Source organism: Myotis yumanensis, unplaced genomic scaffold (assembly GCF_028538775.1).
Source record: "Myotis yumanensis isolate MYYU_CA2020_CCGP unplaced genomic scaffold, mMyoYum1.0.hap1 SCAF_10, whole genome shotgun sequence".
In the NCBI taxonomy this organism is placed as follows: domain Eukaryota; kingdom Metazoa; phylum Chordata; class Mammalia; order Chiroptera; family Vespertilionidae; genus Myotis; species Myotis yumanensis.
The window spans coordinates 18,698,686-18,842,864 of NW_027223761.1; the positions used below are offsets into that span (position 1 = coordinate 18,698,686).

Consider the following 144,179-nt stretch of genomic DNA (forward strand, 5'->3'; position numbering starts at 1 on the left):
AACTCACACAGGCTAATTGGCTGTGAGGACCAGCTGGGTCTACACTGGAAGAGCTGCTGTGCAGGAGACACCCTTATGGGGCAGGACTTGCTTCAGTGGGGCTTTGGTGCTCACTGAGTCTGCCCCTTGAGTGTGTAGCTTATGGATGTGAAGAGTTGTAATCTGGTATGATCTCGCACTGACCACTGGGTACCCTGTCTCTTGGGTCTCCAGGGAGGTACAAAGTTAGCCACTGCCTGGGGCTATCCAGAAGGAGCTACAGAGAGATCTGCAGATTCCTCCTCTTTGTATCGGGTTTGGAAGTGCCCAGCTAATGATGTGCCGAGATGATGCCCAGCTGTGAAGCAAGGCAGGCTGGTGCTGGTGCCTGGCCTTGGGCCTTTTATTGATAGGTTTGGGGCTCCCTGACCAGCTGCAGCTTGTTTGACAGTTTTAGCCTGAGTAAGGACAGACCATTCAAAAGCTGCTGCACACAGCTTGGGTGGGGCAGGGTCTCAGGGAATCACCAGGGCAGAGCAAACAGAAATGGCTGCCAGTTAGCCCTACACCAGGGAGGTCCCAGCACAGGAACAATGACCACTGTGAGTACCTCTGTCTGGAAGAAAGCCACCCTGAGTTCCTGCCCCAATGCCAGACAGTTCAGTTTTTCCCCATATGTGTCTGGGTCTCCCAGAGCCTCGCCTGGCACTGGAGCTCAGAGGAAGTGGGAGCTTGTAAATTTAGTTCATGGTGCTGGCCTTTTAAGAGGAGCAGCTGGGTCTCCCAGCAGCCTGTGTCACCCAGCCCCAATCTGCACTGGTTTTTATAGTCCATAGTTCTTACTGCCCATAGGGACTTCTCTCCCCAACTCTGAAACCCTGGGCTGGGGTTCTGGTGTGGGCCTGGGACTCCTTGTTCCTCTAGGTGGCCTCTGCAGAGGCAATCTCCCTCCAGATTAAAAAAGCAGCACACCTGGGTGCTGGACCAGCCCATTCCGTGCCTCCGCATCTCCTACCAGTCTCAGTGTGCTTTCTTCTTTATTTCCCTTGTTGTAGTACTTCCACTCAGCCAGCTTTCTGGCAGTTCTGGATGATGGTTGTTCTTTGATGGTTGTGGGAGGCAGAAAGTAAAGGAATTTACCTATGCCACCATCTTGGTTCTCTTTGATTTCTAGTTCCCAGGCCAGGAATTTTAATCAATTATAATTAAAATTCTTAAGATCAAAAATATAAATAAAATGGAAAATGCCTTTGACGGGCTTATTAGTAGACTGGACATGACTGGGGAATACAATCAGTGTGCTTGAGGATATATCATAGAAACTTCAATAAATGAAAAATATAGAGAACAAAGAATGGAAACAAAACAGATCAGAATAACCTCCTTTATAATAAAAACCCAACGACCGAATGGTGGAACAACCAGAATGACCGGTCGACCAGTCGCTATAATGCGCACTGACCACCAGAGGCCAGAAGCTCAACGCAGGAGCTTCCCCCTGGTGGTCAGTGTGCTCCCACAGTGGGAGTGCCACTTGGCTGACCAGGATGAGCGGTGCTCTCACAGCCAGCTGATCCCTGCTGGCCACATCCACCACCAGTGCACAAATCCTGTGCTCTGAGCCTCTAGTCTAAGTATAAAAGGCAAAAGCAGACCCCAGTACTTGAGTTCTGACTAAGAAAAAATTCAGAGCCAAGACTCAAACTTGCAAGGAAAAGTTTATTCAGCAAGCAAAGCAAAAGTACACTCAAAAGAAAGTTTTGAGCAGTGGCTCAAAACACTGCCCCATGGTATGGGCTAGGGCTCCTTTCAAACCCTTGGATGAGGGTTTCTTCTTGGAGCTGACCTATTGGGGACTGTCTGGTCTTCTCCTGTCCTTGTATGAAAGTCAGATAGGGCTTTTATCTAACCCCCTTGTTCTTCTCTAATGGAGGACAGAGTACAGGGTCTACTACATAGCTAGCTACATGCCACCGGATAAAGGTCAAACGGAGGATCAAACCCTAGAGACCTGAGATGATCTATGGGATGAAATGGTACCTTAGGGGTGAAGTCCTGATTAACAATACTTATTTCTAGTACCCACTCTCCCATTTCTGCCCATTGCTAGGTAACCATTGCTAGGTGCCCAGGACTTTTTGCCCTGGTGACATTCCATATTTGGCCTATTGTCCTGCTCTGCTCATGCCTATCTGACTGCCTACCATATAAGTTCTGTGGGACAGCTGCAAATGGTGTAACATGTGCAAAATGGAGCTATAAAAAGAAAGGGGAACGAAAGAAACAGAAGAAATATTTGAAACAATAATTACTGAGGATTTCCCAAATGAATCTTAGATATCAAACTACAGATCCAGGAAGCTCACAGAATACCAAGTAGGATACATACTGACAAAAATTATACCTAGGCATACAATTTTCCAACTATATAAAATCAAAGAAAAAATTCTGAAAGAAGCCAGAGACAAAATACACTTCACAAATATAAGAATTATAAATGACTTCTTCTCAGGAATCATGCATCATGAAAATTGATTACCTTCTCCCAGGAACCAATATTACCAATCAGATCTCAGCATGTGAAGACCTTAATTGATAGAAGATTGTCCTACTGGTATTAGGACTTACTCACACTTTATAAAATAAGGAGAACCACTTAAAGTTGTATAGGGTAAATGAAAAAAATGCATCTTCCATTGAATTTTGGTGACTGCCTAATATGAAAAATCAGCTGGGAACATTTCTCACTATTAAAAGCAAAACAAGAATTTATCCTATTGTGCATTGTGTTGCACTTAAAAAGTCGAATAAAAATAATATGATCTGATAACAGAAAAATAACTAGAGGGGCTCTAATTTAGGTTGGAAAATAAGGGTCATTCTCTGAGTAGAAGAGACATTTAATCAGTATATGGAAAACAAGTAGCGTTATCCATGTAAATATGGAAAAGAATTCTCCTAAAGGAAAATATATTAGAATATCAGAACAATAACTAAAGCAGGAGGAAGAGAGTCTGATTGAATGTATTTGCATATATTTAGAGGAAAGCAATTAAGGGCTTTCTGCTGTTCTCTCCCCAATCTCCTTCCACTAGATTTTGCATCATAAATGTTTAAGAAATAATTAAAAAGACAGAAAATACTTCAGGTCTTCTACTAGGAAATGATTATCTCAAACTTGTGGCTTGAGACAAGTTATATAATGGAAATACAGAATGAAATAATTTTAAGGCAAAATCTGAGTAGGAGAGACAATTTTTACCTTTCTAGATAAAAGTAGAAAAAAACATATTACCCTTTGTCACACCTAAGGCAGAGTTTTAACAATTAGTAAAATGGTGCTGGAAAATTACACAAGGCTGACAGTTAACAATGTTAATTGCATATAACCTCTGACCTATCTATCTTACATTTGGAAATCTATGATTTGAAATGTTACAACATCAACTTTAGGGGGGATAAAAGAAAACACACTGAATTTGTAACATTAGGAGAAATGGACATTTTTTCTATGAAATGTTGTGCTACAGAAACTATAAAATGTACTTTCATATGGCTATATATAAGATAATATTTAGTACACTTTCATATTTCATCATATTTGCATTGTGTCATTTTTAAGAGCATTTTGTTATCATTTCAAAATCTTTAATAAAGATAAAACTTACCACTATGTATAAAATTATAGACTCCAGGAAGTGGAGGAAAATTCAAATCCTTAGAGAAAAAAATGAGAGATTTAATTCACCAATGTTAAAAAGTGCTTCATGAAATCAGAAAATGTTGGAGTGTAGAGTAGCCTTAAGAGAAGACATTGAGCCCAACCCCTCAATTTATTTATTTACTAATATATTCATTAATTCATTCATCCTATCACTCATTCAGTTTTGACATAGATGGAAGCTTTTGAAAAGTGAATTTTAATTATAAAATTAAACATATTTGTTGTAAAACAACTTAGATGAGAATGATCCCTTTCCTACTCCATTGTCACACGACTGAACTAACCAATTGTTAACAGCTTGGCCTGTAGCCATTCACACTTCTCTCTCTGATCATGTACATACCTACATACCAACATAATTTACACATCAGGTGGATTTTACCCTCACCTCCTCACCTTTTTTTTCTTTCCCTTTTTTTTTTAATAAATTATGGTCAGTTCTACAAATTAAGCTTTGATTTGATTCTTTCACATCTATCAGTGATTTTGTCAGAGAGTTTCTTCCAAATCAAAGCATGAACTTATTCTTTTTATAATCAGCTGCAAAACACTTCAAAAAAAGAATATGTTTCTCCTAATAATGCAGATACAGGTTGTTGTTTTTTATTTCCTCTACAAAAGATGCTGTAATATTTGTTTCTGTGTTCCTATTTCTAAAGCATAGACTTCCAAATGTAAGACAGCTAAGTCAAAGATTATGTACATTGCATTTTAATAGCAACCATAAAATAACAATTACTGTATGGCAATGTAGCTATTTACACATAGCTACTAGTACATTAGCTATGTATAAAATTGTTGCTCATATTGAATGGTAACCTTACTAGCCTTGCAAATAATCATTTTAATGTTTGCTAATCTAATAGATGAAAAAAAAAATTTGCCTTGTCATTTTGATTTAATTTACTCAAGCAATTGTGGAGTTGAGCAATTAATATATATAATATATAATATATCCTATCTAATAATAGACAAACATGGTAATTAACCATACCTCTGCTACACTTCCCACTGGCTAATCAGCAGGATATGCAAATTAACTGCCAACAAAGATGGAGGCCGGCAGCCACGCAGCTGAAGCAAACATGAGGCTTGCTTGCTCCAGCGAATGAGGAAGCCAAGGTTCCCCGCCTGCCCTGGCCCAGCTCTGAGCTCTGGAAGCAATAATGTTTCAATTATAGAAGTTAAACAAACCCCAAATACCTGCTTTCAGCTGGCCACCGCCTCAGAGCTGAGAGCACCAGTGATGGCAACAGAGTTTCAATTATAGAAGCTAAACAAACCCAGGTACCTGCTTTCAGCCGGCCACGGCCTCAGAGCTGGAGCCCAGCCTCAGAGCAGGAGCCGGCTCTCAGCTCCAGTGACAGCTATAGAAGGTAAATAAATCCCAGAATAAAAAAAAAATAAAATAAAAAAAAAGAGGCTGGGAGCTTCAGTCACCCGCCAGCCTGAAAACGGCCCTCAGCCCCTCACCCAGGCTGGCCAGGCACCCCAGTGGGGACCCCCACCCTGAAGGGGGTGTGACCAGCTGCAAACAGCCATCAGCCCCTCACCCAGATTGGCCAGGCAACCAAGCAGGACCCCCACCCTGATCCGGGACACCCTTCAGGGCAAACCAGCCGGCCCCCACCCATGCATCAGGCCTCTACCCTATATAGTAAAAGGGTAATATGTAAACTGACCCTAACAAGAGAAAGACTGGGAATGACTGGTCACTATGACACACACTGACCACCAGGGGGCAGATGCTCAATGCAGGAGCTTCCCTCTGGTGGTCAGTGCGCTCCCACATGGGGGAGCTCTGCTCAGCCACAAGCCAGGCTGATGGCTGCCATACAGCGGTGGTGGTGGGAGCCTCTCCTGCCTCCTCAGCAGTGCTAAGAATGTCTGAATGCAGCTTAGGTCTGCTCCCTGCTGGCAAGTGGACATCCCCCCAGAGGGCTGCCGGGCTGCCAGAGGGATGTCTGATTGCCATCTTAGGCCCAATCCCCTGGTGAGCCAGCAAGTGGTCACCCCCGAGGGGTCTCAGACTGCAAGAAGGCACAGGCCGGGCTGAGAGACCCCTTACCCTCAAGTGCACAAATGTTTGTGCACCGGGCCTCTAGTTTAATCATAATTATATATATATATATATATAATTTAGGACTATTTCCAATTGTGTCAATTAGACATTCATTTCTTGGTTTATTCCTCAGCTGTGTTTCATTTTCCTACTGTGTTTTATATATGTATTCCAAAACTTTCCTATTTGGACATTAACTCATTGTGAGTCACTTGTTTTGCCATTTTTCTCTCACTTTCCATTGTTCAACATTTAACAAGGTCTATGAAACCTTTCTTGATGAACTATGTTGATTTTCCCTTATAACATAACATAAAATATCTTCCCACATATAAGAATATATAAAAGTTCTCCTGGATTTTCTTCTGGCACAAATTACATTTTCTTTTTTATTCTGCATCATTCCACAAAGGACAAGCCTGATGTAAAGAAACATAAACAGTATACAAGTAACCTGATAATAGATAGACTCATGAATTTTCTAACTCTCTAATTACCACCTATTACTGCATTTTTCTTTCAAACTTGCTCCTGATTGCACTTTTCACCTCCTTGTTCCTCACACTGTAGATGAGGGGGTTCAGCATGGGGATGACCACAGTATAAAATAGAGAAATCACTTTATTGATATCTAGGGAGGAACCTGACTCAGGAAGAACATAGATATAGAAAAGAGTCCCATACAGGATGCAGATGGCTGTCAGGTGAGAAGAACATGTGGAGAAAGCTTTCTGCCTCCCGTCAGCAGTCTGGATCTTCAGGATAGCCACCAGGATGCACACATAGGAGATGGCGATGATCATGCCACTGAACAACACAATAGCTCCAGCCATGATGAAAAGAAGCAACCTATTGTTCTGGGTGTCAGCACATGCCAGGGAGAGGACAGGGAGAATGTCACAGAAAAAGTGGTTGACCACATTTGGACCACAGAAAGGTAAGCAAAAAGTGAAGGTCTCTTGAATAATGGCATTTAGAATGCCCATGGCATAAGGCCCTGCCACCAGCTGCACACAAACCCGCTGGGACATGATGACCGGGTACAATAAAGGGTTGCAGATGGCTATGTACCGATCATATGCCATGGCGGCTAGGAGGAAACACTCAGTAACTGCAAATTGACCAATAAACCACATCTGTACAGCACAACCCATGAAGGAGATGACTTTTCTCTCCAGAAATATGTCCCACAACAACTTCGGAGCAATGGAAGAAGAGGAGCCAATATCCACAAGGGACAAGTGGCTGAGAAAAAAGTACATGGGTGTGTGGAGTCGAGAATCTGTCCAGATAAGGGCAACCATCCCCAAGTTCGCTCCCAATGTGACAAGATAAACAAAGAGAAATATCAAGAAGAGAATCATCTCGTCTGGAAAATGGCTTGTCAAGCCCACAAAATAAAATTCAGTCACTCCTGTTTGATTCTTATCCATTGTTGGGTGGCAATCTGTAATGAGAGCAAAACAACCCTTTTTTATAGATCAATAATTTAAAAAGCCATATAGCCTTTTAATCCATTAGTTGTCAATATCTATGTTCTTCCGATAGTGTAAATATTTAATTTTACAGCTCAATTGTACTTTTCTTCTGATACCAAACAGTTCAAACATGTTAAATATTATGGAGATGTATATATATATGCCACCTTTGTATTTGCTACTCACCTTTATCAAATCATAACATGCTATAAATAATGTTTTCAAAACTCAACAAGCATTCGTGGAATTAGTCAAACTTCTGGGTTCTATGTATGGCTATTGTGCTAGTTATCTGTGCAGTCTGGGCAATTTATATTAATGTGTATGGATTTTACTTATTTAATATATATGGATGATCTACTGTTGCCTTTTAATTCTTTAATGTCATGATTTTAAACATGGATATTAGTTTCCATTTCCTTTCAGTTGAGTGGAAGAATGTTGATTAGCTCAGAATCCACATTTCAAGAAAAGTGTGAAAATGAATAAAACCCATCAGTCTTTCATGCATTCAGCTTAATCTGGTAACTCACATAACTAAAATAGAAAAATCCTTCTACTTCAATCCTATTATCAGTTACTTCTCCATCCTAACAACATTCTAGATCCGCTATTTATCATTGTATGCAACATACACAGAGGGATACAGACCTTAATAGAGAAGAAAAATCTGACGTATTAAAAATATGGAGTTTCTTGCAGATCCAGAAGTGGCTATGAAATCTCAATGATCATGCTGGCCTTCCTGGTGTCATTCTTTCTGGTTTAAACCTGAGAGTATCAGTCCACATTCCTACATACATGAAGCCTAAGGGTCACTATGGGCATTAAAATTTCTGTAGAGTTTATGGTCACCTATGAGAGGAGAGAGCGCATGAAGACAGGAGAGAAAAAACTCACAGCTTGGTCTCCGTGTGGAAGCTCATTGTTACCGACTCTCCTGTAACAAAGGACAGGAGAGGGTGGCCCTTTCAGCATTTCCAAGTCCTTCTGCCTGTGAGTGTGATGGAAGCAGATGAATGGGTTGTGCTGATGCCTTTGAAGACATGTTCTCATGATGCAGAAATAACTCCTCAACATCACACTACCTGAGAAAACAACCAAAAATAGGAGCAGGACCAGGAACAGAATGACATGGCTGCTTCTCAGGGACTGTTGACCCTCAGGGATGTGTCTATGGATTTCTTTTAGGAGGAGTAGGAATGCCTGGACCCAGCTCAGTGAAAATTGTACTTGGGTGTGATTTTGAAGAATTACAGGAACCTGATCTCCTGAGTCTTGCTGTCTTTAAGCCGGTTGTGGTAACCTTTTCGGAGCCGATGAAGGAGCCCTGGGATGTAAAGCTGAAAAATACCATATCCATCCACCCAGCTATGTCCTCTGAGAACAACCAGGTCTTGTTGCAAAAACCAGGAATAGAAGATTCATTCCATAAAATAATACTGAGTGCATATAATTGAGACAGAAGTTATCAATACAATGAACATTGGGAAAACTTTAACCAACAGCTAAATCCTAATAAACATCAGAGAACTCAGCATCCAGAGAACTATTATAATGTGGAAAATTCTTAGACCAAAAAGTCAAATTACAATATACATCAAATTATTCATATTTTGGAGTAGACACACAAATGAAGTAAATGTGATAAAAAAAACTTTTCATCAATCATCAAGTCATACTGAACAAAAGAATATTCATACTGGGAAGGAAGCTTACAAGTGTAATCCATGTGGGAGAGTCTAAAATCTAATATTCAATCTAAATAGAAATAAGAAAATCCATACTGAGAAAAACCTTACAAATGTAAAAAATGTGGTAAAACATTTAACTGGCCTCAGATTTTACTACTACATTAGATAATGCATACTGAAGAGAAACCTTACAAATGCAAAGCCTGTGGCCAAGCCTTTAAATAACATTCATGTCTTATTCTACATTCATACTATTCATACTAGAAAGAAACCTTACAAGTATGGTGTGGCAAAGCCTTAAATGAGTACTCAACGCTTACTCACCTTCAGGGAACTCACAGTGGGCAGAAGTCTTACAAATGTAGACAATGTGACAAAGCCTTTAAGCAGCATTAATATCTTGCTCAACATCTGAAAATTCATACTGATGACTAACCTTACAGATGTGAGGAATGTAATAAAGCCTATAATTGGTGTTCAAGCCTTACTGAACATCTGAGAAATCATACTGGAGTGGAGCTTTTTCAAAAGTAGAGTATGTGGCAAAGCCTTCAACCTGTTCTCAAAGCTTCTTCAATATCTGGGAATTCATGCTAGAGAGAAACAGTAAAAATATAAAGGATGTGCAAAACTTTTAACTATTGTACAAGCTTCATTCAACATTAGAGAGTTTATATTGAAGAGAATCTTTACAGATGTATCATATGTGGCAAAGTCTTTATTCTGCATTCATATCTTACACAACATCTGATAATTCATACTGGATCAGAGCTTAACAAACATAAAGAATGTGGTAAAGCCTTGCCCAGTACACAAAACTTGCTCAATATCAGAGAATTCATACCAGACAGAAACAATGCAAATGTAACTAGTGTGGCAAAGCCTTTATTCCGCTTTCACAGCTTAAACAACACATGAGAATTCAGAGTAGGAAAAACCTTGAAACTAAAGCGTGTTGGAAACCGTATAGATGGACCTGCAGCCCCACTCAAGGTCAGGGAATGTGCACTGGGAAGAAATACTACATTTGTAATATAGAAGAAAAGACTTTTGTTCAAAATATACACTTCACTAAAGCCCAAGAATTTATGCTCGAAAGTGACTTTAAAGATGTAAAAAAAAAAATTTGCAATGTAACTGAAAATAAGTTTAAAGTATCATAGAATTCATAGTGGAAATGTAATCAATAATAGTTTTCAGATACTACTCAAAATCAGAATACTTATTACAGAGAAGAATCCAAAGTTTAAAAACTGAGAAAATTACGTTTTTTGTTTGTTGATTTTGGAGAAAGAGAAACATCATTTTGTTGTTCCACTAATTGATGCATTCATTGGTTGATTCTTGTATGTGCCTTGACCTGAGACTGAGCCCACAACCTTGGCATGTCAGGACAATATTCTAAGCAACTGAGCTACTCAGTAATGGCCAGATAATTTCTTTTTAGTGTGCTTCAAAATATCAAGAGGATTGAGGTTTGGATGTGTATAATTACTTACAGTGTATTCTATTTTATATTGATAGAATTTGAGATATTTTGAGGAGAAAATACTAATGTGATTCAACTCTCATATCTCATAGTTGATGTTACTATGTTTTTATTCCTAGTATATATGTAAAATTTATGGGGGTGATTGTTGCTGCCTTAAAATCTGGAGCTCTGTAGATTAAGCAGGTTAACACCTATCTACTTTTTCATGGAAGATTAAGGACATTGTAAGAACAATGTATGAAGAAAATCTCAATGGAGATGCAGTTTGTGGTTGACTTAAAACATTGTTCTATGTCACCATGAAGGGCATCTTTTTGTTAACTAATGTAAGACAGAGGAACATTATAAATTTTAACTATTTTTTCCAATTACTCTTAAAAAATATGGTAGAAATTCATTAAAATCCTAATGTATCTTCATAGGATTCTTGAGTATCTGTGATGTGTGATTTCACCCTAATTCAATATGGCCTTATCTCAACTAGAACTTCAAAAAGTATATTTCCAAATAAGGTCATATTCTGAGGATCTTGGTGGACATGAATATTTGGGGGACACTATTCAAGGTGTAAACATATAGAGATCAAGAAGAGCTATGAAGATAAAGAATTTCAGCTCAAATGCCACTGTATGTGAGAGCACAGTAGACAAAAATCAGCATAAGCTGGAACCAAGTGAACCTAGAATCAAACACTGGCTCTGCGTCTTTCTGCATAAATGGCTTTGTCTTATTAGTGTATGTTTAAAAGAAATGAAGACTACTTAGGTCAGAGGGCTACTTGAAAGAGTGGACTAAATAAAGCTTACCAAACACCTGTAACATAATACGTGCTCATAAAACTTTCAATAATTAGTTTTGAAAACCTAATTCCATGCTCTTTTTTTCTCTCTTTTATTAAATTTTTCTAGAACCTCACTGTTAGTTTCTCCCTCATCATGATTCTGTATCACCACGACATCCCTTCAAATAACACTTATCAAATATATTACATTATTTCCCAACTAGAGCAACTTGAGCAAAGAAAATCTGCTTTATTAATATTTATATTCCCTGTGCTTATCAGAGTACATGGAGGGAATTAGGTAATTGAATAAACAAATGCCAGAGAAAGAAAATTATCACCATAATTTCAACCATATTTTCTTCAATTGCACATTATCCTGGGGCAGTATCATATTACAGTTATGAAGATAACACATATATCAGTCTGAGTCTCAGCAAAGAAACATGGGGAAAGCAGCTATAATAACAAACACAAACAAAAACAGTGACCATCTTGGGTGATGTTGTCCTCTTATGTGGAAATATGAGCTTAGGTTGGAGATAAAAAAGTAAACTGCCTTCTTATCTTCAAATACTGAAATAGCTATTCTGACCAAGGGCTATTATGAACAGTGACAGCTTCACTTTGTTCTCTGAGTAGCCCCAGAAGACAAATGCTATCCTGAGGGATTTCAATTATAAAATCACAAATGTAAGCTCAAAAGAGTAAGAAATTTTTCAAAATTTAGAAAATTCCAAGAGCGAATGATTGATTTTGGAGACACAGCCATCCATTTAGGGAACACCCTCGGACAGCGATCAGACAGAAGCTTGTTAAGAAGATTGCAAAACAAATGAAGTTAAGAAGTTGAGCAATTCATCAGTAAAACATTTGTATATCTGCATCCTGTCAGCGTATTAAGTACACTGTCCTAATTCAGAGTAATGAAATTATATTTTCTTTCTTATGTTCCACATGAACACAATTCAGGATATTATACTGAAGGCATAGGCCTAATATTGATAAGTTCCTGATCACTATTACTGATGAATTAATATTGCTCATAAAATATAAATAGGAAGGGGGGAGCAGACCATTTTAATTGACCCACAAAAAGTCATGGTGTAGGACACTGTGGGACCGTCATCTTAAGACTCTATTCAATGTGTGGTCCATGAATCAACAGCAACAGCATCATCCAGGAGCTTATCACAAATGCAGACTCTGAAGCCCCACTCTAGTTCCACACAATCAAAATCTGCATTTTCACAAACCCCAGATGATACACACACATTAAAGCTTCTAAGGACTATCAGAGTCATGTACATTTCTATACATATGAACCTTCCAGTAAATCACCTGTTGTAAACAAGGATAAGATTGTCCTATGACACCTAATAATATTAAATATAAAATTGAATTGCCATTATGGCACAACTGTAGTTGGCAAACGTGGTCACATATTTATTTTATCTCCCCAATAAGTTATTTATGTAATGTCCCTGTTGATTGTGTTTGCTTTAGTCATATGAGTGGATATTACTTAATGGTATTTCTTATACAAATCTAAGCTTTCAACAAAAGCATAACCTATTTCAGGCAATATTATTTTATTTATGAGTGGGCTCATATTATTAGAGAAAAAATAATGTAATAAAATTCATAAATAATTAGTTCTTAAAACATAAATGTCAAAAACCACTAGCAGTGGAATACTGGGCATGCTATATCACTGGATTCTGATAAAAATAGAGAGATTGAATAAACATTTTGTTAACCCATATAGGCCTAAAGACCTGTTATTTAGGTGTAAAAATCATGTAAATTTTCTGTTTACTCTGAAGCATGCACAAGAATATTTGAGCCAAGATATTCTATTTGAAATGTTTAAAAAAGTAAATTTGGCCATGTAATAATAACTATCTAATTTTATGAGTTTGGCTAATCCAAAGTTGAGCACAGTCACTACTTTGATAAAATCCCTGACTTACCTCTTTTAATTACTTCAAATTTTGTGGACTTCTGGCCTCAGACAAGAAGAAATGGTCTCTCCAATGTGGTGTTCTTAAAGAATCGTGAATTATGTTTTTATTCTGATAAAGATGAGTGATCTTAGTCCTGATTTCCTTAGAGTCTATCAACACATATTAAATAATTTCTTGCCTTTTTCTGACTCTTATATCTGCACAATATGAAATACATATATTTCGTACACATTTGCGTCAATTGGCACCTCATCCCTGAAGAATTCTGAACCTCAGAGTCTACATCCATAGAGAATAAATTAAAATAAAATAGATAGTATAGAATCTGAACCAATATTACTTCACAATGGAATTTTTTCTCAAAGGAGGGCTTCTGAAAAAAAAAAAAATACATCTTGACGCCGTCTTGAAAAATGGAACAAAGTTTCTTTGAACAAGAAGCACTTGATGCAATGAGACAGAAATCACAATTCAAATACTACATCTGAGAGTTAATACAAGTAGTTTTGGGAGATTGGACATAAGTATAAAAAATAAAATATAAAACAAAAAACTACACATAGACTTGGAAATACCTTGTTTTAGGTTTATTCAGAATGACTAAGGAAAGTCCTCTATTGGGTTAAAAACTCCCCAAGTCCATTTGCAGATTCACTTCTATACAAATGACATACGCTTAGGGGTCAAAAATCCCATACAATCATTTCTGGGATCAGTAAAATATACAATATTCTGAACCTTTAAATCAATCACATTAAGTTATGTTCAAGAACAGGGCTATACCAACTAAATTCCATATAAGTTCTAATCCAAATGTAATTAGAATTCATAAACCTGGAAAATTCTAGGTTTTATAGAACAGTTTTGATGAGACTTTAAGAAGAGCTCATTTTGGTTTGGAATGATTGGCTTTAGGTCATAGATTGTTTAATAAAAGAAAAAAGCACCTTGTGTTTATTGGCCTATTGTCCTGCTTTGCTCATGCCTATCTGACTGGCTACCACATAAAGGCTGTGGGATAGCTGCAAAACTGTACACAATGGAAACATAAGAAGAAAGAAGAAAGAAATGATAGAAGAAATATATGAACCATTAATTATTGAGAATTTTCCCAAATGAATCTTGGACACCAAGCCACAGGTTCAGGAAGCTGAGAGAACACCAAGCAGGACATCCCAGCAAAAACTATACCTAGGCATATAATTTTCAAAATACAGAAAATCAAAGATAAAGAAGAAAAAAAAAGAAGCTAGAGACAAAAAGCACCTTGGCCTGTAGCTTTCCATACTTCTATGGAAAATCATGTACATATGCACATACCAACCTATTTTATATATTAGGTAAGTTTTACTCCCACCGTTATATTTTTACAAATTATGATCAGTTCTACATATTAAACTTTGACTTGATTCCTTTCCATCTATCAGTGATTATGTCAGACAGTTTCCTCCAAACCAAAGCATGAACATAACTTATTCTTTTTATAATCAGCTGCACAACATTTCAAAGAAATAATGTATATTTCTACTAATAATACAGATCCTCTACAAAAGATGCTGCAATAAATATTTCTGATATTCATATTTCTACAGCATATATTTCCAAATTTAAGACAGCTAATTCAAAGATAATGTACTCTTTAATAGAAATCACCAAATTACAAATTACTTTATGGAAAAGTAGCTATTCATACTTAGCTACTTTAGCTATGGATAAAATTGCTGTTCATACCCAAATGGTAACCTTACTAACCTTGCACATAATAATGTTTGCCAATCTAATAGATAAAAAAAATTGCCTTGTCATTTTGATTTCATTTACTTGAGCAATTGTGAAGTTGAATATTATAACTATACATATACATATACTAGTACTAGTATATAATATATTTACTATATAATATAATTTATATATATATATTTAATTTGTGGCCACTTGCATTTCTAATTGTGTTAATTAGCCATTCATTTATGAGTTTGTTTCTGTGATGTGTTTCATTTTTCTACTGTGTTTCATTTACTATTCCAACACTTTCCTATTGGGACATTAAATCATTGTGAGTCACTTGTTTTTGCCATTGTTCTCTCACTTTCCATTGTTCAGCATCTAACAAGGTCTATGAAACCTTTGTTAATAAGCTCTTTTGATCTTTTCCTTATAACAATTCCTTTCCTGCTCTGGAATAAAATATCTTGCCACATATAAGAATATATAAAAGTTCTCCTGGATTTCTTCTGGCATAAATTACATTTTCTTTTCTATTCTCCATCATTTTACAAAGGACAAGACCGATGTAAAGAAACATAAACAGTACTTTAGTATTGTTATGGGTTGGCTCAACGAGATAGACCACCGACTCAGAATTTAAATTTAAAAGCCTTTTCTTAAGCTGGCCAGCTGACCACACCTTCCCCCTCTGGGAGGTTTGCAGCATGTGGCAGAGATCAAGGGTGCAGTATGATCCTTTATAGCAAAACAGTGTTAAAAAAAAATACAAAGCATTTCATTAGCTGTCCCTTAGAAGTTCACAGAAGGTTCATAAGCACAAAGGGGGGTAAACAGAGTCACACCTGGCTGGAGCATATCATAACACATTGTTTTTCTAAGACAATCTAGCAATTTTTCTTCCATGGTTCCTAACCCTAATACAATCCTTCTCCATATCCAGACACAATCCCTCTCCATACGTCAGTTCCCCCTCCCAGCACATTCAATTTCTCATGTCTCATTTCCTTCCCTTAGCACATTCTGTAACATTCTGTAACCCTTCCATGGCGCAGTCCCTCACCCTAGCACAGTATACAAGTAACCTGGTAATGGGCAGACTCAGGGATTTTCTAATTCTCTAATTTACCATCCATCACTGAATCCTATTACTGCATTTTTCTTTCAAACTTGTTCCAGAGTGCACTTTTTACCTCCTTGTTCCTCACACTGTAGATGAGGGGGTTCAGCATGGGGATGACCACAGTATAAAACAGAGAAATCACTTTATTGATATCTAGGGAGAAGCCGGAGTCAAGAAGAACATAGCTAAAGAAAAGAGCTCCATACAGGATGCAGATGGCTGTCAGGTGAGAAGAACACGTGGAGAAAGCTTTCTGCCTCCCGTCAGCAGTCTGGATCTTCAGGATGGCCACCAGGATGCACACATAGGAGATGGCGATGATCATGCCACTGAAGAACACAATAGCTCCAGCCAAGATGAAAAGCACTAACCTATTGTTCTGGGTGTCTGCACATGCTAGGGACAGCAGTGGTGAAATGTCACAGAAGTGACTGATAACATTTGAACCACAGAAAGGTAAGCAAAAAGTGAGAACTGTATGGGTCATTGTACTTATAAGCGCCATGGCATAGGGCCCTGCCACCAGCTGCACACAGACCCTCTGGGACATAATGAGATTATATGAAGTTAAAAGGAAAGGCATTCCAGGTTGAAGTGAGGAGATAAACAGAGGCAGGGAGGCAGGAACATACAAGTTGGTAGCATCTGAGGAGGTGGCGTGGAAAGCACGATAATGGTCTCCAAAGATGTCCATCTCCTAATGTTAGGAGCCTATGAAGATGTTACCTTACATGGCAAAGGGGATTGTGCATATGTAATTAAATTAAGGGCTTTGTTAAGCATTTGATATTTTACATGTATTATTAATAAAGTAGATAATACATATCAAAATATGAACTTGCAAATCTTTGATAAACAGTCATCATTTTTGTACATACTTCCCTTATCTGCTTGGGAGAGACAGTTTCTGATAAGGGGCTATTTTGGTAAAACTCAAGCCCCAACCAGAATTCTTCTAATGATTAGCTTATCTATATGCAAAACTAAGCAGAAGCTATTAACCTGTGCCATAGCAACAAAGCAGGCTTGAACAAGATGGAGTCAGAGAGGCCAAGCATTTCATTCTGTTACCAAACCTCTAGAAACGAACCACGTCCTTTCCTGCCATATACACCTCTGATATGAAGACAGAAATAAAAACAGCACTATTTTGTTTCTCACTGTAACAGGGTAAGTCTAAAAATTTGTAGTCTTGTCCCTTGACACCAAGTTTTGTAGTGTTAATACAGGACTTCTGAGTTTTTGAGAAAATGCTCAAATTCAGAGAGTGGATTCATTTTTAAAGTGAAACAGTGTGTGAAACTCAACACTACGAAAACACCAACATTGCCTTGAGGTTACAGACACATTGGCACTTGTTCAGGGTCCTGTCCTCTCTCCAGGAGAAGACCAACCTTGGAAAATAAGAAATCAGCGGTCATTACTTTTTCGTGTTTGTCAAAGCATTTCCCTCTGAATTTATCCCTAACCCAACCCACTTGAAATCCAGATTTCTTAAGTAAATTGACCTTTAGTCTTGTAGCCAGTCTTTTAACAAAACTGTATAAATTAGTTCATGTTTTAGAGAGGTTGAGCATGTTCTTAGTGAAGTTCTAGCCTGACTTTGAAAGGTAAATGACAGTTAAAATTTCCTACAGCAAGCAGTTTCTAAGGGATATCTTTTTGTAATTTGATTGTCCAAATGTTATTGGAAATTTTTTCCAATATTTCCATATCTTTTTGTATTATAAATTTATTGAACTACATTTGTAAGTGGGTTGCATTAATTCAGATTATTAAAATTATTCAGATAAAGTGGTTGCAAATTAGCTATAATACAGCCAGGCTTGTACTAGTGAGTTGGAATGGGGTACAAGTAAAAAAACAGGCATTGGCTTATGCAGTTATCTCTAGCATGTGAGAGATATGGGGAGCAATGGTAGCTATAGTACTAGAAGGCTGTTGTTGTTAAATACCATTAATATTCTAAAGGATGAAAATAACAGACTCAGCCCACACAAATTCCAATTCAGGATATGATGGCAAAGTCAGATAAGCAGCATTCAAAAAGATCCTCAGTTCCTAGAATTAGATACCAGATTATATGAAAACTCAACATAAGAACCTGACAGTGAGAAATAGGATGATAAAGAAGCCGAATTGCCAAGTCTCCCTACAAAAGTCAGCACTCTAACAGGGAAGGAGTTAGACACTGAGAATTGAGATTTAAAAAATCTATCTGGTTATGTCTGAGATAGTCTAGTTCCCCTAAAGCTACTGAGCCTGCAGAAGTGGCCCTCTCCCCACTGCTGGAAGAGAGGAGCCTTCCTTTGCCTAGAGAATGTAAAGAGGACTCACTGACTCAGATGTTACATAAGAAAAAAAAAGTGTTTTTTCTCAAGATCTAGCTCACCTCCCTTCATGGCCTTTAGATTTAATAACCAGAGGCAATGCTCAGAATGGTATGGCCTGAAGACTAAGGAGAACTGGCCCTATTAGTCACCAGAATTATTATAGGACTTGACTGATAAGTACCAGTCAGAAGTGGGAAAGCTTGTGGGGTTATACATTTTGAGGGTAATGTGCTTAGGATGGAAGAAACATAAAGCTGGATAAAGAAGAACTCACTGATGTGGAAGAACTCCAGTGACTCAGAAATTACCTTGTAGGCAAGGTACCAGGAGCTGATTCTAATGCACTGTTGGGATGTCTCCTTGAATCCCTGGAAACACCGGCAGCCTACAGTAGGTGGGCAGAACTACCATTATTGCCATGGTTGAATGTTGAAGAAGAGGTCTAAATGCTTACAGACATAGGGATATTTGAAAGGACTTATGATGTAAGACTAGACAAGATAACAGATGACTATGTTCCTTCCACTAAAGCAATATAGAAAAGGACTATGGGAGGGACTTCAGCTTGGTGAGAAGCTCAGTGATATGAGTTGTAGTTATGAATCTAGGCTTCCTAAAGTCAATGGGGATTATAAAGTTCTAGAACACATGAATCTAGAAATGAATGCCACCACCAAAGACATAAAGGATACAGTGGCGGTAGTAACCATTATCTATTTCATTCAGCAGTATCGTTCCTCCAGAAACCAGATGGCTCTTAGAGAATGGCTGTGAACTGCTTCAAGTTCAACCAAGTACTAGCCCAACAGCAGTGCCATGTACATGGGATCATCTATAAGGCCTCCAGTACACGATGTGCAGTGGATTGTTCGGGGCATGTATTATTTTCTATTCTGATTAGAAAAGAGCATCAGAAACCATTTACATTAATGTGAGATGAACAACAATATTCATTTACAATATTTCCTCAAGGCTTCATTAACTCTCCTGCCCTCCTTAATATATTCTACAGATATCTGGGCCCCTAGGAGAGCTGGCCCCCACCCATTACTCTGAGTGTAGCATCCACTACACCGATAACATCATACTGATAGAGCAGGTTACACAGGGAGTTGCTAGAACATTAGAGGTGTTATGCCAGAGGGTGAGAGATAAACCCTAATAAGATTCAAGAACTTTACCCTTTCGGTAAGTTTTCACAGGTCCTGTGAGTGTGGGCATGCTAGAACACTCCCCCCCGCCCCCAAACACACACACACAAGGTACAATTCATGGAGAAAGAATCAGAATGTCCTAAATTTGTTTTTGGAGGAATATTTCTCCAGCCCATATACCCAATGGCACGGAAGGCTGCCAGCATTTATGGATGCAGAGCAGGAAGGGCTCTACAGCAGGTCCCAGATGATGTACAAGTAGTCCTGCCACTAGGCCACATGAAGCAACAGACTCTATGATGCAAGTTGTAGTAGCAGGAAAACAAGCAGTATGGAGCTTCTTACAAGCCTCCGTGAGAGAATGATGCAGGTCCTGGGTTACAGGAGCAATTCTATGCCATCTGAAGTAAAGAATGTCCTGGCTTTTGAGAAAAACCTCCTGGTCTGATTCTGGGTCCTTGCACAGAGGGCATTGTGTGAGTAGGTAGCCAGGCCTGCCATATGAGCTGGGTCCTGGCTGATCCTCCAATAATAAAGTCAGAGGGAAATGGTACATCTAAATCGAGCCCCAGTGGGACCAGAGGGCTTGATTAAGCTACAACTCAAATATGTAGGAATAAAACCTCTTCTTTTCTACCTCCAATACCACTCTTAATGAAGTAATCAAAGTCAGGATGTTGTTGATCATCCTTTATATTTCTCCCTATGCTCATTTACATGTGCATTTACATGTATATTTCATTCATCACATAGATTTTCCTTTTTTCTTAAATATTAGTACTGCACATTGATCTTCAACTTGGTCTTTTTTCACCAGCAGTGACAGTATACAATAGCTCTCTCCAGGTCAGTCCATGATTACCTAATTCAGTGTTTTTATTTACTGCACAACATTTCACAGAAAAAAACAGTACTTTTCTTCGAATGATAGATCTTCAAGTCATTTCTGTTCTTTTTCTTTGCCACTATACATTATGCTGAAATATCTGTTATCTTATGCATTGGCATTTATATTTCTGTAGTCTAGATTTCTAAAGGAGGGATTTCTAGGTCAAATGCCATATACATTTTAAATAGAAACTACCAAGATATTTTGTAGAAATGGGGCAATTCATCCTATCATCAGGAAAAACAACAGTGTACATCATCAAACAGGAACTTCGCCATCATTGAAAACTTTTAACTTTTTATCTGCTATGAAAGGCACTGCATTGCATTTTCATTTAATTTTATTTACTTGACCAATAATGATGTTGAACATTTTTCCATACATTTTTTGGCAATTTGCATTCCCATTTCTGTGAACTGCCTATTCATTTGTCCATTTATTTACTGTTTTTATTTTTATTGTAAATTTTGGAATATTCTTTGAATAGGAAATAAGGAATATTATCATATTGTTTGGCACATCTGAACAAATTTTTTCTCTCATTTTATTGCTTGTCTTTTAATACTGTTCCTGGTGCTTTGATTTTTCCATAATAACTTTTAGTTTTATAGTTTTAATTAAATAGTATTCATATACCCATGATGGTACATTTACCTAAGTTTTCTTCCAGTATATTTGCACATTTATATTCTCAATTCATCTTAATATTTTGAAACCACATGATGTCACAGTGAACAAGGCTAAGGCAGGAAAATATTTAAGAACTACTCCTTTTTTTTTTTTTTTTAAATAACCTAGCAGAGCCAGGACTTACCTGCAGTTTCTGATTTCCATTCCAGTATTCTGTGCATTCTGTACCAACATCGGTGGTGCAGCACACATAGAATTCTATTCTAACTACTTACTAGAAATTTTTTCTTTCAAACTTCCTCTTGAATGCATCTTTCACCTCCTTGTTTCTCAAGCTGTAGATAGGAGGGTTCAGCATGGGGATGACCACAGTATAAAATAGAGAAATCACTTTATTGATATCTAAGAAAGAACCTGAGTCAGGCACAACATAGATATAGAAAAGAGTCCCGTATAGGATGGAGACAGCTGCCAGGTGAGAAGAACAAGTGGAGAAAGCTTTCCTCCTCCCATCAGCAGTCTGGATCTTCATGATGGCCACGAGGATGCACACATAGGAGATAGTAATGATTAGGCCACTGAGGACTCCTATAGCTCCAGCCAAGATGAAAAGCACTAACCTATTGTTCTGGGTGTCTGCACATGCTAGGGACAGCAGTGGTGAAATGTCACAGAAGAAGTGGTTGATAACATTTGGTCCACAGAAAGGTAAGCAAAAAGTGAGAACTGTATGGGTCATTGTACTTATAAGAGCCACGGCATAGGGCCCTGCCACCAGCTGCACACAGACCCTCTGGGACATAATGAGGGTATACAACAAAGGCTTACAGATGGCCATATACCGGTCATAGGCCATGGAAGCCAGGAGGAAGCATTCCGTTGCCACAAAAAGACCAAAGAACCACATCTGTGCAGCACAACCCATGAAAGAGATGCTTCTTTTCTCTGCAAAGATATCACACAGTGTCTTGGGGGCAATGGAGGAAGAGGAACAAATATCTACAAAGGACAACTGGCTGAGGAAAAAGTACATGGGTGTGTGGAGCCTGGGATCAATCCATATGAGAGTGATCATCCCCAAGTTACCCCCCAGTGTGACAAGATAGATGAAGAGAAGCATGACAAAGAGGCCAGTCTGCTGATGGAGATGATCTGTGAGGCCCACAAAAAGAAACTCAGTCACTGCAGTCTGATTCTTGTCTGCCATTGGTCATTAATAATCTGCTACAAAAAAGAAAAACATTTTCATTATAAAAAATATATCATTCACAGTCACAAATGATATTTTAACCTAATGATAGATTAGCTAATCAGATCTATAATATACAATTATTGAAATGTTGTTGAACTGGAAGACAATATTTCTAGAAACTAGGTCTGGACAGTGGTGCAAAAATCTTGCACATTCTTGGGCTGTTTACCCTTGATCTCTTTGGATTTCATACTCTCTCTCATAAAAAAAAAGTCCAACTATCTAAAACTCCTTCAAGTTATAAAATTGTATTTAAAATGAGAATTATTCTTGATGATTCACCTTAGATGGAATAGTAAAATCCACTCACGAATACCCTCACTGGGACTACTGTAAGAGCCAATGAACTATTCAGATCCTAACATCAGCCATTGGGAAAGACTAAGCAGGGAAGTTCTTGTTCTTACTGAGTAATCAGTGCCATTCTAACATTATCAACACACAATTTATAGATGTGTGCATCAACCTATTTCCTTCTACTATTTATAAAAGGATGTGGAGATGATGGCACACAAATGACAAAAGGGTTACTCATATAAGGGACTGTGATGTGTGAAGAAACTAAGAGGTTCTACCTTTGAGATCAAGTGATAAATGTTGGACAGCAGGTTGTCATGGAAACTGCATAGAAAATAAAGCATCTGTTGCACCAAAATAATGTAAGATTATTTTATGTGATTTCTCATCTTTCTATAAACAGCTTTTAAGGCACTTATCCTGAAATCTGGCAGGCAATGTCAATTATAGTAATAAAATATGTAAAATATCAAATGCATAATATTTTATGCAGGGAACATTCTCAAGAAAGTATTATTTTCTGACTAATTAGTCAAAGAGAAAACTGTTGAAAAATTATAGAAAAAGAACACTATGTAGGATAATTTATATGAAAAAAAAGTCTGTTTTTAAGTAACATTGATTATCACTTTAATTAATGTCCTCTTTGGATAAAATGGAACAATATAGTACTCTTGAATTATACAATAATTACATGTGGAACTTGACATAGTGATGATATCCTATTTATGATTATTTCCTTATTATCATGATCATTTGCTTAGTGCTATGTGGAGTATATACTCAGCAGTCACAAAGACACTTCCCGGTTTATATTAGGAGCAACACCTATGGCATGAATTTTTTGTTTATGCCCGTCCAACTATGTCTATGTAGGTGTGTGAGGATAGGGGGTGTACAGACTGCTTCTGGTTTGTTTCTTTCTCTTCCTCCCTTTCTTTTTTTCTTTCCATCTTCTTTTCTTCTTTCCATCCCTCATTCCATCCTTTCTTCCTTTCTGATTTATATATTTATTTATTTGAATGTAAGTCATTTTGAATCTCCTTTATATCAAAGAGGAGGATCTCTCTAGCCCTTTCATACCTAACATTCTGTGACCTCACAGACATTACAGTATCTCTATATTATAAAGAAATAAACAGGAAGTTCAGTTCAGAAAAAGTCACACAAACCAGTTCTTTAGTCTCATCAGGTTGTGAACAAAATGCCAAGGTCTCCTCTCTTTCGAGAGCCTGGGGCGGGGCGGTTACATTCCCAGGATTCATCTCATGCTTCTCCACCATATTTCAAAAATATCACATTATCCAAAAACAGTGTACTCACTTCTTTTTTTTAAAGTTAAATGTATTGGATTGACATTGTTTAGTAAAATTACAAAATGTTTCAAGTGTATATTTTTATGCTGCATCATCAATATATTGCATGTGTGCCCACCAGCCAAAGTCAAATCATCTTCCATCACCATGTGTTTGACCCCCTTTACTACCACCTGACTCCTCTTCCCTCTGGTAACCACCAGACTGTTGTCTGTATCTATGCATTTCAGTTTTATATCCCACATATGTACTCACTTCTTTAAGGATATCCTTTATGTGTCTTCATGAACTGCTTTAAAGGAAAGGATCATCTTCTGGAAGTAAGAGTGGAACAGTCAACTCCCCTCATGATGGTAGCCTTTGCAAGGTCATGACTTTCTAGGTACTTGGTGAAGGAGGCAAATGCCCCATCTTAAAGGGGCTGGGAGTTAAGAGACCTGCGCATTGACTCACCAACTTCCCAGAATAAGGGACATTTTCTTAGGAGTTTTCAATAATTTAAAGCCAGGTCCCCAAAGAACGAAAACCTCAAGAGTGTACACCTGAAGGGACAAAATTAAAATGATCTAGGTGGCATCTGGACCAAGTATTATTTCTAAACTGTACTTTTTCTTAAAGAGAGAATTGTTTAAAAACAACAACATTGTAGGGTTTCTTTTACCCTGTGGGATCCTTCTTTGCCAAAAGAGAACCCTCTTTTCTATCAGTGGGGAATGACTCTTTGAGCAGCCAGAACCAGCTGGGATGAAATAATTTGCTGCCTGGATTCTGGAGCTACTTTTCCTTGGTGTAAAATGTCAATCCATAGTTTACTAACTGTGTCACTTTGAGCAAGCTTCTACAGCTCTCTGTGCCTCATTTTCTTAATCTCTAAAATACAGAAAGCAATGGTTTCTAGCTTACAGAGATGTTGGGAGAGTTTAATGAAATAACACATTTAAAGTTACTTACAACAAAATGTCCAGCACAGAATCAGTGCTGATTGTTGTAATTTATTGTTGTTAAAGATCTATAGGGCAGCTGGGGAGATATCTAGACACAAAAATAAAATGGCAGCTTAAAGTGGCATCTGCTTATTTCTAGGCAAACATAATAACCAGTCACTGGACTCCAAAGCTGGAATAGCTGAGAAAATTTTCAACAAAGGAATTGGTCTGGAAAGACAAACTTTAGATAACTAAAGGTAAGAGGAAAGGTATTTCAGGCAATGCTAATGAAATGAACAGAAGCAGGGGGCCAGAAAGAGAAGCTAGGAAGTTGTTTGGGATGGAATGATCACACAAGAGAAAAGAAGGTGTATAGTCTGATGACATAGGTTGAACTATCTCAATCACTACCTTCTTAAGAACCTGATTGCTTATTCCATCAAGGAGAGCAGATATCTCATCTATCAACTTCCATAATATTTCAGAGGACCTCATTTTTAACTCCCATTAAGTATCCATCTTAGAAGATTGTCAATAACTGGTGTTGTATTAGTATTTGTTGAATTAATGGAAGATAACCACCAAATATATAATTGATATGGTTCATAATTTAGCAATTAGAATCATGTTATATACAAGGGGAAAGTATGTCTATGTGTTATTCTTTTTAAAAAATCAATAAGAAAAACATTTTTTAAAAAAGGAAATGACTTTTTTTAAACCTAAAAAGAAAAGGTAATGTGGAAAATAACAGAAAAAAGTACCCTATTAACAGAAAATTACAGGAAAGTATTTTTATTACTTTTTTTTAAAATAAAAGCATCCAGCCTGTGGAATAGCCAGGTTGGGAAAAAAAGTAACAAAAGCATATCAGGTGGTGGGAAGTAAGCTGGTTGAACCCAGGAAAGAAAATGAGAATTGTTAGTCACATGACACAAAACAAAAACAAGAGCATAGACCAGTGATGGTGAACCTATGACACGCGAACTCATTTTTTTGGCTGATTTTTCTTTGTTAAATGGCATTTAAATATGTAAAGTAAATATCAAAAATATAAATATTTGTTTTACTATGGTTGCAAATATCAAAAAATTTCTGTATGTGACACAGCACCAGAGTTAAGTTAGGGTTTTTCAAAATGCTGACACGTCAAGCTCAAAAGGTTTGCCATCACTGGATAGACACTACTTAAAATAACCATGGACATTAAAGAAATCTTTGAGAAAATTTTAAAAATAAACTACAATTTCAAAATGTTCAGAAAGAAAATATAAATAAGGCAGAAAGGAAGATCAAACATACAAATAATAGGCAAATTTAAAGAAGAGAGATGGTAACATGTACGTTCTTTCAAATTATAACAAGATGTTTGCCTATGTAATAAAAGTAAACAATATTTCTTAAGAAAAATATAGAATAAGTAACTCATCGCATAGTCTAGTAAAGGGAATACCTCTTCTTAATTGAAGAGGAAAAAATTCAAACTGTTCTCAGAATTCTTCACAATGTCAATCCATACTACTTTGATTACAGTGAATGCTCAGATAGAACCAAGATCAGAAAACTGTAGGGATTATAGGAAATGGTGATATTACAATAGTGATATAATCAATAATGATACTACAACTAATATAGTAATATCATCAACACAAATAAAATTAAAGAAGAGGAAAATTTATAGGTACTATTTGTCCACTAATCTCCTCTCACTGTAGAGAGTTAGTACTATATAAATGTAACACAGTTTTTTATATGTAAATATATCTTAAGAATTCGAAAATTTTCCATTAGGAGCACTAAAGATAATAATATAATCTGCCAAGAGCAGGCTATGGAAGAAAAATAAGAATAAATATCCTAATGGTTAACTCTTTTATACTGATTCTAGAGGCCTGGTGCACGAATTCGTACACCGGTGGGGTCCCTTGGCCTGGCCTACGGGGATCAGGCCAAAACTGGCTCTCTGACAACCCCTGAGGGGTCCCAGATTGCAAGAGGGTGGTTCTTGGGTGATGCAACCTGGAATCAGCCTCCCTTCTCTCTGGTTCCGGTGCGTCACCCAAGAACCACTGCTGCCAAGTCACCGCAGCTCGGCAGCTCCTGTGTTGAGCATCTGCCCCCTGGTGGTCAGTGCACATCATAGCTATTGGCCAGTCAGCCCATCACCAGTCGCTTAGGCTATATAGATAATTCTAAGGTAATAATTTAAAAAATAGAAGTTTATTATATATAATTCTAAAGATTAACATCAGAAAAGATAAAAATGAATTATAAAAATTTTAAATTATCAGAATAAATTCACCTACTTTACATATGCCCAAAACATTTTTAAAAATCACACCATGAAATAAAATATTTTTAAAACAAACATTAAAGGTAGAAAACTTTAAAAAAATAGAATGGCACAGCTAAGACCAAATTTATTCATTGTTGCAAAAAATTAGAAATATTCTTTTTTCAATAAGAAACATGTTAAATAAACATTTTTCTAAATGAGTTAGAGTAGTGTGTGTTGACATCACACAATATCCTGTAAAATATTTGACTTAAAAAAAAAAACAAGAACAGAGATGCATACAGGTGAGCTTTCATTTATGTTATATGTGTGTACATGTACGTTTGTGTATACTTTTATTCCCAGAGAAAAGTCTCTTGATACTAAACTAAATCTCTTCCTAAGGAAACATTTGGAGTGAATGTAAAACTTACATTTCTTTGTATTTCCTCCTATGCAATTTAGATTTTGTCCTCTGTGCAAACATACTTTATATGTGAAAAAGAATAAACACTAAAAATCATGTTGGAAGAAATTTCTAATCAGATGAGAAGATGTTCGTATATTCATTAATGTTAAAAACAAAATATGAAATAGTACGTACAGCATGCATGATCTGACTAAGGAATTACATCCAGATCAACTATTTTACACATCCTCACCGCTAGACTGTATATTTTTTACTTTCTTCCTATAGTTTTGCCAAAAAGAAATGTAACAGGTACGCCACTAACCATAAAGCAAGAAATGGACTTCTTTAGAAAATGCACATTTATTTCAACAGGAGTAATCCAGGTGTTGGTGGAGATGGTCCCAGCAGGCAGTGGCTTCTGGATGTTGACGTCCCACCTTACACCACCACCTCACATTCATTGCCGTGTCTCCTCCTTGGTGTCTAGTATCTCATCCCTGGCATGCAGCCAAGTACTGGAATTATAAAGTTGGTGCTGCTGATGTGATAAATGAAACCATAAGGCCATATCTTAATATCCTAAGTTGTTTATTTGAGTCATATTTGTAGTTTCTCCTGAACTAGAAACTACTTTAGTAGTTAAGGTAAGCTTTCGCCACTTACTCCTAGGGCATCCCTGCATAATCATGAGATTGCTTCTCAAATAACTGTCCAGCAAAAAGGATCGTGGCTAAATTTCAGGAAGGACAGAACATGTGCACACCCTGCTTCCCTTTGTTATATCTGTCAGAGTGCAAGCTCTGCTGCTCCTTCACTGCAGCCACCTGCAAGGATCTGACCATTTCTCTTCCCACTACTTCTCCAAGAGATGCCAAAAACGAGGTTACACTCCCCAGGAGCAATTTTCAATCAAAGACGAATTCAAAGAAATGGGGAAATGAGGCAAAAGTGGAGAAAGAACAGATGAAATAAAAAGCAAGAAGGTAGATTTGAGCCCAAGCATGTCAATAATCACTCTAAATGTAAATGTGCCATATACAAATTTAAAAGTAAAATTTGTATTATTGTTTAAAAACCAAGATCAGTAATATGCCTCTAAGAGAAACCCACTTTAAATATGAAGACACAAACTGGTTAGCATTAAATGGCTGGAGAATGATAAGCCTTGTTAATATTAACCTAAAGAGAGCTGATGCAGCTATATTAGACAAAGTATATGTTAAAGCAGAGAAAATGACTAGGGATAAAAAAAAGGTAATTCCACAATGATAAAGGGGTCACTATATCAAGAAGACATAATCCTAAACATTTATAAACCTAATAACAGAGCTTCAAAATATATGATGCAAACACTGATGTGACTGTAAGAAAAAAAATTAGAATTCTGGACCGATAACTGAATATATATGTATTAATATATATATTACATATATTTAAGTACTAAATATATATTATTATATATACATTAGTGTATATCCTATATAATAAAAGCCTAGGTGGTGTCACCTCCTCATGCAACGCCTTCGTGCGATGCCCTCACATGACGTCACCGTAATAAGGCTGCCACAAGATGTCTGTTACAAGATGGTTGCCAGAAGATGACCATCACAAGATGGCAAGCAGGGGAGGGAAGTTGTGGGAGATCAGGCCGGCAGGGAAGGGTAGTTAGGAGCAAGATCTTGCTGGCAGGGGAGGGCAGTTGGGGGTGATCAGGCCAGCAGGGGAGCAGTTAGGGTGCAATCAGGCAGGCAGGCAGATGAGTGATTAGGAGCCAGCAGTCCCAGATTGTGAGAGGGATATCAAACATCCCCTGAGAGATCCCAGATTGGAGAGGGTGCAGGCCAGGCTGAGGGGCACCCCCCCTCCCCATGCACAAATTTTGTGCACCAGGCCTCTAGTACTGTATATATTCAAGTACCACCTTTAACAGCCTTAAGGTATGTTAATGTCAGTTGTAGCAGAAAGAAAATGGGCACTGTAAACAATTAAGGAGATCAGAAATCAACTAACTTAAGTTTTTGTGTCCTGGTCCATAAAATGGGAATAATCACAGTATTAGCTTCATAGGATTATAACAATGATTGAATAAAAAACGTATGTCACAATCTTAGCACATCGTCAAGTTGCAAATTGTCAATAAACATTACCTATTATTACAATCAGTTCACTAAGAAAAAAGATTTTAAAAGAACCAGAGCTGGAAGAAATCTTTTTAAAAGCATTTAGCATTATGGTTAAGGGTATATTTTCTTAAATCAGAACTTCCTCAAATGTTAACCCCAACTCTGCCATTTACCAAACAGATTACTCGCTCTCTCTTTGCCAGTTTCCTCATTTGTAAATGGATATAATTTTTTTTTACCTAAGTGACATAATACATCTAAAGTAGTTAGTAAATGTCATTTTGCAAGCACAATAAATACTTAGTAAGCATGACCCATGTTTGGCTATTTTGCAAAGAAGAAAATCTCCACCCAAAGCATTTGGAACTTGTCCGAGTTCACAGAGCAAGTTCATGTCCTTGTTGGAACTATAATCCATGTATCTTGACTTTCAGCCCAGTGCAAAAAAATAACAAAAAATATCAAAAAGCCTGCTAAGATCTCAAGACAAGAAATCATTACTAGAATGAGTCTAGATCTGGCCATATTAAAAATCCGCTGAAGCAGCCTTCAAAACCTGGCCAATGACAATACAAGGCCAGCAGGTGGCAGTACATCCACATACAAAGAAGTCGCTGCAGTGCCATCCAGTCTCCTCAAGTTCTGTCCTCTCTACTCAAAACTACAACAGAAAATCTAAACTCAACCATCAATATCCTGACCACATCATAAGATCTCCTTTGCCTGTTGAGTTTCACATATCCCTAAATATGAACTCTACTGCCACGTCAGAACCGAATTTCTCACAAAGTTTACTCTGGAAGTCCTTATTATTAATTAATTGATTTGCTGAAGCAAGAACTCATCACATATAAGATTCACCCAGTAAGTCATTCTAGTGTTTATCAAGTAGAAAATATTACCTTACGTCTTATAGGCAGTCCATGGGGGGTAACATTAAATGCCTCACTTCCACCCCCACAGTCTCTCCCCTCCAAAATAAATAAATATTCGAAAGAAAAAGGAGTAAAACTCTAAGTGAGTGAAAAATAACTGAGACCAAAAATATGCAAAGTCACTTTTGAAAGATTTCTTCTATTGCATTGGACAGAAATGTGAATAATTACCTTATATAAAGACTAGAGGCCCGGTGCACAAAAATTTGTGCACTCGGGGGGAAAGGGGGTCCCTCAGACCATCCTGTGCCCTCTCGCAGTCTGGGACCCCTCGGGAGATAATGACCTGCTGGCTTAGGCCTGCTCCTGGGTGGCAGAGGGCAGGCCCAATCCCTGGATGCAGCCCCTGGTAGGGCTCAGAGCAGGGCCGATTGGGGAGTTGGGGCGCCGCCCCCTGACACACACAGAGCAGGGCCCATCAGGGGGGTTGGGGCTCCATACCCTGTCACACACAGAGCAGGGCCCAACAGGGGGTTGAGGAGCTCCCACCTCTCACTCACAGAGTAGGGCCAATAGGGGAGTTGGGGCACCGCCCCCTGTCACACACAGAGCAGAGTGGATCAGAGGGTTGGGGCGCTGCCCCCTGTCATGCACAGAGCAGGGCCCATCAGGGGGGTTGGGGCTCCATACCCTATCACCCACAGAGCAGGGCCCATCAGGGGGTTGGGGAGCTCCCCGCTGTCACACACAGAGCAGGGACCATCAGGGGGTTGAGGAGCTCCCCTCTGTCACTAACAGAGTAGGGCCGATAGGGGAGTTGGGGCACCGCCCCCTGTCACACACACAGCAGGGCGGATCAGGGGGTTGGGATGCCGCCCTCTATCACCCACAGAGCAGGGCCGATCAGGGGGTTGGGGCGCTGCCACTGTCACATTCAGGGCAGGGCCAATGGGGAGGTTATGGTTCTACCCTGTCACACACAGAGCAGGGCCCGTGGGGGCGGGGGGTTGGGGGGAGTTGGGGCGCCGCACCCTGTCACACACGGAGCAGGGCCCGTGGGGGGATGGGAGTTGGGGCGCCGCACCCTGTCACACACAGAGCAGGGCCGATCAGGGGGTTGGGGCACAGCCACTGTCACACTCAGGGCAGGGCCGATGGGGAGGTTATAGCTCTACCCTGTCACACACAGAGCAGGGCCCGTCGGGGGGAGGGGGGGGGGTTGGGGCATCACACCCTGTCACACACAGAGCAGGGCCTATCAGGGGGTTTGGGTGCTGCCCCCTGTCACGCTGATCCGGTGCCAGGGGGCCTCGAGGCTCCGCTGATCCCGGTGCTGGGAGGCATATTACCCTTTTACTATATAGGACCGAGGCCTGGGGGCCGGCTGGTTTTCCCTGAAGGGTGTCCTGGATCAGGGTGGGGGTCCCCACTGGGGTGCCTGGCCAGCCTGGATGAGGGGCTGAAGGCTGCTTTCAGGCTGGCGGTTGTTGATTGAAGCTCCCAACGGCTCCTTTTTTTAAATTTTATTCTGGGCCAGCTTTAGCTCTGGCTCTAGCTCTGAGAGCAGGTATCTGGTTTGTTTCGGTTCTATAATCGAAACAATGTATAACCTCAGCTCTGAGATCCCGGCCTATATTTGTTAGAATGTTTCAAACTGCCAGCTCAGAGGCCAGCAAGTCAGGCGGGGAACGTTGGAGTCCGCAGTCACTGCAGCAAGCAAGCCTCATGTTCTCTTCCAGCTGCCTGGCTGCCGGCCGCCATCTTGGCTGACAGTTAATTTGCATAAGGATATGCTGATTAGCCAATGGGAAGGGTAGCGGTCGTATGCCAATTACCATGTTTCTCTTTTATTAGTGTAGATAGAATATAACCAAGCCCTGGCCCAGTGCTCAGCTGGTGAGAGCATTCTCCCAACACACTCAGGTTGCGGGTTTGATTGCCAGTCAGAACACATACAAGAATAAACCAATGAATGCACAGATAAGTGGAACAACAAATTGATGTTTTCCTCTCTCTCTGTCTAAAAATCAATAAATAATTTTTTTAAAAAATAAATAAAGACAGTAAATTACCATTAGAAGAGCTTGATAGTAATGGAACCACCAAAACACATAAACAAAAAAGTCTAAAAACAGAGGCTAAGGATGGAAGTTTCTATGCAAGTACATTACATGGGGTAAGGAACTCTAGTATCATTCTTATGGCAGCTGAGCCAGATGCCACTAAATATTGAAATTTAAGCCACGTCTCCCTTACCCATTTCCATATCCACCAAGCAAGCTTCAAGATAGTATAACACACCTCAAACACACATAGTAGATATTCTCCAGATAGCCAAATGAATGAGGCCTATGCAAGTTCACTGTCTTGCATGGAAACTAAATACCTAATGATAAAATCATAAACTGGTACTCTACTTTTATGCATCATTTTTATGAGATGGGGGGGCGGGGGGCTTGTTGGTATCATTCTCCTGTGATATTCCTTGGCTCAAATCAAAAGCTATCGATCCAATTACCTTTGAGACCAATAATTTGTACTTGAAAACCAAACTAGATTCTTCACTAGAAATGTCCAAAGTAAATATTTTTTTAAGATCTTTGGGAAGCCACTCAGCTTCTTCTCCTGACACTTCAAATCCATGGGCTTCACTTTCACACATCAACAAATCTTATTTGGTGACGACTCAACTTACTTATATATACTCTTATTTTTGTCCTCTGCAGAGATGGGGATACATGGTCACCTGCTTACTTTGGAGACTTCATGATGGCTGTTAACTTGCATGTAGTCCTTCTCTCCTGGACATATGGGCAACTGGGTGATTAGATAATTCCAAAAAGAATTCTAAGGTCAATTTGAATTGTGTTCCAAAAAGAAGCAAAGTTGGTGTCATATTGTTGTAGGCCAGATAAATTGACAACGAAAAACCTGTCATCGTCACTTTTATTTTGCCAGTTCAAAGGTGACTTGTTAATCCTCCTTCCTTCCATTTACCATCACAGTGGAAAGTGGTTATCTCACTGATTTCACACAAAGCACTTGGCTTTCTAGTCAAGTACATTTGGTTGACTGATTTAATCGCGGCCGTATATGAAACATTTAGCTGAAAGGCACTCCAGAGAAAATAGAATCCAACTTCTAACTTTACAAATAAGGAAATATAAAAAAGTAAAATAAATAAATAAAAAACAAATAAGGAAATAAAGGTCTCACACAAGCAGTGTGACTCATGGTCATGCAACGTTTTGGTGGCAGAGGTCCTGGCTGACCATGGAAGTCACTGGTGCCAGACTAGGAATGACCTCAATAAAGATAATATTGAGATTTTATTGAAGGTGGAATTAACTCCAACTTAAACAGGTAAATGTCCATGGACCTTTCCAGGTACCAAAGTGGTACCTGGAAATAACCTACTTAGCATCACTAGAAGTTTCTGCAAAAGTCCCCACCTAAGAATACAGGCAGCCCTGGTGGTGTGGCTCAGTTGGTCTGGTGTCCTCCTAATGCACTGAGAGGTCACCCATTCAATTCTGATCAGGGTACATGCCCGGGTTGTGGGCTTGATCCCCGGTGTGGGGTATACAGGAGGAAGCTGATCTATGGTTCTCTCTCATATCGATGTTTCTCTCTCTCTTCTGTCCATTCCTCTCTTCTAAAAACCAATGAAAATGTATTTTTAAAAAAGAATTTATGCAAACACCTGATCACTTGACTCATCTGCAGTCTGGCAATGCCATGATTAAAATAGCATTACTTGAGCTTAAGGTTTTATCCACCTGTTACTTTTGGAATGCAAATGCTCTAGGGAGATACATTACTGGTCAGTCAGCCCTTCAAAGTGAAAGAACTTCTTTTTCTCTAAAGAGCTATTTGCTAATTCATTGATTCCTTTGACCTATTCATTTAGTGATACCTACTCTAATAAGGCACTATGATAAGGGTTGGTGGAATTCATGGAAATGAATAAGACAGATTTTAGTCTATCAGGAGAGAAATGGATTTAATGTGCTAAGATGTGTCATAGCAGTTTTGTGAAAACATGCTCTTGTGCCACTGAGGACTGCGGACTAATTTTATTTTGTGGGGATGAGATAGAGAATTGGGAGGTTTCTGGGAGCTATCCCCAAAAAGTAATTTTAATTAAAAATTTTTAATATTAACATTACAACAGGTGCCCATCTTTCTCCCCCCACCCCCTTTGATCACCTCCACCCACTCAAACCTCCCCTTCCCTTGGCCTTCACCCCACTATTGTTCATGTTCATCAGGTATGCATATATGTTCTTTAAGATAATCCCTCCACCTTCTTTATCCAGTCAACCCCACTTCTCTCCCCTCAGGTGCCAGCCAGTCTGTTCCATATATCCATGTTTTTGGTTCCATTTTGTTTGTCAGTTTATTTTGTTCATTGGATTCCACATTAGTGAGATTATATGGTATTTGTTTTTCTCTGACTGGCTTATTTCACTTAGCACAATGCTCTCTAGATCCATCCATGCTGTTGCAAGGGTAAGAGTTTCTTCTTTTTTATAGCCATGTAGTATTCCATTGTGTAGATGTACCACAGCTTCTTTATCCACTCATCTGCTGATGGGCACTTGGGCTGAATTCCAAAATACCAATCAGAAGGAATACATGCACCCCTATGTCCATAGCAGCATTGTTCATAATAGCCAAGATCTGGAAACAGCCCAAGTGTCCACAGGAAGTTTTGATGGAAGAATGTTAGAAAAAAATAGGAGAGCATTCTATATCTAAGGTCAGTGGGGAGAAGGGGGTGTGAAGGGAAGAGTAGTGATCAGGTATTGGGATTTCTTAGAGGCTGATTTTATCAATTGCCATCTGACCTTGTTCAGCTAGACTGAAGATATGCTTGAGGCATGAACTGGAAATATGTATAGACTTTATATTGCATCATATTCCAAAGAACTGTCTGCTACCCTTTGGAAGCAGACAGTATAAACATGCAAGGTCCTCTGTCTGTCAAGATTTGCAAGGTTCTCTCTGAAGGATTGTTGATGGACTCAAATCCATTAAACTTGTTGCTCCTCTGGAAAGACTGACTCACTATCCCTGAAGCCGTGTTTACCAGGATGGACTGGTTTAGATGACAAGGTAGCAATCCAGGTCCTAACTTGAAAAACCACTATAGCATGCTATTCCCCAGCCACAAGTGGAATAATGCTTGGAAGCTCATAAAGAAGCAAGCTAAGTTTGGATTGAGCAATATACAGTAAGGACTTATTAAATAGTGTTGGAGATTAACCCTAGGCCAAGAGCCAACTGTTAATTGAATCTAAATATGACTTGGCAAGAGAGGAAGCAAATCTCATATACAATATGATGCGGAACTAGGAATAAAACTCAAGGCAGGCCCCAGGAAATGGCGATGAGTAAATATTGTCTGCTCCCCACAGCCAGCCTGGGTGCAGGTTAGTGACTGCATGTCCCTGGTTCCCTCCCATGCAGCACAGGAGGCCACAGGAGGATGGTCAGTCACACGGTGATTTATACCCACCCTCTGACAAATGGAGGACCCACATGGCATGAACTAAATCCAATAGTGTATGGTTAGAGGTGGACATCTAGTGTCTGCCTTCTTTTCCCTTTTCCTCCCACATCAAAGAGCCTGGTCTTGGAGCTAAATTCTAACTCTAATGAGTTGCTCCAGACTCGAGGTTTTCTCGGAGGGACTGTGATGCCTGCAGCCAGGCTCTAACCTAAAGCAAGTCCAGAATATTGAGGATGAATTTACACTTCAGTAAAAGGCTAGAGAAGCAAGATAGGTGTTGGACATCACACCACAGGAACACATAGGCTTGATCTCTGTGAGAGTGTAATAGACATGAACAGTCATGTTTCTAGATTTACAACTTCTCTCCCAAGCTTTTTTTTTTTAATTCTTTTTAATTCTTCTCAAGTATAAAACTGAGCGGTGCCTGGAAGTTGTAAGTGCCAGAAAATGAGAGGACAGATGAATTTGGTAGGTTTATGGTAAGTAAATGTAAAACATATTCTTTCCTTTGAAGAGCTAAAAAAAAAAATATTGTTAAAGGAAGATATTCACAAACAACATATGAACACCTGAAAAAAATATGTTAAAACAGAGACATCACCTTTAACCTATCCAAATGGCAAATGGCTGCTGGAGACTCAGAAAGGCCACAGACGCTAGGGCTCTCCGTCCAGCCCCAAGAGGTTCATTCCTCTAACTGAGCTCTTCTGTGTGTCCATTTGTGGTTAATTTGCAGCTCCTACCCTCCAGCTGGGAATGTAAAGACGGGAAGGCTTCTAGTAAAGATTACCATGAAATTCATCTTTACATCAGTAGGGGAGTAATGGAAGTTTATGGAAATAAAGCACTCGTTGTCATGGGGCGGGGTGTGTATCATATTTTAAAGTTTATAGCCTTTGGACACATACAGTGAAAGCATATGGAGATCCTCAGGCAATCTTACCAGCCTTCATATACGCAGCCACCTTCCACTGCTTTACGTCACACTTTTTGTCACACTCTTTGTCTACAGAAGGGGATCATTTGGTTAGTGAGGGAACCTGGCCATCTGCCCATAATTTATGAACCGTTATTTTATATTCATTGTGACTATTGTAAGTCACACAAAGGGATGAACCCCTTTTGGGGAGGGAGGTAGTTTAAAAAAAAATGTGATTTTTAAAAAATGGCCCAATCATGGAAGCATGGAACAGATTGACAAATTTCAGAGGGAAGTTGGGGGTGGGGTTGGGGGGGGGGGGTGGAGAGATTAACTGGGGAATTTATATGCATATATGCATAACCCATGGATACAGGCAATAGTGTGGTGAAGGCCTGAGAGAGGTGTGTGCGGTGTAGGGGGGGTGGTGTTCATGTCGAAACAAAAGGGGACCTGTAATACTTTCAAAAATACAGATACATTTTCTTAAATGGCCCAATAAAGAAAGCCGACTTGTGGTATTGGAGATGGAAATGAAGAATCTGAGAACGTAATGGCTCTCGGACTGAGAATAAAAGGTTTGCTTGACTGTAGAAGTGCAATATCTCATTCAGTAATAGCTTCCATCTCCCAGGTGAATGAATCCAAGTGATCTCCACACAGAAATGAGAGAAGAATTTAACAGAACTATTTCAGTAAGTGTTCCGAACAGTGAAAAAATTACTCACCAAGTGAGAGACAACAGTTGTGAAAGCTGAAAATGAGGTTTATTTGTCATGTGAATTATAAACACAGGAAACAAATATATCTTGGCAGAAATGTCCTTCAGGGCAAAGTCAGGAACTTGCAAATATACATTCTTCAATTATAAATGGTAAAGGTACTTACTAGTGAGCCTGTCCAAACAAGGTTTACCATTGAGTAAATATTGGTGGGAGAGTTTTAAAAACTGTTTTTCCTTGCTAACCGTAAATTTAATTAAAGAAAGAACATTACTGGCTTCCTTGACTTACTACTTTTGTGTTTGGGGTTTTTGTTTCTAAATTGAAAAACTAAAGAGGCTCATTGTGGAGAAAGTCATGAACCAGGATAAATTATCAACACAGAAAAAATATATATTATGTGGAAATGCTTTGGCACACAGAGATACTCAAGGAAAAATGAGCTTCTGAGTTTCAAACAGGTAAGGGTTGACTATCTCATCTTCTTTGGGGCAATGGTGCAGGCTTCATTATCAAGCTAGATTTGTTCTGCCAATAAGAAAACCTCATGTCATTGAGAAATAACAATGAGAACTTACTGTAGGCATATTAGCTGTACAAAAGAAAGAGATAGTAAGAGAGATAGAAGCTTGGATAATGCCATGTAGAATACAGTTTAGTAATGTTTATTTCAGTAACTGTATTACTTAAGTCATATATTTAGAGAATTACTAATGTCCAAAGGAACCAAATCCAATTGAAAAATGAAAACCAGAAAGTTCTCAGAAAATGAAATGTAAATGCAAACCTAAACATGTGAGAAGGCACTCTTCCCTCTCCTAAAATGAAAAGTGCAAATTAAAACTCTACTGGAATAACATTTCTCACCTATTCAATTGGCAAAAATTCAAAAGTTTAACACTATGCCGGCTGTGGGAAAGCTGGAAAGAAACAGGAACTTGCTTACATTGCTGGTGAGTATGCAGAATGTTTCTGTCTCTCAGAGAGCAACTTTGTAATCGCTATCAAAATTGTAAATGCATTTACTCTTTGGCTCTGCTAGTCTACATCTGGAACTTTATCTGATACTATTTCTGTATGTGTACAAAATGATCTTTGTCAGTTATTTACTGAGTATTGCTTGTAACAGAAAATAGAAACTACCCAAATATCCATAACTCTGGGACTGATGGAATATATTGTAATGAAAAAGCTCTCTAAGTATTAATCTTGAAAGATGCCCAGTATGTCTCAATAAAAGTAAAGAATTGAACATATTACATTACCTTAAAAAATAATAATAAAGACAGCTTAGAATTTTTTAAAAAAAGGAATAGGTGAGCAGAGAACTAACAAATACACTTATGTTTACATTTACATTAAAGAGACACTGGATAGAGACTCTGGAAGTGATACAACGCTTTGGCAGGTGAGGAGGAGTAGATAGGACTAGGTAGGAAGGAGGCTCCTCGAGATGTGTGGTATTAATTTATTATCTACATGAATATATACTTTGTAAAATAAATAAAACAGTCACTTAAATTTTTCAGTGTTTTTTGTAGTTGGTGTGGAAAAAATGTAAGAGACTCAATGCAGAAACTCTTTTGTGACGATCTTAGATCTTTAAGTGGCCAGGGTCCATGATTAGATTTTAAAGGAGCCCGTGAAATTGAATGCAAAATGTTGTATCTCTTTGCATATGTACATATTTCTAGGAGAACTGTCCAGAGCTTGCATTACATTATTGAAAGAACTCCATGATCCAAAACAATGTGAGAGGTCACAAATGTGAGCATTCATACAAGTCTCTAAACTTATACGTCCTAGATATGAAGATACTGTATGTCTTGGTAGTTATAAATATGGGTACTGGAATCCAGAGACTAGGGTCGAAGTTCACCACTTATGAGTTGCATATCTCTGGGCAGTTTATTCAAGCTTTCTAATCTCATGTCTCTTACCTGCAATAGAAAGAAAATAGCAACATCTCTTTCAGATGGTATTGTAAGGATGGAATTAAATAGTATATGTAAAGTGTTTAGCAAAAAGCCAGGCACACAATAAGAGCTCCAAAAATAGTGCCCAGTGTAATCATTGAACTGAATATTGGTCCTGTGGTTACATAGAAAATTTTGGAAGGGGTCAGAATATGCACTGAGTTTTGGCCATGTTGAATTTGAGGTGCCTATGGGATACCTAAGTGGATATATCTGGCAGAAAATGAGTTTAAAGGTCTTGAGTGCTGGAAAAGTTAGGCTATGTTATGTTTTTATGTTAAGTTTTTTTTTTATCTCTATCTACATTCTCTTCCTTGGTGATCTCATCTTGTTTCATGATCATATACTGATAACTCCCATATATATATATATATATATATATATATATATATATATATATATATAATCTCAGAGCTCTCCCTTAAACTCACATCCCAAATACCTACTCAACAAATATTCTTGAATGTTTATAGGCATCTCAGAATTAACATGTTTTTTTTGTGTGTGTTTTTTATTGTTGTTGTTGTTAATCCTCATCTGAGGACATTTTTCCATTGATTTTTAAAGAGAATGGAAGGGAGAGGGAGAGACAGAGAGAAACATTGATGTGTGAGAGACACATTGATTTGTTGCCTCCTGCCCGCACCCTGACCAGGGCCAGGGAACCTGCAACCAAGGTACATGCCCTTGACCAGAATCAAACCCAGGGCCCTTCAGTTCACAGGCCAACACTCTATCCATTGAGCCAAACCAGCAAGGGTGAGAATTAACATGTTTTAAAATGAATTCCCTACTGTCCCCTACTAATTGACCCAACTATAGCTTTTCATGTCTCAATTAAGAGTATTTCCATTTTTCTACTTACTCAAGCAAAAATTTTGAAGTCATTCTGATTTCCCCCCTCCTATCCCACCCAATATCCAATCCATTCATTCATGCTATTGGCTCTACTACAAAATATATCTATATCCAATTATTTCATGCTCCCTTTCTTGTTACCACTCTGATCCAAACTACTAACATCCCTCCCACCAGATTTATTGTGACAGTTTCCTAACTGGTTTTTCTGCTTCCACCCTTCTCCCTAGGTGGAATCTCAGGGAGAATCCCAGGACAGCAACCAACCAATTCTTGAAACCAGCACTCCTCTGCTCAAGACCTCAGGGGCTGCCAGCTCACCTGGAATTCAACCACAGTCCTTTCCACAACCAGAGCCTACCCCTTTATTTCTCTCACTCATTTGCAATTTTTCTTCTCTTGTCTCTACTTTCCAGCCCCACTGACATCCTTCCTGTTTTTCCAATGTATACCAGAAACAGTCCTACCTTCTATCTGGAATTTTCTTCTTCCAGATTCCATATGGCTCACTTCTCCACCTCCTTCAAGTTTTTGCTCAAATGTCATCTTCTCAGTGAGATGTTTCCTGACCAAACCAACCTAAATTGCACCCCCATACTCCCTCTACCCTCCCTCACTGCTTTATTTTACTGCAGCATTCATCATCAGTTCAGGTATGTATTTCATTTAGTTATTTTATTTATAAATTATTTATAAGTTATTTTATTTACAAGACCAGAGTGAGGCCATGAAACAGAAAAGACCACAGTGCCCCTCCTGTGCTAAGAGAGAAGGGACCACCAGCTGAGGATGCCAGCAGGGTTAGAAACAACTAGGTTGGCAGAAAAGTTCCATAGAGACCAGGGAACAAGACGGCAATACAAGCTCCCACACATAAATCCAAGAGACTCAGTCTTCCACTCCATTCACCATAAACTCTAAAGCCACTTCCCCATACCTCAAGAGGCCAACCTGAAGAGGAGCAGCGAGAAGAGGCATCTGAAAGGCAGGAATTACAAGGATTATTAGTTCAGTTGTGTTTAACAGATTTGAACTCAATATAGTGGCCTGTTGGGAACTCAGTAACTTCATCCTGCTCCACTATGCCAACTGTCAGGGACTGGACCTCCTCGATGGAGAAGACATAAGAATTTGTGGGTATATAAGAGAGTCTTTATTGTAGAAACCAGTGGCCATGTAGCCATTGCTAACAAGGAGCCACCAGACAAAACAGTTCTTCAAAGCAAAGTCCCATACAGCTGGTAGCCCGCACACCGGTTAGGTAACAATACATAGTCTCCATAACTCAGGCCCACATAATAGCAGCCTGCCTTACATAGGAGCATCCCCACCAGTGGCAGCACTGGCTGGTCAGTAACGACTTTATACTACTTAGATGAAAGAGGCTTCTTTCCAAATAGTGACCTCAGTCTTTTGGGTTATAGAAGGGCACACTTGTGCAGTGTACATACAGATTACTGTGGCCTTGCTCTTGCACCTGTGTATAGTTCTTGGACACCCTGATTAAGAGTCACATGCTCAGAGTGGCCTTGAACATCTGGCATACTCTGAACAGGGCCTCTATACTCCAATTGGCCTTGAGCATCCAGTGTACTTTGAATAGGGTCCCCACATGGCCCCTGCTAAATCAGGAGCATGAAGGCTCCTAAGATAAAAACACGTGAATGGATTTTCCCCTGCTGCATTTTAAGTTGCAATTCAACACCATCAGCCTGGATTTCTCTAGGGGGTCCTGATGGATCTTGTGTCTGGGTCTTCTCTGTCAGGCTAGCCTTTCCAACCCTGACCATCATTCATTCATTCAGTCGGTCATTTTTATTTCAACTGTAAATGAGGGCATCTGAGGCTGAGCAAGAAGAGTCCATTTAGAGATAGAAGACCTGGTGCCAGCCCTCAGAGCCACTAACTGTGCTCTGGCTTTTCTGAGTCTCTTTCCTTGCCTATAAAATAAGGCTGATATACTCAGCATTGAACTAGCATCTGTGTTGAACAAAATAATAAATATGAAAGATATTGGTATATTTCAAAGTGCTCTGTAAATTTAACGCATTGTTATGTGGAAACTAAAAAGTCCTGTCAGTTGACTGCCCACTTACACTACTGGAGCAAGACACCTTCCCTACCTAGAGCTTTTGATAATCTCATGCAGCGATGCCTCTGGTTCACCTGGTTTACCCTCTGGGTCCTGCTCTGCTTATCAGAGTTAGTTTGCTTTATGCTGGGAAGGAAGGCTGAGATGAGGAAAATTACAAGGTTGGATTTCAGTCTCTGACACTGAAATGAGTCATTTGATCATCCACAATTCCCTGATTCATGAAAGCAGCCCCTGCACAAAATGCTATGTCCTCGCACACCAGGGAGACAAAAAATACACACACACACACACACACACACACACGACTGAAAGGAAGCTCTGGAGAGCCCGTGCCTTCCAAACTCACATTGGACATCTCTGTCATTCTGTTAAGTGCAAAGCAGAATCTTTAAAGATTCCCTTGCGTGACGTTTGTAATATTGCATATCAATCTCCCAGCTTGTTTACCTCGTTAATTCAGTCTGTATCCTGTAGTGGGAAACTGAAGTAATCAACCACATAATGAGCTCCTGAAAATTTGCTATTGAAGGGCCTGGAATTAGCCAGATAAGCTGGTGACATTAAGTAAAGTGGTTAGAAAATAACTTATCCCCCCTCCTCCCTGTTAAAACCACACACACACAAACACACACACACACACACACACACAATGGTGTGTTAATGTTATATATTCACATTGTATATACATTTTAAGTTGAGCATGAAGATAAGCCTTTCATTGCACGTGGTGAAAGAGGGCCCAAAGGAAGCAATATGTGAAGTAGAGAAAACTTAACTTATACCACAGCACACACATTGTGTTTAAGGGTCTAACTCCCTATGGTATTCTGAACATTTCTCTATGAAACCAGGAACCAGGGTTATAAAAATATATATTTGCACACAAAAACAAAATATGTTTTTTTCTCTTCTGTTTTCATCCTCAAGGTGAAATCAAGTTCAAACATATTACTTTTCTTAATGAGGTGGGGGAAGAAAACACACACTGGTTTCTCTCCAGAGATTTCCCAGAGGGAGGAGATAATTAGGCTCCTTCTCTCTGATTAGATATGCAAACTAAGTATGAGCAATTACCTGACACCAAGGTACCAGCAGCTGAGGAACTGCTTTCACTCTGAGTTTGCACTGCACAGGCTCCTGGTTGCACAGGCTTCTTGGTTCCTGTCTATTTGGGAACAAAATGAGAATGAGATTACAATGATCCTGTGAGAACACAAAGAGTCTAATTAAATATAAAAGGTCAATCCAGGGAGCAGGAGAATGGAATTGTCTTAAATTTACTCCAAATGCTAGCTATCCGTTTAAGTTAAGTCTTACTACTATAGTTAAATAAATATAGTCTTACAAAGTGCTATTTGAATAACAGGTGGGGAGGTAGTGTCCCACACAGCCTAATCCCTGATATATAGTCCATGCTAGAAATAGCTAAACTCCACTGAGCCTCTTCTATGCATCTTGCATTGGGTTAAATACTCATTCATTCATTTGTTTAAAAAAAATACATCTCAGACATGAGGCATGGTTCTGGGTACTTGGATCTCAACTGTGATCGAATCAAACAATGCCCTCTTCTTGTGGTTCAAAACCAACAGACTAAATAAAGGAGATGCAAAATATCAAAGAGAGAGAGAGGAGAGAGAGAGAGAGAGAGGAAGTTCAGCTCCCTATTGAGAAGTTATGAGAAAATCAAAATAGAGAAATAGGACAGTAGAGTGGGAACTATAATACAGTATATAGAGTGGCCACAGAAGACTTCTGAGGAGAAAATTGGTGTGAGAGTTGGAGTTCTCCAAAACCTCCTGGTAGCACATTCTACACAGAAGGCACAGAGTGTGAATGACTTGAGTCAAGAATGAGCTTGATTTTGCAAAGTCCTGAAAGAAATCTTTGGGCAGATTCTGATTTCCCTCATTTTGTAGATGAAAAAGTTGAGACTCATGAAGTTTAAACAACTTGTCCAAACTCACTTTACACATATTTGCCACTGCTGGGAATTCTTTTACATCTACTTTTACTTCTTGGATAGGCAAATTGTTTCTATTTCATCAAAGCAGTATAAAAAGACATTCATTGGTTTAAAAAAAAAATGGGCAGAGGACCTGAACAGACACTTTTCCCAAGAAGACATACAAATGGCCAAGAGATATAGGAAAAGATGCTCAACTTCACTAGATATTAGGAACATGCAAATCAAAACTACAATGAGATACCACCTCACACCTAGTTCAATAAGAACAAGGGTTGAGAGGCTGTGGGAAAGAAGGAACCAGCATTCACTGCTGGTGGGAATGTAAACTAGTACAGCCACTATGGAAAACAGTATGTAGGATCCTCAAAAAATTCAAAATACAATTACTACATAACCCAGCAAACCTTCTTCAGGGTATCTATCCAAAAAATTAAAAGACATTTATTAGCAAAGATATATGCACCCCTGTGTTTATTGCAGTGTTATTCACAGTGGCCAAGACATGGAAATAAATAGTGTCCTTTGATAGATGATTGGATAAATAAGATGTGGTACATATATATAGTGGAATAACTACTTAGCCATAAAAAAGATAAAATACTGCCATTTGTGACAACATGGATGGATCTTTAGAATATCTTGCTAAGTGAAATAAATCAGACAGAAAATAGTCAAGAACCATATGATTTCACCCATATATATATAATATAAAACTGAAGTCAACAAGTGAACAAATAAGACAAACAAAAACTCATAGACACAGACAACAGTATAGTGGTTACCAAAGGGAAGGGGGCAGTGGATAATAAATAGTAGAGGAGGTCAAATATATGGTGACAAAAGAAGAATTAACTCTGGGTGGTGGGCACACAATGCAATATATAGATAATGTATCATAAAATTGTACACCTGAAACCTATATGACCTTATTAACCAATGTCACATCAATAAATTTAATTTAAAAGAAGGCATTCATTGGAAATCCTCTTGCTTTTATTTCCTGTCCATACCATTCCATCCCCCATCCCACTCCCTAGCACTAACTAAAAGTGGTTTAGTTTTGCTTTCTTGGATTTCATTTATAATTTATGCAAATGCAAGTAAATACAATTCCATATTTTGACCCTGCTTTCTATTAAAATATAATATACTAGAGGCCCAGTGCACAAAAATTTGTGCACTGGGGGGGGGGCGGGGTGAGGAGGGGGGTCCCCCAGCCCTGCCTGTGCCCTCTCACAGTCTGGGACCCCTCGGGAGATAACGACCTGCTGGCTTAGGCCTGCTCCCGGGTGGCAGAGGGCAGGCCCAATCCCTAAGTGCAGCCCCTGGTCAGGCTCAGAGCAGGGCTGATTGGGGAGTTGGGGCGCCGCCCCGTCATGCACAGAGCAGGGCGGATCGGGAGGTTGCGATGCCTCCCTCAGTCATGCTCAGGGTAGGGCTGATTGGGGGGTTGGGGCACCGCCCCCTGTTACACTCAAGGCAGGGTCAACGGGGAGGTTGCGGCGCCACCCCCTGTCACGCACAGAGCAGGGCCTATCAGGGGGTTGGGGCGCTGCCCCCTGTCACTCAAAGAGCAGGGCCGATCAGGGGGTTGGGGCGCTGCCCCCTGTCACTCACAGAGCAGGGCCCATCAGGGGAGTTGGGGCTCCGTACCCTGTCACGCACAGAGCAGGGCCTATCAGGGGGTTGGGGCACCGCCCCCTGTCACACACAGAGCAGGGCGGATCAGGGGGTTGGGGCGCTGCACACTGTCATACTCAGGGCAGGGCCGATGGAGAAGTTATGGCTCTATCCTGTCACACACAGAGCAGGGCCCGTGGGGGGGGGTGGGGGGGTTGGGGTGCCGCACCCTGTCACATACAGAGCAGGGCCGATCAGGGGGTTGGTGCGCCACACCCTGTCAAACACAGAGCCGCAGGGCAATCAGGGGATTGGGGAGCTCCCCCCTATCAGGCACAGAGCAGGGCTGATCAGGGTTTGGGGAGCCTTCCCCTGTCACGAACAGAACAGGGCGGATAGGGAGGTTGTGGCCCCGCCCCCGTCACACACAGAGCCGCAGGGTGATCAGGGGGTTTGGGTGCTGCCCCCTGTCACGCTGATCCCAGTGCCGGGAGCCTCGCTGCTCCGCTGGAGCCTCGCTGCTCTGCTGATCCCGGTGCCGGGAGGCATATTACCCTTTTACTATATAGAATAGAGGCCTGGTGCATGGGTAGGGGCTGGCTGGTTTGCCCTGAAGGGTGTCTTGGATCAGGGTGGGGGTCCCCACTGGGGTGCCTGGCCAGTCTGGGTGAGGGGCTGAGGGCTGTTTTCCGGTTGGCGAGTGACTGAAGCTCCCAACCACTCCTTGTTTTCTTTTTTTTTCTTTTTTTATTCTGGGCCAGCTTTAGCTCTGAGGCCTCGCTGCTGAAAACATCGATATAATGTTGCGGTCCGGCTGTCTTTCAGTCCGGCTGGTTTCTGGGGTTTTGTTTAGCTTCTTATTTGCAACATAGTACATAGTTGCTTAGAGTTGCAGCTGAGAGGCCAGCAAATTAGGCGGGGAATGTTGGAGTCCGCAGTCACTGAAGCAAGCAAGCCTCCCTGTTCGCTTCAGTGCATGGCTGCCGGCTGCCATCTTGGCTGACAGTTAATTTGCATAAGGATATGCTGATTAGCCAATGGGAAGGGTAGCGGTCGTACGCTAATTACCATGTTTCTCTTTTATTAGTGTAGATTACTTAAACTATACTGTGTTTTCCTATTTCACTTTAAAATATATATCCTGGAGCCCTGGCTGGTGTGACTTAGTTGAGTGTCATTCTTGCACCAAGAGGTCACTAGTTCAATTCCCAGTGAGGACACATGCCCAGGTTGTGGGGTTGCAGGCTCAATCCCCAGTAAGGGGCATGCAGGAGACAGCTAATCAACATCAGGTTCCCTCTCACTGATGTTTTTCTATCTCCATCTCCCTTCCTCTCTCTCTCTAAAATCAATAAAAATATATCATTTATTTATATACTAGAGGCCCAGTGCACAAATTTGTGCATGGATGGGAGGTTGGCTGGCCAGCCCTGCCCCTGATCAGGGTGGGGTTGGCAATCGGGGCCCTGATCAGGCTGGTTGGCTACTGCAGTGCGCATCATAGCAACTGGTCATTCCAGTCGTTTCAGTCATTCCATTGTTCTAGTCACTGGGCTTTTATATATATAGATATATTTCCTGAAGACCTTTCCATGACAGTACCTAAAAAGCTTCTCATTTTTCTATATAATCCTCCCCTGTAGAGATGAAAAATGATTTATGTGATCATTCCTTTGATGATAACCTAGATTGCTTCTAGATTTTTGCTATACAAACAATAAAAAAACTTGTGCATATTACATTTTGTGTAGGTGAAATCACTGGGTCAAAGTAATTGATAAAAGTTGCTGTAGTGCCTTCCAATGAGGTAATAGATTCTACTCCCACCAGTAATTCCGTTATGTTTCCCTAAAAGCTCATCAAAGGGGAGTTTTGTAAACTTTTGGACTTTTGCCCATCTGATAGGTAAGGAATGTTATCTCTGTATTGTTAATGTCTGGCAGCTCTCTTTATTTAAAGAAATCATTAACCTTTCATTTTGGACATGAGTTGCATTTTTTTCTTAATTTGTCATTTGTTTTTCAATTTTACTTATGGTTTTTTTGTGTGTTGTTGTTTATTTTTTGTTTTGTTTTGTGTTGGTTGTTTTTTTTTTTTGCCATGCAGAGATTTAATTTTTTTATTTATTATATTTTTGTTCTTTAAGGTGATCAAATTTTTCAATCCTTTTGTTATGGCATATAGACATTTGTGTCATAGTTACAAAGACTCTCTCCAACTTGAGATTATAAAAAAATTCACCCATGTATTCTTCAACCAATATTTTTGTTTTGTTTTACATTTATATAATCCAATATATCCAAAGTTTATCCTTGCATATGGTAACAAGATATGGCTCTAACTTTCAAGAACTGGGATTTAAATTCAGATTAGCCTTTGCTCTTTGGCCATACCTTAAAGCCAGGGAATAGCCTCAAAGAGAAATCTAAATTCTAATACAACCCATTCAAAATTAGTTTTTTGGCCCTAGGCTTCACAGGTTTCTGCAGGGTTCTTGGAAGGCTGTTGGGGACATCCTGTTCTTCTCCAGTCTGTTCTCTGGGGTTGAGCCCAAATGACTAGGGTGTGTAAAAGTCACTAAAGAAGGGAGTGATCAACTGCTCTAGGCAGCCTAGGCATGTGATTCATGCTCAAGAGCCACTTCACTTACTATCAGAAAATCTAGGTCTTAGTCCTACCTTGGACCCCTCCTAGCTATAAGATTTGGAGAAACCACTTAATTTCCTTTGGCCTTATTTATTTCAACTACAGGAGAAGGAGTTTGGACCTTTTCTGCTTGATGTTCTTAGAATTAGTAAGTTACTTAAGGTCTACAATGGTTTGGCCAGACCTTGAATCTGGTGCTATGTCTACTATGTTGTCAATTTCTAGATATAGTGATAAGAATAAAATAAGAGGCACTTACTGCATACCAGGCACTCACTGTTCTAAGCACTTTTTCTGTGTGAACATATTCAACTTTCACAACACTAAGAGGTAGATACTGTCATTATTTTCACTATGTAGATGAAGACAGTGAGGCAGAAAGTTTCAAAAGTCGCCAACCCAAGAAAAAGTGTGACAGAGGGGAAAATGGAGAAGAAAGATTGTGGTCATAATCCACTATAATTTAAATATCTTACATTTGTAAATTATGCATATACAATGATCATGTGAGCATACTGCTAGAATCTCTCCCAGAGCCTTGAAAGGGACCAATCCAAGTGATAGGTTTTCAGGCAAAAGAAGTAAATCATGCAAATGTATGGAGAAAGGGTATCTTTTAAAGAGAGAACCACTAGTGCCGAAACTTGAAGCAAGAACAAATTTGAAATGTATGAGTCATTGAAAGAAAACCCCCATGTACAGAATGTAGCTGCACCAGCTGCTCCCACTTTCTAACAACTCAGGAGCACAAAGGTAGTAAGGCGCTCAGTATGAAACTTCTGCCTAGAAACTCATGTCACTATGAGGAGCTTAAAGGATCATCTGGGATCATCTAACAATCTGCAATGCCTATTGGGTTTCTGACCATGTCTCATGGAGCTCCAAAGACTTAAGCTCCTCACTCCAGCCTCAGCCTCATTGCTACATGTTTCATGCATCTGATTCATACCTTAGATTCTAGAGAAGGAATATCAGAACCAAGGACTCTATCTCTGGGAAAGGTTGGAAACTCCATAAACCCAAACCCTGTCATTTGATCTGGGAGGACATGGAAGCTCAGAAAGAGGAAATGGTTATCCCAAAGCCACATTTAGATAGGGACAGAGCCACTGCAGGAACTCCAACTTCCTGATTCCCACTCTAGGGATCATCCAGTACTCCATGTCATGCTCACTCCTAATCTCCAATAAATTTTCCTTCAGATATTCTTTTAAAACATAGAGAAGTTGAAAGAAGACTATCATCAATTTATATTCTCTACCCATCTTATGAGACAAAGATAGAGAGCCGTAGAACTTGCTCAGGGTAATTAATTCCCCATTTGCCAAAACAGAAGCTTGGAAGGGAAAAATGAATCTTTTGCAGCTATGATTCTACTAATTGAAGTTTTCACTAGGAATTGACTTCCGGTATCTCAATAAAAGTGTTAAGGGATGATGCCTGTGTTTTCAATGAAAAAGCTAGGAGATGGCAGCCACCTCTCCCCTCCATCCCCACGCCCCCCCCCCCCCCATCTGTTTTCAAGTCCTCATTACCTCTCACTTTAAGCCATTTCACAAATCTTCTGATGTTTTATTTGCCTCCAGTCTTTCCTCCATGGTCTTGCCCAATTCATAAATCTTTTAATTAAGTTCTTAAAAATACTCCCCCTTGAGGCTCTTCTACGAAATAAAATTGTAGAAATCCACAGACTTTCCAAGAGTGTTAAGATCCAATCACCTAAACTTTGCATTCAAACCCTTTCAGAATCCAACACTAACATTATAATTCCCATTTGACTCCAAATTCTGGCTCTCCTTCATGCTGTGATCCAGAAACTTTGAGTATTCTCATTCCCATTCTATATTTTTGCAAGTGTAGACTTTTGTTCACATTATGACCTATGCCCACATGTTCTCCTCTGGCCCCTGCCATTGGAAAGCTTCTTCATCTCTCACGGTCTAATTCTCTATCACCACCTTTATGAAGCCTCCTTGGTCATGTCAAGCAAACCATTATCATTCCAATTTTGATTCCCCATACTAGGCAGTTTATACCACTTTCATGACAGTATTAAGATGCTGCCTTCTGTTATCATTCTTTGTGAAATTATTTGTTCCCATTAGAGATTTCGAGCTCTCTGAGGGCGGAACTAACCTATTGATCTTTACATCTCCTAAAGGGCCTAATATACTGCCTGGAGCACAATGAGTGCCAGTTCTATATTTGGTGAAAGCACAGGACTGAGAGTTCCTCAGCACCAACTTCTCCTGATTAGAATCAACCCATGTGAACTGGTCAGAAACTGAAGAGAATTTCTTCATGAAATATCCAAAGGCTCTTTCCAAACAGAGGGGAAAAGATGGAGGGTTATTAACATGCAAATTGACAATAAATAGGCATTCAATAATTAGCTGAATAACACTGAAACTGTGTGACTTTGAGCAGGTTCCTGTTTATTCTGACTTTCTCCTGCCAAATGAGGGTAAGAGTTAGGTGTGAAGACTGCTTGAGAAATTGCAGTTCACATTTTGGGACATAGTAGTTATGCAGTAAAAAGTAAAATAGCAACTACAAGAATCAGAAAATCAATCACAGAGCTGAGTATTTATTACTGATCATCAGCCTCCAGAGGCATGAAACTGCCACATGCAGTAGCAAACATCTCTCAGAAGATGAAGGTTTGGGTCTTCATCTTGTCACCTCAAGAGTTCATTAGCCCTTCAGAAAGCATCTTTTCTTGAGAATTAGTTTTTCAGGCTTTGCAATTATCATCAGATCTAAAGATGATGCCAATGACATGAGTGTAAATAGCACTTCCAAAAAAAAAGAGTGCACCTGGAATGAAAGACCTGAAGATAATTCCAATTAGGGTGTAAGGGAACAATCAGGGATAACACTAAAATAAGTCCCAAAGCCTAGCACTGCAAAGATGAGAAGAGAGCTGGAGATTTATTTTAACTGAGACATGCACCCATCCACCTTGCCTCTTCATCGCAGGGAATAAATGATAAAGTAGAATGTGAACATCTCTGGATCTTAGTTAACCATTGACCCATTCATCTACTCTGTAATCAAGTACTGAGCATGAGTCAGTTCCATGTTTGAGAAATGCAGGCATCATAGATCTAGACATAAAAGCATGGAACAGACTGACGAATCTCAGAGCGAAGGGGGGTAGGAAGAGATTAATCAAAGAACTTATATGCAAATATGCATAACCCATGGCTACAGACAATAATGTAGTGAAGGCCTGAGGGTGGGGGAAGGGTGGATGAGGTCAATGGGGGAAAAAGAGGACATCAGTAATACTTTCAATAATAAAGATAAAATTTGAAAAAGAATAATAAAATTATGTTAAGGCCCCACCAATAAGTAAATAAATAAAGATCATTTTCAACCCACCCACCCCCCAAAAATATAGAAATGCAGAAGTCAAAAGGCATGATCCTGTCCTGGCCAGTGTGGCTCCATTGCTTGGGCATCCCTCTGTGCACCAAAGAGTTGCTGGTTCATTACTCGGTCAGGTCACATGCCCAGGTTCTGAGTTAATTCTCAGTAGGGGACGTGTGCAAGGCAGCCCACCTATGTTGTGCTCTCATATCGATCTTTTTCTTTTCTCCCTTCCTCTCTCTCTAAAAATCAATAAAATATCTTTAAAAGGCATGATTCCTGTCCTCAAACAATTCATAGTCTACTAAGAGAAAGATGACCATGCAAGCGAGATATGACAAGACCTAGAATCACATATGCCCAAGGGACAGGGAGAACACAAAGGAAGAGTTTCCGTTTTATCAAGGTTGATCATGAAAAAATAAAAGTGTTGCTTAAACTGAGTTTTGAAGAATAAACATGAGTCCCCTGCCAAGTCAGCATGGTGTGACATGCAAAGGCACCGTGTCCTCTTTGTGACTTTACACATAGTCTAGTGCAGGAGCAGAGAAAATGCAGGAGAGTAACAGATGATGAACTTCTGAGGCATAGTTACCGCACATTCTCCCTTTCTGTGTAACTCCAAGAGTGCCTAAGATGATGTTTGGCACGTATATTCTCAGGAGATAAATGGTTGTTATCAAATCTCATATTATCTGTAGATTTAATCTTCTTGTGTGACACAGCAGAATCAGAAGTATACTTTGTGTGTGGTCAGATAAGAGAGCTGAAGAACTCTCAGACATGGCTTCTTTTTATCTTCCACTGGATATTATCTAATGCAGTGTTCCTTAACTTGGCATCCTCAACTACTCTATTAAAAGTTTTTTGTTTTCATTCAAATTGTAAAAGTAATGCATATATGAGAGTGATGAGCCAGCTATCAAGTTTTGCCATGCCTTTTGGCATTCAAGTTTTGTGTTTGTGGTTTTGAACATCTTAACACCACATGATCAGCCAAAGTGACAACTTTTTCTTCTAATTCAGCGTTCTTTGGAATTCAGGCCCTCAAATTTGATAACAACTTGACCTGCAATTCCTGAAGATAAGGATATGAAGACCCAGAGAGGAGAAATGGCTTTATAATGCATTCAGCTAGTCGGTAATGGGGACTAGAACCCCAGATGCCTGAATCAATGTTTTCCCTGTCATAGTTAAGCCACCACCCTTCTGAATAGGCATCCACTAGTCCCATGACTTTCAGGATCTTTAAGTTCAGATCCAAGTTCATAATTCACAATGGTGCAGATTACTTTATGGTCAGAGTTTCAGCTTCCTGTTTAGCTTGGACAAGGTCTGTGCCTCACCTCTCTGAGAAGCAAGCAGAAAGGATAAGGATAAATTACTCCAGTTTAGGATAGTAAAGATTCGCTTTTTTAAAAATCCATACTCTCTGACCCTCTCCTATGTCAGAATTTGTGACTTCATACATATAAGAAGGATTTCTCTTACATTCTAATGAGATGGTACCATGAAACTTCTGACCCTAAAGTAAGTATTGTTTTTTTTAAGCATTATTTTTCGATTAGAGTTTACATTCAATGTTATTTTGTTACTAGTTTTAGGTGTAAGTATTACTTTTTTATTCATTTAAAGGAGGTATAAATTGCTTTCCTAGTAGGAATTTTAAAAGCAGAGCAATCAATCAATTTATGCTGTGCCTTACACACATTTGATAATTAATAAGTAGTTGTTGAATGAATGATAAATTGATATTACCTAAAACACCTATCTAATGCAATAAATAGCCTAGCTTGGAACTGGAAGGTGAGTAAACCACAGGGTGTGGGGATTCTGCAGAATCACCTGGGGAGCTTTTGGAAAATGCAGGCTCTGGAACCCCACCCAGACTAATTAAATAGGAATTTCCACAAGCTGACACCCAGAATTCAACATTTACAAAAGTTCTTTCCAAATGAACTCTTGATGTATTTTTCAGAGCAAAAGATTCTAAGTTGAAATGATGGAATCAGCTATGCTAATCAATTAAAATCCTACATGAGATGCAAGAACTTCTGGCACCATAGTAACTGACACCAGCTGTCCCTTTCCTTCTTTCAGATATTTTCTCTGCTCAGGACCCTACTTATTCATTCTCTGAAAAAAAAAAAACTTATTATTAAATGCTTATCATGCTAGACCAGGGAATAGAGTATTGAACACAATATAAATGGCCATTTTCTCATGGAACCCATATATCTCAGTCAGGTGAGTACTACTAGAGTTCTATCCAGGATATTTTTCTGAATGTATGCTCTTGACTTTCATTCCTTGGTATCTCCTTACAACAAAGAACATTTTTGGCTTCCTGGTCCCAATGGTGGAAAACTATTGACAACAGCTCTCTAAATGTACATCTCCTCTATTCAAGAAAGTAGTCAATCCCAAAAAAAGCTCACTGGCTCAACCTGGGCTGGGTAGGTCTCCTGGACTAGCCACTGTGGCCTAGAAAAGAGGTGTCTCATTACAAGGGCATGGTTGCTCCAATGGAGCTATATCATCAGAGAGAGATTAGGGAAAGTCCATTAGAAAGAGATAATGGACATACAATTTGATACATTTCAACCACAGCTCTCTGAGGCCATCCATGCACTTCAGTGCTTGAATGCTATACCATTCATTTGGGTAGCCTAGAGTTTTATTCTGCTTACTGTCCAAATTTTGGCTCTATTCAGATAAGTAGGTTATTTTAGTCATTCTTTCATTATTCTATATAATAAAAGGATAATATGCAAACTGACCCTAACAGCAGAACGACTGGGAATGACTGGTCACTATGACACACACTGACCACCAGGGGGCAGATGCTCAATGTAGGAGCTGTCCCCTGGTGGTCAGTGCTCTCCCACAGGGGGAGCTCTGCTCAGCCACAAGCCAGGTGGTGGTGGCGGGACCCTCTCCGGCCTCCTCAGCAGCACTAAGGATGTCCGACTGCAGCTTAGGTCTGCTCCCTGCTGGTAAGTGGACATCCCCCGAGGGCTGCCAGGCTGCCAGAGGGATGTCTGACTGCCAGCTTGGGCCTGATCCCCCAGGGAGTGGGCCTAAACCAGCAGGTGGACATCCTCCGAGGGGTCCCAGACTGCAAGAGGGCATAGGCCAAGCTGAGGGACCCCCCCCTCCCCCAGTGCACAAATTTTTGTGCACCGGGCCTCTAGTTCACTCATAAAACATTCATTAGGCAGTGATCTGGTCCTGGTCCTGAGGATAAGAAGAAGAAATACGCATAAATTTGCTTCACTTAGTGCTTACACTTTACTAAAAAAGACAAACATGTAGACACAAAATGATAATTTATAGTGGTGGAGTCATGTACCAAGTACAAACGCAAGAGGGTCATAGAAATCTTCACATATTTCCTTAAATGAGTCTTAATGGATACAAAGGAGTTCTCCAGCTTAGACTGACTAGGGAGGCTCCCAAACAAAACATACTGTGAAAACAAAGTTAAGGTCTGTGGAGCAGAAGGAAGTTTCATGGGTGAGAGGTGAAGTAGTAACTGTAGCTAAAAGATTAGTCACTTTATAAGTGACTTCCCAGCCCTACCACTTGTGAGGTGGGTGCACTTGGGCATGTTGTCAGATTTTCTGTACATGTCTCATAGGATTGTTGTGCGAGTTAACATTTGTAATGCACGTGAAGTGTTTGAAGTAGTACTGACATATCTTGAGTGCTTAATAAATGTTTTAATGTTGTCCTCATCATTATTATTTCAAACAGATGTGCTGTTCCTGGGTGAGTTCATTTTACTTGTGAGAGAAGACCCCATATTATTTATCATCATGCCATAGTCATTGTGATTTGGACTTGGCCCAGGGTACAAAGTAGTCAATTGAAAGATCACATGCATTATGTTGCTGACAATGTTATGGTGGATCTTACAGAATTAGCAGAGGAAATTCCAGTGTAATCTCACTCACCACAAAACCACATGCTGCTTTTGCATAGTTGTACACACTAATCATAAGGTGCCAATTCTACTATGTTTGGTTAAAGACTCTTGCTGACTACACCTGTCATTCAGCCCAGACCCCTACCATGGAGATTGTGAACCAGAACCCAACCACATTTTTCCAGAGAAATGTTCCGAAGCATGAACTAGTCTTGAAAACATAGCACCACATCACGTGGACAGTTAAATTTCAACTTTGGAACAATTTCTTACATATTCTTGGGACTTTGGTTCAAGGGATGTGATCGGTGCCACCCCACCCCCCTTAGAGTTGGGTAGGAATTAAAGGATTCTTTCTATTTCCTCCTCTCATTTCTCTATCTCTTCAATCAAATACCAACAATGGAGACAGTAACATTTGAACTGAACACTCACCCCAGAACCATATCCTTTGCTAATTCTATTTACATTTTTTCCTGGCTTGGCCTTTTCAGGCTTGCTTCTTCTGTACAAATAATGCTCCTCCTGCTAAATCCGCCAGTCACTGTTCAGGTGTTATGGATGGAGAACCATAGTGGATTGCTACCTTCACAGGGACCTGTTTAGATTTTACTTGCAGAGCAGCTTACTCTGGCGGGTTAAATCTTCTTTCTTCAATGTGAAAGAAAGACAAAGACAGAGACCGAGACTCACAAACATGACTTAGAGAAAGAACCATTGAGACCTTGAAAAACACAATGCTATCTATCTTTTCTCTCAAAGAGACATGGTGAAGAGACATACTTTATTAATCTCTGAGAGGTCTAAGAAAGAAAGAAAAATATAGGGAATAAAAAAAGAGGAGGAAAAGAAGAGGATATGGCAAAGTGAAGAAGAGAAGGAAAAGGAGAGAAGAAAGATTAAGACATCAGTTGTGGGAGGGAGTCTGTTTCAATATATCAACATGTTACAGTGATATTTGCCCAAACACTTGACCCCATGCATCTATAGGGTATGTAGAAAGGGTATATAAACACCTCTAAATGTGGCTTCCATGTCCCAGAGGCCAAATGGCATTCCTTAAGGTTCACCAAATCTGGGTTTCATGGGCCAATGGTCTCATGAAATCACATGGTAAACTTACAGGATTTTCCAAAATTGAGATGAGATACTGGACATAACTGAACAAAAAGCAAAGTTTCCATGAAGTTTTAAAATAAATCTTTTTTAACCAGTCACTTGAAGCCACTTGAAGCATGACCACCAGGGCATTTATTTGTTTTCCTTGAATATTAGAGAGTCTTTAGGAGAAAAAAGTTTAAGGAGTGATTTTCAACCTCACCATTTTTGAGCTATCTAATCCCTCTGAGCTATTTAATCTCTCTGAACTAATTTCCCCTGCCTGAGAAATGGCACTAAAAAACAAACTAATAATAACAATAAAAAGAAAAACATTGTTTTACTATATTAATAATAATAACAACAACAACAATAACAAAGTCACTGGCAAACCTGAAACTCAGTCCCATTCCTCTGCTCATTCATTCATGCACTTATTCACTTGTTTATAACAAATATTTAGTGAGGAGCTGATCCTAGGTCAGACTCTATAAATAGAGTGATGAACCAAACAATCAAAAACCCTGCGCTCCTGGACCTTGCAGTGTAATTTCCTACTCTGTCGTCTAGCCTTCCTCATCTCTTCTTTGACTAGGTGAACACAAAGTCTTGGGTATCCATGCTTATTTTTCAGAAATAGGTCTTCATTTCTTTTATCTCTCTATGAAATAAGGCAGTAGCTGACACCACAAGAATGTGGTTGTGTTGAGTGTGTGAGAATATAAGGCTATGCTGCCCCACCTGGATCCTGCCCATGGCAGGGCCTGGGCCAGCCAGTTGACAGTTGACAGGGGACCAGGTGAGTGCTGGGAGCGTCTGTGACTCAAGCAGTCCTGCCTGAATGTCCACATTGAGATAATGAGACTCTTCAAGCCAAAGCATCCGGAGGTAATTGGGGTGTTTTTTAAACAAACTTTGTTGAATGATAAAGCAGCACCCAGAGCAGTTGCCCTGGGAAAACTGGGCGTGTAGTTCATGCAGTCGTTCTATTCGCACAGAGCCAGGGTGTGTCCCAAGCCAAAGGAACCCTCTGGAAAGCCGATCAGCCAGTGATAAGAATGGGTATGTTCACAGGCACTTGTATGAATAATGTCAGTCCTCACGGAGCTCAGAGCACTTTATTATAGGTAGGTAGAGAGCGACTAATCATACCGAGTCAACAGAAGAATCGAACCCCCTTACACTCAGTCCCTCATTCTGCATGATTCTGTTATTAAGGAGAGCAATTATATTTTTCTATCTGGGGCAAAATGGATCCAGTTGGAAGAGTTCTCATGGAGACCTTGGGAAATCTTGCACTTCCTGTAAAATCACAATTATTGTAACAAATTTCTGCTTTATAACTGTATTTCCATCTCTATTATCTCTTTGGAGCCTCACAACACTTTAAAATATAGGCAGAATATGTATCATTATACCCAATTTAATGGAGAAGGAAACGGAGGTTCAGAGAGAATAAGTGCCTTCAATAAATGTTCTCAGCTTTTAAGAAGAAAAGCATAATTAGTCCTGCTGATGCCAAAATCAGGGCTTTCTCAGTCTCTGTGCTGTTTTCAAAGTTTTTCTTTATTAGTAGAATTTGAATCCTCAGGACCAAAAAGTGGCATAGACTGTTGTAGAATTTCTTTTTAAATGTTTTCATTTTTTACCTAAAAGAGAATGCTCTGATTTTGAGGACGTGACTATAGGATTGTGCATAACATGGACCTTTTGTGTTGGTTTATGACATCGCAGAGTTGGAGAATGTTCATGTATTGATTTGAAAGGAGACAAGGAGCCTGGAGACGAGACTCCAAGAGGTAGGAGATGATTCAGAGAACCAAGCCCATAACACTGTGAGGAGGAAAACTCAACCTGCTTCTTCAGTCTGTGGTTTGTACTTGGATACCTTTTTTTTCTGCTACTTCAGTTACCAAACTGATACACACTTGTCTCTTTTTCTTCCCCACTTGACTGTCTTCCTACTTCCTTTAAGAAAACAGAGGATACTATGCTAAGTGAAATGAACCAGTCAGAGAAATGCAAGTACCATATGATTTTCCTTCTATGTGGAATCTAATGGACAAAATAAACAAACAAGCAAAAAAGAAACAAACCCATAGATACAGAAAACAGACCGACAGCTGTCAGAGGGGAGGGAGGTTGGGGGACTGGGTGAGAAGGCGAATAGATTAAGCAATACAAATTATTAGTTGCAAAATAGCCACAGACATGTAGATTATAGCATATGGGATACAGTCAACAATATCGAGATAACTATGTAGTGGGTACTTAAAGCCAGGGGGGACCACTCCGTAAAGTACTTGATTTTCTAACCACTTTGCTGTACATCTGAAACTAATACAGAATAATATTGAATGTCAACTGTAATTGAAAATAATAATAATAATAATAATAAAAAGAAAACAGAATTATTGTAAAGATGCCCTACATAGCCATAGCAAGTGCTCATCAGATATTTACTACAGTTCAATAATATGCTGACTCAGAGATTAGAGAGTAATACCACATTGTATGCGGGAAATGTATTTATACATTTTACATATTTATACGTTCTACCAGTGTAGTAGAGCTTGGGATAAAAACTACCCGCAAACAATGTGATACCAGTAGCTAGCACTTATAGAGAACTTAATACATGCTAAGCCCTTTACATGAATTAACACATTTAATCTTCACAAAAAAAATTCCATGAGGTATTCAGTATTATGAGCATCATCCCTATTTTATAAAAATCTGAGGTTGAGACACTTGTCTAAGTTCACAGAGCTAGAAGCAATAGTCCTGGATGTGAACTCTGGAAGTCTGCCTCTCTAAAAGAAACTAAATGCTCTCCAGAGAAAAGGAAGTTTTATTCACCTCTCATCTCCAGGCTATTTAGCATGGCTACTAGAAAATGCTAAATTCTTTGTAAAGCTTTGATAAATTCTGTAAAGGTCCTTAATGTCAGGAGAAACTGCTATATGCGTCTGAAAAGCTTCAGGCTAAGAGGTAGGGTGCTGAGATTCCGAAGGCCCTGGTCTAACCTGTCTGGCCCAAGGATACTACCTCAAATCTCCTGAGTAAGTGAATACATATATTCAAGTCGTGGTTAACCCCTACTCTGACTTCCTATGAAGAAAAAAATGAGGTCAGAAACACTCACCTTGTTTTTTAAAAGCCAATGAAGCCCTAGAGCACTATGCCAGCCCTCTGGAAGCTACTCAATAACAGGCTCAGACTGATCTGTAAATAAACGAATGACTCTACTGGTGAAAGATGCTAGCTTCTCAAAAAGCTACATGTGGGATTGATATTCCAGAATCCTATCCTTATAGAAAATCTTCAGCATTACCTCTGAGCCGAGGCACTTACCTCATTTCCCCCAGAGTTAGAACATCATTGGGAAGATGAGTTACTTGGGGGGAATCAGATCTCCAGAAGGCTGATCTGGGAACGATTTGCACACAACCAACATCTATTGTGACGAACTTGCATCTATTCTGAAAAGGAATGTTTATTGGGAGCCCAGTGTGCTGAGGACTTTTGCTAAGAAAACCTCCAGTACCAATACTTTCTGAGCCTTGCATGAGAAGGGAGAGACTGGCCCTCAGCAAGCCAGAGGTCGTGTGCTCTCCGTCTCTGACAAGGCCAGTGTAGGAACTAGCTCTAGGCTGCTCCAAAACCACAAGAGATCCCTCTGGGAAGGGCAGGTTCATTCCTGTTGGCCAGCAACACTTTACAGCTATTTACTAGTACACAAAACCTACACAGAAGCCCATTGTTACACTTCCCTATAAAATGAGGTTAGGAAGGTTCGCTCATCTTTCCATAGACTATTAAACTCAAAGCATCGTTGGAGCCCTGTCAATTTCAACTTCCCATGTTACATATAAGGAAACTCAGTCTCAGTGAAGGCACAAGGCAAGCAGTTAGTTGGGGATCACCCTGTAACCAGCATCCTCATCACCTAGTCAGTTTTTACCACTGTAATAGGCACTTCCTTTCTTTACTCCATACCACTAACTTCTTTCTTATCTTCTCCCTTTTTTTAAATCTCATTTTGTTATTGACTGGAATGGGGTCCAGCCACTTGGTAGAGGTCAGCCAAAAACACATTCCAAGAAAGTTTATTGCTGGCCAGCAAACAAGGAGTGCACTGGGGGTCATTCCCTGAGCAGTTTCTCGCCAAGAACAAAAGACCAGATGGTTTTATAGGGCTGTTGCTTACATCATAGTATGTTGAGGTATGTTTTGGGTGAGCATGCACAGTAAATGGACATGGCTAGATATGCATCACGTGCACAGAAAACAGCAGGTAAGCCTTCACCTGGGGGAGATTTTAGTATTACTATGAGGGTGTAATGAAGGAAATTCCAATTGAGCCCATCGAAGTGTTCTCTGATCCATTTCAACTGATCTCTGGAGGTTTTCTAGCAGCTTTTCTTGTTTCTTTTTTTAGAATTTGTTTTAATATATTGATGTCAGAGAAGAAGGGAGAGGGAGAGATAGAAATATTAATGATGAAAGAGAATCATTGATCGGCTGCCTCCTGCATGCCCCCTACTGGGGATCAAGCCCGCAACTCAGACATGTGCTCTGACTGGGAATCAAACCATGACCTCCTGGTTCACAGGCTGACTGAGCCACACCAGCTGGGCTAACAGCTTTTCTTATCTTGAAGGAAAACATCTCAGGCATGCACCTTTAGGAATCAATCAATCAAACAAGCATAGCTAAATATTTAGGTAACTACATAGGCTTTCTCCTAGTTCTTAACCCCTCTGCACCAGCTGGGTAGGCTATAATTTCATTCACATGTATCCATTTCTCTTCCACTACCCTGTTTCTCTCTTTATTCCACAGAATTGAGTAAAATAAGAATGAAATTATGGGGAGTCAGTTCCTCCTGAGAGAAGATAGAACAGAACTCCTAGCCTAAAAAGTCCCAGATGTCCCCTTTATTTTGGGTTGGACAAAAGGCAGAATCAAAAGAGTTTCACCTTCCATAATCAAACACCTGTGGTCTCTTTTCCTGGGCCTTAATAATGAAGGTGTTTTCTATAATATTTCTTTTAAAACAAATACAATTATGTGAAGCTTGAGAGTCTGAAAGAATATCAAACACAGGTGACTACCTTCCAAAGCAAAAATAAAAATATCTACAATAACAATAATAACAGCTGCTTCATCTATTGCAACCTCTAGGTATTAGGTACTATGCCAACCTCTTCCCTTCCTAATAATAAAACCCTAATATGCAAATCGACTGAACGACAGAAGGACTGGTTGCTATGACATGCACTGACCACCAGAGAGCAGATGCTCAATGCAAGAGCTGCCCCCTGGTGATCAGTGCACTCCCACAGGGGGAGCACCACTCAGCCAGAAGCTGGGCTCACAACCTCTCCCACCTCCGCTGCAGGTGGGTGGTAAGGAGTGATGGGTCCCGGAATGCGAGAGGGAGCAGGCCTAAGCCAGCAAGCAGACATCCCCCGAGGTCTCCCGGACTGCAAGCCTCTAGTACATAATAGAATTTAATCTCTCTTGCAAACTTATGAGTATAGTTTCTGTTCACCCCATTTTATAAACTAACAAAACTGAGGCACAGAGATAATAAGAATCTTGTGTAAGAATATTCAGCTGAGATATTTCTGGCTCCAAAGTTTGTTATTTCCAGGATTGTAAACAGTCTCCTGGCCTTCAGAGAGACTGTACAAAACAAGTACAAATTTTTTAAAGAAAGGAGGAGCTTTCTTTATAAGTCTATTTGATATCGAAGCAGGCTCCCACAAACTTCCAACCAGGTTGTTGTCTTCAAACTTCACTTATACTGAAATTCCAGAGCTATCCTGGACTTATATATGTAGCTTCTGAATACCAAATGTATTTATGTTGGATTTATAAAACTCCCATACAGAAATTATGGAAATTACTGAGGGTTTCTGTAAATACCATAACACTTATGTTAATTTAATGTAGTTCTGAGAATTGTGTTTATTTTTTCACTTTACAGATGGAAAAATGAAAAACCAAAGAAGTAAAGTAATTCACATCATGTTGTACAGCTAATAAGTAGAAGAGCTCAAATATGGTCCCAGATTCTTCTAGCTCCAAAATCTATGCATTTTCTTTCTTTCTTGGGTTCCCTATTTAAGAAAAAAAAATCCTGCTTTATCTAAATTATAAAAGTAACATGTCTTCATTTGCAAAAAAAAAAAATTTTTTTAAAGGACCGCACAGAATAAAAAAAGAAAAAAAAACTTTAATAACAGGGAGAACTAATGCCAATATTTTAGCATTTTTTCTCCAATCATGAGCAGAATATTATTTACTAATTTTTTACTTCTTATTTTGCAAACATTAGTCCATGTAATTAAATATTATATATATAATTAAATATCATATATATATATTCCATTTATACATAAAAAACAGCCTTGTTTATAGTTGGACATTTAAGCCATTGCTGATTTTTAACATCTATAAATCATAAATCATACTGGAATAAATCCCTGAGTACATAAATCTTGGGCTGAAACACTGGTGATTTACTCAGTATCAATTTCTAAATATGAAAATGGTCTTTTTCTATTATTTCTTTTTAACATTAAGACACCACCACCACCATCACCCTGTAATCTCTTCTTCACCTCATTTCTAAACCACCGAGTCAAGTTATGTCTAGACCCTAGATTCAGAGAACGGAATGGAAAGAGTTCGGGACTTGGAATCAGAAAATCTGGATTTACTTCTCACTGATAAGGTGATTGTGGCTCATCTTACCTGAGGTCTTCAGCCAGTGTTTTCTCACCTGGAACATGAGACACTAACAGCACCTCCCTCAAAAGGTTAATGTGAGGATTCAACCAGATAAAGCACATGACCAGGGTTTTGTAAATAAATCATGTGTTCTAGCAAACTGCTGTGGCTGTTACTTTCAGGTATGTTGACAGATTTGGACAGCTTTCAAAGGGAAATAAAAGAGAGAAACTGGTTTACTGTTGACATGCTCTTTTGGTAAATATAAACCTTTACAAAAAAAGTATTTTTAAAAAGTTTAAAAGCCCTGGGAAGAAATAGCTGTCAAGTCCATGAAGCATTCATGTCATCCTGGAGATTTTGAAAGCTTCTGCTCACATGTTGAATTAAGAAATCTAAATGTTTTCATTCAGAGAGCTAGGAACCCAACCCACCTTGATGCAGAGCAGAAAGTTACTTGACAGAGCCTAGCCCCTCCTCCTGGGGGTGGGGGTGGGGGGCGGGCAACAACATTGTGCCGGACTACCATTGGTCACAACTCTTTACTTAAGGACTTAATGGTGACAGATGCTGCTAAGAGACCAGCCAGCAGGGAGAGAAGTGAGGAGAGAAAGGTGGTTCAGCCTCCATCTGGGGAGAAAAGATTCAGGACAGACAGAAGTGAGAGGCTGGGGATATGTTCACCATCAAGTTTGGGAAGAGAAAATTAAGCTAAAAAGAAGTGTTCTGTGCAGGCATCATACTACAAATGGAATAAAAGGGAAAGAGGGATTAGTTTATGATCCAATCAGAGGTGAGGATTAGAAGTTTCAGGAGTCAACCCAGAAATCTCAGGGTTTCTGTGATGATGAAGATTGAAGAAAAGCTTGCAGGCAATGGGAGCCTTGTAGGAAAGAGTCAGCTGCCCCTGGAGGAGAAGCATCAGGCAAACGACAAACCAGAAGCAAACGGGAAAGCAAAGGTCTCCCCAAAGCAGGAGGCAGATGAGAAAGGTGACACATCTAGAAAGAGCCTCAACTTGTACAGTTGGCAGGAGATCCAGAGACACAATCAGGAGACCGACCAGTGGCTGGTGATCAATCGCAAGGTCTACGATGTTACTAGCTGGGCAGACCGACATCCAGGTGGCCGGCGGGTTCTCAACCACTATGCGGGGGAAGATGCCACGGTAAGGAACGCCAAGTTCTATCCTCTCTCTGTTCCAGCTGCTGGCTGGGTGGGACCTTGACTCTCTTCCCAAAAGCATGTCAAGTAGGTGCTCACGCTCCACAACAGCTCATCTCCTCCCAAACTAATTTTTCAGGATTCCTATCCGGCAAGGATTCGGAAGCAATATAAGCCTCAAGGTCTAGCTATTATCTGAATCAGGTTTGGGATGAGCTCAGATGTTGACAGTGGGTACTATATTTGTGCCTTCTGGTTTTCGTTTTGTTCTTGGTGTTTTGCTTTGAAATGGAGTTGCTGTTTTGTAAGAAGAAAGTTACAAATAGGTGAGTAAAATCTCGGGGGAAAAATGTACCCGAGTATAAATTTCTCAGGCTCTTTAATTTGGAGTGTTTAAAAGAAAGTCAGTGATTCATCTGTTAAGCATACTAGTAAAAATGTTGTTAATAACAATGGTGAAAGCCTACAATTACATAGGCTTTTAGGCTTTGCAGAGCTCTTTTGTGTCCTGCAGCTCATTCAGTGTCAAAGAGGTAATACAACTCACTTTTATGGAAGAAGAAATTAAAATCAGAGAGGATAACTGATTGGCCCAAGGTCACCCAACAACAGAGCTCAGATTCAAAAACTTATCTTTCTTAGCTTCCAATCTTCCACTTTTCTTCACTACTTCTCCTCCTCACCCTCCCCCACCAAAGCAGCAAAGGAAATAAAATAGTGTACCATTTATTGGATGCCTAGAATACCTTAGACACATTCAAATGCATCACCTCACTTAAACCTCACCATGGGGAAGGTGGATACCATCTCCATATTACAGATGAGAAAGTTAATGTTCAAAGAGGCAAATAATGCACACAGCCACCAAGTAATATTGCCAAATTTTGAAATCAGGGAGGTGTTTTACCATAAAAACCTTTGTAGCTGAGTCCTTACAAATAAAATTTCCATGTAACATTTAATAGGAAGGTCTTTTGAATCCTTAGATGCATTTAGGAAGCCCTTTTAAAATATTCTATAAGGAAGATTACTTTTTGCCAATTAGAAATTTTATTGCCCACATTACACAGTTGAAGAAATGAGAGTAAAAAGATGTAACTAACCTTGTCCAGCCGGAATGTCTCAGCAGTTGAGTGTCTGCGGAGGAACCAAGAGGTTACCGTTCAATTCCCAATCAGGATACATGCCCAGGTTGTGGGCTCAATCCCCACTAGAGGGAGTGCAGGAGGCAGATGTTCGATATTTCTCATTCATGTTTCTATCTCTCTATCCCTCTCTCTTCCTCTCTCTCTCTCTCTCTCTAGAAATCAATAAAAACATATTAGAAAAAGTTCTAACTAACCCAAAATCAGAAAATTAATATGTGGAGCAGATTCTTCTTCTTCCACCATCTTCATATCTTGATTCTACAGTCAGGAAAATACATTTCTGAACGTACCCAACACTTCCATCAGACATATTTTTTAAACAAAGTTCAACCTTTTATTGAGAAAATGAGCATGTGCTTGTAGCAAGGGATGGGAGTACCTTTGTATCAGGAAGATAGATGGTGGGTAGGAATCCAGAGAGCTGAGGATAGAAGTGAGGTAGAAAGAATGTGTGCAAGGATAGAAAGAGAAAGTAACAAAAACAAAATGGAATAAAAAATACTACAGATTCCTAAGTATCCCTTCCCGCATTCCCACAACTCAGAGAAAATATGGTTGTTGCTTTCCTAACTCAAGTCATAGAATGAACTCAGAGGATGTGTTGGCAAAGATGTGGGTCTCAGCCACCGTGAAAATCATGGATAAATTCTAAGCTAGAGGCAGCTCAGATGATAAATCTCTAATTTGCTGATCATTTTTACCTCCCAGAAGTTAGGAAAAGACGTGATTCTGATCTAATTCTAGCCAACAAGGAAAATTGATTAATAAAATAGAAACTATCAGAACCCCAGGGGAAAATACTCATGCCACCTTAGGATTCATATCCTGAGAATGAAAATCCTGAGCATGTTCAGTCATGGACCTCAGACATTAGGAAGTGAATCCATAAATGTTCAGAGAAAAGATTCTCCAAGGGAAGGTAGCTCAAGAAGATTGGGAGGGTGCTGGGGAAATTCTGACAACCACAACATGCTGTGACTACTCAGTGAATGGAGAGCCTGGGATTTGGGGTCCTTCAATGAACCCGGGAAAGTTATTGGAATGCCCTGCACCTCAGCTTCACCATCGGCATTACCCATGTAACTGGTTTATGGTAAATGGAACTGATGCTTGTAAAATGTTCAGAACAATGTCAGACACTTTAATAAAGTTCCATTCCATTGTAGCTACAACTATTCATATCTCCGACATCCATAGCCTCTGGGGTGTGATTATTACTTTCTGTTTACTACCAGCTTAGAAATCCTGATTCTATTGGGTGCCATCTATTGGAAACAGAGGGTACAAGGTGGAGGGCACCATGCTTTCTAGGGAAGGAGGGCAGAACAAAGCCAGAGGCCTTGATGTCCAATACTCTCTCTATGACTTGAGAGGTCTTTGTAGGTTATTCCCTGAAAGGAAAACGTGGACCCAAAAATAGTCTCTTTGTGTTGGCCCTGGACTCATGACTACACGTGTCCAGAGTGCGCACCTTTTTTTAAAATTTATTTACACAGTAACTCTTCCCCAAGCCTTCATCCTCCTCATAAAAGGTCATTCATTCACTTATGAGTGACTGCATAAGTAAATAGGATGAAGGACTCTAAACTGACTTGTGGATATCTGGCTTAGGTAACTAGGTGGTGATATCTATTATGGGACAGGGGAGCCGGTTTGTAGGGAGAGTGGAAAGAGAGGGAGAGTTTGGGCTGCAGCTCAGCTGAAAGTATCATAGAAAAAAATATCTTAGTATAAGGAAGAGTTTTCAAATATTGAAAGTTCTCAAGAAATAGAATGAGTTGCAGTGAGAAAAATAACTCTCTGCTTATCCCTGAGGACGAAAAGAAATCTGGGTGAGTTCATGTGACATTCTCTACTCCAAATTGGTTCTCTCCCAAGAAAATAGTAAAAAATGCATTCTCCTCACAAATCGGCCTCCTCACAACTCATGCTCTACCCAAAATATGAGGCAAACTTGTTCTAGCCATTGCTTTGGAGCAGATGAAATCTGAAAAGGGTGAACAGAGAAGAAATTACTCGATGAGGTGGTAATGGGTATCTGTGGTTGGGCATTGAATATTCCGATGAGCTTTTCTGAAGGGAGTAAATCAAGGCTCTAGTGATTTTGTTTTGCGATTCATGCATACATTTGTCATCAGTTTTTTCTTTCCTGAATTTTGGGAAATTTAAACCCACCTCAGATGAATTAAATAATACAAAAATGCAGTCATTTAATGATGTCTGATTCCAAAACTTAACCACCTATCTAGATTCTCAATCGGTTTTGGAATGACTGAATAAATGAACATAGGAATTAATGAAACTATGGGGCAGACAGTTTCTGAGTAGTAGTATTATTCACATTTAGAAAAAAAGATGAAGGTTTAAAAAACTAAGTAATCATCCCAATATAAACCAGCCTGTTCCCCTACTAGCCTGCACTGTGACTGTGGGTGGTTGCAGCTGAAGAATTGGCAAGCAGAGTGCTGGCTGAATTTCAGCCCAGACATTCCCTCCTGGCTGGGTGCCTTCATGCAGGGCACAACCTGGATACAGTACTTGAATTGTAAAGGCAAGATTTTGTCTCTGGCATTACATACTTTTCTCTTCCACTAGGAATTATACTGCTTTTACAGTAAAGCACATCTTGTTGTCCCCCATTAAAAAGCAGCAAAAAATTATCAGGATTTCCAAGCCTGTTGTGAAAATCACATTTTTCCTGTGTGTATACTGTTTTGAAAATAATAAATTTTGATATAAATTTATGAATAGGTTTAGGAGTACAGATGATGGTTGAGAAGAAATTCAAAAGGCTAACAGATGAAAATGGAGAGGCTAAAGCAGCAGAAAGGTCAGAAAATGAGAGATACAGTGGATAGGAAGGAGACAGTAATGCTTAAGAACTATATCCTCTGAGTTCGACACTTTGATGATCCCAACTTTCTACTTGTTATAAAAACTCTATATTCAGCCCTAGCTGGTTTGGTTCAGTGAATAGAGTATGGGCCTGTGGACCAAGGGGTCCTGGGTTTGACCTCCAAAGGCTTGTACCTCTGTTGCAGGCTCCTCCTCAGCCAGGGCCCTGGTCGGGACATGTGCAGGAGGCAACCAATCAATGTGTTTCCTTCACATCGATGTTTTTCTCTTTCTCTTCCATGCTCTCTAAAAATCAATGGAAAAATATCCTCGGGTGAGGATTAAAAAGAAAAAAAGAAAAACCCTATATTCATTTATTCATTCATTCATTTCCCTTATCCATTAGACATACATGATCACATGCCATACTCCAGGCATACTGATAGATGGTACGTATAATGTAATCAATAGTACATGGTCCCAATCTTCAAAAAACTCAAAGATCACTGGAGAAGGGGCGGAGACACAGGTTGTTTACAATATAACCTGAAAAGTTCTAGGAACAAAGTGTCATGATGTTGCTCCTCTCTTGAGAGGTCTTTCAAAAATATATGTACATGTTAAGGCTGGAATGGAGGTTTACAGCTTCGTGGCTTTAAAGTCACAAAGCCCTGAATTCAAATCCTGACTCTACTATTCACTCTGGCATTTGGGGCCAGACATTTCTCCCCTCTGAGACATGGTTTCTTTACCTTTACAACAGAATCAATGAAACCCCACAGCACTAAGATGATGATTGTGAATTGGCCCATTGAGTACCTTGTACATAGGACACATTCAATAAATATTGGCAGTATCTCTTTTCCCCTTCATTTTATCCCCTCTCCTTCCTTCAGCAGGAACATACTTGCCCAAGAATGTTGGTAACAGAACTCGTTTTTGCAGGTCTTTCAAGAAGGGATTTCACAACTGACTCAACATTCAGTCTCTATTAGGAAATTCTTCTAAATCAAGTATTCTAAGACTAGCGAAACCTTTTTATTGTACTGCCCATCAATACAATAAAAAGAATTTTACAGAGTAGGGCAATGCCTACTGTTCTGGAACACTGTGTAGGTCTTCAGTACCTGCTATCAGAGTACTGAACCTTGCAGGGCGTCAGAAGAAATACTGAACCCAGAGGAATGTGATTGTCAGCACACTGTTCCAGGACTTTGGATGACTGCTCAGACTAAGATGAAATTTCAATAGCTTACCTCTCCTTTACACTCTGATCTATATCAATCAGAATGCTTTGCATTCTAATCTGCTCCCAAACAGCAAGCAGACCATGATTTCTCAGTATGGATCATCAGGAAATACTTTAATCACTTTCTTAATCATTAAATGATTCTCTTCATGGTTAGGGGAACTAAGTTTCAGAATCATTGAATGTGACAATAAAAAACACCTTTCAAATCATATAGTTTGGCATTTTCCAAGGGGGTTAGAGGAGGTGTGCAGAAGCAGAATGGACAGTCGAGCTTGGACTGCTTTTATCAGATACAAATCTCTTTTCACATCAGCGAATCTAGGCGAAATAAGTCCAAAGAGTTGATATTGCAGCTTTCCAATTAATCTTATTCATTATATAAGCACCTTTTTATAAGTAGGGTATGTACTTCTTGGCTATGTCTAAAGTTGCTCTATGATTTAAAGATGGTGAATTTATCATGTTTACCAAAATAATTCAGAGCTCACAACACATTAGAAATTGGAGTATAGGAATAAAATATCTGAATTGCTGCATGCAGAGAAGATAAGTAGTAAGTTCTTATCACTAGAGATATACAAGAAAGATAACTAACATATATTGAGAATTGTCTATCTGCCAACCATATTCTAATTAATTCACTTAATACATATAATTCTTTTCTGACTTGATCAGCTATTATCGTCACTTTCATGTTAGAGAAAAGAGAAGTACAACTAGGTCAAGAGACTTATCCACAACTACACAGCTAGTAGGTGGCAAAGCTAGGATTTATATATAGGAAGATTGCTCCTGTGTCTACTTAATTAGTACTATGCAACAACATAACTCAGAGTAATGTGTATGGTTTCCATGTATTCAAGTTACAACCTTGTTTATATTTCTTCATTTTTAATCACCCTCATCCCCAAAGCCATAATAGCAGAAAGTCCAGCATCTTCCTCTTAGAAAATCTCCCTCCCTCCACAACTTTAAATCCCCAAAGGAAGAGGATGTCTCTCACTTCCAGATATAAGCATGATATAGGAACCACTGCTGCTTCTCATAGCCATTTGAAATCTTTACTTAGCAAGGGACCTGAGATGGAAAAGTAGAATTGATCAACTCGATTCTGTGTCTGGCAGCCACAAGCCCCTGCAGATACTGCCTCATGTTTTTAGGACCAGTGACAAACTTAGCCAAGAGTGTGCTACTCCAGATAATCCAGAGCTCAAGGGCTATACTCCCACACTTTCTTCCATATTTTTCTTAAACAACCATTATCAACTTTGTGGTTTTTGTTTTTGTTTTTAAATAACTTAATTCAAGAACTCCATTCCTCTGGTCCTTGGCTAAGAACCCAGCGGCAGACTTGGATGGAAGACATGATCTGCATAGCCAGTCTTGATTGCTGCATGCCTTAGCTAGCATAAGCAACTTCAACCCCAAGCGTGATGTTGGACTTGAAAGATTTATCATGGCCCATAAACTCAAGCCACTATTTCTTCTGGTTCTCAATCAAATAAATAGAGGTCTCTTCCAATTCTTGGGGAAAATCTGGCTGCATTGGACTTGCCTAGTGAATCAGTGCATTCAGTAGGTGGATCTCCAGCTTTCATAGAGTATTTCCAAGGGTAATTTTGTTCAGTCCACTTGAAGCATCAGCCAGGAATTGTATGCAAATTCTCTACAACAGAGTCTGTCTGGTTCTCAAGATGGGCACAGGGTGAGGTCAGGAAGGGGACTAATCTGTAGATAAGCATGTCTCTTCTAGCCTCTAACAATTCCCTCTGGTCTCCAGGATGTCTTCAGAGCCATGCACCTGGAGCTTGACATTGCACGATTGTACCTTAAGCCACTGCTCATTGGAGAGCTTGCCCCAGGAGAGCCCAGCCAGGAGAGAAACAAAAACGTGAGTGATGTCTCAGGCCTCAAGAGTATGTGGAGGGATGGGGCCAAGGTATATTTCAGGTTCAACTTATCATTTTCTGTGAGCACCCAGCCATCATGCCTGGGTGGACCTACAGTAGTGTGAATAAGTGGATGCCACATATTTCCAAACAATGTTCTCCTCCCACTCAGAACTCTGAAACCTCTGTGAAACAAAGGAATAGAATTTTTGGTCCTGTGCCAAACAGTAATTCCATGTCTCTAAACACCTACTCCATGCCAGGTAATTTATACATATAATTTTTGCCAGTGACTGCTTGTAATTATTAGTTTAATGTCTATGTCTATGCTCCCTGATACACTGTGTTCCATGAGAGAAGAGATTGTGTCTATGTGGCTTATGTCCTCAGGACTCATCTGCACAGGATCAGACATATAATAGAAACTGCATAAATAGCTGTTGCATCAAAGATGTGACTATATTCTGACTACTGCCCTTTTGAGGTTTGGGGAAATTATAGTCCAGGAAAAATGAATTCCTTTCTGAATGTCCCACAACTGGTGTGTTGAAGTACTGAGACTCTAAGTCACTCTTTTCTGACATCTATCCATTAGGGTTTCCCAAGGAAGGACATCACTCTTTCTTCCTCCAACACTTTGGCTACCTGAGCATTGTCTTCCAAAGGACAGGGTCTCTATAAGATTAAAAATCACCAGGATGATTTTACATAAAGCTTAAAGGGATTTCAGCTAATAAACAGCTTGCACTTTATAATTCTTTGGAAATAATTTGTACAAAGTGCTAACCCCATCTATCCCTGTGAGGCAGGTAGAATAAGGATTATATTTCCACTTTAAGAAATGAGGAATCAAACTCACAGAGGTCCAGGGAGAATCTGAGGATATAGAACTGGTTATGTGTAGACCTGAGACAAACACTTAAGCTCACCCAGTGGTTCTCAACCTGTGGGTCTCGACCCCTTTGGGGGTTGAATGACCCTTTCACAGGGGTCGCTTAAATACATCCTGCATATCAGATATTTACATTACGATTCATAACAGTAGCAAAATTGCAGTTATGGAGTAGCAACGAAAATAATTTTATGGATGGGGGTCACCACAACATGAGGAACTATATTAAAGGGTCGTGGTATTAGGAAGGTTAAGAACCACTGCTTAGATCCATGTGCATCCCACAAGTCTGTGTGTGTCAAGAAGCATGGCTCTGCGTTCAGAAGGGTGAGCTCTGAGGGCAGACAGCTTGGACTCACAACCTAGCCCTGCCATAATTTGTATGAGTTTAGGCCAGTTACCAAAACTCTCTGCAGCTCATCTTCTCTCTCTGTAAAATGGCAACAATGAAACCAACATCATCAGCGTTATTGGGATATTATGGAAATTTTTAAAGGCATTTAAATGCTCAGACCAGTGTCGGGAACACAGTAAATGCTCAATAAATTTTATATGCTATCATTATCATGAACTCAATATCACTTGGGGCAGGAGGCCCTGAGTTAAAAGAGGAAGATAATGCAAAGCTTGTTTATCCCAAAAATATTCTCTAGGGAAAAGAAACTCCCACTAATGGCTAAGAGCTATAAGTGTTCATTTTTTAAAAGAGTGTTGGTCTCTGGAGGTAACGATCTACCATAAATTTTCTTTAGTGCATCTATGCGAAGATACATATGTAAGTACAGATAGATATAAAACTAAAGAAAATTTAGGGTTACCCCCAGAGATCAACACTCTTTTAGACAATGAATGATTATCTTGTATTTACCCAGATATATATGTAGACAATTAGTGTTTAAGCACAAAACTGGGTGTCAGGAAGCATAAGTTTAAATCCAGCATCTGTCACTGACTTGCTGATGGTTTCAGACCAATCACTCTTCTGGGCTTTGGCAACCCTGTCTCTGTAAATAAATAGGTTGGAAAACATGACCAAGCTCTGAGGCACTCTAGAGATGACCTATTAAAATTATGTATGGCCTCCAGATTCCAGGGTTGATGAGGGCCTCATTGATGAGCCCATCCAGACTTTTCCCAGGCAAGTGAATTTTTAAATGAAATTGTTTGACATCTAAAATTATGTTCCTAGCTCTTTTTTATTTCAAATTTCTTTCTTACATCGGAACAATCCTGTTCTTTCTTATACTCTGGTCACTTTCCCAACAGGCCTGGTTTCAACCCCATAATAGTCATTAAGCTAAAAGATATTTCTGCCCAGTCTTTGCACTGGCTCTCTAGTATGATGTGACAATGGAGGCTAGCATTGTACATACACACACATGCACGTATGCCCAGTGCATGTGCACAGAACCAGGACCTTTCCAACAAGCAGACACTCTAATGCCACTAGAGATCTGTCTTGTTTCTGGGGATCTATTGAGCAGCTCACAAGGAATTTATCCATTGAGCTAATCTAAGTGACCTATATCTGTTTATCTTCATCATCGTCTATGAACCAGCCCTTTGATAATATAAACAATTGACAGTGTAACAGACTGACAGATCTCAGAGGGAAGGAGGGTGGGAGGGCAGGGAGAGATTAACCAAAGAATTTATATGCATAACCTATGGACAGACAACAGTGAAGTGAGGCCTGAGGTGGGGCAGGGGGCAGGTGGAGGGGACAAAGGGGCAGAAATGGGGGATAACTGTAACACTGTCAACAATAAAAATACTTTTTTAAAACTGTAAAATATCACTTGTAAACTGTTCCAGTATCTATGGTAACATAGATCCATACAGACAACAAAGTTCTCCAAAGCATAACCAGAAGTCAGTCAACACCTGAAATAATACTGATTGTTTCAAAAACAACTGTTAGACTTTTGTATATATTTTTTTAAATATATTTTTATTGATTTCAGAGAGGAAGGGAGAGGGAGAGAGAGATAGAAGCATGATGAGAGAGAATCATTGATCGGCTGCCTCCTGCACGCCCCCCACTAGGGATCGAGCCCACCTGTGCCCTGACGGAGAATTGAACTGTGACTTCCTGGTTTATAGGTCGACATTCAACCACTGAGCCATGCTGACCAGGCTGACTTTTGTATATCTTCACTGACCACCACCACCCCTCAAAAAAAACATTAATTCTAAGTTCCATGCAGCTTAAGGACAGTTGACAAACCACTACTCATCTTTCTCCTTTCTAAAGAAAAAAAAAATTATCATAACATTTTTCAAAGGATTTTTTTTTGCTCATTGTTTTTTATTTTTAATTCTGCCCTATTAAATATATTAATACTGTTATGCCCAGATTTCAGGATCCCCAAGAAACCACATCAGGGAGCCAGCCAGGTCCGATGCAAAAGCATAAGAGTCTTTATTCGAGCTAGCTCGGCTCTCCCACCTCACCGACACAGCAGCAGGAAGCAGAGAGAGAGAGAACTCTGTGTGGAGAGAGGTTTTATAGGGGATTGGAGTAAGGGGAGGAGAAAGGGCTGTGGCCTTGCCGATTGGCCAGGTGCAAGTCGGTGTCTTGTTCCTGGGTGTGGCTAGCAGAGGCTTAGACTTCCGGGAACAAGCTCCTTGCCAAGCACATGGCCAAGGTAAGATGGAGGGCGTAGCACTTACCCTGGGGCAAGATGGAGGGCGTAGCCCTTACCCTGGGGCAAGATGGAGGGCGTAGCCCTCGCCCTTTCAAATACTAATAAATTTGTATTTATAAAATTAAGATATTAATAACTTAATAAATATATATTAGTAATTATGATCATTTGAGCTTTCTTTCTCCTGAAAGAACTAATTTCCTCCTTGAATATTTCACAGGCCCAGTTGGTGGAAGACTTCCAAGAACTGCGGAGGACATTAGAGGCTATGAACATGTTCAGTGCCAACCTGGGGTTCTTTTCCCTTCACCTCATCCAGATCTTGATTTTGGAAGTGCTGGCTTGGCTAATGCTGTGGCATTTTGGCAATGGCTGGCCAATTACAATATGTATTTCCTTTCTTCTCACAATTTCTCAGGTAAGCAGGTATCCTAAGCCCAGACAATGGCTTTGGGGGAAGGTTCAGAATTTCTTCTTCTTTCTTTAGATTGGTGTCAGCTGCTGCTGGATACTTCTTGGCAAACTAATCATTGGTGTCTGACCCAGCAGATTATCAAACCTTGCTGGGCCCAAGTTCTCTTGACTGTAAAATGGGGGGATAACAATTTTTTTTATAAAAATTTTCTGAGGAGGACTAATCAAGTTAATGTGAACAACACCTAGCACAATCACTGGCATAATGCAAATATTTAATTTATGACAATTGCTACTCCTTACCCAATTTTGTCCACAGAAGTTCAGTTTTCACTCACGTAACATTCATCTTTATTTTTCATTCATTAACCAACCAACATTTATCAATGCATAGACCATGAATTCTTCAAGAGCAGAGAATACATCTTATCTATATATATGAAAGCCTAAGTGACCGGCCGACCATTCGACCATCTGACTGGTAGCTATGACATGCACTGAACACCAGGTGGCAGACACTCAATTCAGGAGCTGCCAAGCTGCTGTGACTTGGCAGCTGCAGTTCTCGGGTGACGCACCCAGAACCAGAGAGGAGGGAGCCTGATTCTGGGGTGCATCACCCGAGAACTGCCCTCTCTCAATCCGGGACCCTTTGGGGGATTTCGGAGAGCCAGTTTTGACTGGATCCCCACAGGCCAAGCTGAGGGGCCCCGCCGGTGCAGAAATCCATGCACCGGGCCTCTAGTCTGAGAATAAGAACATATAGATTCTGCCATAAATGACAACCAACACCTGGCATGTAGACTCGATAAATCTTTGCTGACTAAAGTATGAATATCTGAACATAGCCTTCTATGAGCACAACACTGTGTTTTGGACACAAAGGGAAATGCACCTGGTCCCTGCCTTGGAAATGAACCATCCAGTGAGGAAGATTGCCATTGAAGTATCTAAACATATTACATGACAGAATGACATTGATGCCAAGGAGAGGGACAAGCATGTGTTGTTGGAGCAGAAAGAGGCATTTAATTCGGAATGAGACAAATGGGGAAGGTTTTATGAGGAATTAACATCAATGTTAATTCCAGAATATTTTATGTTAACTTTTTTCTTAAAAGCCACATTGCACGATTCCTTAAAAAGCAACTTTAGAAGAAAAGAAGCAAACTTTGGCCAGGAACTTTACATGTATTTATGTTTCACAACAGCCCAAAGAATAAAGTGCTATTATCCCTGCTTATCAGATGAAGGACGAGTTTCAGAGCTATTGATAACTTGCCAAGAATCCTGCAGCTCAAAAGTGGTGAAGAACGGTTTAGAACCCAAATCTTCCTGACTCCAAAGGCCATGCTCTTTCCACTCCACACTGGAAGATTTTGATGGTGGTGGCAAAGAGAGCATTCTAGGCTGAGGAAACCACCTGCACAAAGGCACAGAGGTGGGAAAGAATGTGTTATGTGTGGGAAACAGAAAGTGCATTTGCCTTGAGGTCAGACGAAATCTCCTACTGTTCTTCCCAAAAGGGCTCCTGAATCAACTAGTGGACTCATTTGTTAATTTTTCTTCCCTTCTCAGCTCCTCTAACAACTTTATCTCTTCTAGGCCCAGAGTTCATTTTTGCAGCATGATACAGGTCATCTTTCCATATTTAAGAAGTCCAAGTGGAACCACCTGATGCACAGATTTGTGATGTGTCATCTCAAGGTACAGGATGTTCAGGGAGTAGGAGGAAATTATCAAAGGTTATTTCCTAAGGCAGTGGTTTCCAAATTTGCTTGTGCACTCAGATAGTTAAAAAATGTTTGTGCACACCCTGAAAATAAATATAAATATACTAGCAGTGTAGATACTATGCATATATGCAAATATGTAAGATTACATTATAATATATATGCTGAAAATAGAATTTTAAATTTTTATAAGGATTTATTTTTATTTAAGAAGCTCTAACATTTTTTCTTACCCAAGTAAGCTTTTTGACCCAATCCCTGGCACCCGGTTAAGGAACTCCTCACAGAAGAAGGGTTGTGCCTTTAAAAATGAAGATATGTTCTATAAATTCACAAATAGGAATATTTTTAGGAGGGCTCTGAAAATTTACTGCTGGGAAGCTAGGGAAAGCCAGCAAACCTGAATAGTCCCAAAAGGGTGTGGCTGTGAAGAAATAAAGGAAACGGTGCAGAAGAATAGATAAAAATGAAGAGAAAGAGGAAGAGTGGGCAAGGAAGCTCAGATGGCTTTGGTCAAGAGTTGAAGGTTGCAAAACCCAGTCTGCTGGAAAAAGCAGGTGTCCATAGCAGTTGGTCTTATCCTCACTAACATAAGCTCCAGAAGGGCAGGCACAGTGTCCTGTGCACCATTGCAATGCAGCACCCAGCAAAGTGTCCAGCACATAGTAGTTCTACAATGAGCATTTGTTGAATGAGTGGATGAATGGATGGATGGATGAATTATTTATTTATTAATTAATGATTGAATGAATGAATGAAGCCAACCAAGGACTGCTAAGAATGGCTCTTAGTCCTGACTCTGATAAAGTTCACTGTGTGACCTTGAGGGCGTCACTTTCTATAGCTGGCCCTCAAGTGTTGTCATCTGTAATATTAGGAGATAAATTTGAATTTGCTTTTCTATGACATTCTAGGATTTGATGACTATGTGCTCTGGCTCAGGAAGATAGGAAATGCCTCTGAGCCTTTCACTAAGCCAAATCCTTCCATTCAAGCCAGACCCTCATAGGAGAAACTCATAAGCCCTGCTTCAGAGCCTCTTTGTTTTTTCTTATTGAAGTGACTTCATATTGAATTGGAAGATACTTGGTTAGAATCACCATCTAATCCTACCCTGTTTTCAGTTGAGCAAAATGAGGCTTAAGTACCTTAAAATAACAGAGAATTGAGTCAGGATTAAGGTAAAAAATATCTGTTCCCCCACATGGTTAGAAGGAATAATACATTGTCATTTTATGTAACAAGTTTAATGGGAAAATTCCTGTAAGTATACTATTCGGCCCTTTATCCACTAGTGTTAGATGAAGTGTTTTGGGATTCACTCAGAAATCTTTAAAACAGAAATAAAGCAGAGGTGGTTCTTTCTGGCATTGTGGAATTCAGGTAGTGTACCCTCTCAGCCTCCGTCCCCTACTCTGAGGTAGTCAGAGGAAAAATGAGACTCATCTGCTCTGGAGATAATTGACAATTGATTTGATGCCAGTGAATGGAATATTTTAATCAACTCCACCCTTGCTGGTACTTTTTAAAAAACTACTGCTTTCCCATTGATCCAAATTTGTACACAGCTCTCTTGTTATAAATTGTGTCTCCAGAAACAATTTTGAATATAATCTTGATGACTCATAACCAGAGTAAATAAATGGTAAATGGCTCTAAAAGCAAATCAAGAGTGGTCTATAATGGATCAATGGGGGAAAAGGGAGACATCTATAATACTTTCAACAATAAAGATTTTAAAAGTAAATAAAAGCAAATCAAGTGCACTCAGGCAAAACTAGTGATTTCTGGGCAAAACTAATATAGGCTTCAACTATGCACAGGAGAGAGTTACCTGTGGGGAAGAAAGGTGGGCTGGCGGGGGCGGAGGTGTTGAGGGGGGACAAAGAAAATTATCCCATAAACAGCAAATATCTCCGCTTTGTACATGTATGACAATTTTAAATTTCAAAGCTTGATTTCACATTAATTTACCCTCCTCCCACCTGGAAAAGGCACAGATATTGAAATTCTTTGGAATTCTCATCCACCAGCTGTGCAAAAATAAATACATTTTGGTCTTTGCCATGCTCGCATAAGAAAATAGTGTTTCTGAAAATAAACCACGAAATGTCTGCATACATTTTGGACTTCTGTGCAATGTGAAAATCAAAATGGACTCCCTGTAGCATATTTTCACCCCTCACTCCCATATGCATATTTTGCAAACTATAAGAATCAAGTGTTATTATAGAGTTAAAGAAGCAGAATAGTTGAAATTAAAATCTTCCTTAAAAATCTGGCTTATGTTGTTTCCATGACTACATTCTAAAACATTTTGGGAGGAAGAGTGTCAAGCATGGTATTTCCTGTAATCCTTCCGGTAACCTCATGCATTTTACAGATGATGAAATTGGTCAAGGGCACACACCTAGTAGCAGGACTTTAGATTCAGGATGGTTTCAGTCCAAACCCTGGCTACTGCCCTAAGAAAGGACATAATGTGAAAATGAAGAATGACTTAGGGTGGTTCCTGTATGGAACTAGGTGCCCAGTAGCCTGCTTTGCACGAAGCTGATAATCTTTACTTCCCCAGGGATCACTCTCTCCCTTATCTCCAGAAATTCTAGCTTCCAGACAGAGGAGCCAGGGAGGAGCCAGCTGCTTTAGATCACACCCACACCACTCTGACCACTGTTCTAAGTTCCACAACCTTGAGCATACACTCTCTGACCTTCGTGAATCAAACCCTGTCTCTCATATTACCAATTTCCATAGATAGTTTGTTGGCTGAAGGGTATAGTAAGCTGGTAGAAGAGGCCAAGATATTGGCTACCAGAGGATTTAATTGAAAGAGAGAACCATTGCTGATCACAGTGTCCTTGTTTAGTTGTCTCCTGCACTTATTAAATTATATGTTTCATGAATGTGGGAATCCCATCTTATCATGTCTATCTTTATATTCTAAATATTGCCTACTTCAGTATCTGATACATGGGACAAACTTCAAAGTACATAATGAGTGGGTGAATAAATGAGTGAATACACAATTGTAAGAGTGAGTGGGTGGTGTACAATTTGATAGGAGAAATGCAGAGTCCATTGGAGCCCCAAAAGGGGGAACAGAAACTGATGACTCCATGTTGAGTTTGAGATGTCATGCGACATCCAAAGGAAATGTTTTGAAAGTGATCTCCCATTCAAGCATGAGATTCAGGAGAGAGCGATGGACTGGAGAGAGATTCCTCTGGAAGGACATTAGGGAATGTTAGAAGTGAGAAGAGAATACTGCTCCTGATGATTGAGGGCTTGGATTGCTAAGAGAAAACTGCAGTGAAGACTATGGGAAGGCAATGCTAACAGATTTTTCAAACAAAGCCATCTCTTGTATCATAGTTGTATAGTGTGTTCCCGGTAAGTCACTTTAAATTTTCTGATAGCCACATTTTAAATTGTAATTTTATTACTCCATGTATTCGAATATCATCATTTCAATAGGTAATCAGTATAAAAATTATTAAGATATTTGTATTTTTTTATCTTGAATCTTCAAAATTCAGTATGAACTATACACTTACAATCCATCTTAATTTGGTCACATTTCAAATATTCAATAGCCACATATGGCTATGGCTACTGTATTGGCTAGTGAAGATCTAAAACATGTATTGACCAGTTATTAAGAGATGTCAAATTCAATCTAATAAAGAGGGAATATGCAAATTGACTATCACTCCATCACAAAGATGGCAGCACCTATAGCCACAAGATGGCGGCACCCAGTCCCTTCAGCCCCACCAAAGTCCCACAGTCCTTTCAGCCCAGCTGGGAGGGCAGCAGGAGCACAGTGCATCTGGACCCGCCCTCAGACCCCCAGCCACCCAGGGCTGGCCCAAGGCGCAAGCAAGCCAACATCAGAGGCTTGCCTGCACCTCGGACCGGCCCTGGGAAGCTGGGGGTCTGAGGGTGGGTCCGGCTACACTGTGCACCTGCCGCTCCACCCCTCCCCCTCGCCCTGCTGGGCTGAAAGGACTGAGGGACTCTGGCGGGGCTGAGGGGACTGGGCACTGCCATCGTGTGACTATAGGCGCTTCCCTCTTTGTGGCAGAGTGATGGTCAATTTGCATATTCCCTCTTTATTAGATAGGATGAGAGCATTGAAGCCTGGACATGCAATGATCTGAGCCAAGCTCCCCTAGGAGATCACTTCAAATCCATATTCTTTGAAATATTCATTGAAGTAGAATTCCTGGGGCCATTTTTTTCTACACAACTAATTAAAGTCTTAGAGCTGAGGTTTCCTTTTAAATTTTTAAATAGAAAAACTACTCTCTGCCACACCTACATCCAGAATTTTTTTATAAGAATATTTTTTTTAATACTCACCCTAGGATATTTTTTTCTTGAGAGAAAGAGAGAGAGAGAGAGAGAGAGAGAGAGAGAGAGAGGAAGAGAGAGGGAAAGACAGAGAGAAATAGCGATATGAGAGAAACACATTGATTGGTTGCCTCCTGCACAAGCCCCAACCAGGGCCCGGGCCAGGGAGGACCCTGCAACCAAGGTAACTGCTTTTGACCAGAATCAAACCTAGGACCCTTCAGTCTTCAGGCCAATGTTCTATCCACTGAGCCAAACTACCTAAGGCCAGAATTTTTTTAATGAGAATCAAAATAGGAAGATAGGAAATTGTTTCATTTCATCAGAGTCTTATAATTTTTCACCATCAGGTGTTGTTTGAGCCTGAATTTATGTTCCTGACTCAGATGAGTATTTGTCTGTAGGCTTTGAGAGTGCCTGTCCAGTGAATCATTCTGTGACCCAGCAGTGGGAGCAAGTTTGAGAAGCTCAAATATCTTGTTTTGACTTTGGCGATGTATGTAAAAAATTCTAATCTGAAGGGCATTTCAAAAGAGAAATCTTGCCACCACTAATGAATCCTCTCTTCTCCTCAGGGCCTGTCAGTGAAATGGTGGAATCACCGACATTTCCAACATCACACAAAACCAAACATTTATCCAAAAGACCCAGATATTGATGTGGGTCCACTTTTCCTGGTTGGAGATTTGCAACCTATCAAGGTACGTTTAGAAGTCCTGGCTAACAGAAGTTCCCAGAAGTGGTTTCTAGAAGTTTCTAGATGATGTTCTTAGAAAGGCCTATTGCCTTGTTTTGGAAAGATCAAGCTAGAGCTTCCAACTTCACACGTGTTCTGAAAAATCTCTCTTTTTAAGCCCAGGATGTGGATTTGAAATAACTGAACCTGGGATTGTAAAATTAGGAGGTGTGGAGTGCATGACTCTTATGTCCTTAAAAGTCATTCAGTACAACCTCCTAGTGTAAGAAATATAGCTCATATCACTCTGCTTGAGCAATCCTGATGACAAGCAGATACCTGCCCACTTCCTGTTACTAACTTTGAAGCAACATATGCTAATGTTAGGTAGTAAAACCAGGTGATGTGAGGTCAGCAATGACTCTCCAAGAATATAGAGACATTCACTCAGGGAAACAGGTCAGTACATTCAATAAGCACTAAAGTACAAACATCTAAATCTCTAATTATTTCAACTAATTCTATCTCAGTTAGAAGAAACAATGCTATTCTTTTTAGTTTGTGTTTATTTTGGTACATTTACACATGAACCACAGCCCAAATGCTTCTTAAGATACTTAGAGACCACACCTGTAATTTATATCTTTTAAAATATAGAAAAAGGAAGGAAAAAGTCAACTCCAGAATTTCTCAATGGTTGATATTTTTAAAAACCTCACTTAATGTCATCATGTAAAGGACAATCAACAAGTTTCTTTGAAGTCTTCATTCAGTAGAGGAGGTCTGAGGACAGGGATCCTGGGAGTTGGGTACTGAGGAAGAATCTGCTATGTTCCCAGGACTATGACTATTCTGGAGTTTTATAAAAATAAGAATCTAGCTTAGTTGCTGTCTGGGTCTTGTAGTACTCTCTTTTCCATCTGAATTAGGAAATAAATTCTCTTGCCTATATTTTGAAAAACAAAAGCCATGGCTGTGGTTGTGAATCAGTTGCTTTTGACCATGACTCCACAAACAAATTGGACCTCTCTGATGTTTGTGACCTTCATGCTCATCACTAAAATTGCGACATTTGATTTATCATCCCCCCTGACAAAGAGGGATTTGTCTCACTGAAGTCCATGAAGCAGCTTGACCTTCTTCAGAAGGGGCTTCTCTAGGGCCTCACAAATTATTGGGGCCACCTCCCCAAGTTTTACAGTTGCTCTTGGGACATATCCCTAGCATCTTAGGGATCTATGTAACATAGTTTCAAAGCTACTGCACAAAACATTACTTAAAATTATTTATACTCTAAAATTCAGTTGTTTCACATCAAAAAATAGTTCTGATGAGTCTAGAATATTTGCATTCTCGCATTTTATTGTCAATATTTCTATCACTTTCTTCAAACATTGATTCTTTCAACAAGCATTAATTGAATATTCTATGTGCCAGTTCCTATGCTCCTGGAAGACAGCATCCTCCTTTGGAATGACACTCAAAACCAGCCTTTCTCCTAGCTTTGCTAACTCCCAAGCTTTCTTCATGTATTTCCTTTTCCATTTCCCTACCACTTAAATATTTGGAAGTTTGAGAGTAACTGAAAATAACTATTATTATGTCATCACCATGATATTTCTTTTTATTTATAACAATATGAGAAGAAAGGATCAGACCTACTTTCCAAATAAGAGAAGAAATCTATATGTAGGTGGGAAAGTATTAAAAGAATGGGGAAAGCAAGAGTCAAACCTTGCCCATAGTGTAACTGAGTGAATATACAGATAAAATATACAGCAGGATGTGACTTACCATTCATTCATTCAATTAAATATTTATTGAGTGCCTGCTAGTTATTGAAGATATAACCATTACTTTTATTCCTCCTCTCGAGGTATTTTCTGTCTTCATGCACTGAGAACAGATTAAATGAATGAAGGAGACCCATAGAAAATAAATCAAATTTCCAGTACTGATATATATAATATCACTGTGCTTTACAAATAGTAAATTACAGCATGAGATCCATGATCAGAACACAAATGAGGAAAGATGGAACAGATAGGAGAGGCCATGCCTGTATCTTTTATCACAAGGTATCTATTGAATGAATGTAGATAGAGACTGAACTTCAAGCAGAATTGTAAACACCACTGTCAAAGAAGAGCTAGAAAAATTCATCAGAAATGTACCTTTTCAATCACCACTCCACAGAAGGACCAAAAAAGTCTCAAAATGGCTTCTATGGTAATAAAATTTTTTTTAAAATGATCATAATCCACATAGTCAAATGGAATAAACCATCTATACAATTGTTCATATTTAATTAAGGCAAAAAGATGCCACAATATTTCTCCCCACTCCACCTCTGCTTCTTCTAGTGCCTTAAGTTCAACAACCAATGAACTCTGATCAGATGGCTCTTTCTGTAGAGATTTAGACACTCACAAACACACAGATGTCCTTGAGTGTAATGGCCAGAAGTATTGTCACTTATTTAAGTTTTATTCTCTCTCCATTCAGTATGGCAAGAAGAAAATCAAATACATTGACTATGAAAAGCAGCACCTTTACTTCTACATGGGTGAGTCTCCTTGGAGCCAAATTCCTTATCATTCCACTTCCTTAAAGCAAACAGTAGTCAAGCTAGAAGACATGACTGGTGTGCTCTCACAGAGAGACCAGCCCATGTTATCTTATAACTGAGAAAAGCAGAATGCCTTCTTTTAGACTTACTGGTGTGGAAAACTGAAAAGGAAATATGGAGAAGCAAATAGGAATCTTTAATAGGCTTTTCATCACTCTGGATATTGGGTAGGGAAAGAAATGCTCTGATAAGGATGGAAGACAGGATGCCAATCAAAGAGTCTTGAATCTAGGACTCTAATTGTGGAAAGACTAAACACCTACAAGAAGAAAAGAATAAAGTCCTTAAGGAAGCCATTTCTGGGTCATAGGAGATACATCTCAGAAGGACAGAGAAAGCATTTATAATTGTAAGATTTCTAACATAAATGCTCTAAGAAAAGAAAGGCATCCCAGGGATGTGGCCCTGAGCTGTTAGAAACTATGCTAGTATTTCTTCAAGTTTCTTAGTATGTGGGATGGAAGAAATCATTTGTGCTGAGAGGTTACATAGTTTGAGAGTTTGCAGGTGGACACAGCCTAGTCTAGAAGAGGACTCAGAGGACCTGACTAAAGTGTGGTCAAGGAGAGAGTCTGTCAAAACCCAAAGGTTCTCCATAAGACTTGTTTGTGCTCTGGCCTCACTGATCCTGGGGGAAAGGCAGGCAAATGATTCTTAAGCCAAGAAAGGAGTAATGCTTCTTTATTTCTACCTTGACATATTGTGACCAGGCCCTATCCTGAGGATTGTGAAGGATGGAAGCTTTCCATAGACCTTGAGATAACTTGAAAGCTCACAGCAAGAGCTCTTTTAGGATGCCTCCATCAAGAATGACTCAAATCTTGAAAGCTTCCCTAGTCTTCTTGAGGGAGCTTGAACCAAATTCCTGGTTCAGCCTCGTAGAATCAAAAAATCCCATTTTGGATCTCAAGCTTGCTGTCTTTCTCAGAGGCAACATTGCAGGGTGGCATGTTAAGGAGATAGAGCCCTGCTGACTTGCACTGAGGACACATTCTACTCATGTGTTCAACACATTTTTTGTTATTATTGTTGTTTTCAGTTGGGCTTCCCCTCCTCATGCCAGTATATTTCAACCTGCAATCCATGCAAGTGATGTACCTCGGAAGATATTGGAGGGTGAGTAACAACTCATTCTCTGAAGCTAAATCAAGTAGAAAATGGGAAATGAAAATGCTCAGTCTCTTCCAGATAGAACTTTTTGAATAGCGAGACGTAAGATTTAGCCAGTACATGAAGGGACCCTAGCCCAGTGAAGGGGAAATGAGATTGTGTTCAGAGCATCTAACTTTCAGACACTTCTCTCCGCAGGACATTGTCTGGGTCAGCAGTTTTTACATCCGCTATTTCATCACATTTGGCCCTTTCTATGGGATCTTCGGAACAGTATTGCTCATATATTTGGTCAAGTAAGAAAGCAAGAATATCCACTTATTCCCTAGATAATTCTCTTATCTTCCTTATCTAATCCATTTGTGATTAGCATAAGATTATGACATCATGCCCCATTCTCTGTAACTGTGAAGAAAAAAAAAAAGTTGAAATATTTGAGGAAGAAGTGCTCCTTAGAAAAAAATATTGGCCCGATCTTCTCTTTTTGTTCCCATTTGCTTAATTCCCAATTAAGTATTTCACCTGACCCCAAAATCTTTTAAAACTGTAATCCAGTTGGACATCATAATCCTTCCAAAGACAATGGAAGAGAAGAAAATTTTTTTAAAAGACACATTTATTCAGTGTCATGATCAGACCATTACATTTAGCAATCAACAGCATGGGTGCAAAAACAAACAAACAAAAAAAAAACTTACATTAAAACGCTTTGTTGGAATGCTTTGCACTTTCCACAGAACAGAAATTAAAATAACCTGTTATACAATTAGTCACAAATACAGTCCTCGAGTTTTGTTTTGTTTTTGGCCCATTCACATGAGTATTGTCTAACACATGTCTTTATGACTAAGAATTTTCCCAAAAACAAAATGACTTCCCACTGAATAGCCCTCTTCAACTTCCCAATTTACCCCCCTCATTATTTTACTTTATTATTCTAAATCCTACATAATAAATAAAGATAATAATAGCTACTCTACTTTAGGCACTTTGCTAAAGACTTAATAGGCATTCTCTCATTTGCTGCAATCCTCGCACGACCCTGTATTGTGGATAGTATTATTTTATTTTCTGCTAAGGAAGCTGAAGCTCAGAAAGATTTAATCACTTGCCCAAGGCTACAGAGCTAGTAAGGTCCAATGCAGTACCAAACCAGACCTTGAACCCAGCTCTATCTGATGACAAAGTGTAAGCTGTGTATGCCCTTAAGTTAGGTATTTTTTTTATCCTTGCACCAATGCTACAGCAAACTTTGGGGCACTGTTTCTGCACATTAGGCAGCAAGGTAGGTCTTGTGACCAAATGCCTACTGTGTCATTTCTAGATTTAAAGAGGAAAATAAATGACCACTATTTTACTGGAACCTTGGAGTCACTTTTACTTCCTCCAATACTCAGCCAACTCTGTCAGCAATTATGTAAGCCCAGTGATTGGAACTGTAACACCTCAAGGAGTCATCAATTCCTCCTTTTATTCTCCAAAGGTTTCTTGAAAGTCCTTGGATTGCATGTGTTACGCAGATGAGCCACATACCAATGAAAATGAGCAGAGAGGAGAACAGAGACTGGCTCAGTACTCAGGTAGTAATGAAGTTCCTGGGAGAGGATCCTTCAAAGCATAATGATTTAGAGGGCTGTGACAACTTCCCTCCAATAATATGAATTCATTCTTATCCAATGCTTGCCAGAGACCAAGCACTGTCAACTACTTTGCATCGAACTACATGAGATAGGTGCTATGATTACTCCCACATTGCAAATGATAAAACTGAGGCATGAAGAAGTTGGGTAACTTGCATAAGATCACATAGTTAATAGATGTTACAAACAGGTTTTAAACACAGGAAGTTTGATTTCAGAGCCTTTGCTCTAAACCAAGGGTCAGTAAACTACAGTTCAAGGGCCAAATCTGACCCACTTTCTATTTCTGTAAATAAAGTTTTCTCAGAACACAACCATGTTCATACATTTTTATATTATCTATGAATGCTTTCATGCTACAACAGCAGAATTAAGTAGCTCTGACAGAGAATTAAAATATCTGCAGTTCGATACTTTATAGAAAAGATTTGCTGACCACGTGACACAGCCTTTCAATTTACAGAATGAATTTAACGTCCAAAAGGACGCTGGAATGTACCTCATTTCTTTGTACAGGTAGAGAGGCTCAGTGAGGAGACATGACATGCTCTCCAAGCATCTGTGAATGATTCAGAGTTTTAACCAGTGCAGAGCAGCCCTACCATCTCAGCCTTCCACCTGCTGTGCCACGATTGACTGGAGAATCCAGTCATAATTCTACTTACTTCTTCAAACTCACTTCCAAGTTCAGTGGATCCTTCCATAGGGCATCAAGTAGTGGTTCTCATATTTTTTGGCTACAGAACCATTTGACACTCTTAAAAGTCACTGCGGACCTGAAAGAGCTCGTGTTTATATCAGTTATTTGTATTCATGGATATTTACTATAGTTGAAATTAAAACACTTTCAAACATTTATGAATTCATTATTAATTAATATAAGAATCAAAGCAATACCTCAGAGTGATGGTGCCATCCTATATTAGTAGCCTCTGGGAAAATCTACTGTACAAGCATGAGAATGAAAATGAAAAAAAAAAAGTCTTAGAAGTATTACAGAAGTAATTTTGACCCTGCAGATCCCCTGAAAAAAGTCCTAGGGAACCCCAAGGTTTTCTGAAGAATGCTTTGAGAAATGCTGACATAGAACAACCACAAAAATAATATTCAAAATGTCAACTCAACTGGAATTAAACCTTAGAAAGGTATTGAGTAAAATAATATTCACAAAGGATCTTAATCTTTGCAGTCTGAAGAAGCCTACAAACTCCTCATGATAATACTTTTCAATGCATAAAATAAAATACATTAGATTACAAAGGAAAATCTTTACATTGAATGTACTTCTAAGCACAGAACCCTTGGTTAAAATCCTTTACTGCCTTATTCCCCATTGAGAAGCCCTTCAATTCCATTCTATGGAAATGGATTCTAACCCCTACAATCTCTCCCCAAATCCTCTATTCTCACTTTCATCTGCCAAGGTCCTCACTGGTGACACCTTAGTCTTTTGTATCCAAGAGCTGATGGTGACTTAGCCCCCTCAAATTCTATGCACTTTTTTATATCTATTGCCTTATATATACTTCTTAGCAAAATGTCTTATTTGTTTTAAGTTGAAAGCTATTTACCTGGAACCACCTATCTTTTTTATTCTTCATAGTTTCTTACACAAAAGCGGTAATCAATGAGCACTTATTGAATGATTGCCTGGCGGGGCGGGGGGGGGGGGGGGCGGGGGGGGGGGTCGGGGACGGCAGGGGAGGGAACTAAACATTTTCTCTGTTTGACACTTGAGCTTATTTATATCTAATGTAAACTTTTTCTTTGCAGGTCTTGGCCACCTGTAATGTTGAACAGTCCTTTTTCAATGACTGGTTCACTGGGCACCTGAACTTCCAAATTGAGCACCAGTAAGTGATAGAAACAGCTCATGATAGGGGGATGGGCTCTGACTTATAATAGCCTCCATACAGTCCAGAGCAGAGCCGTAGGGTTGGGATCACAGAGGAAAAAAATGAACCAGAATTCGTTAAAGACTGCTATCTTTCGACTAACATTAAGGGTAAAAAAGAAAAGAAGGAAGTAGAACAAGAGTGAGTAAATAGAGTGAAATCTTAGAAACTACCAGTGATTTGGTTTCCAGATTCCCATGGATTTAGAAATTGTTGATTGTTTTCTTTGCATTCGGTTTGTTGGCCAAACCCAAGAAAAAACATGACACCTGGGTAACCAAGTTGTGTTGAAACTTAATTGCAATTTAATTTAAATGCCTATCTCTCTATATCTTTAGACTGAGGTTACAAAATAATCAACAATGAAATCCAGTCTCTGCTGCAATTTCCAAATGGTATCTGGAAATACTTTACCAATGGGTCAGTTAGGCAAACATGCCCTAAAGAAAGAGTAAATGATAATCCTTTGAGTTAATCTCCCCAGAATATTCAGAGGAGAGACTTTCCATAACCTCTTTATCTAAGCCATTTCTGTGATAGTGAAGGAAGAGATCTTATACCTATTCATAGGATGTTTTTTATCCTTTCTTTCATATTAAAATCCCAGCAAAACAAGAAATTATTATTATTTATATTTTATCAAAGAGGAGATAAAAACCCAAGAAAGTCATCTGGCTGATTGGTTAAAGCCTTGGATGAAAGCCCGTCTTTCCTCACTTCTTACTCCTATCCTAGAACTTTTCCCCATATGCCATTACTAGAACTTATCTATTCATGATGCAGGAGTTAGATGGATAGAGAAACAGACAGACAGACAGAGATGGAAGGTGAATATTTCCAGCTCTCTAGATAATTTAGAATGGTAAAAAAAAAAAATCCATACTTTCATTTGAGCTGCCAAATATAAATATTTTTTATGGTGCTAATATTTATTTTCTTAGCTCTTCCCAAACATTGCCAACCACAGGGCTCACAGAAGTTTAAGAGATAAGATAAGAGTGTTTGGCAAGAGTTTTTTTTAACTTCCTGCAGCAGTATTGTGCAAAGTCAAGGTTGGGTCTGCATTGCTGACATAATTTTATTTAGTAATGGGGGAAAGAACCTCTTTCCGGTTGCTCTGTAGGTCTAAGTTTTGTATCTCCTGTTTCTGTTTCCCTAGTCTGTTTCCCACTATGCCCCGCCATAATTATCAGAAGGTGGCACCTCTGGTGAGGTCCCTGTGTGCCAAGCATGGATTGCAGTATGTGAATAAGCCCATATTGAAGGCATTTGGAGATATTGTCAGGTAATAACAGAGTCTCCTCAATTCAGCTCTCATTTTTCTTCATGTTCCCAGACTATTCACTCGGTTGTGATTCATTCACCCAAGAATCATTTATTAAGAGGCTCCTGTATGCCTGCCATGGACATGGACAGCATCAACTGCAGATTTGATAATAATAATAATAATAATTTTACCATGTACCTTCTGCCTTCTAGGTACTTCTTAGTGGAAATGCCTTTCTGCTCCACTTAAGTTCAAGCTTCTTAAAACCAGGGCTGTGTACTATTTGCCTTTGTGTCCCCTATAGAGCCTTTGCATGCTTGACAACTTAAGTGGTGGGAGGGACTCTCAAAGATTCTGCTCCAGGGTTGCAAACGAAGATGCTTGCAGGGTCCAGCAGGACATAAATGTGTGAATCGGGCAGGGATGGCTGATCCTTTATAGACTGACCCCAGGGGTAACTGACCAAGAATGGCAAGCCCTGAGGGAACTGAAAATTCATATCCATCCTGAAGCATTCAGTTCCCTAGAAAGCATTGTGCTGGTCAGACTAACAGCCAGTGATCTGGGTTCAATAACTTCCTTTTAGGATTGGGGGAAAAACAAGCAAATAAAACCACAATATCTTGAAAGAAGCCAACCAGGCCAGTCCTATTCTGATCCGATCCTGCCTAGTGCTCCAGTGTCAGACTCTACCCCTCTCCTCCTCCTTCTCTGCCCTCCAGATACTGGCCTCCCTTCCTCTGTTACATAACCCCCTGCCCTCGCCATTTCACTTCCTTTGTCACCTTTTCTTCTGCCTAGAATGTTCTTCCAATCTGTCCTTATCACCTTGTCAATTTTCACTCACTCTTCAAGGCTCATCTCAAATGCCTTTTCCTCCTCAGTCTTCCCTGGAGCCTATGACTAAGTCACATGCTCTTGCAGCACCTGGCTCTCTTCACTCGTGACTTGTGTCATAATCATGACTAAACAACAAATTAGGTAACAAATTGTTTAATATGTGTCTCCCACTAGACCAGAAACTCCACATGGACAGGACCTACCTCTCTCCTATGCACTGTTGCATCCCCAGAGCCTAGAAAAGTATCTTTCACGTTATAAAATAAGATGGGTAGATGTATATTGGATGGATTGTTATACAGTTGCATGCTTTATCTTAAAGAATCTCAAAAGAGTTTTAAAAAAACGAGAGAAAAGGGTAGGTGATGGTTTGGGACACAGAAGAGAGTAATTGAAAGAAGAACAATCTCTTCCATAAAGGAAAGGTGACCTCACCTGCTAAAAACACAAGTCAGTGTATTTGACTCCCTCCACTGGGCAACAGGAGAAGATATTTTTCACATATAACTGAAAATGACAACATGGCCCTGAACCAAGTAAAAGAGCATATGTTCCGTGGAGTAGCAGCTTTTATCTTAGAGTCTCACCTCCTGATAATCTCATTCACTCCTCCCACAGGTCCTTGAAGAAATCCGCAGCCCTCTGGATGGATGCATACTATGAAACATGATGCAGATGTCAGCCTTGATGTGCACGTAATTGCATCTCTCAAGGAGGCTGGTGAATGTGTAAGAGCTTCCTGCTTACCTGTCAGTGCCATTGGCATACCGGAGTGTGCCAGGAGTGTGAACTCTAAGGATACATGATAACTTTCCCTGAAGGTTTCCTCTGCAAATAAGAAGCAGAGGGAACACAAGGTGGCTTTGACCAGAGTGCCAAATGGGAAGTGGAGTCCAATGTTATTATTTTTTCCAAAAGATCTTTAACTTAGTCTTACCAACAGGCCTTATTCAAATCATCTCGGTTCCTGGGCATAAGTACAAGAGCCATGTAAAAGTCTCACTGAAAATGTCAAGGGTCAATGAGAAGAGGGTCAAGGAGAGACTTCAGATAGAGCACTTTTTGAAAAACGGGGCAATTGCTCTGTTGAAGAGAATCATACATTTAAGAAGTTCCTGGTAAAGCACAAATTTTTTGCTTTTTCCTTTTTTAAACACTTGAACTTCTTTTTCTTTAAATGTTGAGTATAATTAACATTAAAATCTCTAAATGTTTAAATATTCATTTCATATTTTCATTATTGTACTGCACATGTGTAATTGGCATATAATATATATATATTTGTTTCCAAGTTGTAACGTTTCTTAAAATGCTTCCTACATTTAGTCCCAACATCAACTGGTAAAGTAAGAATAGACTCTCCCTGACTATAAGATTTTTTTGCCTAATCCCTACCCACCAAAACAGAACTGCCAAACCTCATGATTAGGTGACCCTACTGCAAGAGAGGGATATGTTTTCTGTAAACTAGACCATAGGCTGTGTCAAGGCATTTTCATCTGTTACAAAACCCTCTGCTGAAGCATGTCTTAGGACGAAAGAGTTTCAATATTAGAAGGATGAGTCAACACTCTCAGTAGCTAGTATAGTGATGTTTAATACGCCTGTGCTTTTGCTCATCTAGTCACGGGGTGGGGGGTGGGATGGGAGGGGGAAGTTTACACATGACCTTGTCTGCAGGGAAAGAAAACAAATGGCACATCTTCCATCCCCAGCGTTAGGGGTTTATCTGTTGTCTGACATTCTACCAGGAAGCATTTCATCCCCTCCTTCCAAACTCTGCAAAATATTTGGGGGTTTTTTGTTTGTTTGTTTGTTTGTTTGTTTCTTAATCTAATCCCTGGGTTGTGAAGCAAAGACCCTGTGGCGGGAAAAAAAAAGAGTGTGGAGACTTGAAAGAAGCCATTGGGGTTGAAGCAGAGGGAGCAGGGGCCATAGAGGGGCAATGAAGGAAAATACATTAAATTACTCACATGTCCTAAGGGTAAGCCATGCATGCCAAAGCTAAGAAAGTGACAACAGGTAGTTTGGGAGGACTGGGCATTTAAATACTAGTAATATTCAATTGGGAAGTTGGGTAGGGAATGAAAAGGGAGAAAAGTTTTGCTGACTTCATAATTCTTCATAATGTAAGCCCTGGGTGGAAGAGCTGAGAATCCTCCTGCCAGTGGATCTACAGATTACTCCTGCCTGAAATCAGGGTTGCAAGTAGGAGTGGAGCACAGTGGTTGCTTTCTCTATCCAACTCCCAGAAATGTTCAAGCATGATTTGTCCTCCTAGTCACTAGAAATAGCAACCAGACCTCTCCCTGGACACACTTACTACCTCAAGACCTTCCTTCCTCAAGGTGGAAACTAGCCCATGTTGCAGTTCCCCAAATGGAGTTGGTTACTGTGAAACAGAACAAATCTGGGAGATTTAGACAGATGATGTATGGGAAACGTGAAAACTAAATGGAGGTCATGCCCTTTGCTTTCTCTCCCTGCAGCCAAGGTCATCTGTAAGCTGCTCCCCCTCCCCGACCCCCCTTCCCGCATGAATATATGAGCAAGAGCACAGACATACTATACTAGTTACTGAACCTCTCTGTCACTCTCCTTGATCTCACTTACAGTTAAAAACAGGTGCTAGGTAAGAACAAAAGTTTATAATGGAATACATTTTAACTTACTAGGGCAAGTCAATAAAATAGTCCTTTTCCTGAATTCAATCTCTCAATTGATTTCTCTATCTCACCCTGCAGTGACTGGTATTTGCATCTGGGGAGACACGTGACTATATTTATATTACTTGTTCAATAAATTTCCCAGAGGAGGAGAACCAAAGCCTGTTACTTTGACGGTTTCCCAGATCTCTGAGCACTGATTTGGAATTTAGATGATCCAGCCTGCAGGGCATTCCATTTCTGCCCTTCATAATGTAGGTTTCTAATGACTCCTGATTGTTAAAATACAGTCCTACCTGAAACACTTCAATGGATTCCCATGGCTCTTTGAATAAAGAACAACCTGGAAAAATGCCTACAGACTTTGCCTGCACTGTCCCTTCCCCGTGTACCTTGCCCCACCTTATAACACTCTGGCACATGCTCTCTCTGCTGCAGCCCCAATGGCTTCTTTTGAGTCCTCACAATTTCTTCTGCAACAGGGTCTTTGTTCCTGAACCCAGTGTCTGAACCTCTCTGTCACTCTCCCTGCTCTCACGCCTTCTCATTTGGTTAGCTGTCACTCACCTGCACATCCCAGGGAAGCTTCTCCACTGTGATATGCTCTATAGCAATTACTACAGGTATAATTTTACAATCATTTGTGTGATTCCTTAATTAATTTTTATTCCACCCTAGCTTGCAGAATCAGTAAAGATGTATGGAGGGAAGGAAGGAAGGAAGGAAGGAAGGAAGGAAGGAAGGAAGGAAGGAAGGAAGGAAGGAAAGGGAAGAAAGAAGGAAGGGGGAAGGAAGGGAGAAAGGAAAAAAAGAGGGAGGAAGGAAAGAAGGGATGTATGTAAATGTAATTCTTTCTAACTACAAAGGAAGGTAAATTTTTTCTAATATAGGAAAAGCACTTCCATATTCTAACTCTGAATTATTAAAATTATTACCAATACTTAAGAGTATCTACCAGCCACTTAGTACTGAACTGTACCTCTCCTTGGCATTATTTTATTTAACCCTCCTAATGGTCCCATGACACAGCCCTATGATTAATCTTATTTTATAAAAGAAAAAGTTGGGGCCTAGGGAGGCCAAGCAACTTGCCTAATGTCACAAGGTAGAAAGTGGTGGAGTAGAGTTTCAGACTCAGAGATGTCTGACTCCATAGTCAATGCTCATTAACTTCCATGCCAGAAAATTCAAAGTAATGGGGAATTAAGTGGCATTAGAAGACATGGCAGCTGGTGTTCCTGGAATGTCTCTAATAGCTTCCCAGAAGCTAATGAAATAAGCATTTCTACCTCAGCAAGAGCACGTACCTGGGAAGGGGAAGGCGGGAGGGGCACATGAAAGGCTCGGAGGCCACTTGGGAAGAGTTCCTGTTGACCAACTTCTACTCACCAATCCTAAAAGAGTACTCAGCTCAGACAAGTTTCACCTGGACGTAGTCAAGCTGAGATTTAACCTTTAACTGCATTAAACACGGAAGAACAGGATAAAGACATGGATTTGGGATTTTGTGATGACTTAGCATGATTTCAACCCAAGGAAAATTCACCTTCTCTGTGGCTGTCTTTATGTGGCCTTACCTGAATCCTATTTCCTTTAAAACTGTATTCCTCCTGGAAAAATTCACCTCTGAGAAATTGCATGTGTTTTCAGTTAGGCATTAAGTAAGAGTGACTGCATTAGAGGTCAGGGACCTAGATTCTTATTTCATCTCTTTAATGCTCTACAATGAAATTGGTCAGGTCATGCATACACTCCATGCTTCAATGTGTAAAATAGGTGTGGTGCATAATATTACCTGGCCTACATGTATCACAGCATAGTCAGAACAATCAAATGAAGCAAGGCAAATGGGATCATTTCACAAGCCAGGAACACCCATCCCATCTGATACTGGTTATTGTTATTATAGTGAGGGTTCCTCCCATCCTAGACCCACCCAATGCAAGAGAAGCCTTAGAGTCACACAGAAACACAAGATGGAGAGGTAGTGAATCATTTTTAAAATGAAAGGATGACAGACTTTCCCCAGATGAGAGGCTCATTAGTCACAGTCGAGAAAATGATTCCTCTGGTTGCAACAACTAAGACTCAGGAGTCACCCTCAAGGTCTGACTGTATCCACTCCCCTGGGCCCAGCTTTGAGGGCGCAGGCTGGAGGAAGAGGAGAGAGCCAAAGGTTCTAGTTGCCAAACTTTTGATTAACCAAGTGAGTACACAATTATCCTGGTTGGAAATTATGCCAAGTATAAGTATACAAATGAAGCAATAAGTATTGCATAATCAGTATATTATAAAAAACTTTCTTGACTATCTCCCTGCTAATCACCTAATCATCAACTCTAAAGATGCAGAAAATATAGGAGATTGAACCTAAACTCTATTGAGGGCATGAATATGCTCAGGTATTTTTCCTTTCTCAACATTATTTATGAAAGTTTGCAATGCTAGATTGGAAAGTATATGCTTGGTTAGTAGACTAGATGGGTTCACAGAGAATTTCAAGCTGGAGAGAGGGGGGGATTGGAATTGGGCTCTGGAAAGAACCATCTTGAAATCATACAAAAGAAAGTTTTGAAAAGTGGGTGGCATGGAGGTGGGAGACCAGCAAGGTGACTGTTGCAACAACCTGGGTAAGAGATCATGAGAACCTAAGAGATCATGGTACAAACATGAAACAGAGAGAAATAGATGGAGACAGGTGTGGAGCCTGGATCTATGGAACATGGTAAGTAACTCAAGGTAAGTGTTTTTCTTTTCTTTATGGTAAGAAACCTAAAGATAATGCAAAGTTTACATATTATAGGTGGTGACATTAACTAAGGACAGAAAAGTAGAAGATGGAACAAAAGGGAAGAGTTGCTTTTAAACATCTTGAGTTTATAGTATTGAAAGAAAACCTAAGTGGAGATGCCAAACAAGTAATTGGAGAAAATCCCTTCTGGACCTTGTAAAGGAAATAAAGGAAAAATTATACTAACTTGGACATACTCTCCAGAGAGATAACAAAGAAAGAGAGTAGAGGGAGAGACTTGATTTGACAGAGAATTTTAAAAATGTTCCCAATGTAGAGTGGGGGGAGAAAATGAGCCAGAAAAAATAATGATTAGCTGAGTCCTAGCAAAAAATAGAAGAGAAGATATGAGGCAGAAGGTGGGAGAGGAGAAGGTTTAGAAAAGTGGATAATGAGCAAAGTCAAGTATGGAGAGAAAGCATTATGGAACAAAGTCTATTTAATTTTGCTTTGTTTGGTTAGCAAAAGTTGAGTTGGGTTCATCTCAAGAAGGAACTAAACATCCAGGCTGGAGTATATGTACTGGACATGTCATCACCATCTTCTAAAAGCATTCTATTGCTAATGTTTGAAAATTTGTCATCATTTTAATAAACAGTGAGAAAGACTTCATATTTCAATTCCATGAAAAAATTTCCGTAATGACACAAACATAAATGAGAATGTTTATATGAAATATAAGGGTAAGGGTAAATGGAACAGGATGCTCATCCCACAAGATGACCCACCCAGAACTATGGCTGCCCAAGCCCCATCCAGCTAAACTGAAAAATGAGGGAATCAATATTCAGCATGGCAGGATGTCCCAGAAGACAGGTTGGAAAGTTCTGGTCTACCCCACCTCAAGGGACATGTCTGGAGACTAGTCCTACAGCCAGAGATAGTAACCAACCACCTCAGCTGTATCATTTACTAAAAGACGGAATCCACCATATCAGTTAGTAAATAACCACTACCTTCTTCCTTAGGTTCCTGTCCCCCTGATGCCCAGCCCCTCTGCCAGGACACACCCCTTCACTGCCTCAGAATGGGGATAATTGGGTTGGTAGGTAGGGGGTACTTTTTCATACCTTTTTTAAAAAAATTGTTTCTTATTGATTTCAGAGAGGAAGGGAGAGGGAGCGAGAGATAGAAACATCAACGATGAGAGAGAATCATTGATCGGCTACCTCCTGCATGCCCCCTACTGGGGAACAAGTCCACAACCCGGCATCTGGCCTGACCAGGAATTGAACCGTGACCTCCTGCTTCATAGATCGACACTCAACCACTGAGCCACATTGGCTGGACTTTTTTATATCTTTTAAGTCCTGTTCAGTGTAATGATAAAGCAGCTTATTTACAAAAGACAAAATAATATTTAACCTCTAGACCTCGGCTGATTTTAGTTTGATGATTTCAATGTGGCCTACAAAATCTCCCAATTAAGAGCAACAACAGAAATCACAAAATGTCACTACCTAGTAATGAAAACAGTAAATAATCTTTCTCCTCATGACAAGCATTCCAAAAATTTTCGGTAAGTGCTGCCCAGAAGCCAAGTGTCATTCCGATGCTCTCTGTTCAGGATGGGGACCAAAAAAATGCCTAAGTGGATGGAATTGTTAAAGCCTGTAACTTGAAACCCTTTGCTCAGGCAATTGAAAAAGGTTGCCCAAGAGCAATTTGGATCCCCTTCTCTTTGGGACAGACCCAAACATTGACTCACACCAAGAGAATTCTAGTACGTGCATTCTGATACATGATTTATTGGGGAAAGAACTGGGCAGAGCTGAAGAGACAAGAAAGTGAGGCTTCCCTAAGCCACAGTGGGGTGTTTCTAGAGCCCTGAACTTGGGTTTTAATAGTTACACATCTACTTCCAACTAACCATGTGATCATGAGATTGTCCTTTCCTCTCTAGAAATTAACCCCTTTATTCATTGATGATGAATGAAATACAAGGAATGTGAGCTCTGGTGGTTTGGTTTCCATTTGCCTTTGCAGCAAGCTCCCTGCATTACCATGTGCCCCATGCTGCTGAGGGGGCTCAATGGGATTGTTTACTGTGTTATCAGCTATTGAAAAGTTCTCTAAAGAGGCCCAAGAAATCCAGTCTTTGTCTCCTTAGGCCCCTCTGTACCCCTGTCAGCAGCTTTTCAGCATTTTCAGATTTGACAAGGTTCTTTAACGCTTTTGAAACTCGTTTTATGTTTATGATTCAATTACACCGAGGATTGTTTCTGTTGGTTTTGGGTAATGTCTTGTCTGATTTATCTGCACTTCATTTTAACCTATTCAGTCTTCTCTATCACAATTAAATGGCACCACCATTCACACAATTGATCACATCCAAAATTTAGGGAGTCAGACTTCATTTCTCTCTTTCTTTTACTTCCTAAATTCAAACCAAAATCAATTCCTTTAAAGGCTGCCTTCTCAAAGTAGCATAATTAAAGTACCATTGTCTCCATTTCCCTTATATTACTCTAGTCAAGCCACTATTATCCCTCAATCAAAAAACCACAGAGTCTCATATATGGGCTCTCGATTTTCATTCTTGCTCTTTTAATCTATACTCCAGGCAGCAGCAAGAGCAATCTGTCCAGTGCAATGATCTAATGTCACTTCCTCTGCTTAAGCTACAATGACTTCCTATCATACCCCGAGGCCTTATATGACAAGATCCTTGCTGGGTCTCTGATCCAATGTGTATGTAACATGTTCCCCTTCAGTCCCTCCAGGCTGCTTTCTTGTCCTTGGCACACACAAGCAAGCTCAAGCTAATTTCCATCTTTACCCTCAGTTGGGTTTGCTTTCCCCATTGTATCATCCCTTAAGGAGGCTTTTCCTGGCTGAGGTGGTCTCCTCTCAGGCACCTTCACTTCACAGTATTGTATTTTCTTTATAGCAGAAATTGTCTGGCTTATTAGTGAATTTCTTTGTTTGCAGTGTGTTCTCCACACACACAAAGATGCAAATTCCATGAGTCATGTCCGTATGTTCTTGATTCCTATGTGTCTCAAGTGCCTAGAACAGTGCCTGGCACATCGTAGGTGCTAATAATATCTATTGCCTTGACATAAAACATTTAACATAGAATCGCTGAATTTATGTGTTTTCTTAAGAAGACAGAAGATTCTGGTTCTTTTTAAACTTTGGGTCTGGCTCAGCCTAATGAATGAGATCTCCAATTCTGTATTCAAATTGAGTTATTTGAATTCCATGTTGTACTATGCATGTAGTCATGCCTGACTCACTTCACATCTCTGAGCCTCAGCTCCTTTCTCTATAAAATTCACACACTGACAGTACTTACTCCATAGGGTTGTGTGTAGATTAAACAAGACAATCAATACATGTAAAACCTATCAGCCCAATGCCTTGGAATGGCAAACCCTCAATAAACATTATTACTATTACTGATGTTGGTTTTGTACTCTGAGTAGTCATCACTGTAAAGTAGAAGGGGTAGATTTCTCTATCAGAGATCATACCTTTCATTTACATACATTCATTTATTTATTCCACGAAGATTTGGATGCGAACTAGTTCCGGACACCATGCTAGGCATGGCCTACCTACACAAATACTAATAAGTATGCTTGCCTTCAAGGAGCTCACCATGCCAAGAAACAACTGATTCAAATTCATATTAGACCATGGGATAATGGTTAGACATATGCCCATAGGCTATGGGAAGAAAAGGGAAAAGATCTAAGTCACAGGGGGTGGGGAGAGAATGATGCCCATTTCTCTGAACCAAGAGTCAAAGGATGAGTACATGCATATGCATTTGGTCTACAATACCACTGAGGCAGCCACATCTGGCTCATTAGCCCTATTTTAAAGATGAAGAAACCGAGATTTGGAGTAAGCGGAAGATCCAGTGTGCAAAATCTAAGATCTGCCCCTGGTTGGCGATATGGTCCCTAAGCTTGTGGAATTAAAAAAGGCAAAATGTCCCTAAAGGACAGAAACTTGAAAAAAAAATTGTTTTTGCTAATGGTCTCAACTGGGACACTCAATACTGCACACTCAGCTCAGCCCCAGTGTCTGAGATTCTCAAAGGAATAGGTCTTAATCCCACAGCCCTCAAAAATAAATCCCCCATTTATAACCAAAACAAAAACATCACCTTGAAGCCAATGTAGAAAGAGATATTGTACCGTAAATATTACTTTGTTAGAAATGTAACTCTTGGTATATTTTTCTAAGCAGACATTCACCATAGTGTCTGGAAGGACAATCCGTGCCTGGAAGATGGAAAAATACACCAGGAATTTTATCTTTGGTTCTTTGCAGACTTCAGAAAATCCTCCTCCAGAAACTCAAAAGTGGAAACAGTAGCAGGAGCTGCTGAAGGGTGAGTGGGGAGCACTTTGGACATTCAACAATGTCCTAAAACAGTGGTCGGCAAACTGCGACTCACGAGCCACATGCGGCACTCTGGTGCCTCGAGTATGGCCACGAAGTTTCAATCGCACTGTATGTGCGCGCCCGCACGAGGTATTTTGTGGAAGAGCCACACTCAAGGGGCCACAGTTTGCAGACCACTGTCCTAAAACAATGTCTCAGATATTGCCAATGCTCAGTAAAGGTTTTGCAACTTAAAGTATTCATCTCAGTTACCAGCTAACACTTTGGGAAAGGGAGAAGTCAGGTCTAGACTCAGGATTTACTTTGCTTAAGAATATCTTTGAGTAGACAGACCGGTGGTGGCCAGGGGTCAGAGGGTGAGGAAAATAAGATCTTGGTCAAAGGATACAAACTTCCAATAATAAGATGTATAAGTTCTGGGATCTAATGTACAGCATGGTGACTATAATTAACAACACTGTATTGTGTACTTGAAAGTTGCTGTAAGAGTTTAAATGTTCTTATCATAACAATAACTGTGTTAGGTGAAGGTTGTAATAACAAACTTTAACATGGTAAACATTTTGCAATAGATCCATGTATCAAATTATCACATTGCACACCTTATACTTACACAATGTTACATGTCACTTACATCTCAATATGAAAGCTGGGGGGAAATCGAATATATCTGAAAGAGACATAGGAAAAGTCTGTTGTGATTTAATAGAGAAAATGCTGCTAATTAGAGCAACACTCCCGAAATGTATATCATGTAAGTCCCTATTGTGTCTTGCCCTTACCTCGTTCAAAGTACTTTCTCTGCTTGGAGTTGCCTTCCCTGGCTATACAGAGCTCCAATTTATATAATCCCAAGCATATTCCTAGGCCCAATTTTAACGTTACTTATTTCAAGGAAGGTTTCTCTGGCAAGGTTCTTCTAACAATATGAGATCTTTCCTCTAAAGCCAAACAGCATTTGGTCTGTATCTCCCTTTGCACACTATTCACTCTGATTTTGTCACAGAGAATCACTATAACAATTGAACTTGAGGACTATGGATATAACTAATTCACTGTTTTAGACCATAAGTCTCTGAACATTGTTTTTAACACCCGAGATGCTCAATTTATTTTTTTCCTTTGGACTTAATTTATCTCTTTTAATTCCTAAAATAGTACTACTCTTGTTTCTTTAATGTCTTATCAAGAAGGTAAGGCTTTGAGTTACTAAACCTGGCAGCATTTTGACTTTCTGAGAGATGGTATGTCTGTAACTTGTGCTTAACAACAATCTAAGGGTGTAAAATACATACAAAAATAGTTAACAATTATAAAAAGGCACATGAAATATAAATAAACACATGCAACAAATAGCTATGGATATAAAATGCCACTAATACCATTGAAGTCCTGGTATTATATGTAATGTCACCAGTCAGTCAATAGCTCTTTTCCTCAGCATTATGTTTCTAAGTTTTGGGCTAAGAAATGTAGTTCTTGTAATTTATTTTTCCTAATGCATAATATTCTATTGTTTTCTATACCATTATTTATTTAACCACTCGTTGTTTAATTTCTTTTCAATTTTTGTCTAGTATGTAATCACATGGCTCAATTTATAATTTTAAAATCCAATTTGACAATCTTTGAATTTTAATGATGAGTTTAGTCCATTTATATTTATTTTCCTTACTAATTTATTTGGGTTTATTTATGCCTTCTTAGGTGATTTCTATTTATCTTGATATTTTCTATTATTTATTTCATCTCCTCTACTGTGTTAATCTGGATTGGTTGATTTTAAAATTTCATTTATTCTTCTAAACCTAAAAAATTCAGTTTTATCTTTTGTAATTATTGAAAATATATACATATTAGTAAACGTCTAAGGACAAGAATTTTAGAACTCGATAAACCTAATGAACCCTCCAACCGAACATATTAGTTTTTGCTGATATGTTTAGTTTATCACTTCCCCATGGACAATATTATTATTATTATTTTGTACTCTATTTATTCCTGTTTTTCCATATGTTTCCCAAAGTCTGCACTCATTTCTTTTTGCTTCTGAGACTTCCTTCAGAGTGTATTCCTCTTTTCTGAATAACAGTCTTTAGAAGCATCTTCAGTGCACAACTCTTGATGGTAAACTCTCTTCATTGTATGAAAACATCTTTATAATCTATGTTTTCCATTAGATTTTTAAATATAAAACCTTCATAACAATTAAAAATATAGTACCAGGAATTCTGGTATACACTTCACCTAGATTAACCAATTCTTTTTCTGTTCATTTTGCTTTATCTCCACATGGACAAATTTCAAGAGTTTGAATCGGGATTAAACTGATAAATGACTGAGAAAAACTATAGGTTGTTGAAAGGGTTCAAAGTCCTGTTTTAACATTGCTTTACAATATTAAGTGTAGATATCTGTTTAATTCGGTAAAAACATGTTTTAATCTATGTTTCTTAGAATCACACATATTAGAGGTCCGTCTTCTATGAAATCTTTAGAAAATGAATGTATGGCTCAGATATCATTTTATTGGGGTGGTTCATTCTTGAGAAAATAGAGGAACTATTTACTAAGCAATAAATCCTATTGTGAATGTTTGCCTGAAAATCCAATACAAAAAAAAAAAAATGTGACATGAAATGCAAGAGGCTTTCTTCTTTCAATAAGTCCTAAACATGTCCCTTCTTTTCTTTATTCTCCTCTTGGTCCTTTCTAGCCATGACACAAGAAAATAGCACTGAAGTGACTGAGTTCTTTCTTCTGGGATTTGGTGCCCAACACAAGTTTCGGTATGCTCTCTTCGTTGTATTTCTGGTCATCTATGTGACCTCTATGGTGGGTAATATCGGAATGATTCTGCTCATCAAGACAGATTCCAGACTTCGAACACCCATGTACTTCTTCCTACAACATTTGGCTTTCGTTGATATCTGCTATACCTCTGCTATCACTCCCAAGATGCTGCAGAACTTCATAGTAGAAAATATATCAATATCATTCAGGGGCTGTGTTATGCAATTATTGGTTTACGCAACATTCGCCACCAGTGACTGTTACCTCCTGGCGGCTATGGCAGTGGACCGTTATGTGGCCATCTGTAACCCACTTCACTATCCCATTGTCATGTCCCGAAGAGTCTACATCCATTTGGTAGCTGGCTCATACGTCATGGGCTCCCTAAATGCTTCTGTGCACACAGGTTTTACATTTTCATTGTCCTTCTGCAAGTCCAATGCCATCAATCACTTTTTTTGTGATGTTCCACCAATCCTCGCCCTTTCATGCTCCAACACTGACATCAACATTAGGCTACTCGCGGTCTTTGTGGGATTTAACTTGATGTCCACTGTGCTGGTTGTCATCTTTTCCTACATCTCCATCATGGTTGCCATCCTAAAGATGTCTTCTACCACAGGGAGGAAAAAAGCCTTCTCCACATGTGCCTCCCACTTGACAACAGTCACCATTTTCTATGGGACCCTATCATACATGTACCTACAGCCTCATTCTAGCAATTTCCAGGAGAATATGAAAGTGGCTTCTATATGTTATGGCATTATGATTCCCATGTTGAACCCCCTGATCTATAGTTTGAGGAATAAGGAAGTAAAGGAAGCTCTAAAAGTGATGGGGAAAAAGTTCCTCTAGATTGGACCCCAATTCAGCACATCAAGACATCCAGTAGAGATGTTTGACCACCATGTAATGTTTCTGAAATTGGAAACACATTCACAACTTAAAACAATGCTACCTCTTTCAATAGATAAGTTCTTAGAATATGGAAAATATCTAAACATCTCATGGGACTAATTTTCCCTTAAGTATAGTTTTAGAAACATATTTCATACTACCCATGAAGAAGGGCTTTATTTAAATTATTTAAAATATTAAGAAGTGTGTATGGACTTTGCAAAATACTTAGTTATTTCAAATATTTTGGCTATGTTCTTAAAGACCAGAAAATTCCAATGCTGTATATAATTAATTTTAAAACTCAAGTTCATTATTCCCCATTCATTTTAACAAGTTCTCTAACTTGTCTACAAAGAGGCTTCACATATGTTCTGTCCCAATTATTGCATAAATCCAAATATAAAATAAACTGATTTGAAAACACCATATGTGTTAGGCTATTATGCTTTCTACCTAATAATCCCCTATTAGTTACATTCTCTAGTACTTGAAAACACATTTTTATATGATGTTATGATTTATTTTTTATATTAGTTGCCCACTTTATTCTTAATGTATCTCTTTCTTGCATAAAGTAGGAAACTTCTAGAAACACTTTTGATATCTGTCTCCATTAGAGGTAGAAAATCTAGAATGGCCCTAGCTGGTTTGGCTCAGTGGATAGAGCATCAGCCTATGGACTGAAGGGTCTAGGGTTCAATTCCGGTCAAAGGCACATGCCCAGGTTTCAGACTCAATCCCCAGTAGGGGGCATGCAGGAGGCAGCCAATCAATGATTCCCTCCCATCACTGATGTTTCTATCTCTCTCTTCCTCACTAAAATCAATAAAAATATATTTTTAAAAAATCTAGAATGTAAATAGATCTAAAAACTTAAACAATGGTCATTCATTTATGAAAGGCATGCCTGATCACTTTAGTCCAAATGAATAACTTTAAACTATAGGAATTTAATGAAAAGTTGAAGGGAAGCAAAGAGCCCATTGAATCAGGAAGATAGACTGTTGATTTTAAAAAAAAAAAAAGCTTTAGTTGATAGGTTGAAGGTAAATGATGGAAACTCCCACATGAATCTCGAGATGCCATGCTAGCAAGACGAAAGAGAAAGCTTCACTTTAAATAACACCAGCCAGTGTAATGCACTGATGAGAACAATGTACTGTTAAATAACAGCATAGGAGAATTGGGCAAGAGATGAAGATATGTTTTTTCAAATATGCTATCCTACTTAAATTCTAAGAGAAGATAAATAATTTGAAGTCAGTGTAAGATTACCAGAATCTCCCCAGCAAAGACTCTCTTTCTAAAGGAAGATATCTTCTGTCCAAGGAAGGTCCAATTATCTCAAAGATCAGGCCCAGGGACAATAGCTGGGGGGTCATCATAAGGTAGACAGAGGATATCCTGAGGCCCTAGAGGGAGAAATTGGAGACTAATGGTGACTATAGTTGAAACTCTATATCATATGTTTGAAATTTGCTCAAAGGGTAAATTTTAAGCACTGTCACCATAAAGGAAGGAAGGAGAAAAGGAAGAAAGGAAGGAAGGAAGGAAGGAAGGAAGGAAGGAAGGAAGGAAGGAAGGAAGGAAGGAAGGAAGGAAGAAAGGAAAGAAGGAAATGGTGACTCTGTAAGGTGAGGGATATGTTAATGAGCTTCATTGTGGTGATCCCTCCACAATGTATACTTATATCTAAACATCAACTTGTATACCTTAAAGATATATAAATTTTGTCAATTGTATCTCATAGCTGGAGGGGAAAAATAATAAAACAGAGGAAAATTTAGTACAAGTTAGGAACTCTATCTGGCTAATTGGAAATAGGGCACAAAGTGGAGTGTCACATTAGTATTCCGCATTCAATACTGAGATGAAAGAAATCCCAAAAGGAAATAAACTCTGTGACAAATGGACAATAGGAGTGAAATTTCTGAGACATATGTGAAGGAAGAAACAGATGATTTGGGTTTGTTATCACGTCTGCAAGAGACAATCTTCCTTTCTGACATCATAGAGAGAAGTAATGGCCTGATGTTGCATAATCGTACATTGTTTCATAAATCAACAGCTACAGTTTAGGCCAGTGGTCAGCAAACCGCGGCTCGCGAGCCACATGCGGCTCTTTGGCCCCTTGAGTGTGGCTCTTTCACAAAATACCACGTGTGGGCACGCACGATTGAAACTTCGTGGCCCATGCGCAGAGGTTGGTTTTCAGCCTGGGCGAGTCTATTTTGAAGAATCATGCACGAGTTGAGGATGGGAGAGTTGGAAGGGGTTGACCTCAGCAAATGTACCTCAATCAAATTGAGGACGTTTTTAGCAAAGGCCAGCTTAGGAGTACCCTAATTAAGTTAATAACAATATGCCTACCTATATAGTTTAAGTTTAAAAAATTTGGCTCTCAAAAGAAATTTCAATCGTTGTACTGTTGATATTCCGCTCTGTTGACTAATGAGTTTGCCAACCACTGGTTTAGGCTGTTTGAGCCCAACTTAGACTGATGAGAACAGGGAGATATGGACCCTATTCTTGGCTGAATGAACACTTCACACATCTATTTATTTATTTATTTATTTATTTATTTATTTGCAAATTCAAACATTTATAGAATCACTGGACAGCTACAACTCAATCAGATACCATCTCTAGCACAAGATTTAGGAGGCATCTAACCCCCACCCCCAAAAAAGGGGAGGCCTTTTTCCCAAGGAAAGAAAAGGATATAGATGTAGGATCATTCCCAGCTCAGAATAGCAGCCCAGATGTCTGAGAGAAGCAACTGGAAGAGTAGCTAGAGGCCAACATAGTATAAAGACCAAGCAAATATCCATGATGGTTGAAGCCCAAAGCTCAACCATCAAGAGGACACCTTTCTAAAAAGTAAAATCACTCAAGAATAAAAATGAATAAACTATTGATACTCATAACAAACAAGTTGAATAAATACCCAGGGAAGTATGCTGACTGAAAAATGTCAATCCCAAAAGTTATATATTGTATGATTTCATTTATACAACATGAAATGATGATATTTTAGAAATGGAGGGTTGCTCAATGATTACCTGAGTTTAGGTATGGAGTGAGGTAGGGATGAGGGGTGGAGGAGGAAAAGGATGTGGTTGGGATGGTTATAAAATGGCAATACAAGGTACTCCTATAGTTTTGGTGGTGGGAGCTATTCAGTATTTTTACTGTGGTCATGAACACAGGAACCTACACAGGTGATGAAATTTTATAGAACTTAACACAAACACACACACAAATGAGTATATAAGTAAAGCTGGAGAAATCTGAGTAATATCAATAGATTGCATTAATGTCAATATCCTGTTTGTGATATCATACTATACTTTTGCAAAATGTTATCATTGGGGGTGTATTCACTTTCCATTGCTGCTGTAACAAATTTAGTAGCTTAAAACAACATGAATCTGTTATCTTACAGTTCTGGAAGACAGCATCCAAAAAGGGTCTCTATATCAAGATGTCAGAAGGGCTATGTACCTTTGGGAAAATTCTAGGGAGGAAATCTACTCTCTTGATTTTCTGGGGGTTCTAGGGAAGAATCCATTTCCTTTATTTTTTAGCTCCTAGAAGCTACCTATCTTCCTTGGTTTATAGCCTACATCTTTATCTTCAAATCCAACATCACAGCACCATCAAATTTCTCTGTGACCCTCACTCTTCTGCTTTCCTCTTCTAATGCTAAGGACTCTTGTAAAATCCAGAGTGGTCTCTCCATCTCAAGTTCTGCTGATTAGCAACCTTAGTTCCTCTTTGCCATGCAATCTAACATGCTCACAGATTCCAGGGATTTGGATATGGACATTTGGGGGGAACTACTCACAGGAGGAATCTTGGAAAAGTATACAAGGGATCTCTCTAGTTTATTTCTTACAACTTTACATGAAGTTACAATCATCTCAATAAAAAATTTTATTGAAAATACATTTAGTGGAAATGTTTGTTAATCTGTGCTACAGTTAAACTGATTTTCAACTGTGTTGATCTTCATCTTTTGTACAAACATATCTTCCACCATCCTGGGCTTACCTTGTGCTACAAAGGAAGAAAAAAGGACTCCCCCATAGATGTCTTCCGCCTAACAGCTCTCAGTTTTCTTTGAGGCCTTCTCTTACATGTACTTACAGTATGGATCTAATGAGTTTCCAGAATAGAAAAATGCAACATCAATATTTTGTGGCATTATAATTCTCATGTTAAATCTTCTTATCTACCACCTATGAAATGAGGAAGTAAAAGAAGCTCTACAATCAATAAGGAATAAATTCGTCTTGCTTGGGCATCATTTGCTAACATTGAGTGCCAGAAGTATCTAAGTGGTGAGTGTTCTGTGACATTTGCTGATATCACATTGACCATAGCAAGTCACACAACCAACCTAGTTTAAAAGAGTTGGAGTAATTGACTCCACTGCTTGTCGGAAAGATCTGTAGCATCACATTATAATGGTGTGGATGCATTGAAGGAAAGAATTTGTGGCCATTTTTATAATTGAGCACACCATGTTCCTGCCCAGAGTAAATTGTTTTAAGTAACACCCTAATCAGGATATGATTCATACTGCTGTAAGTGTATATATGAGAAACTCTCAAATTTAATCTTCACAAACACAATGATAATTTGTATTTTGCTCGTTATTGTAAAATCAGCACCTATTAATTGTCAGGACTATATTACATCCTCATTAAATGCTTGCTGAATGAATGAACAGAGAATGCACACAGAAAACTTGATTGTGGTCACTACAATAAAAACAACTACCAGCTACAGCCCAGTACAACTAACTGTTCTTATAGCAGCTCATGTTTTATAGGGGCTTTTTAGGTCCAGCAACTGTCTCTAAGACATTATGATAGATGCTTAACTCTTCAACCAAAATTTGAAATCAAAGGTTAGCAAAGATGGCTGACTTTATAGAAAATATTAGTCTAAAACAAGGTGGGGTCGCGGGGGGGGCGGGGTCGGATATAGCACCAATCATAAAAGATTCCAATAAGAATAACACGGAGAAGAAAGCACCTACAGAAGCTGAAAGGCAAAGAATCTATACACCATCCCTTATGTGTGTTCACCAACAGTGGCAAAACTTACTTGTTTTTTTCATCCACTGTCCATTCTCCTCTTATTCCATTCTAAAAAAGGTTCCAGTGCAATGTGGAAAGTAATGTAAGGCACAACTGGAAGAAGCTGTCTTTATCCAAGGATGATTTTTTAAATTATATATACATTTTTAGAAAAAAGAATCAAGAGTAGTTTTTTATTTAAATAAATAAATAAACAATAGTTAAGGTGATAATATAAAATATGCCCAAATAGTAGTAACTCTCTTTGTCACACTAGGGACCATCTGCCCTTCAATTTATATTCGCTTTGGATTTCTTTTCTTTTTTTTAAGAGAGGATGCTTTTTGCTGGTTATGGTGCTAAGATCCATTTTCTAGACCAAAACACAGATTCTTAGACCTATAAAAAGATGCTCAACCTAATCCAAAACCAGGGAAATTTTAAAATGAATTACTCTTTAAGAAAGCAACACACACACACACAGTCCCTAATGACAGTAACATAAATTAAATGTATCCTCTCTAGGAAGTTTAAATGTTCTTCAGCAGAAAATAACTACTGAACATTGTTTATTCTAATCCCATCTCAGTCCCAGGAACTTCAGATTCTCAAGGGAGCAAGTCTTGATCCCTTAGGCCCCAGCTATAAACTCCCCCAATTAGAAGGAAACACACAGAAAGACCTTGGTGGGGAGTCAGCCTGCACCAGTTGCAGAAAGAGAATCTGGAGGCAACTCTGATGTAAGTTAACTGCAGCCATGTATCATCCCAGCGTGTGCAGGAAATGGGGGAGCAACTGGGTCAGAGGCCAAGTTCTAACAAGTTCCACCACAAGACCAGGAATTATCACTTTATCCCTGGTGACATAATGGAAATGGAGCGAGGGAACTAAATTGGCTGAGTGTTGCCTGGGAAGGATATGAATGAACACATGATTGAAAGATTGGATGGATGGATGGATGGATGGATGGATGGATGGATGGATGGATGGATGGATATTATGTGTCTTTAGTGTATTATTTGCATGAGTTATCATGACCAATTTTGAGTGCCCGCGCAATGCCTGGCCCTGTGCCGGAAAGTTTACATAAATCACCTCACTTTGTCATATCATTACAAAGCAGACTTTGCTTCTTCCTCTTCCTTTTTAAAACAATTAAGCTACTTTAAAAGAAAAGGCAAAGAAGTTTATAAGTTTAAGGTATTCTCTCCCCATTCCCATACCCAAGGATAACCATTTCATAGATAAAGAAAATGAGAAAAAGAGAGCATGGGAGTGAAAGTTTTAACCCATTAAAAGAGTCCACATTTAATGCATCATTCTGCAACTTACTTTGCTCATTTGACAATATGACATGTGCTCCTTTCCATACAAGTATTATCTCATTCTTTTTGGAGTATGTATTGATCCATAATAAGAACCTACTCTGATTTATTTAACTCTGTTTACAAAATCCTGCTATTGCAAATAGTGTTACAATGACAGTCATTACCTTCTAAGTGATTCTGTGATCCCATTTTATAGAGATGGAACTGAGGCCAAAAGGAAGTACATCCTTTGTTTCTATGAAGTGATGGGACCGTTATTCAAGTTCAGGTCAGTCTGTGTCCTTCCCAATGCACAATGCTTAATATAAATAAAGCTTCAGAAGCACCGGGTTCAAGCTAAGTTAAGCATGTTCAACATACTTGGGCACTTGGCGAGCATGCTTCTGTGTGTGTGTGTGTGTGTGTGTGTGTGTGTGTGTGTGTGTGTGGTGTCCCTTGTACTGGTTTTCCATAGCGCTTGAAAAAGGAATCCCAATATGTCATTTTATTTCAATTCAAAATTATTAAATTGATATGGCAAATGTCATTACCCTATCCAGGTCCTAGTTTAAGTGAACCCATGGCCAATTCTAGCTTTCTCTGACAAGTGCTTTTACCTACTGGATGGAAGCCTCCTTGAAAAGACTTAATGTAATCTATTTTAATTTGCAAATTGTCCTGAAGAGGAAACTGCACAAATGTGTTGGCCCTTAGCCTCACCAAATGTTGCATTAAACAGAATGTGTCTTCTTTCATCACCACAAAGTTATCACAGGGTATTTCTTGTTCATTTCTCAAGATATTTGAAAGAACCAGATTGTGTACATCAACCACAGGTTTGATTTGCTGTATTTCCCATCACTAAAGGCATATCCTTCTCTAAAACTGACCATCTTGTCCATGGAGCTACTGCTCCGCCTGGCATTTCTGACATCAGAATAAAGGAGCCCTCGACTGATGGACTGATGATGTGGTTTTTTTCTTGGTGAGGAATTTCTGTTATTACACAACATTTCAGGTGTATAAAAACACACTTAAAATAATGTAACCACCACTCATCTCACTTCTGCAACTTGATTTTTATTACTTAGCATTTCATTTGAGATATTGATTCACATATCTTACAACACCAATTGACTGACTTTTCAGTGATTTGTTGATATTTTTCTATAATGAGTCATTAACATTCTTGTGTGTGTATATCTATGGTCATACATATACTTATATGTATGTGTCATTATTTACATGGTGAAATTTTTTCTAGTATATGGACCTATAATGGAAATTCTGGAGGCATATAGTCAATTTTACTAATTATTCCAAATTTGATTCCAACATGACTGCTAATATGTGACCCTACAATCTCACCAAAACTTTACATTTTATACTGAGTAAAAAATTATATTTCAATACAGTATTAATATACAATTACCTGATTGCTAGTGAGTTGTGTACATTTCCACATTTCTATTGGCTATTTAGGTTTTCTCTTCTATAATTATCCTGATCCTATCTTTTATGAATTTTTCTCTTGGGGTAACTTATAGAAATTATTTCTATATACTGGCTACTGATTCATTGACATTTATATGTGTTGCAATAAATTTATCAGAGTAAATTTCCAGTCAACATTCAGTATTTTTTAATGTAATGTTTGTGTTTTAAATTTAGGTATAGTTGAATTTTCAGTGTTTTATGTTTTGTGTATTCATGTTTTGTTTAGACATTTTTGCCTATCTAAGTCATATATATTCTTCTGTTTTACTCTCAAAGTCTTACAATTTAAATGTTTAATCCATTTAGAATTGGTTTTTGTAAAATGTAAAGTAGGAGTACAATATTATAATTTCATATGGTTAGGCATTTATAGCACCACAGCTTAATGGACCATAATTCACTGATGTGCATTTACTGTGTTCAGACATTAAGCTTCTATAGATTTGTGGGTCTTTTTATAATTTCTTTTTCTCGGTTGTATTGATCAATGTGTCTTCCCTCACACTAATACCACATAGTATCAGCATTACTTCTTTATGGTAACTTCCGATATCTGGTAGGACAAGTTCTCACCTTGTTTTCCTTTAAAATTCTCTCAATTATTTTAGCTCTTTTCTCCTCCATATACACTTTGTAGGTTTGTGAAGGTGCACATAAAATTCTTTCAAGCATTTGATTGAAATGACCTTGAATTTATATATTAAATTGGAAAGAAACATAAAGTGTATACAACTTGGTCTTGATTGCAGATGGAAAATACCTTTTCTCCTGCTTCTGATGATTCTTTCTTGCAAAGAGACCTAAATTTGTGTCATTTGAGGCACCCTCTACCCATTTTATTTCCTCAGTTCCCAGCAAGGTGGAGTAAACATGGCAGACTGGCAAACCTGAGAACAACCTGGCATGCTCTGCTCTGCCCTTTCCCTCTTGGGATTAGCCAGCCTGCTGAAGCCGATGTTACTCTGCATTCCAGAGGCACTTCCCCAAAATGTGCAAGAAGTCTCCCCGGGCACTGCCACCAAAACTAGGTGAATAAGCCTGTCTAGTTATATTGTTCACTGACAGCAAGAAACTTGACTAAGTAAATCTTCCCCCAAGTGGCTGAACGTGATAGTATGGTCTCCATATAGACACTATCTTTATTCCTCGACTTGTTCAAATCCTGAGAAAGAGGTGAATAGCTGTTCACTGGAAACTCCTTTGAGGCCCCAGCAATCATTTCTTTCATACAGGGATGGATTTGATTGTGGATGTGTATTTTTAAGCTATTTGCATCTATATTCACAAGTGACATTGGTTTCTATTTTCTTTTCTCAAATTTTACTTACTTTGTTGTCAAGATTGCATTAGCCCCACAAAATGAATTGGGAACAGTCTCTTTTGCCAGTTATGGGAAAAGATTGTATATTAGAATTAGTTGTTCCATAAATGTTTGGTAAAATTTTCCCATAGTACAGTTGAGCCAAGTATTGTGTGAGTAAGCTTTAAAATAACAAGTCAAATCACTTAATGGTTTTTAAAATATTTAAATATTTTGCACACACAGAGTCACACACATAGACACACACACACACACACACACACACACACACAGACTACTCTCTTTGTGCTGTTAGCCTGCTTTCTTTTTTTTTTAAAAAAAAGTAAATATTGAGAAACATAGTAATATTTTTCAAATTATGTACATGATATGAAGTGTTCACAGTGCAAGAATTACAATGTGTCTGCAATCCAGTATAGAAAGGAAAATTTTTATTATTGCTTTTTAGTCTCCTGGGGTAATAAACAAGGGAATGGAATGAACTTCATTCCATTTTTTTTTTTTTCAAAAAAAATCTATAATAAAGCAAAAATGATGAATTATTAGTTCAAATTTAAGGTTTTCAGTTCCATAAAGCATATTATAGACAAAATTAACAGATGATAGACTGTAAGAAACTCTTTCTCATGTTAACAGGTAACAAGAAATTCAAATCTGGAATAAAGATTAAAATCTGGGACAAAGAACATCTAAAAAGAAACTTAGCCCTGGCTGGTTTGGCTCAGTGAATATAGCGTCAGCCTGTGGACCAAAGGGTCCCAGGTTCAATTTCGGTCAAGGGCACATACCTCGGTTGCTAGGCTCCTCCCTGGCCCCAGCCCTGGTTAGGGCTCCTGCAGGAGGCAACCAATCAATGTGTTTCTTTCACATCTATATTTCTCTGTCTTTCCCTCTTGCTCTTCCACTCTCTCTCTAAAAATCAATTGAAAAATATCATCAGGTGAGAATTTAAAATATATAATAATAAAATAAGAGGCAACTTACAGAAACATTGACCAAAAATGTGAACAGGCAATTGACAAAAAATAGAATCCCAATATTCTAAGAAGAATACTAGATAATGGTCAAGTCCTCTTACAATTAAGGGAGAAAAACTTATAAAAATGAGATATTATTTTAAGAAAATGTTCACAGGAATTTAGGAGATAGGAACCTCCTCACCCCCATGTATGATTAGTAGGAGTTCATACTTGGTGCATACATTATGGGAAATGGTCTAAGAAAACTTCGTTAAGTTAAATGTGTGCATACCCTCAGACCCAAAAATTTTGTTTCTAGGATTATACTATAGAAAAATTTTCACACTGAGGTATTTGCAGTGCCGACAAGTTGTAGGCAATCTGTTGTCCATCACTAGGAAAGCACATAGGTAAATTATAATGGATGGACATCATACAGCATGTTGCTCAATGTGTAGTCCATGAACCAGCACCAGTCTTAAGACTCTCTGTTTCCACTCTATGATGAAATAAGTATAGAAAATGAGTTTGCACATTTAAAACTATTATAGGATTTTTAATAATGCTGAGACCTTTTTGAAGCTTTTTACAAAATATTGGTCCAAAACAGACAGAAAGTGTTAAAAAGAAAATGATCCTTTGCCATAAAAACTTTGATAACACATCCATAAAGGATTCCATGTGTCCATGAATGCTTGATTGCAGAAAAGAGTCACTAAGAAGGAGAAAAAGATAAAATCAGACTATAGAAATAAGTTGGAACTTGACAGGTGTATCAAGATCTCAGATGCAATGATTAGTATTTAGGCACATTGAAAAAATAGTGAGGGCATAAAAGAAAATATAATTAAATACAAGTATGTTTTGTATGTTCTAGAATTGACATATTTATGAAATGCCAATCAATTTACACCCTGGGAATACAGCTATTGGTCCATGGCAATTTCTCCCAACTGCAGATGAAATTATCTCAATCAGGTGTCAAAGTTCAGCCTTTAAAATGTAAGTCAATTATGTCATAGAAAATATTCTCTGACCCCACTATGAGGCCAAATTATTATACCATTTGCAATTATAGAATTAATTCAAGGATCACAATGATCTTAGCTTTCTCTGCGTTTCTTTCTATGTATCTTTTCAGGTGATACCTAGTCTTTGTTAGTCATGGAACAAAACAATGGCACTCAGGTGACTGAATTCATTCTTCTGGGATTTGCTGGGCAGCACACGTCTTGGCATATCCTCTTCATAGTATTTCTTGTGATTTATGTGACCACCCTCGTGGGTAACACTGGGATGATCCTACTCATCAAGACTAATTCCTGCCTTCACACCCCCATGTACTTTTTCCTCCAACACTTGGCCTTTGTTGATCTCTGCTACACTTCTGCTATCACTCCCAAGATGTTGCAAAACTTTTTAGAAACAGAACAATCCATCTCATTCATAGGATGTATGGTGCAATTACTAGTCTATGGTACTTTTGCAACAAGCGACTGCTATATCCTTGCTGCAATGGCAGTGGACCGTTATGTGGCCATCTGTAACCCACTCCACTATCCAGTAGTCATGACCCAGAGAGTCTGCATTCAACTGTTAGTTGGCTCATACCTCATGGGTTTCCTAAATGCCTCCGTAAATACAAGTCTTACTTTCTCACTGAACTTTTGCAAATCCAATAAAATTAACCACTTTTTCTGTGATGAACCCCCAATTCTTGCTCTCTCATGCTCCAACATTGATTTAAACATCATGTTCCTGACCGTCTTTGTGGGGTTTAACTTGATGTTCACCGTGTCGGTCGTCATCTTCTCATACCTATATATCCTGGCTGCCATCCTGAAGATATCTTCTGCTGCAGGGAGAAGAAAAGCCTTCTCCACCTGTGCCTCCCACCTGACAGCAGTCACCATTTTCTATGGGACCCTCTCTTACATGTATCTGCACCATGGGTCCCAGGAGTCTCGAGAACAAGAAAAAATGGCTTCTGTGTTTTACGGCATTGTGATCCCCATGTTAAACCCGCTCATCTACAGCCTGAGAAACCAAGATGTGAAGGGAGCTCTGAAAGGGATTGGAAAGAAGTGCCTCTAGTTTGATCCTCAATTTCTAATTCTCTGTGCTTGGAAACAACAAGACCAGTAGTGCTAATTTTTAAGAAATGAAAACAAAAAAGTCAAGCAACATGGAAAAGTTGCTCATTTTTACTAAGACTAAGCTGCAAATTAAAGTCATGATGAGATAACCGCTTTCTATCAACATGTCTGGCAAAAACTGCCAAAGAAATGATAACACCTATTAAATGCTGTGATGTAAGGAAAATTATGCTCTCACATACTGTTAATAGAAAATTGAAGTGTTACTTCACATTAGAAGGAATCTGGCAATATCTTTTTAAGAAATAATCTTTTTTATTATTCTTTTCATTTTTTAAGTGAAACATATGCACAAAGTATAGGTGTGCATAACAAAAGCTAATTTTGTGAATTAGTAATACAATTATATATAACTAGAGGCCTGGTGCATGAAAATTCATGTACTGGGGGGGAGGGGTCCCTCAGCTCGGCCTGTACCCTTTTGCAGTCTGGGGCCCCTGAGAGATGTCTGACTGCTGGCTCAGGCCTGATCTCTAAACCGGCAGTCAGACGTCCTTCTCGCAATAAGCCAGGCTCATGGCTAGAGAGCACAGTGGCAGTGGCAGAAGCCTCTCCCGCCTCCGCTTAAAAATAATCTTTAACTCAGAATTCCAGCCTTGCAAATTGATCTGTACAATAGAGTTCTAGTCCATAAGGACATATATTTAAGATGTTTATTATGGTATTATTTAGTAAGGCAAGACCAAAAAAAGTGAATAGTCCTCAATAAGAAAATAAATCTGTATTGTTACCAGTCTACAGTCTGTATCTATTGTTGCATCACAAATTTCCAAAAATGTAGGGGCTTTAAAGCACACACACACACACACACACACACACACATACACACACACACACTCATTATCTTACAGTTTTATGGGGCAGGAATCTACATCCTCTGAGATGCTACAATCAAGGTGTCAATTGGGATGGGAACTCATCTGAAGGCCCAACTGGGGTGGACCTGCTTCCAGCCTCCCTCATGTTATTGGCAGGATTCATCTCCTTGCAGTAGTAGGACTGAGAGTCCTGTTCCCCTGATGGCTCTCAGCAGGGGCTGCTCCCATCACTTAGAGGCAATCCACAATTCTTTGCCACATGGCCCTCTTCATCACCCCTTGTGCATGGCAGCTTACTTCTTCAAAGTTAGAAAGCCGTAGACAACTAATCAGTATATACACCATGTGAAAAATACCCTTCATATTCCCAAATCTTACCAGAACTTCAAACATCACTCTCTCCCTGAAGTTTTTCTACCTCAACATTTGTTTCCCACTAATGTCCTACCCCTGGAAATAATTTCTTCTTCCACTGAAGACTCACAGCACTTCATTTGCATTAATAAACCTTCTTTTTATCACTTCCTATCTAAATTATTTATTTACATAAAAGACCTTCACTATTATCTATAAAGCTCTTGAACTAAATTGTTTTCTATGACCTTTTAACATCTGGTGTAGAGTCTTAGACACAGTGGGTATTCTATTAATACTGAATGGATGAATACATGATGACAAAAAAAACAACAACAATATAGGCAATTTCCCAACTCCAAGTTATGTGAATATGTAGCCTACATGACTGGTATCTAAATACCAATTGTTAAACAGCAGCATTTGAATGACCATGGAACGTTTTTTTAAAGTACCAATAACTATATCTCTGCCCTGGAGATATTGATTCTGTGATATTAGATGGAGCCTAATAGCTATAAGTATCTGAATACGCAGAATGTTGCTTTAATTGCATGTGCCATTAAGAGCACGGGATTTAGAAGCTTTTAGAATGTGATTTACGTCCCAACCCTGCCACTCACCAGCAGTGTTCCTTTGTAAGTGACTGTTAATAGAAAATTGAAGTGTTACATCAAACTTCAGAGGGAAGGCAGGAGGGGGGGTGGTAAGCTTTCAAACCTCGTTTCTCATAATAATACAGAGCTCCTGAGATTTTAAATTTTGTGTTTTAGTAATAGATAAAATAATGAATAGAAATCATAATACCTGACACTAATTAATCTTCAATAAATGTTAATAGTGATAAGAATTCACAAGGATTATTTCAACATGTGTGTGACAGACACTATAAGAATGCCCTCACCACCCAAGTGAGCACGCGCGCACGCGCACACACACACACACACACACACACACACACACAGTCAGTAAGAAATCTCCTAAAGTTTGCAACATGAAAACTTCCTCCTCTGGGAAGCTCCTCTCTCCTTTAGCAGGAAATTACCTAATAAATATTGTTTTCTTTGTTCCTATCTCAGTGCATAGGGCCACAGATGCTCAAGGGAACAGGTACCAATCCCACAGGCCACAGCTCTATACTCTCTTTGTGGAGAAATCATCGGGTGAGCAATCAGTCTCCACTAGCCTGGGAAGGAAATCTAAAGTCAAAGCTCCTGTACGTAAAGCAAACTGCATTTTTCCTATTCAGCTGAGCATCGTTCCAGCATATGAGGACCACAGTGCAGTCCAGAGGCGTACAGCCAATGTGCCAGCATATTGGGTAGAGTGGCCAGGGTTGGATAGAGTGGTCTTATTTCCAACAAAATAAACATGTAAATGAAGAGAGGGAATTATTGATGGTATGGAGAAATTTTTAGAAAATGGCCCTGGCCAAATCGACAAATGACAAAGCGCTGGCAAGGATGTGGAGAAAAAGGAACCCTCGTGCACTGCTGGTGGGAATGCAGACTGGTGCAGCCACTGTGGAAAACAGCATGGAGTTTCCTCAAAAAGTTAAAAATGGAATTCCCATTTGACCCAGTGATCCCACTTCTAGGAATAGATCCCAAGAAACAAGAAACACCAAACAGAAAGGACATATGCACTCCTATGTTCATAGCAGCACAATTTACCATAACTAAGATTTGGAAACAGCCTAAGTGCCCATCAGCAGATGAGTGGATTAAAAAACGGTGGTACATCTATACAATGGAATACTATGCTGCTGTAAAAAGAAAGAACTCTTACCATTCACAACAGCATGGATGGACCTGGAGAGCATTATGCTAAGCGAAATAAGCATAATGACCTCACTCATTTGTAGAATATAATAAACAACATAAAGTGATGAACAAAAATAAATCCAAAGTCAGAGAAGCATTGAACAGACCGTCAAACTTCAGAGGGAAGGTGGCGGGGGGTGGGGGGGGGGGGGGTGGTAAGAGATCAACCAAAGGACTTGTATGCATGCATTTGAGCATAACTGATAGACAAGACAGTAGGGGGGTGAGGGCATGTGGGGGGGGGGGGGGGGGCAGTGGCCGGGAAGAGGTCAATGGGAAAAAAGAAGACATATGTAATACTTTAAACAATAAGGAATTTTTTTTTAAAAAAAGCCGGGTTCTCAGTGCCGCTCCTGCTGCTGTGTGGTCTGCTGCTGCCTCTGGCTCTGCAGCGCGCCGGTGATGGAGCGCCAGGGGCCCAGCGAACTGACAGGCTCTGAGGCGTAGGGACCGGACCCGCAGCTGGCAGTCACCATGGGCTTCACGCGGTTCAGGGGAAAAGTCATACATTTGATTTGGACGCAATGTTTGAACAGACTCGAAGAACAACTGTGGAAAGGAGTCGGAAAACACTGGCGGAACCAGTATTTGGAAGGCTGGGCGGGAGGTGGCTCTCAGAGCTGTATATACCGCTGACTGTTGGCCCAGACAGTGTAGAAAATTGAGACATACAGTGAGTGTGGCTGCTGCCCTTGAATCCCTGCATTCATGAGCTGTATCAGACACTTAATGAAGGCCTTAATTTCCAGACTCTTTGTTTTGATAGCAGGTGATTGCCAATTCTAGATACCACCACCTCAGGGTCGTCGAAGGAGGCTGACTCCACACTGCTTTCTTTGGAACTGCTTCCGATCATTCTTACCCTGGATAGAGTGGAAGGGGCTAGGAATCAGACAGGACTCCTGGGGAAAAATTAATTGAATGTTGTTCTTGTCATTGTTGGTTTTAAAATATTATAGCAGTAATATTTGATATTTGGGAAGTGAGCTTCACATGAAATATTTTTGGCCTCTGGAAGAAAAAAAAGAAGAAGAAGAAAAAACAGAAGACAAGGAAATGGCCCTGGCCATGAGGGCTGACACATCAACCATAATGTTCTCAACGGAACATGAAAAACCTTTACAGAATATAAGCAATAATTAGACAAGGCCACTCCATGACGGAGATGGAGCAAGACCAAGAAAAGGCCACTCTGTGAGTATGTCTGGAACAAAAGAAGGACAAAGACTCTTAACAAGCAAAAGCCTTAGCTAAAATTAGTAGTTACTCCTTTTTTTCTTTTCAATTTCATTAATTTTCTTTTTTATTTCTTTTTTATTTTCTTAATCTTTATTGTCGAAAGTATTACACATGTCCCCTTTTTCCTCCATTGACCTCTCCCAGCCCGCCCCCACCCCAGGCCTTCACCAACCTATTGTCTGTGCCCATGGTTATGCATATATGCATAGGCTAAGCAAAATAAGCAGTCAGAGGAAGATAAGTATCACATGATTTCACTCATATGTGGAATATAATGAGCAACATAAACTGATGAACAAAAATAGATCCAGAGATGTAGAAGCATCGAACAAACTGTCAAACCTCAGAAGGGAGGAAGCGGAGGGTGGGTGGATGGGTGGGAAGAGGTTAACTAGTCACTCCTTCTTTATCCACTTTTATTTTTCTCCCCTCTCAGGTACAGATTGCCAAAATATCCAAGTACTGAATTCCTGATAATGCTCAAAACAGAATTCCCCTTCACTTCCTAAATCCTTCTTAGACTCACCCTGCATAAGCCTTCTCAAGTACCTCTTGTCCAGCACTCTGGTCCCTCTGGGGTGTGCTCTCCCTTGCTGCCTAACTTCATTTGTCTACATATGTGCTCCTAGTGCTCATTGGCTATTGAGCATTGACAGTGTGAATTGTGCCAAGAGCATCTGTTACCTCTCAGAAATCTTACTTGCTTCTTTTTTTTTTTAAATCCTTAGCGGAGGATATTTTTTCCATTGATTTTTAGAAGACAGAGAGAAATACTGATGTGAGAGAAACACATCGATTGGTTGTCTCCTGCTCAAGCCCCAACCAAGGCCTAGGCCGGGGAGGAGCTGCAACCAAGGTACACACCCTTGACCAGAATCAAACCCGGGACACTTAGGTCTGCAGGCCAACGCTCTATCCACTGAGCCAGACCACTAGGGCCACCTTACATGCTTTTATTATTCACTTTTATGTATCCATTATTGTTTCAATACAGCTGTTTTTAAAATTGTAAAAGGAGATTTTTTATGTCCCTTAATCCTACTCACTGTTCTTAAGTTTGTTATATATCCTTCCCAATGGTGTTTCCTTCACATAAACACACACACAATTTTTTAAATTAAAAATCAGTTTACATCCTACATGTTTTTTCTGCAAAATGCTTTTTCAGAATTTCAGCATGTTATTAACATTTTCCCTAATACTATAAATCATCTCATTATTTTAGGTGTTTTCATGGAAATACAAACTATAGATTAACTCCAACTTATTTTAACATTACCCAACATATATCCAAAATTTTTGCTATAAAAACAAAACATTGTATAAAATTTTCTGTGGTTAAGATAAATATTTTCCAATCTTATTTTATCAAAGGTTCAACTGAGGTTGAGAGAAGTTACTTTTCTTGCCCAAGATCACATACTTGTTAAATAGTAGTTCCAAGGTTCAAATTTATATCTAACTTCAAAGCCTATTATTTTCCATTGCAGGTAGTATAAAATAAATCTCCAAAGTGCCTTGGATATAATATAATTTGGACAACTTAAAAACACTTGCAATACTTATACAATTAAAAATATCTTTCAGAACCGTCACTTATTGCCTAGATGGGTGAACCAAGAATGAATTTACTCTCCTGCCTGAAACAAGAAAAAAAAATGAACAAAATAGATGAAACACTAGCTGCAAAACACTATATATCAGACAGTAAAGAACATGATTCCTGAGAGGCAAGAAATAAAACTCATAAATGTCAGATTTGTTTACCAATGGGCTTTCTAGAAGTATATTACTTATTGGTGTGCCTTGTGACTCTCTAAGATAGAAGGCGTGTAGAGCATTTCCCAAATGTGTTGGACCACAGGACACTTTTTAATCTATGTACTTCTTGCTCTATTGTCTTAATTCTAAAATACACATTTCTATTAAGTCTTAATATTTCTGATGTTGGGCTTATTTTAAAATCCACTTGGACATTTAACAAGGCAGTTAAGTTATAAAATTCATGGTGAATCTTTCAATTGATATATACACATATCCAATATAATATAATAAATACATTTTTAACAATTTGAAACACATTTTTCCTGTAGTTCAGTTTGAAAAATACCTGTGTTTTTTTTTAAGTTGGCTAAATGCGAATAGGAACCAAGATGGCGGCATAGATAAACACCAGAGATTGCTGCCTCACACAACCACTTCAAAAATACAACTAAAAGACATAACGGACATCATCCAGAACCACAGGAAGGCTGGCAGAGTGGAATTTCTACAACTAAAAGGAAAGAGAAAAGCACACTGAGACTCAGAGGAGGTGCGGTGCTGAAGTAAAATACAAAGGTGAGGAGGTGCATGTGGAGAGGGCTGGCAGCTGAGGACATGATTGTCTTTTTCAATCAGGAGGGAGTCTCAGGCTCTGAGCTCCAGTTCTGGGCGAGTCTCTGGGGACCCAGACTCACACGGGAGAAACGGGACTGTCTGGCATCGGTCGGACCTCAAGGGCAGCTTTCTCTCAGAGGCACTCGCAGAGATAGCCAGGACCTCTGAAGGCAGGACTGAGAGCAGCCATACTGCTGGTGTGCTCGGCCCACCCTGTTTGATCCCCTGGGACCCTGCCCCGCCCAAGCTGAGCACGGAGGCTTTTGCATGTGAAAGGCCTGGCCCTTTGTAATCTGAAAATAACTTAACAAACTGCAGCTGCCCCAAGGCTCCAGGGCAACTCGCATTACTTTACAGCTGGCTTCTGCTGGATAGCTGCAGTCAGAGGCTAGATTAGCACCTCCTTAGATCTAAGAGCCAGTGTACCCAGTGGTCAGAGTGAGACTTTCCAATTACAACTCAGATCCATAAGGGACACACTTAGGGGGCAGACTCGGGGAGCACCAAAGCCCCACTGAAGCAAGTCTTGCCCCATAAGGGTGTCTTCAGCACAGAAGTTCTCCCACCGTAGATACAGCTGATTATCACAGCCAATTGGCCTGGAGGGCAAATCCTCCCAGTTTTACCTACAACAACAACAAGACTGTGCACAAAGCCCACAAGGGGGTGCACCAAGAGTGTCTACCTCAGGTAATTGGGACACTTAGCACAGAAAGCCACTCTATCGACACAGCGAAGAATAAAAAATGCTGAGACAAAGAAACAGGACACAAATGACAAATATGGAAGAAAGCAAACTACTGGATATAGAGTTCAAAACCACACTTTTTAGGTTTTTCAAGAATTTTCTAGAAACCGCCGATAAATGTAGTGAGATCCTCAAGAAAACTAATGAGACCCTCGATGTTGTGATAAAGGACCAACTAGAAATAAAGCATACACTGACTGAAATAAACAATATTATACAGACTCCCAACAGCAGACCAGAGGATCACAAGATTCAAGTCAAAGATTTGAAATACGAAGAAAAAAAAACACCCAACCGGAAAAGCAAAATGAAAAAAGAATCCAAAAATATGAAGATAGTGTAAGGATCCTCTAGGACAGCTTCAAGTGTACCAACATCCTAATTATAGGGGTGCCAGAAGAAGAGAGAGAGCAAGATATTGAAAACCTATTTGAAGAAATAATGACAGAAAACTTCCCCTACCTGGTGAAAGAAATAGACTTCCAAGTCCAGGAAGTGCATAGAACCCCAAACAAAAGGAATCCAAAAAGGACCACACCAAGGCACATCATAATTAAAATGCCAAAAGCAAAAGACAAGGAGAGAATCTTAAAAGCAGCAAGAGAAAGAAAATCAGTTACCTACAAGGGAGTACCCATACGACTGTCAGCTGATTTCTCAACAGAAACTTTGCAGGCCAGAAGGGAGTGGCAAGAAATATTCAAAGTGCTGAATACCAAGAACCTACAACCAAGATTACTTTATCCAGCAAAGCTATCATTCATAAGTGAAGGTCAGATAAAGAGCTTCACAGATAAGAAAAAGCTAAAGGAGTTCATCACCACCAAACCAGTATTATATGAAATGCTGAAAGGTATCCTTTAAGAAGAGAAAGAAGAAGAAAAAGGTAAAGATACAAATTATGAACAACAAACATGCATCTATCAACAAGTGAATCTGAGAATCAAGTGAATAAATAATCTGATGCACAGAATGAACTGTTGATTATAATAGAATCAGGGACATAGAAAGGGAATGGACTGACTATTCCTGGGGGGGAAAGGGGTGTGGGGGGTGCTGGAAAAGATTGGATAATAATCGTGCACCTATGGATGAGGACAGTGGGTGGGGAGTGAGGGTGGAGGGTGGGGTGGGAACTGGGTGGAGGGGAGTTATGGTGGGAAAAAGAGGAACCAATGTAATAATCTGAACAATAAATATTTAATTTAAAAAAATAATAATAAAGTTGGCTAAATGCTTTTATAAAAGTAACTAGAGAGAGTAGACTATTGAAGTACTTTCTAGAAAACATCATTTAAAGGACATCTTCAGCTCTAAATAGAACACCACACTTGTATATTAAAAAATCAATATTATATTCAATTATTAATAAAAGTGCCTTAATGATTCCTAATAGGAAGCATGTTATTTGCCATGGTTTAGTTATGGTAGATGTTCAACATCTTTACTTCTTTAAAAAGTATCTGATGATTCAGACTGGCTATTTCACACAATCTACCTATTTTAGTGAATTTTTAGCCCTAGGAAACACTTACTGTCATTATTTACTAACTTTAATATGAGTCACCTTTCTCCCTTACCTAAGGGAAGTGAATATTGTAAACACTTTCTGGAATCCCAGCTCATATTTACCCAAAGAGTGGAAGTGAATACCAGATGTGGTCTACCTCAGTTCCAAAAGCCGTTGGTCATTCCTTCCTATCACCTCTCCCTGACCCTAGCAGGATACCACAGAGGGCTTTCAATAGCTAAAATTTTATTGTCTGTCTTAGTCTGCTTGGGCTTCTGTAACAGGATACCACAAACTGGGTACTTTACACAACAGAAATGCACTATCTCATAGTTCTGAAGGCTAGAAATCCAAAATCAAGGTGTTGGCAGGATTGGTTTCTCTGAGGGGTATGAAAGAAGGAGCTATTCCAGGCCTCTCCCCTTGACTTGTAGATGGCCACCTGCATGTTCACATGGTGCCCTTTCTTTCTACATGACTGTCTCTAGATTTCCATGTTACAGGACACCATTAATATTGACTAAGGGCCCACCCTAATGACCTCACTTTAATTTGATTAAAATATTTCTATGAAGACCTTCTCTCCAAATAAAATCACATTCTGAGTTACTGGGGAGTTATGACTTAAAATGTGAATTTTGAGAAGAGTCACAATTCCACCCATAACACCATCTATAATAAAGGCTGCTCAGAACACTAGAATCTTATCCACATCAATCTTCTATTCTCTCTTTCTTTGGGGTAGATGAGTCTCTGGGTGGCAATTTGGACCTGTCATGGCATTGCAGAGTTGCTGGAATTGCATTTTTCTCCTGGCCAGGTTACCTCTCACACTCTTCAGAAAGAAGTATGCTCTGGTTATCAAATCAGAACCAGAGACTCAGAGAGGACTGAGCTCCAATAAATTCTCAGAGGTATAACTGAAGTATCAGAAACACATGAGATTGTTGTTACAAAAAATGTCAATTTCAAACTTAACCACAACCTCCAACCCACATCTGTGCCCTGATCAGAAGTCGAACTATGACCTCCTGGTTCATGAGTCAACACTCAACCACTGAGCCACACCGGCTGGGCAATGAACATGCCCATTTTACATATGAGAAAACTGAGCTTCAGAGGCCCATAGGATTACATTAGTAGTGAGAAACTTAGCCTATATTTGAATCTAGGTATGTTAAACTCCAAAACTTGAGATCTTACTCATTTACCTGAGCTCAGAACCAAGAGTTAGCATGTTCCTGGAGTCTTCAAAGTTAGCTTATTAGAGGTTCCTTTAGGTTAAGATACAGGGCTTCTTCAGTCAATAAGGTCAGAATACAGGTAGCTTGCCCCCTGTCACCATTGTCCCCTACTAATTTCATTATCAATATTAGAGACACTGTGGCTCAGCCCAGAAAAACATGGGAAAGTCTTCAAAGGTGCAGGCTCTTTAACTTGATATCAACTGGTGAATATACCAGATAAAACCTCAAGCTCTCCCAATAATTAGAGTTAGGTGATTGAGGAAGGGCCCCCTACTTGGCTAGTTTTCATACTGAATGCTCTCCTTTATCTCACATTGGAATCACCATTTCCTTCCTTCAATTTCTTCACCAAAGAAATGTAGAGTGTCCAAAAATATGCAAAGTGCTTTTATTATACACCATCTTATCTGACCCTCACAGCAATTCTCTGAGTCTCTCAGGGTTGTTGCCTCCTTTTACAGGTGAAGACATTAATACTCAGGGTCATCAAGTGGCTTTCCAAATCCTTCACCTAAAGAGTCACAGGCCAAAATGGGCATTTAGGTTTTTTGGATTTTTCTCTTTTCTTTCCACTAAAATTTACTGAATCTCTGATTTTCAACTCTAGTGCCTATGATTATATTTCATAAATCTTGCTTGATTATCCCAACTCAATTTTCAATCTTACTAGACATTCTGTACTCAATTTTCAGAAATTTATTTCTTCAACCAATGTTTTTGGGGATGAATGCTCAGTGACAGGTTCTAGGCTAAGTGGGGACACAAAAATGAGCAAGACAGACATGACCTCTGCCTTCATGAAGCTTTCAGCCTAGCATCAATGGCACAACCAGTCTTGAACTTAGCTGAAGATGCCAAAAACTTGAACCAAAGAGCATAGGGTTCTACCATACTCAAAAATACAGAATAAGGGCCTTTCTTAAAAGAAGTAAAAGGAAGTCAGAGTTTAATTCCTGAAGTTCATTAGGAAGACACTTGGGTGGCTGGAGAGATGATTCAAGAGGCTAAAGTGAATTACCTTTAAAGATGTCATCTAGCATTCTGTTTGCAACAATTATGTGATGTTTGGCTCATTAGGATAACATTTTTATCTTCCTTTTTTAACATGTGAAATTCTCAGACTGAGCCAAACATGTGAGCTTCTGGAGTCTATATTTTTATAACAACTTATTCAAAACAACAGTGAGAGCCAGAGTCGGTCTAACTAATGCAGCTAAACCACTGTCTACACTAAGGAACAGGCTCCAGACCATGAGTGTCTGGAGCCCTTGTGTACAATTTCGTATCTCTAAATCTCACAAGGTCTTCTTCCTGTTCTCATTTGGAGCAGGAGGACTGTAATAACCTATCAAAAAATGATTGTTAGGAGAATTCTTTGAGAAAGTGTAGTTAAATGCATTATAAGAACTCTTCTGATATAAGCCCTACTAGAGACCCTGCCTTAATAAATTTTTAGACTCAAAGAGATATCATTTTTAAGGTAATAAGCAATTTTTTGTCTTCTGGTTTGAAGACCAAAATTTGCCTTTCCAAGAGTCTATTGTTTTTGGAGGGAGCTCTTTAATTAACACATTTAGTGTTTCAGATGTCAGGTGAGCAGTCATTCATTCCTTTGTTTGTTTGTTTTTGCTTTTTTTTGGGGGGGGGGGGGTAGCTTTCTTTTTATTTATTTTCTTTCTCTCTCTTTATTGTTTAAGGCAGCTGTTCTCAACCTGTGAGTCGAGACTCCTTTGGGGGTTGAACGACCCTTTCACAGGGTCGCCTAAGATCTTCAGAAAACACATATATAATTAAATATTGTTTTTGTGATTAATCGCTATGCTTTAATTATGTTCAATTTGTAACAATGAAATTGAGGGTCACCACAACATGAGGAACTGAACTGTATTAAAGGGTCACGGCATTAGGAAGGTTGAGAACCACTGGTTTAAGGTATTACATATGTGTCCTTATCCCCCCTCATTGCTCCCCCACCCCACCCCCCACTCATGCCCTCACCCCCCTAGTGTCTGTGTCCATTGGTTAGGCTTATATGCATGCATATAAGTCCTTTGGTCGATCTCTCCCCTTAACCTCACCCTCCCCTACCTTCTCTCTGAGGTTTGATGGTCTGATCGATGCTTTTGAGAGGAAGACCTGAGTCAGATAGCTCTAAGAAAATTGGCTCAAATAGCCAGACACTCTAAGGATTGAGGAGATTACTGAAAAAGTAATAAGATGCCACTTCCAAGATTAGCAAGATTAAAATTACAAAAAGACTCTCTCTCTCTCTCTCTCTCTCTCTCTCTCTCTCTCTCTTCCTCTCTCTCTCTCTCTCTCACACACATACACACACACACACACACACACACTTCTCTCCCCCTCCCCCACTCTTCCTCAGAGGTAAGCCCCAGCTTCCATGTTATGAGTTGCACTGTAGAAAGACCCATGTATGAAAGAACTAATATCTCTGGTCAACAGCTCTCAAGGGATCCTCTCAACAGCCACTTTAGTGAGCTTAGAAGAGAATTTTCTGAGTAGAACCTTGAGTAGAGCCTTGAGGAAAGCCCACAAAACCTGGCTAACACCTAGTAAGAGACCCTGAGCCAGAAGCACTCAGCTAAGCCACATCTGGATTCTTGACCTGCAGAAACTGTGAGATAATAAATATTCCTTAATTAAGACACTAAGTTTTGGGATGATTTATTACACAACAATAGAAAACTCATACAGTAACCAATCAAAATGCCTTTCAGAAGCCTACATTTTGGGAAAAATCTTTTCCTTTTTGCCCTCTATCTGTTCCTCACTCTACAAACCATTTCTTGGCCCTTATTATTCTTTAAAAGTCTACTATTTTTCAGACAATGTGCTTGGTCTCGAGAATTAAGCTCAGAGTTTGAAAATACCAATGAATTGGACTCTTTTCTAAGAAATTTTGTATAGGTATCCAAATCTCAGAAAAGTTTTTCTTATGAAAAATGTAGTCCCTTGAAAGTGGTAATAAAATATGTTTATACTTTGGTAATGTATATATTTAACACTTATATTTATGCCATATATATGTGTTTTATATATATTATTTATAGTTCCCACATGATTCCATTTGCTGTCACATTAATTTAGATGAATACATATTTCATATTAATAAGCCTGCCCTATGAGAAGAGAAAAAAGTCTATTCAAAATCCTAAAACTGCTGGTGAGTGAAAACTTCTTATGAACCCAGAACACTCCCAAGAGAATCACCTAGAGTCTTTAGCTGACATTTTAACATCCTTTTCACCTATTCATCATGTTCTTCCTCAAGCCCCAGCATGACCATAACTTGTAAGTGGCTTCAGTTGCTGAAAAGCAGGGGGGCTAGCCCTGTTGGAAGGGTCCCTGTGGTGACACTTAACTCTTAAAGGTCACAGCTGTTGCTGGAAGAAGAGTCACTGACAGGAACTTTATTAATGATTCATCAGAGTCCTATAAGGCTTCCCTCTGTGTATGAATCCCTCGTTGGTTTTGTAGTAGACATTGTTTCATTTCACTTCTGCCTCCAAATTCCTAAAACTTAACCAATGGATTTTTAGTCAAACCAACACTAAAAGCATTTTGTGTATCTGTTAGCTAGGTGCAGTGGGAGTTGGGGAGAAGAGAAAGGCACAAATATAACTAAAAAATAGAGGTTGTTGTCATATGATCAGAGTCTGAAGACCTGAAAAAGGCTCAGCCATGGTTCTACAGTCAATGACTTCAAAGTGCACCAGAGTACAAAGCGGAAGACGTGGAGTCTTCATTCCAGTTCTGCCAGTGGACACTGCATGTGCACCAACAGTTGCTTTCCTTCTCTCAGCCTCAGTTTTCTCATTTTTACAACAAAGAATTTGTACTAAACTAGGGCTTCTGTGGTGGGCAGAACCCTAGAATGGCCTCTGAAAATCCCCATCCTTTGCTGTACATGCCTGTGAGTGTGGGTGGGATGTATGCATGTGATGGGATCTCACTCCCATGAGTAAGTTAGGTCCTAAGGGAAAAGTAAAGGGGTCCTTTACAGATGTAATTAAAGTCCCAAATTAGTTGATTTTTCAGTTCTTTGAAAGGGAGATCGTCTGAACTAATCAGATGGAAGTCCTTAAAAGAAGAACTGGGTCCTTCTTGAAAGGGAAGATTCTCTTGTAAGCCTGGAAGACAGAGCTGCCGAGTCCTGGGGAGCCTATGAAGTGGCTATGTGATAAGGAACTGTGAACAGCCTCTAGAGGTTCGAGTGGCCCCAACTGACAGCCAGAAAAAAAAATGAGGACCTCAGTCCTACTACAAAGATATGAATTTGGCCAACAACTTCATGAACTCCAAAAAGGAATACAGCCGAGCTAAAACTTGATTGCAGCTTTGTGGGACCCTAAGCAGAGGGCACAGTCAAGTATGCCCATTCTCCTGACCCATGAAAACTTGAGATAATAAATATATGTTGTTGTAAGCCACCAAATTTTTGTCAATTTGTTACACAGTAATGGAAAGCTAATATGGATTCTAAGTGAGTTCCATCTTGCCTGCTAATTCTAATGATTGATAATGTCTGCTTGCCCAAAGCACCATAGTGAAAAGAATTCAAAATCTGCATCTACCTTCAGCTACAAAAAGTGTCAAAATTGATTAATAATATATGCCATGAGTATTTATCAGTTGGGACTCCTCTGATTGTAAGCAAAAAAACAAAATAAAAAAACACCACACACATTGGCTTAAGATCTGGCATTTCTTCGGCAATTATTTAACAGAACTCTACTGTGTGATAAACATTGTTTTAAGCACTGAGGCTACAATGGGGATGAATTCCCCATTCTCACAGAGTTCACATTTTAAAGTGGCCTATGAAAATAAAATACCCAGGGATAGAGTTGGCTTCAGGCAATGGCTGAATCCCAGAGTTCAATACACAATCTCAATATTATAACCACCTTAGGCTTCAGGATTATGTCCTTTCTGCAACACATCCAATAGAAAAATATTATTCTTTATCTAGTTACTCAAGTAGTCACCCCAGTATTTCCTTTCTACTGGTCCTGATTGGATAGACTTCAGTAAACCAATCACGTGCCCTAGAAAGAGTGATGTCTTAATGAGTCAAACTGGGCATTATAGACTGAATGTCTGTCGTCACTATCAAAGCCATTTTGTTGAGGCCTTAAGCCCAATGTAATAATATTTGAGGTGGGCCTTTGGCAGGCAATTGGGTTTAGATGAGGTCAAGAGGGTGTGGGCCCCATTATGGGATTAATGTATTTATAAGAAGAGGGAGAGAGACCAGAATTAGCTCGCTCTCTCACTCTCTCTTTCTCTCTCCCCTTAACCCTCTTCCTCACCCTCTTCCTTTCCCTCTTTATTTCTTTCTCCCTCTCTCATTCCCTTTCTCTCCACCTTGTGAGGACTCAGCAAGAATATAGACATCTACAAGACAAAAAGAGGCTTCTCACCATCTCACCAGGAACCAAATCTGCCAGTATCTTGATCTTGAACTTCCCAGACTCCAGAACTGTGAGTGGGGAACTGGGGGTGGGGGGAGTATTGTTTAAGCCACCCAGTCTACGCTATTTTGTTACAGCCGCCCAAGCTAACCAAGACCCTGGGTCAACCACCCGGCCCTGAAGAGAGAGACTAGTCTGCTCCACCCCATGCACCTGGACTGAGACTGTGGAGAACTGATTCCTGAGCAGGAAATCAGGTGCTGCCACCACACAAACAAAAAATAACCGACATCCAACACAGTAAAGGAGGAGAGAGTGGCTCCAAGCTCACCATGTATTTGATCTCTGGAGTAAAAGATGATCTCTAAGGTTCTTGTTTCTTTTTTTAATTCTAAAACTGGATGATATTTATTTTTCTATTTTATTGTTATCAATTTTTTATGTTTAATGAAATGCATGTTCAATGTAATAAAATAAAATAGTGATATAGCCTTCTAAAAAGCAGAAGGCACATTCCCCAAAAAACTCAACCACTTCACCCCACATCCAAAAAACCATGCAGAGAACCCGCCATCCTTACACATGCTATACATCTATGTGCCATGTTTATTTGGTTTATTAAGCACATATTCTTCTTGTCAAGGGGGAGAGGGAAGGAGTGATGATAGAGACTCGGGTTCTGAAAAAGAGATTCCAAGCTCCCAGTGGCATGATCACGGAGGAAGTCACAGATGGTGGAAGGACTTTCTAGGACCAAATCAGTGCCAGAAGAACTCCTATCTTTCCACCAAATGCCCATCAGGTCCCCCACAAAACTAAGCAATCAGAGTGGCAAGGATCTCAGGTCCAGTGTACCCTCTCTGGTAACCAAGTGTTATACAGAAAGGGCATGGAAGTTAAAATCAATCAGACTTGGGTTCAATCCTGGCCCTGCCACTAACTAAATGTGAGAACAAAGGAAATTTACTGTATTCTTTGGAGCCCCCGTTTCCTCATATAAAAACTGTGACAAGTACTTGGGTGAGTGAGTGAGTGAGTGAGTGAGTGAGTAAGATAACAGCACTCATGGCAATACCTAACAGACATCTGGTAATGAGAAGAAGGGATAGAGATTCTGCCTGTACTGTGGCATGGAGGGCACCCTGGACTGGAAGTCAGGAGTCCTAGACAGTCCACAGGCTGCTGCAGAGAAGAGTGAAGACCTTGGACTCTGCAGCCAGACTGCCTTGGTTAGAATTCCAGCTCCACATTTACTAATTACATAAGGTGCTTGCATTTATAAATGACATGAACTTCACATTTACTTGAAAACTCCATGTCTCAGTTTTCTTCTCTGCAAAATGGCAATGATAGTAATAGTCCCTAATCCATAAGGCTGGTGTGAGAGTTAAGTGAGGACAATACGTATGAAATAGTTAGGACAGTATCTGACATATAGCTTGCACTCAAGAAATGTTAGCTATTATCATTATTATTCATTTACCCAATACATGTTTGTTGAGAATGTGTTCCAAGAGCTATATTAGGTGCTAGAATCGCATAAATATGTATTGATCTCTTCCATGTTCAACACAGATTTTTTTATTGATTAAGGTATTACATATGTGTCCTTATCCCCCCAATGTTCCTTCCCCCTTGCTCATGCCCTCACCCCCTGGCGTCTGTGTCCATTGGTTAGGCTTATATGTATGAATACAAGTCCTTGAGTTGATCTCTCCTCCTTAAACCCACCCTCCCCTACCTACACTCTGAGGTTTGACAGTCTGATCGATGCTTCTCTGTCTCTGGATCTGTTTTTGTTCATCAGTTTATGTTATTCATTATATTCCACAAATGAGTGAGATCATGTGATATTTATCTTTCTCTGACTGATTTATCTCACTTAGCATAATGCTCTCCAGCTCCATCCATGCTGTTGCAAAAGGAGTTCCTTCCTTTTTACAGCAGTGTAGTATCCCATTGTGTAGATGTACCACAGTTTTTTAATCCACTCATCAGCTGATGGACACTTAGGCTGTTTCCAAAGCTTAGCTATTGTAAATTGTGCTGCTATGAACATAGGGGTGCATATATCCTTTCTGATTGGTGTTTTTAGTTTCTTGGGATATATTCCTAGAAGTGGAATCACTGGGTCAAATGAGAGTTCCATTTTTAGTTTTTTGATGAAACTCCATATTGTTCCCCACAGTGGCTGCACCAATCTCCATTCCTACCAGCAGGGCACAAGGGTTCCCTTTTCTCCGCATCCTCGCCAGCACTTGTCATTTGTTGATTTGTTGATGATAGCCATTCTGAGAGGTGTGAGAAGGTACCTCATTGTTGTTTTGATTTGCATCTCTCGGATGATTAGTGACTTTGAGCATGTTTTCATATGTCTCTTGGCCTTCCTTATGTCCTCTTTCGAAAGGTATCTATTTAGGTCCATTGCTCATTTTTTGATTGGGTTGTTTATCTTCCTTTTGTTAAGTTGTATGAATTCCCTGTAAGTGCTGGAGATAACATTGGCAAATATGTTCTCCCATGCAGTGGGCTTTCTTGTTGTTTTGCTGATGGTTTCTTTTGCTCTGACCCCAAATAGCTGCAGCAATCCTGAAAAAAGAAGAGTAAGGTAGGAGGGATCTCAATACCAGATATCAAGCTGTATTACAAAGCCACTGTTCTCAGTACTGCCTGGTACTGGCAGAACAGACATATAGACCAATGGAATATAACAAAGAACCCAGAAATCGACCCGAGCCACTATGCTCAATTAATATATAACAAAGGAGGCAAGAACGTACAATGGAGTCAAGGCAGTCTCTTCAATAAATGGTGTTGGGGAAAATTGGACAGATACATGCAAAAAACTGAAACTAGACCACCAACTTACAGCATACACAAAAATAAACTCAACATGGATAAAGGACTTAAAGACGGGAAACCATAAAAATCTTAGAGGAATTCACAGACAGCAAAATGACAGATATATGCTGAAGCAATATCTTCACTGATACAGCTCCTAGGGCAATGGAAACTAAAGAGTAAATAAACAAACGGGACTACATCAAAATAAAAAGCTTCTGCACGGCAACAGATAGATTTTTTAAATTGCAAAATGAGCAAATGCCTTAAGAGCCCAGAAGAGGGAGCTTAACATTGGAAGAATGGGGAAAGACTTCACCCAGAAAGGAGCACTTCACCAGCAGCTGACATTGATAACCTATATAAACAAAATGCCAATAGAATCAAGGAGGTGAATAAAGCAATAGAAAAATTAAAAACAGCCATGTCTTAGAAACATTGTTTCGAGTGAATAAAATAAGAATGAGATATACAGTGCTATACAAGTTTTGTAATATAAAAAGTTGCACACAAAATGATGGCCTATATTTGGGGGGGGGGGGGGGGAGCCCCACCTCCAAAAGAAAGATGCTCATGAAACATACTGAATTAATAGAAATGAAGAATCAAAATTTAAAAGCATAAATAAAATTTAAAGGGAGAAAGAAAGCAAGATCATGGACACCTTATGGTGACAATATACCGTGTAAAAGCCAGAGAGCAAGGAAGGAAGGGAGAGAAGAAGGGAGAAGGGAAGTGGGGGAAGCAACAAGTTTAAATGTGGACAGGATCACAGGCCCACCTGGGCCATTGGGAAAGGGGGTGATTCAAGCCTGTTCCAGCCTACCTGACCCTCTTAGTAATTAGAAATAGCTGCCTCTTCCCCTGGACAAACACAGACAGCAGGCACACGAGTGCAAACTGGGTTTTAGCTTCATATCAGAGGACGCAGTTGCAAACTTTTAAAGGGGCCTTGCAGTGATTATTTTTGTTCATCAAGCCTCCAGAAAAAAACTGAAAATCCCAAAAACTATGCACAAATTGGGGAAACAAAGGCACAGAAGATGTAGGTGGCAAGAGTATCCCCTATTGTCAAATTCAAGAGCACTGAGCCTCAGAGCAGGGAAGGTGCCAAACTCAGCCTCAGGCATCAGACCATTCTCTGGGCAAGGGAAAGTCTGTGTCTTGTAAACCGAGATATCATCTCATCATCTTCAAATGGGATGTCTATGATGCTATTCTAGGAATGTCCAGGTCACTGCATGACTCTTCAACTTCCAATTGTTTTCCCTCTGGCCACGGCAATATGACCTAAATACTGCCTTTCTTTCTCTGGCCTAAGATCTTCATGAAGAAGTTTTACCCTATGTTCTAAACTTTAAAGAATAGGTTGGTATTAACATGTGGAAAGGAGACAAGGGGGTAATGGAGTGTGATATGGAGGGATTAATATAAACAAGCAACTTTAAGTGCTAAAGAATAAATCATAATCAAAGTAGCTTATTTACTTGAAAGAAAGAATCAAACATTTGAAAAGGGGCTGTCCATCTGATAACCAAGCTACAGAAGACAGGACTTGAGCTTTTACATCATGAGTTCATGAAATCTTTACAACAACCCAGTAGAATTAGTATTAAAATCATTACTGGTGTTGGAGTAGGAAAAAGGGAAGTGATATCATGAGATAAAGGGTGGGAGAAGTTAGGTCTCAAGGAGGGAAGGCCATAGCCAGCTCCCTACCAGAGGAGAAAGCATTTTTAACTGTAGAAGGACATGGCAAGCAATGATACATGGGATTAAGGTCATAGATTTTGCAAACAAATGGAACTGGATTCTAGCCAGCTACAAGGAACTTGGAGACAACAATTAATCATTCTAGGCTTGTTTTCCTCTTTGCTAAATGGGGTATAATAATAATTCCCACATTACAGTGTTATTGTGAATGATAAATGTTTATAAAGTACTTAACAAAATATCCACCACACAGTAAGTACTCAATAAATAGAGGTTATGATTCAGTTGCGTATTCAAATAATATTAGTGAAAGGGCATGATGCAGACCAGGAATAAAAGACCGGTGGGGCTTAAATATTGAGAAAGAAAGAGTAGTGGAAGATGGAGCTGGGATGAGGAAGGCTGAGGAGGCAGGGGCAGCACTTTAGGGACCATAGTGGGAATCAATGAGAACCTCCAAAGGATTTTTATTTTGTTGGGACTGACTTATTTTGTTGAAACATGAAGAAGAGTGGGATAACATGCATGTGAGGTTTTGAAACGATGGATCTTGCTATTTGTGTAGATAATGGCTCAAAAGGAAAAGATGGCTTAGATACTGACAAAATTGCTTTGCAATTATAACAATGGTCCATGCTAGAGATGATGATGGCTTGAGGTTGCAATGAAGAAAATAGCGCAAGTGAAGGAATCTGAGATCTGTTGAATTGACAGGAACTGGAATCAGGGGTAGATACCCTCCTTATTGCTTTGCTGATGCTTCCAATCATTCTCCCTCCTTCCTCACCAAAAAAAAAAGTTTAAGCTTTGACTCTCATATCATGAAACTATATTTGCACTGCCCCCTTTTTATTATAGTCACTTGCTCCATTCCTTAAAGCCAAGTCACTATTCCTCAATTGCTGAGGATGTCAGCAATTGTATCCCTGTCTTTCTCCTGAACACAACTCCTGTCACAGGTCTGATAGGTCAATATCCCCATAAAAACTCCTCATATTCTGGTCCCTCAGATTTTGACCTTCTTTCCACCACCAATCTTGTCATTTTCTGGTCCTGCTCCAGGACTATTATCAAGAATTGCAACTCTTTTATAACCACAAATTCAAACACTCCACTCTACAATCACTGCCTTCCAAGTCCACACTCAACAATTCTTTGACTGCATTTCAAACTTCAATCTATTTATCCTGCCACTTCTTCACTGTCCCTCGTGTCTCAGTCTTTCCTTATATTCCAAGGCAAATCACCTTTGTCATCTTGCATACACCTTCAATTCCATTGTTGCTCTATTGCTTTGTCATATTTACTTGAGTAATTCATAGTTTGAATTCAATCCAACTCACCGGCTTCTCTGTGGAGGTTATCTATTTAGCTAGTAGAAAAACATACTACCTTGCTGGCTGATCTCATGATTCTCAAAGCCCCAATTGCTGTCTGACAACAATGATGTATTTCCTTAGCCCAGCCACTCTCTTGGGCAACTATTTCACCCCATTTCTTCTCTTCTTAAACCTCTAAAACTGTTGCTCCATCCTTACTCCCAGCTTTAAAAAATTGGTTATTTCACATAGAAAACTAAAAAGAACTTCCACACCTTTCTTCACCACATCTATCCACCTGCCTGATTTTCTGTCCCTGTACTCCTATCATCCCTTCTACACCCTATGCTCCTATGTAAGGCCAACCTTCCTATTTACACACCCACCACTATCTCCTTTTGCCCAAACAAGGACATTGCTCTTCCAAATTTTCCCCTCTTGCATCTTCAGCTTCTTCCTTCCCGCTGGATCATTCCCATCAGCATACAAATATGGTATTCTTTCTCCCAATATTAATATATAAACAAAAATCCTCTGTTTCTTCTCTTTACAGCAAAACTCATTGAAAGAGTTGTCTAACCTCATTGTGTGTAAATTCTTTACTCCCAATCTCTCTTAAATGCACCCCAATTGGGCTTTTATCAAAACTGCCTTTCTCAAGGTCATCAATAACCCCCACATGGGCTAATTCCAACTCTCATCCTGATCTTACATCACCTTTCAGTAGCACTTAAAATAGTTGATGACTCTCTTGTCTCTCAAACACTTTCTTTACTGGGCTCCAGAACTCTGCACTTGCTGATTTTCCTTTCTCTAGCTGCCTTTTCTCAACCTCCTTTGCTGGTTTCTCACTTTTTCTTTTCCTTCTGCACAGAAGGAAATTTGCTATTACTTGCTGTATATTTCTGTTGCATTAAAACATGAGGTTGATGACAGCATGGATTCTTCTCCGTTTACTTTATTATCATCTTTCTGGAGCCTAGAATAGTGTTTAATGCACAATAAGAACTTAAATAAATGAGTGAATGAGTGAGTCTCCAGGAGATTTAGTGATTTCGCTCATTACAAGTTAGCAGCTAATAAGTGTCAAAGCCAGAACTCAAGCCTCATTTCAGGACCCCTGTGCTTCCACGCTGGTGACTTACCCAAGCCAGAATGGGAAACTCTCCATCCCTGTTTGGAGAAGTCCACCGAAAGTTCTCATTCTTCCTGACTTCTCATCAAATGTTCATAATCCCATGAAATAAGCTTTCCCAGTGTCCCTGCTGGGACTTCCCACTCATCTCTAATTTAATGAATCCAAACAAACAGGACAGAAAAAGAGCTGCTTCCCCATGAACAGAGAAGCAAGTAAACATCTCCCTAAATTTCAAGTTGCAATTAGCAATTCCAGAGAGCAAGGAATTTTAGTTGAGCCGAGATAGCCATCCATTATCAGCCCTGCTGCTAGTATTAAGCCCACTTAGATGACTATGCCTTAACTCACGGTACCACTGGGAAATAAAGGTTTGTTCATGAAAATTGAATTTGATATAACCCTCCCCTTCAGGGCACAGTTACCTAGAAATTCAGTGTTCAGATTGGCCTGGAAATATCGTATTCTAACTACTAAAATCCACACATTTACTGAAGCGCTAATCTACATAGCTAACTATTAAAATCCACACATTTACCTAAGCGCTAATCTTCTGTTGAGAGATCATTATAAAAATAAAAATAAGAAAATTATAGCCTTCTTTGAACCTTATGTACTGAACTTGAATTAAAAGCTTTACAGTCAATATGTCATTACAACAGCTTTACAACATGGGATAATGTTCACATTACGACTAAGAATGCTGTGTTAGTTCATCTTGTCATGGCCCTAGAAAGAATAACTATCACAGTGGAAATTCCAATCCGATTCTTTCTGACTCTGAAGCTGGGGCCCTTAACTCATGTGCCAGACCACCTTCAGTTAAGAAGATTAAGAATTTAAGAAGGAGTAAGATTCTGACTCACCCCCTATTTCTAGGAGCTGAGATTTTTCAGGAGAAAAATAGAAAAACATCTAACTCTGGTGTGTTGTTGCTTTTCAATGCTGATTACTGTAATGAATGATGCTATTTAGGAAGAAACTTATTCTGAAAGGAGTCAGCTAAAATCCTCTATGTATGAGGTATTTGAATTATAGGTAAGGTTTAAAAGTTTGACATGGTGCAAAGAACATTTCAAGGGAAAGAGATTTTACTTGAAAAAAACGGACAAAATCTTGAATCAACTAAAACAACTGAAGCAGCAATCTTTATAAATACAAGACTGTTACACTACTTTATAAATACAAGATTGCTACATCCAGAAGATGTTATTATTAATCCCAATAGGGAGACTCACACACTGAACTTCCAAGCATCGTCTGTTTGGAATTAAAGAAATGCAGGGGATCCCTGCCCCTAAAGTTCTCCATTTCTCCTGAAGACCTCCACCTCCTTACCTTACTATCTCAACTTCTTCCAGACAGTAAACAGGTTAATGGCCTGCTTTTAAAAGCTAAAACTCCTAGGAAAATTACAATCTATAAATCACATCTCACTCTGTATTGATTTACTTCCTGTGGCTTCCTCCTAACCCAGCTGAGAGCTAGCATCTGATGCACAAACAGTATTGATGGGGAGGATGGGTGGGGAAGGAAGAGGAAGCAGTAATTCTAGTACCTGGGGTACACCCCAAGGGGCAGGTCTGAGTGAAGTCCTGAGGCAAGCTGTCAGTCAGATACAGGAAAGGAGAAGGCAAATGGTAGCGGGGAGGAACCATTACAAGGGACAGAAACCCAGCTCAAACTGGCCTAAGCAAATTAGGGAATTGATTGAATTTGGTCTCTAAGTTCAGTCAGGTTTATGCTGTGGCTAAACCTGCAGGCTTTGTCACCACATCACCTGAGCCCAGATCCCTTACTCACTGTAGGCATGTTAGTTAAGTTCTCTGGGCTTTGCTTCCTCTGAGTGTGATGATAACAATCATGGGTTTGAGTGGGTTAATGCATGTGTTATGGGTTCAATTATGCTCCCCAAAAGATGTTCAAGTCCTAACCCCTAATGCCACCAATTTCTTTATTTGGAAATAGGATCTTTGCAAATGTAATTAGTTCAGGTGAGATCATACTAGAGTAGAGTTGCCTTTAATTGAACATGACTGCTGTCCTTATAATAAGGGGTGAGAGATACAGAGACACAGACACAAAGATGCCATGTGATGATGAAGGGAGAGATTGAAATGCTACAGCTTCAAACCAAGGAGATCCAGGACTACCAAAGTTGTAAGAAGCAAAGAAAGATTCTTCCCTACAGTTTCAGAGGGAGTATATTAGTTTGCTTGTGCTACTGTAAGAAAATACCATAAACTGATTGGCTAAAACAACGGAAATTAGTTTTCTCATAGTTCTGGAGGCTAGAAGTTCCAAATCAAAGTCTGATAGGGTTGGTTTCTGGTGAATGCTCTCTTCCTGGCTTGCAGATGACCACCTTCTCGTTGTGTCCTCACATGGTGGAGAGAAAGAATGAGGTCTCTTGTGTATCTTCTTATAAGGTTACTAATTCTATCAAATCAGGACCCAATCCTATGACCTTATTCAACTAAATTACTTCCAAATACAATCAAACAGTGGGGGTTGAGGCTTCAACACACAAATTTGAGGGAGGTATGGAGGGGACACAGTTCAGTTTAGAATAGGGAGCATGGCCCTGCCAACATCTTGAATTTGAACTTTTAGCCTCCAGAACTATGAAGCAATACATTTTTTACATTTCTGTTGTTTTAAACTGCCTAGCTTGTAGAACTTTGTTTTGGCAACTCTAGGAAACCAATACAACATGTGAAATGCTTACACTCATGCTTGGTGCATAGTATTTCATACATGCCAGGTATTATTATTACAATCAGGCATAATTCAATCCAGGGCCTCAAGCAATATCATCAGGAATTTCTTTTTCCTCTTCTTTCCACTTTGCTTTCTTCTGTATTAGTTCATGTTTACAACCTTTCAGGTTGGCTCACCTTCATGGTGACCCTGGGAACTCCAGTCTTACATGGTATGAGATAGTAGCTCCCAGGGGTTGGGGAACATCTCTTTCCCAATAGTTCCAGCAGAAGTCCTGGGGCTGAATCTCATTGGCCTGGATGAAGTCACATCACTGAAGGCTGAAACAATCACAGTGGCCAGAGGGATGCAGTGTTTTGGCCAGACATGCCCAGCAGGCAGCCTTGACTGGAGTCAACTCTGTTGGAAACACATGGACCAAAAAGCAAACAGGGTGGTTAGGAAGAAGGAATTCAGACTTCTAGTACCCCAAGAAGGGGAACCAAAATGCTGAGGAGACATAAACAATAGATAATCATTGCATAGGATTTTAGAAAACTGAAATGTATAAACATCTCTGAAGTTCCCAGTATGTTTATGATGCTATAATAGTAAGAATTATTGGTTGCAAATACAGAAACCAGGATTAGTCAACTTAAACAGAAAAGGAAATTTCCAGAGAGTCTGGCAGTTTACAAAGCAGAAAAACAAAGAGGCTGGAGAATCAG

The 144,179-nt window shown here is 39.4% G+C and overlaps 6 protein-coding genes across 11 annotated transcripts; 3 read left to right on the forward strand and 3 right to left on the reverse strand.

Annotated features, from left to right (window-relative positions):
- Window positions 1–6,268: 6,268 nt before the first annotated feature.
- On the reverse strand, window positions 6,269–7,198 carry LOC139017715 (olfactory receptor 5G3-like). Its single transcript, XM_070426317.1, has one exon. It carries the CDS (start codon window positions 7,196–7,198, stop codon window positions 6,269–6,271), a length of 930 nt encoding a protein of 309 aa, XP_070282418.1.
- An 8,852-nt stretch (window positions 7,199–16,050) lies between these two features.
- On the reverse strand, window positions 16,051–16,719 carry LOC139017716 (olfactory receptor-like protein HbA1). Its single transcript, XM_070426318.1, has one exon. It carries the CDS (start codon window positions 16,717–16,719, stop codon window positions 16,051–16,053), a length of 669 nt encoding a protein of 222 aa, XP_070282419.1.
- A 4,586-nt stretch (window positions 16,720–21,305) lies between these two features.
- Window positions 21,306–22,238, reverse strand: LOC139017936 (olfactory receptor 5G3-like). The gene has a single exon (XM_070426550.1). The coding sequence runs from the start codon at window positions 22,236–22,238 to the stop codon at window positions 21,306–21,308; it is 933 nt and encodes a 310-aa protein (XP_070282651.1).
- Window positions 22,239–64,561: 42,323 nt separating this feature from the next.
- LOC139018947 (fatty acid desaturase 2-like protein FADS2B) lies at window positions 64,562–93,615 on the forward strand. Of its 6 annotated transcripts, XM_070428015.1 has the most exons (12): window positions 64,562–65,137; window positions 72,149–72,259; window positions 76,018–76,215; window positions 77,817–77,918; window positions 82,876–83,001; window positions 85,482–85,542; window positions 86,645–86,721; window positions 86,914–87,011; window positions 88,199–88,295; window positions 90,129–90,208; window positions 91,410–91,535; window positions 92,976–93,615. In XM_070428015.1, exons 1-12 carry the CDS (start codon window positions 64,748–64,750, stop codon window positions 93,025–93,027), a joined length of 1,518 nt encoding a protein of 505 aa, XP_070284116.1. In that variant the 5' UTR covers window positions 64,562–64,747; the 3' UTR covers window positions 93,028–93,615. The 6 variants fall into 6 exon arrangements, with proteins under 6 accessions (XP_070284116.1, XP_070284117.1, XP_070284119.1 ...); XM_070428016.1 differs by lacking the exon at window positions 91,410–91,535; XM_070428018.1 differs by lacking the exons at window positions 86,914–87,011; window positions 88,199–88,295.
- Window positions 93,616–104,891: 11,276 nt separating this feature from the next.
- LOC139017937 (putative olfactory receptor 5AK3) lies at window positions 104,892–105,821 on the forward strand. The gene has a single exon (XM_070426551.1). The coding sequence runs from the start codon at window positions 104,892–104,894 to the stop codon at window positions 105,819–105,821; it is 930 nt and encodes a 309-aa protein (XP_070282652.1).
- Window positions 105,822–117,201: 11,380 nt separating this feature from the next.
- On the forward strand, window positions 117,202–118,131 carry LOC139017938 (putative olfactory receptor 5AK3). The gene has a single exon (XM_070426552.1). It carries the CDS (start codon window positions 117,202–117,204, stop codon window positions 118,129–118,131), a length of 930 nt encoding a protein of 309 aa, XP_070282653.1.
- The last annotated feature ends 26,048 nt before the right edge of the window (window positions 118,132–144,179 follow it).

Excerpts from the sequence above, each read along its gene's own strand:
- LOC139017936 (XM_070426550.1), bottom strand. The coding sequence starts at position 22,238 with ATGGCAGACAAGAATCAGACTGCAGTGACTGAGTTTCTTTTTGTGGGC.
- LOC139017938 (XM_070426552.1), top strand. The coding sequence starts at position 117,202 with ATGGAACAAAACAATGGCACTCAGGTGACTGAATTCATTCTTCTGGGA.
- LOC139017716 (XM_070426318.1), bottom strand. The coding sequence starts at position 16,719 with ATGGACATCTTTGGAGACCATTATCGTGCTTTCCACGCCACCTCCTCA.
- LOC139017715 (XM_070426317.1), bottom strand. The coding sequence starts at position 7,198 with ATGGATAAGAATCAAACAGGAGTGACTGAATTTTATTTTGTGGGCTTG.
- LOC139018947 (XM_070428015.1), top strand. The coding sequence starts at position 64,748 with ATGATCCAATCAGAGGTGAGGATTAGAAGTTTCAGGAGTCAACCCAGA. Across the intron at positions 77,919-82,875 it reads TTGTGATGTGTCATCTCAAG|GGCCTGTCAGTGAAATGGTG; the intron begins GTACAGGATGTT and ends TCTTCTCCTCAG. Across the intron at positions 86,722-86,913 it reads ACCTCGGAAGATATTGGAGG|GACATTGTCTGGGTCAGCAG; the intron begins GTGAGTAACAAC and ends TTCTCTCCGCAG.
- LOC139017937 (XM_070426551.1), top strand. The coding sequence starts at position 104,892 with ATGACACAAGAAAATAGCACTGAAGTGACTGAGTTCTTTCTTCTGGGA.